The sequence below is a fragment of the Zea mays genome, chromosome 3 (assembly GCF_902167145.1).
Source record: "Zea mays cultivar B73 chromosome 3, Zm-B73-REFERENCE-NAM-5.0, whole genome shotgun sequence".
Lineage (NCBI taxonomy): Eukaryota > Viridiplantae > Streptophyta > Magnoliopsida > Poales > Poaceae > Zea > Zea mays.
Window position 1 is genome coordinate 102,579,606 of NC_050098.1, and position 144,179 is coordinate 102,723,784.

The 144,179-nt window shown below is 47.8% G+C and overlaps 1 long non-coding RNA gene across 1 annotated transcript; it reads left to right on the forward strand.

Moving 5' to 3' along the window:
- Nucleotides 1-75,034: 75,034 nt before the first annotated feature.
- Nucleotides 75,035-77,804, forward strand: LOC109945259 (uncharacterized). Its single transcript, XR_002268389.3, has 2 exons — nucleotides 75,035-75,584; nucleotides 76,569-77,804. It is a non-coding gene; the product is annotated as an uncharacterized lncRNA (long non-coding RNA).
- Nucleotides 77,805-144,179: the final 66,375 nt, after the last annotated feature.

The window sequence follows — 144,179 nt, forward strand, 5'->3', positions numbered from 1 at the left end:
TGCAACCCCACTGAGGTTCTGTATGCGGTCGCCTTGGGACCGACTGACGGACGTCTCGACCTACGGGCCCTCTGGGTCCGAGGAAGATGACGATCCCAGCATCGGTTGGGATTTCTCCGGACTTGGCAACCCCAGTGCCGTGCGGGACTTCATGACCGCATGTGACTACTGTCTATCCGACTGTTCTGATGGAAGCCGCAGCCTTGGCGACGAGAGCTGCGGCCCAAGCCGCGAATGTTTCCACGTCGAGCTAGGGGATCCCACCGAAGGCAACCATCTTGGCATGCCGGAGGATGGTGATCTCCCTAGGCCGGTGCCTCGCGCCGACATCCCACGGGAGCTAGCTGTGGTCCCCGCTCCGGCGGGGGGTTACGACCCACAACTCGAGCAAGTCCGCGAGGCGCAGGCCAGGCTCAACGAGGGAACAGGAGCGCTTGAGCCGATCCGTCGGGACGTCGGACAGGCATGGGTGGGCCAACCCCTGGCCGGAGAAATACGTCATCTGCCCCAAGGTCTCCAGCACCGCGTCACCAACGATGTCAGGATCAGGCCGCCGCCCGCATCCAGCGGGGTCGGTCAGAACCTGGCAACCGCAGCAATGCTCATCCGCGCGATGCCAGAGCCGTCAACCACCGAGGGTCGGCGAATCCAGGGAGAACTCAAGAATCTCCTGGAAGGCGCTGCGGCCCGGCGGGCCGAGAGCACTGCATCCCGGAGGCAAGGATATCCCTCGGAACCTCATGCCGCGACTTCCCGATTCATGCGGGAAGCCTCGGTCTACACCGGGCGCACGCGCAACACCGCGCCTGCGGCCCCGGGCCACCTCGGCAACGAGCACCATCGACGCGACCGTCGGGCTCACCTCGACGAAAGGGTGCGCCGAGGCTACCACCCCAGGCGTGGGGGGCGCTACGACAGCGGGGAGGATCGGAGTCCCTCGCCCGAACCACCCGGTCCGCAGGCCTTCAGTCGGGCCATCCGACGGGCGCCATTCCCGACCCGGTTCCGACCCCCGACTACTATCACGAAGTACTCGGGGGAAACGAGACCGGAACTGTGGCTCGCGGATTACCGCCTTGCCTGCCAACTGGGTGGAACGGACGACGACAACCTTATCATCCGCAACCTCCCCCTGTTCCTCTCCGACACTGCTCGCGCCTGGTTGGAGCACCTGCCACCGGGGCAGATTTCCAACTGGGACGATTTGGTCCAAGCTTTCGCTGGCAATTTCCAGGGCACATACGTGCGCCCCGGGAATTCCTGGGACCTTCGAAGCTGCCGGCAACAGCCGGGGGAGTCGCTCCGGGACTACATCCGGCGATTCTCGAAGCAGCGCACCGAGCTGCCCAACATCACCGACTCGGATGTCATCGGCGCGTTCCTCGCCGGCACCACTTGCCGCGACCTGGTGAGCAAGCTGGGTCGCAAAACCCCCACCAGGGCGAGCGAGCTGATGGACATCGCCACCAAGTTTGCCTCTGGCCAGGAGGCGGTCGAGGCTATCTTCCGAAAGGACAAGCAGCCCCAGGGCCGCCCATCGGAAGAAGCTCCCGAGGCGTCAGCTCCGCGCGGCGCCAAGAAGAAAGGCAAGAAGAAGTCGCAACCGAAGCGCGGCGCCGCCGACGCGGACCTTGTCGCCGCCGCCGAGTATAAGAACCCTCGGAAGCCCCCCGGAGGCGCAAACCTCTTCGACAAGATGCTCAAGGAGCCGTGCCCCTACCATCAGGGGCCCGTCAAGCACACCCTCGAGGAGTGCGTTATGCTTCGGCGTCATTTCCACAGGGCCGGGCCACCCGCCGAGGGTGGCAGGGCCCACGACGACGACAAGAACGAAGATCACCCAGCAGGGGGGTTCCCCGAGGTCCGCGACTGCTTCATGATCTATGGAGGGCATGCGGCGAATACCTCGGCTCGGCACCGCAAGCAAGAGCGCCGGGAGGTCTGCTCGGTGAAGGTGGCGGCGCCAGTCTACCTAGACTGGTCCGACAAGCCCATCACTTTCGACCGGGCCGACCACCCCGACCATGTGCCGAGCCTGGGGAAATACCCGCTCGTCGTCGACCCCGTTGTCGGCGATGTCAGGCTCACCAAGGTCCTGATGGATGGGGGCAGCTGCCTCAACATCATCTACGCCGAGACCCTCAAGCTCCTGCGCATCGATCCGTCCTCCGTCCGAGCAGGCGCTGCGCCCTTCCACGGGATCATCCCTGGGAAGCGCGTCCAGCCCCTCGGGCGACTCGACCTCCCAGTCTGCTTTGGGACACCCTCCAACTTCCGAAGGGAGACCTTGACGTTCGAAGTGGTCGGGTTCCGAGGAACCTACCACGCCGTACTAGGGAGGCCATGCTACGCGAAGTTCATGGCCGTCCCCAACTACACCTACCTGAAGCTCAAGATGCCGGGCCCCAACGGGGTCATCACCGTCGGCCCCACGTACAAACACGCGTTCGAATGCGACGTGGAGTGCGTGGAGTACGCCGAGGCCCTCGCCGAGTCCGAGGCCCTCATCGCCGACCTAGAGAACCTCTCCAAGGAGGTTCTAGACGTGAAGCGCCATGCCGGCAACTTCGAGCCAGCGGAGACGGTCAAGGCCGTCCCCCTCGACCCCAGTGGCGACACCACCAAGCTGATTCGGATCGGTTCCGTGCTCGACCCCAAATAGGAAGCAGTGCTCGTCGACTTTCTCCGCGCAAACGCCGACGTCTTTGCGTGGAGTCCCTCGGACATGCCCGGCATACCGAGGGATGTCGCCGAGCACTCGCTGGATATTCGGGCCGGAGCCCGACCCGTCAGGCAGCCTCTGCGCCGATTCGACGAGGAGAAGCGCAGAGCGATTGGCGAAGAGATCCACAAGCTAATGGCGGCAGGGTTCATCAAAGAGGTATTCCATCCCGAATGGCTTGCCAACCCTGTGCTTGTGAGGAAGAAAGGGGGGAAATGGCGGATGTGTGTAGACTAAAGTGGTCTCAACAAAGCATGTCCGAAGGTTCCCTACCCTCTGCCTCGCATCGACCAAATCGTGGATTCCACTGCTGGGTGCGAAACCCTGTCCTTCCTCGATGCCTACTCGGGGTATCACCAGATCCGGATGAAAGAGTCCGACCAGCTCGCGACTTCTTTCATCACGCCGTTCGGCATGTACTGCTATGTCACCATGCCGTTCGGCTTGAGGAATGCAGGCGCGACGTACCAGCGGTGCATGAACCATGTGTTCGGCGAACACATCGGTTGCACAGTCGAGGCCTACGTCGATGACATCGTAGTCAAGACACGGAAGGCTTCCGACCTCCTCTCCGACCTTGAAGTGACATTCCGGTGTCTCAAGGCGAAAGGAGTCAAACTTAATCCTGAGAAGTGTGTCTTCGGGGTACCCCGAGGCATGCTCCTAGGGTTCATCGTCTCCGAGCGAGGCATCAAAGCCAACCCGGAGAAGATTGCGGCCATCACCAGCATGGGACCCATCAAGGACTTAAAAGGGGTACAGAGGGTCATGGGATGCCTCGCGGCCCTGAGCCGCTTCATCTCACGCCTCGGCGAAAGAGGTCTGCCTCTGTACCGCCTCTTAAGGAAGGCCGAATGTTTCGCTTGGACCCCTGAGGCCGAGGAAGCCCTCGGCAACCTGAAGGCGCTCCTTACAAAGGCGCCTGTCTTGGTGCCGCCGGCGGACGGAGAAGCCCTCTTGGTCTACGTCGCCGCGACCACTCAGGTGGTCAGCGCCGCGATTGTGGTCGAAAGGCAGGAGGAAGGGCATACATTGCCCGTTCAGAGGCCGGTCTACTTCATCAGCGAAGTGCTGTCCGAGACTAAGATCCGCTACCCACAAGTTCAAAAGCTGCTGTATGCTGTGATCCTGACAAGGCGGAAGCTACGACACTACTTCGAGTCCCATCCGGTAACTGTGGTGTCATCCTTCCCCCTGGGGGAGATCATCCAGTGCCGAGAGGCCTCGGGCAGGATCGCAAAGTGGGCGGTGGAGATCATGGGCGAAACGATCTCGTTCGCCCCTCGGAAGGCCATCAAGTCCCAAGTGTTGGCGGATTTCGTGGCCGAATGGGTCGACACCCAACTACCAACGACTCCGATCCAACCGGAGCTCTGGACCATGTTTTTCGACGGGTCGCTGATGAAGACGGGGGCCGGCGCGGGCCTGCTCTTCATCTCGCCCCTCGGAAAGCACTTGCGCTACGTGCTGCACCTCCACTTCCCAGCGTCCAACAATGTGGCCGAGTACGAAGCTCTGGTCAACGGATTGCGGATCGCCATCGAGCTAGGGGTCAGACGCCTCGACGCTCGCGGTGATTCGCAGCTCGTCATCGACCAAGTCATGAAGAACTCCCACTGCCGCGACCCGAAGATGGAGGCCTACTGCGACGAGGTTCGGCGCCTGGAAGACAAGTTCTTCGGGCTCGAGCTCAACCACATCGCTCGGCGCTACAACGAAACCGCAGACGAGCTGGCTAAGATAGCCTCGGGGCGAACGACGGTCCCCCCGGACGTCTTCTCCCGGGATCTGCATCAACCATCCGTCAAGCTCGACGACGCGCCCGAGGTACCCTCGGCTCAGTCCGAGGTACCCTCGGCTCAGCCCGAGGTACCCTTGGTCCAGCCCGAGGCACCCTCGGCCCAGCCCGAGGTACCCTCGGCCCCCGAGGGTGGGGCATTGAACGTCGAGGAAGGGCAGAGCGGGGCCACACCAGACCAAGATTGGCAGGCCCCGTACCTGCAATATCTTTGTCGAGGAGAGCTACCCCTCGACCAAGTCGAGGCTCGGCGGGTAGCGCGACGCGCCAAGTCATTCGTCTTGCTGGGCGACGAAGAGGAGCTCTACCATCGCAGCCCCTCGGGCATCCTCCAGCGATGCATCTCCATCGCCGAAGGTCGGGAGCTGCTGCAAGAAGTACACTCGGGGGCTTGCGGCCACCACGCGGCGCCCCGAGCCCTTGTCGAAAATGCTTTCCGGCAAGGCTTCTACTGGCCAACGGCGGTGGCTGACGCCACTAGAATTGTCCGCACCTGCGAAGGGTGCCAATTCTATGCCAAGCGGACACACCTGCCCGCTCAGGCTCTGCAGACAATACCCATCACCTGGCCCTTCGCTGTATGGGGTCTGGACCTCGTCGGTCCCTTGCAGAAGGCGCCCGGGGGCTACACGCACCTGCTGGTCGCCATCGACAAATTCTCCAAGTGGATCGAGGTCCGACCTCTGAACAGCATCAGGTCCGAGCAGGCGGTGGCATTCTTCACCAACATCATCCATCGCTTCGGGGTCCCGAACTCCATCATCACCGACAACGGCACCCAGTTCACCGGCAAAAAATTCTTGGATTTTTGCGAGGATCACCATATCCGGGTGGACTGGGCCGCCGTGGCTCATCCCATGTCGAATGGGCAAGTAGAGCGTGCCAATGGCATGATTCTACAAGGGCTCAAGCCTCGGATCTACAACGACCTCAACAAGTTCGGCAAGCGATGGATGAAGGAACTCCCCTCGGCGGTCTGGAGCCTAAGGACGACGTCGAGTCGTGCCACGGGCTTCACGCCGTTTTTCCTGGTCTACGGGGCTGAAGCTATCTTGCCCACTGACCTGGAATACGGCTCCCCGAGGGCGAGGGCCTACACCGAACAAAGCAACCAAGCTAGCCGTGAGGAATCGCAGGACCAGCTGGAGGAAGCTCGGGACAGGGCCTTGCTACACTCGGCGCGGTACCAACAGTCCCTGCGACGCTACCACGCCCGAGGGGTCCGGTCCCGAGAACTCCAGGTGGGCGACCTGGTGCTTCGGCTGCGACAAGACGCTCGAGGGAGGCACAAGCTCACGCCCCCCTGGGAAGGGCCATTCGTCATCGCCAAAGTTCTGAAGCCCGGAACATACAAGCTGGCCAACAATCAAGGCGAGATCTACGGCAACGCTTGGAACATCAAACAGCTACGTCGCTTCTACCCTTAAGATGTTTTCAAGTTGTTCATATACCTCGCACCTACGCAAAGTTTAGTCGTCAAGGAAGGGTCGGCCTAGCCTCGGCAAAGCCCGACCCTCCCTCGGGGGCTAAAAGGGGGGAGACCCCCTCTGCGTCAAATTTTTCCTCGAAAAAGGATCTCTTTTTAGCAGGATTTCTTTCGTGCTTCTTGACTACTTCGGAAAGCGGATCCTGGAAACGACGAGGTACACGTAAGCAGCCAAGGCTGACCGAGCCGAGGGACTCCTACGCCTCCGGGATACAGATACCTCACTCGTCCCTTTCTGCGATAAGTAACTTGCGCTCGGATAAAGCGACTCTGTGGACCGAACGAGTCATCACGTTCGGAAGCTCTCCTGCCGAAGCAGTCCTTCAAGCTTTCTCGACTAAGTCGGGGACGGGGCCTCATGGACGGGTGAAAGTACGCGTAAGCGGCAAGGCCGACCGAGCCGAGGGATTCCCACGCCTCTGGGATACGGATACCTCACTCGTCCCTTCCGCGAAAAGCAACTCTCGCTCACACAAACATCCCTGTTACCGACAGAGTCCAGATGCTCGAAACAGGAGGAAAAAAGACGCAGCTTCGCAAGCGCAGCGAGGGTGTGTTCTTCTGGCCTCGGCGGCCGCAGAAAGCACACGCTACAAGATGATCTGATCCTGCAGGCTCGGGTCTTCACGCCGAAGGGAGCCGTAGCACCCTCGGCATCGACGACGTCTTCAGCAAAGCCCGACCCAGCCTCGGGCGGCGCAGCGGTCCAGGGACTCCTCCGGGAATCCGGCCCGAGCAGGCGGCTTAGCCGGTCACCCCTGGGGCCTCGGACAACCGGCTTCCAAGGGCGCCAGCCCGACCCGAGGCCTCGGCTGATCGACTTTGGCGTCGGCTCCGCTGACGGACAACGTGGCTAGGCTCCGGCCAACCAGGTTCCCATTCTCGAGCCAACTCCGCCTCTGTTCATACTGATATCGCTACCCCTGGCCTCGGTCCACCGAAGGGCAGCCGGGGGGTCTCTTTAACTAAGCTAGAAGAGCCCCAGACAACAAGGCCGAACGGGCCGAGGGATTCCTACGCCCCCGGGATACGGATACCTCACCCGTCACCTTGACACGGGGCAACTCATGCTTGGTAAAGCGGTTCAGATAATCAACAGGCGAGACTTAGTGCTCGAAAATGAGGAAAAAACACGGCTCCGTGCCAAAATTACATACACGTTCAGGCCTCGACAGCCGCAATGAACGAAGAACACTGGCATTCGAAGTGCCATTACAAACGGAACTCCGGTTCCCCCTCTGCAGGTACGAACAACCCCACTCCGAGGGGGAAGGCCTGCGGAGCAACGGAAGGCCGACGAACGGCGCGCCGTCACCCGCTCCAGCAGCGGCGACGATGACGCCTTCTGCTCCGAGGGACCAAGCAGCGGCAACGCCGACCTCAGGCTCGATGCCGCTGCCAGGAGGCCCCCGTCCGTGCCAAAACTCGTGAGGCAAGGACGGGCAGAAGGCCATAGAGTTGGAGGTCAGCCCGTGGCCGGCCCCGGCTATCTCGCCGGCAGCAGAACCTCTTCAAGCTGCCGTGGCGGATGCCGGCACCGCGAGCGGCTCCGAAGCCACTCGCGCCTGAAGGCCAGGCACGCTGCAGCTGCCCGCGCCGCGGACGACGGCCGCCTTTCCCTCCGATCACTGAGTGAAGGAGCGGGCCGCCGCCCACGCAGGGGCCGACCCCAACTCAGCTCTCTCCCCTCCCCAGCCTTGGTGATGAAAATCCTTGAGGCTGAGGAAGGGGCAGAGGCCGCAGCCCGGCTCGCTTTCCCCCACCATCAAGCTGGAGGTCGCCATCTCGGGTGACCACCGGTGAAGGGGTGCGACCGGGCTGCTTGATGAAAATCCTTGAAGCCGAACGATGGCTGAAAGGTACCAACTCCCATGGAGTTGCGTTCCTCCAACGAGGAGGCGGAAAGGCGGCGGATACCCCCCATCCGGGGGCTTGGAAAATGGGAAGACCCGACGCTTAAGGGAGGAAGAAGACATGGTTGCCTTACGAAAGGGGTCTCCCTCCTTTTAAAGGCGACTCTCCCTACGTGCGCCCCCAGGTACCGCGGGCTGAGTCTTCTCCGACACGCTCCAAGGCCCTCCCCTGCGACTCGGGGGCTGGGTCCCGCATGTCATGCAAGCCGGCTCAGGGCAGAAGAAGCCAAACCGCCGCGCGTGGTGCGCACGACCGTCCAGCGGTTATAGGCGACCCCCCATTTTCGCCCAGACCAACAGGCAGAAGAGGCGGGCAGCCATGCTGGCGGCATGCAACCGCGCCAGATGGACGCGCTTCTCTGACTTCTGACACGCCAGCTTGGAACCCAGGCCCACGCGTCGAGCAACCGGCGCGCCAGTTGCTGCATGCAAGCAACCGCACCGCCACTTGTGCCACCATCGCGCCTCTTCGGTTGCAAAGCCTATGCCACGACTCGAGGCGACCCAACAGCGCCAGACTGGCGCGTCGGTCAAAGCGACTGAAAGGGGGCCGGCAGTAATAGCGGTGGCAGGCGGCGGGCGCAGCGGTCACGTCGTCAGCCAGGCTCACGTCCCATCCTGAGACAGCAAGAGAGCCTCCTCTCACGGCGTGAAGACGGTGCACCCGTGACCCGTTCCTCGAACGGATCACACGCGCGCAACGGCCGCCCCGCCAACCACTCGCCCCGACGCATTAACTCCGCGGCAGGACACGCGGCGCCCCTGGCAGGAGGAGCGCGCGACGCTTCACCTTCGCCGTAATAAACGTGTCAGAAAAGGTACGCCACGTCGTCCGATTTCGTATCCTTTTCCGTTTTCCTCTTTCTCTATCTCTTGCAACAGGGACCGGGAAAGGGGGACACCCCGAAAGGGATCCTTCTCCGCGAAGGAACCGGGCTCCGAGCCCCCCGTTACTGATCAGGGGTTCGAAGGCTGGCCCCCCAAGGGTTCAACAGTCGCCTCAGGTCGCGTGGGCCCGACACCCACTACTGGTCAGGGGTTCGAAGGCCGGCCCCCCGAAGGCTTCATGGCCGCCTCAGGCTACTCGGGCTCCGCGCCCATTACTGATCAGGGGTTCGAAGGCTGGCCCCCGAAGGGTTCACAGTCGCCTCAGACACCGAGCGAGGGATGACCAGGGGTACGTTCGATACATAACCGAGGCTCGGGCTGCGCTCCCGAGGTACCCTAGGACATTTCCGAGACCAGCGGGAACGATCTTGTAACGGAATCCCATCGGAGGGAGGCATCGAGCCCTTGGACCCCGTCGCCAGGGGACCGGGTCCGGCAAATCACCCGCAGGTACTTTTGGGCGTGCCTCTGGGCCCCTAGCCGACCCCCAACGAACGGGGCACGGACGTCCACTCGGATTACCCGCTTGCAGCTCACCGGAGACACCATGTTCGGTGCCCATCGAGGGTAACATGGCGCACTCCCCCCTCCTCCTTGCGGAAAGGCGACGTAGGGGCGTATGTAAAAAGTCGGGTCTGTCCCTGATCGTCCTCTCGCCCTGTGCAGAGGCTCGGGGGCTGCTCTCGCAAAAACCGGCTCCGGCCAAATCGTTGACAGCGTCAACATACCAGCCCGAGAGCTTGGGCCCCGACCGTGCACCCGGGCTACGACCAGTTCGCATGAGGGAACGACCAGACCAGCCGAAGCGTTAAGCGAAGTATTAAGACCTCGAAGGAGTGTAACCACTCCTCCGAGGCCTCGGGGGCTACACCCGGCGGGTGCGCTCGCGCGCACCCACCGGAACGAAATGCAACCGAGAAAGGCTGGTCCCCTTGCAAAAAAGTGCGACAAAAGCCTCCAAGCGAGTGCTAACACTCCCTTCGAGGCTCGGGGGCTACTGTCGGGGACCATAATTAGGGGTACCCTCAAGATGCCTAATTCTCAGCTGGTAACCCCCATCAGCATAAAGCTGCAAAGGCCTGATGGGTACGATTAAGTCAGGGATCAGTCCACACGAGTGACTCGATCACTCTTCACCCGAGCCTAGCCTCGGCCAAAGGCAGCCGACCTCGAGAGACTTCCGTCTCGCCCGAGGCCCCCCTTTTTATGGCGGACACATCACCGGCTCGCCCGAGGCCTTGGCTTCGCTCAGAAGCAACCCTAACTAAATCGCCACACCGACTGACCAAATTGCAGGGGCATTTAACGCAAAGGTGGCCTGACACCTCTATCCTGACACGCGCTCCCGGCAGAGCCGAAGTGACCGCCGTCACTCCACCACTCCACTGGCCAGTCTGACATAAGGGCAGCGCCGCCTGCGCCACTCCGACTGCAGTGCCACTCGACAGAGTGAAGTCTGACAGGCAATCAGGGCTTGCCAAAGGCGCCACGGCGAACTCCGCTCCGCTCGACCCCAGGGCTCGGACTCGGGCTAAGACCCGGAAGACGGCGAACTCCGCTCCGCCCGACCCCAGGGCTCGGACTCGGGCTAAGACCCGGAAGATGGCGAACTCCGCTCCGCCCGACCCCAGGGCTCGGACTCGGGCTAAGACCCGGAAGACGGCGAACTCCGCTCTGCCCGACCCCAGGGCTCGGACTCGGGCTAAGACCCGGAAGACGGCGAACTCCGCTCTGCCCGACCCCAGGGCTCGGACTCGGGCTAAAACCCGGAAGACGACGAAACTCCGCCTCGCCCGACCCCAGGGCTCGGACTCCGCCCTGGCCTCGGCCGAACGACTTCCGCCTCGCCCGACCCCTCGGCTCGGGCTCGACCACGGCAACAGAAGGCAGACTCAACCTCGGCTTCGGAGGAACCCCCACGTCGCCCTGCTTGGGGCACAGACCGCCACGTCAACAGGAGGCGCCATCATCATCCCACCCCGAATCGACTCGGGTCACGGAGAACAAGACCGGCGTCTCATCCGGCCAGCTCCGCCAGAGGGGCAATGATGGCGCTCCACAAGCTCTATGACGACGGCGGCCCCCAGCTCTCTTACGGAAGCAGGACAACGTCAGCAGGGACTCGACCGCTCCAACAGCTGTCCCTCCATCAGGCTCCGCCGCACCTCCGACAGCCACGACATCACGCCAGCAGGGTGCCCAGATCTCTCCGGCTGCCACATTGGCATGTACCTAGGGCGCTAGCTCTCCCTCCGCTAGACACGTAGCACTCTGCTATATCCCCATTGTACACCTGGATCCTCTCCTTACAACTATAAAAGGAAGGACCAGGGCCTTCTCAGAGGAGGTTGGCCGCGCGGGACCGAGGACGAGACAGGCGCTCTCTTGGGGCCGCTCGCTTCCCTCACCCGCGTGGACGCTTGTAACCCCCTTACTGCAAGCGCACCTGACCTGGGCGCGGGACGAACACGAAGGCCGCGGGACTTCCACCTCTCTCACGCTCGACTCCGGCCACCTCGCCTCTCCCCCCTTCGCGCTCGCCCACGCGCTCGACCCATCTGGGCTGGGGCACGCAGCACACTCACTCGTCGGCTTAGGGACCCCCCTGTCTCGAAACGCCGACAACGGTCGAGTGGGATGCTGCTCCGGCAAGAGAGGAGCAGAAGGAGTAGTGGGCTAGGCTTTGCCCAATTCCTCGCTATCGATGATATCGATTATCCGCTGCATTTTATTTTGTGAACTTATATCAGTTACTTGAAAAACTATGATTTATGTAATAACTCCAGTACTTTAATCTGAGGTTTTTCCAGTTTTATTGTATTTCTTCTGTGACTCACCTTCGAGTGAGTTTGTGGTATTTGATCCTGGTTAAGTGGCTTTCTCAGACTAGATCTGAGGGACTGACGGGTTATTCCGATTTGAGTGTGTTGCTGCCACTGAGGCGTGACTTAGGCACTTAAGATGGAGTAATTCGGGCGATTCTGCCACAGCTAGTATCGGAGCAAATACCACCACAGAGAAGGACAATAAACCATGAATACCAATTTTCAAAATCTAAAACTTGCTTAGAAACTAGTGTGAATCGTCAGGACTAGACCGCTAGACCTAGGACGAAAGGCCTTAGGAATAGAGGGAGAAATAGGTGGCTAATTAAGTAGGCCCTGTGGGCCAGTATTTAGATTTTTAAAGGATTCCCTAAGAGCACCCTTTTATTCGGAGAGGAGACATTATTCTCAGCATGCATGCATTATAAAAACTAAAAGGGATTAGACACTAAAGAAGTAAAAATTTGAGCTAACCCGCTTCCTTTTAAACCACCCAAGGTCTTTTATTTTTTTCCTCTTCCACCCTAATCTTTACATCTGATACCCTTCCGCAGATGACCTCACCTACTGCCGCCAGTGGAGGAGACACTCGTTTCAGCTCTGACTTCCTTTCTCACGGTGGCTTTCCTTCCATCTTCTGGGAAGTGCTTAACTCCGCCGGTTACCCTATGCCTCCTTTGTACACGGTGCAGTTGTACGAGGAGCATCGAGTACCATGTTGTCGGGTCTGGCTGACTTTGGAGTCTCATCCCCTTCAGTCGGGTTGGCGTTCTCTTGACTCCGAGACGATTGGATTCAGGACGGACGACACCACTGAACGACATCGATGAAGACCCTGACGACTTTCTGTGGCTATCGTCCCCTGGAAATGGTGATGCACCCCTTGGGACTCTTCCCTGTTGAGAAGAAGGATGACCCCATGTGGTGCAACCGTGTGAGCCATGTGAAGGATGTCTGGGCGATGTATCCTAACTTGGTTGGGAGGGTCACTTTTCAGTGCATGAGTGCGTTGTACCGCCTTAAGGCCCTGCAGAGAGACGCTATGGCACATCTTGCTAACATCGCTCAAACCACCAAGCTCACCCTCGACAGCCGAGAAGACTTTGTGGTCGACTTGTCCTCCGAGTTGGTGGAGAAGGACCTACAGGTGGAAAGGCTGAGCCAGCGCATCACCACCTTGGAGCAGCAGGTGGAGATCCGAGACAACACTATTGATGTCTTGGAGAACAATCTCCATGATGTGCAGCGAGAACTCGAAGAAGCTAATGACCATCTGGACATGCACCACTTAGAGATGGAGGCCAATGAGGCCGGAAGCGAGGGAGAAGAGGCTCCTAAAGAGTTAGGACCAGCCCCTGGTGCCAATGGGACTACCTCCACGATGCCCCCTTCACCCGCATCCAGTGTCGCTTCCACTACTCAGGGTTGATAAGTCATTTTAATGCTTTAGGCGGATAGAAACTTATGCAAGCTTAGTAATGGCAGATTTTGGACTAGGCTTATGGGTACTTTCCACTAATTGATGTAACCCTTGAGAACTTTTGAGATCTGTGGGATGTTGTAACCATGTTATCTTCATTCAAACTTAATGTTATGATTATGGCAATTTTCTTTCCATATGAGATAATAGCATGTTGTTCGAAATTGTGAATTGGGATAACAATGGCAACGATCTCTGTTTTCAGATGGCAGCTAGGCAGCGTCGCGCGCATAACGAGCAAGTTCCCCCGACACCTCCTCTGGCTCCCACAGTGCAGGAGCTAATGGCCCAGCAGAACGAGATTCTGCGACAGCTCTTGCAGCGCCAGCCCCACCCTCAGCAGAATGGTGGAGGCCAGCCGCAGCGACCTCCGGCAGCAGCAACCTACTAGGAATTCCTGAGTACGCAGCCGCCCTTATTCACCAAGGCAGAGGATCCATTGGATGCCGACGTGTGGCTACGCGTCGTGGAGTCCAAGTTTCCCCTCCTCACGGGAGACTGCCCTGATGATACCAAGGCTCGCTTCGCCGCACAGCAGCTTCGCGGCCCTGCTCGGACTTCGTGGGACCACTTCCGTGCTATGCTACCTGCTGATCGTGAAGTGTCTTGGGAGGAATTCAAGACTGCTTTCAGAGGGCACCACATCCCAGCTGGAATTCTTGATCGCAAATTGAATGAGTTTCTGGCACTCAATCAAGGAACCCATAAGGTATTTTAGTACGCTCAGGCCTTCAATGACCTGTGCCAGTACACAGGTTATCATACTGATTCCGATGAGAAGAAGAGAGACCGCTTCTGCAGGGGCCACAACACCAAGCTGCGGGAACGTCTCAACACTGTCCGGGCTAATAGTTTCAATGAGTTGGTCAACCTAGCCATCTCCCATGAGGATTGTATTGTAGCTCACCGGGCAGAAAAGAAGAGAAAGGCACCAATGGCAGCACCATCTGCCCAGGCCCAGAGGTTCAGGATTGTTTCTCACAATTAGAGCAGGGGATTTCAGCAGCAGGCAGGCAGATGGGTGATCAGGACACCTCAGCAGCAGCAGCTAGCACCCACTCGCTTTCCAGCTCCCGCTCCAAGGAACAATCAGCCTCCTCAGCAGCAGTTCCACCAGGGAAATGGGAACAAGTGCTTCACTTGTGGCAATGTGGGCCACTATGCCAAGAATTGCCCAAGAAATCAGCAGAGGTAGATGCCAGCACCAAATCAAGACAAGGGAAGAAAGCAGAAGGTACAAGTCAGGCAAGGGAAGCTCAACTTCATTACTCTGGAGGAGTTACCTGAGGGAGCCCCCATCATGACTGGTATCTTTTCAGTTTATAATCAACCTGCTTTAATTCTGTTTGATTCTGGTGCATCTCATAGTTTCATTAGCCAAAAGTTCAGTGCTAAATGTCAACTGCCTTTCTATCACACAAAAGGGTCATTCATGATAGCCACACCTGGGGGTAAAATTGCAACTAATCAATTAAACCAAAGTGTGCCTATTCAACTGGGAAGCCACATTATCAAAATCACCCTTCTTGTTTTGGGTTTGGAGAATGTGGATATTATTCTGGGAGCTAATTGGATGACTAGACACCAAGTAGTGCTTGATGTAGCCAGTCGCATCGTGGAAATCAATTCCCCAATCTGTGGGAGTTTCACCTTGTTTTTGCCCAGTCAAGACTCTACTCAGTCATGTGCTTTTGCAATGACGAAGTTACCCCTGAAAAAGATTCTAGTGGTCTATGAGTATGCAAACGTTTTTCCAGATGAATTACCAAGGATGCCACCAGACCGGGATATTGAATTTGCCATCGAGTTGCAACCGGGAACAACACCTATTTCCAAGAGGCCTTACCAGATGCCACCCGCTGAGTTGGCAGAATTGAAGAAGCAATTGCAAGAATTGCTGGACAAAGGCTTCATTCGCCCAAGTACTTCGCCTTGGGGATGTCCAGCCTTGTTTGTAAAGAAAAACGATGAAAGCTTGAGGCTATGCATAGATTACCGCCCACTTAACGCGGTGACTATCAAGAACAAGTATCCCTTGCCTCGTATTGATGTTCTTTTCGATCAGTTAGTCAGAGCCAAAGTTTTTTCCAAGATATAGCTTCGCTCCGGTTACCATCAGATCAAGATATGAGCAAGCGATATTCCGAAGACCGCCTTCTCGACCAGATATGGGCTATATGAATTCTTGGCGATGTCTTTTGGGCTGACTAATGCACTAGCATACTTCATGTATCTGATGAATTCTATTTTCATGCCTGAACTGGACAAGTTCGTAGTGGTTTTCATCGATGATATCTTGGCGTACTCGAAGAACGAAGAAGAGCATGTCGGTCATTTGCATGTAGTGCTTCAACGTCTGCGAGAGCACCATCTTTATGCCAAATTGTCAAAATGTGATTTTTGGCTAAAGGAGATCAAATTCTTGGGTCACACTATCTCTCAGGCAGGTATAGCTATTGATCCTGATAAGGTGCAAGAGGTGATGAACTGGAAGCCGCCAACGACTGTCCGTCAGATTCGGAGTTTTCTGGGATTAGCCGGTTATTACCGAAGATTCATTCCGGATTTCTCTCGAATTGCGAAGCCCATAACTGAGCTGTTGAAGAAAGAAGCCAAGTTTGATTGGGGTCAAAAGTGAGAAGATGCCTTTCATGCATTGAGGCAACATCTGACCATAGCACCGGTGTTAGCGCAACCCGACAGCAGCAAGCCATTTGATGTGTATTGTGATGCCTCTGGCACTGGACTGGGTTGTGTCTTGATGCAAGACAACTGAGTCATTGCTTATGCATCAAGAGCACTCAGGCCTCATGAGCAAAATTATCACACTCATGACTTGGAGTTAGCAGACGTGGTCCATGCATTGAAAATGTGGAGACACTATTTGATGGGAACCCACTGCAACATCTTCACTGATCATAAGAGCCTTAAGTATATCTTTACTCAGGTTGATCTCAACATGAGGCAGAGAAGATGGCTAAAGCTGATCAAGGACTATGACCTGGAGGTACATTATCACCCAGGGAAAGCCAATGTGGTAGCAGATGCCTTGAGTCGGAAATCGCAATGCAACTGTATTATGATGGATTCTCGCATTGACACCCTGTGTGATGAGTTGAGCAAGATGAAGATTGAAGTGATTCCTTCTGGTGCTTTGTCTCACATTTCTGTTGAGCCAGCTTTGCAAGACTAGATCATCATGGTCCAGCTCAGTGACAAGGGAGTGCAAATTATTAAGGAGAACCTCCATCAGAAGACTGAGAAGTATAAATGTTTCTACCAAGATGGAAAGGGTATATTGTGGTTCGAAAGCAGATTGGTGGTTCCTAAAAACATGGATCTCAAGAAGAAAATCTTGGATGAGGCCCATCTCTCCAAATTCTCCATGCATCCAGGGAGCACCAAAATGTACCATGACCTGAAGCCCTTGTATTGGTGGACCAGAATCAAGAGGGAGATAGCCCAATATGTATCAGAATGTGACACCTGTCAGAGGATAAAGGCAAGCCACTTGAAATCAGCTGGAGCCTTGCAACCCCTATCTATACCTTCGTGGAAATGGGATGACATCAGCATGGATTTCATTGTGGGTCTGCCCAACACCTCTTGTCATCATGATTCGATTTGGGTCATTGTGGACCGACTGACGAAAGTGGCACATTTTCTCCTAGTGCACACCACTGATAAGGCTCAAAAGTATGCAGAGTTGTACATTGATCGAATCGTGTGTTTGCACGGATTGCCCCGGAGCATTGTTTCTGACCGAGGAGCCCAATTTGTTGCCAGATTTTGGGAACAACTGCAAGAGTCTTTGGAAACCAAGCTAATCAGAAGTTCAGCTTACCACCCACAGACTTATGGCCAGACCGAAAGGGTAAATCAAATTCTTGAAGATATGCTAAGAGCTTGTGCGATCGATTGTGGCAAGAACTGGGATAAGCACCTCTCCTTGGCAGAATTGCTTATAACAACAGTTATCAATCCAGCCTAAAGATGGCACCCTTTGAAGCTCTCTATGGGAGAAGGTGTAGAACACCCCTCAATTGGTCTTGGCCTGGAGAGAGAGAAGTTTTCGGACCTGACTTAGTGACTGAAGCCGAAAGGAAGGTCAAACTAATCAGGAAGAATCTAGAAGCTGCTTAGGCCAGGCAGAAAAGTTACCATGATAAGAGAAGGAAACCTCTCCAATTCAAGGTGGGAGATTTCGTATATTTGAAGGTATCACCCACCAAGGGAGTGCAGAGATTTGGGATCAAAGGCAAGTTAGCCCCTCGTTACATTGGACCTTATGAGATCCTAGAATCATGTGGACCCATGGCATACAAATTGAAGTTACCTCCAAAAATGTCTGCCATCCACAATGCATTCCATGTATCCCAACTGAAGAAGTGTGTTCGATTGCCGACTGAGATCATAGCAGAACCAGAATTGGAGAAAGAGCCAGATCTATCGTACCAAGAGTACCCTTCCAAGGTTTTGGATTGCAAAGAAAGATCAACTCAGGCTAAATCGATCAAAATGTATAAGATCCAATGGAGTAATCACTTAGAGGAAAAGGCTACTTGGGAGACTAAGGAATTTCTGCGTTCCAACTTTCCCGATTATCTACCTACGGAAATTGGTACGTAATCATGCCCAACCCCTCCTCCTATCCTTTGAATCTAAATTTCAGAAAAATGATCTTAATATAAAAAGAGTTAACTGTAAGACAAGAATTAAAAGGACTTCCTTCTGAAGTTGCAAAGAGAATGACATTCGAAGAGCAGTTGCCTTAATAAATAAAGCACCCACTTCAAGTAAGTCTCACCCTTCGCTTCACCCCAGGAGGACTCCGACCCGAATCTCGGGACAAGATTCCTTTAAGGGGGGAAGGCTATGACACCCCAGTGTCACATAGGGCTTTTCTCAGTGCTAACTCAAGAATCATCATTTCATGTAAGCCCAATTGAGCATGAAGCACCAAATCAATTTAAAATAAAAGATCCACTAAGTTTATATCTAAATAATCATGTCTAAAAACAAATGAGGTTTTCAAAAAGGGAAAAATGTTGAAACCCTAATACCAACCCTAATTAAGGTATTTAAGTAGAAAAGAAGAAAAGGGATGAAAGACGATGAAAAACTTGAAATCATGACTTAGGCCAATTATAAAAATTGAAATACACTAACTGTTGGGGACTTGTTCTCAAATGCTATGAATCAAGAACAAGGCAACATAAAATGTTAAATAATAATGCTCTTCGTCCGCTGAAGCATTATCTCCCCAAGGATTTAATGAACTTCGGACGAAGGCCACGGGCAGAATACCACGAAGGTCATACCTTCATGATCAGACATAAAACAATGCGAGATAAAATATAAAATATTAAACATTAGAGAAAGATCTATTTAGAAACAAATAACATTACTCATATATTTTATAATATGAACCTAAATGTTAAAACTTAGTATTTAAGTACGTTTATACCTTCGCCTTGGCAGAAAGTAATAATTCCAGCGTAATGCGTTAGCTATTACAAGATTGCGTGAACAGTGCAGTTGTACTGTTCACCTATTTATAGGCACAGGGCGTAGCCTATGTAAAATTACATTTATGTCCTTTACAATCGATTACAATGATGACACAAAACATCATGGGTCTTTAAGTCAATCCATCTTTAAGTCGGTTCCCCCCTTCGTCTTGAGATCTGTTGCTATGCCGAAGCTCTATAGGTAATAGCTTCGACACTGCTCCTGAGAGGATCTGCCGAAGGTGTTCTCTTTCTTTAGGATCTTCGGCTACGAAGCATACCCCCAACAATAGCCCCTTCGCGGTGCTAGATCGTTTTTCGTAACGAGCTTGATCCGTGAAAAAGTCTTATAGGCTTCGGGATGCCGAAGATCCGAAAAACACCTTCCCTGAGCTCGTTGGCGAGAAATGATTAAAATAATCCGCGCGCGAGGTGGCCCCATCTTGCAGCAGTTACGCGCGCCCCAGCGATTCACCTTCTCGGACCCTGTGGTCCACCGTTCAACGAGTGCGGGTGACTGTTTGTTCGGTGCGGGAGACCTTGACGATTCACCTTCCCACCTGCGACACTATATAAACAGACGGGTAGGTGTGAAGTTACCACAGCATTCTTTGCTATTGCACTGTTTTGCTGCCAAAAATTTAGCCATAGCCGAAGCTTAATCATTGTGCTCAAACGAAGCACCGCTTTTGATTCTGCTTCGTCACAAGAGGAAGAGCTTCGGGAAAATCAAAAAAGTCAACAACAAAAATTTCAAGAAAGTCATAATCAAATGGCCAGAGTTCGTTCCACTGCTAGGGTTGATCATGAGGGAGATGAGACCGAAGCTACTGAGACTGTTCCGATTTCCGAAGCGATGAAGCGGTCTAGGCTGGTAACATCGGAGGATGTCCCTGCCGCTGAAGCAGAGCAGGCTGATGTTGAGGAGACCGTGTCTGAAGATGATTACAGCAGCGCGGTGCCAAGTAAACCCAGCCATCTGGATTTCGGAAAATCCACCATCTCCGAAGGTGACTTGCCTAAGATGTTGAATTTGGGCTATTTAAGTGAAGCAAAGAAAGAGCTAGTTCGTTTTGGTGGGGAAGAAACTACTCCGAAGCCAGGAAAAGATGAAGTAGTGATCTTCAAAAGTTTCTTTAAAGCTGGTCTAAGATTCCCTTTGAACAAGATGATTGCTGATGTGCTGAAGAAGTTTGGGATTTACCTTCATCAGCTAACTCCTAACGCTATCATTAGGCTTAGCGTTTATATTTGGGCTCTCCGAAGCCAAGGGGTGGAACCATTTGTCGAACGTTTCTATCGAGTGCACGAGCTTCATTATCAGATCAAGGCTAGAGGAATGGGCTACATGAAAACTTTGGCTGCTACAACTTTGCCTACCGTAAGACTACAAAATTTCCAGTGATCAGTTACCGAAGCAAGTGGCCAGCTGGTTGGAAATCTGAATGGTTTTACGTCAAAGTTGACGATGACAAGGAGAAGCTAGTCCAGAGTCAGTTAGAGTTGATCTTCGAGGAGACCAGACCCCCGTGCAATATGACACCAGAGGGTCCAACCCAAATTGCGTTGGCTGAATTTAGAGTTATCGCGGAGCATATCGGCACTAGGGACTTAGTGCAAGAATTCTTAGCTTTCAAAGTGTTTCCAACTATGAAAGAGTGGGCCATGCCGAAGCTTGAAGGAAAAAAGAAGGAAGGGGAACTTATCCGGTTGCCTTATCATTACAAATTCAAAAGACATTTCAATGTGCCTTGCCAAGAATTGTTGGACACAATCGAAGTAATGTGCAATGAAATACTCAGAAATTATTCTAAAAAAGAAGACCAATTGATGACTGCGGCCTTCGGCACCCGTCCGAAGCGAAGGCTAAACCGAGTAATGGATGCTCTGGGTTTTGAATATCCTGACTACGAGCGGCTAGACAAGGGTGCCGAAGGCCAAAACAGGAAAATAGTAGTTAGTGTTCTGAATAAAGATGATGAAGAACAACCGAAGAAGAAAAAGCTAGAGTCTGAGCCAAAAACAGGCGTTTCAAAGAAGAGAAAAGCTTTGACTCCGAAGCAAAAAGCAATTGATGAAGAAGAAGGAACTTCTGCAACACCCTCTGCTACCGAAGTAGAAGAAATCTTAAAGGTAATGACTGAATCTTTGCCTGTCAAACTAAGTCCACTGGGGCCACATCTGACGAAGCTTTTTCAGAAGGAAAAGGAGCCCACAAAAACGAAGGCAGCTTGGCCAAAAAGGCAAAGAATCATTACTGTGACAGAAGTCATCGAAGGAACACCACCAGGAGCTTCAGCTCTGAAGGCGCCGGCTATTGAAACCATGACAGCTACTGAAGCTGCACCTTCGGAAGCTGCCGCAGAAGAGGCCAGAGCCGAAGCTGCCAGAGCCGAAGATATTAATTTAGAAAGCATGGTTGCTGATATAGATAAAATACTACTGAACATGGCCGCGGAAGAAACTGCCGCAGAAGAGGCTGCCGCAGCCACCGAATAGACTACGGCCGCAAAGCCCGAGAAGGAAGAAATGACCGAAGACACTTCGGAAGACGAAGCTTTTAACTTTCAAAACTTAGTTGGTCAAGAGCTGACAAAAGCTGAAAAAGAAGAGCTAAAAGAATATGCTATATCTTGCGGGTATCGCCCGGGAGCGCTTCTCTTCGGTGGCATTGATGACGAAAGGTTGGGCTACGTGCGGGATCAGATCGGAGCGAAGGTTATCGGTACTCTATCAAAGAGTATTGGTTTCCCGAAGCTCGAAACAGATATCAGCCGCTACCGACGACAACACATTGTCGGTAGTTTATTTTATTCCAATTTCAAGGTAAACAACTTTTCTCTAACTTTTATTGTTTTTAATAACAAAGATGTTTTCTAACGAAGGTTGTTTGTTCGCAGAGTATGCTGCTGAGCAAAGCTTTAAAAATGCAGCAGGACTTGGAAGATAAAAAACACGAGGTTATAATTGAAAATTTAGAGGGCAAAATAAAAGAGCAATCAACTGCTATTGAAAAGAAAGACTTCGAGCTTCAGACAATCGAAGGCTTACTAGCGGAAGCTGAAGCAAAAATAACAGAATTGAATACGAAGCTTCTCTCTCAATCAGAAAACTTTGATCAAGAAAAGCATAAGCTTAGTGCAAAACTTGAGGCCGAAGTCCAAAAAATTTCAGTTTTGAAAAAATCATTGACAAGCCTTCAGAATAAATGTCTGGAATTCAGCAATCGATGCGTTCAACGGTTGAAGCAGGTCTTCTATTCAGTTGGAGCCAGCAGCAAAAAATTTACTCCTTCGGCTGAAGACCTGTCGGGTGCCTTCGAACATATCGAAGGTGAAATTGATGACCTTGACGAAGTTATAGCTGGACATGGTGACTTCTGTGCCCTGGTAGCTTCTCGGGGCACAGCTGTTGCCTTCCTGAAGTCTGGCTGTGAACACAAAAAGGTTATCAATAGACCCAATTTTAGCTTATCACCAGCAGACTTGGATAACATTCCCATCCTTGCCCGAAGTATTGCAAATAGATTTATAAAATTAGTATGGACAAAGGGTGGACGAAGCAAAGCTAGTGACGAACCTCGAAGCCATCTTAAGCCGGTAACAAAATCATACCTTATGCTTACCTTTTCCTTCAAACTTGAATTTTGCTTATAATACTTTAATACATATAGGATGACGAAGCCGAGGCCGAAGCTAAGGAGTAAAAAGACGAAGCTCCATGGATACTGACGAAGCTTGAGTAGTCTGTAGAAAAAGCTAAAACAACTCTTGTAATAACTTGTGTAAAGAATGATGTAATTAAATTTTACTTCGTGGACTTTGTCCATTCCTTGTAATATATTCTTACTTTTCCATCAGTGTGTAAGGTGCTTTGGTGTGAACGAAATTAACATTTTTGAGCCGAAGGCGAAAAATACCTTCCCTTCTTTTCGTACACAGCGAAGCATAAAATTGCCTCTTTTCCTTTTTTCCGAAGCTTTCTCTTTAGAGCCGAAGCAATTGTCTATGTTATGATGATGATGATCCTATGTATGTCTAAATGAATGTTTATGAATGCAAATGTATGATGTAATGTATCGTGCAAATGAATGTTCAAAGACAAATACGAAGGCACAACCAAAACCTTCATTCCCTTAGGAATAATCAAAGTCTCTTTGCCATTTATTTTTCGGCTTCACCGCTTAGGTGTATCAGCGCTGACTTTTCGCTGTAAGTTCTGCATTCCCTTAGGAACGTCTTTTGAACTTCTTCGCCTTCTATTTTGGCGGTATCGCGTTGAATTTTCGCGCTTCGCCTTATATTTCGGCGGAATCAGCGTTGACTTTTCGTTGTAAGCTCTGCAGTCCCTTAGGAACGACTTTTGAGCAGAAAACTTACACTGTGCTCCCTTAGGAACGGCTTTTTGTAGCTTCGTCGTGCTCTGCATCCCCTTAGGGACATCTTTCGAGCTTCTCCTTGTTTTTTATTTTCTCTTTGCACTCGATGGTGCATGCTCAGCTTTTACATTTACATCTTTGGGGGATATTGCTCTTATAGAGCTGAAATGAGAAAAAGAGAAATTACATGCTATGGCCCCATTATAAACCTTTCTCCCCCTTTGGAAAGGAAAAGGGTGCCATAGGAAAAAAGAATAAAAATTATTACATCAAACTACACATGATATCGCCGAAGCTCATCCGCATTCCAAGATCTAGGAATGTCGTTGCCATCCATATCCTTTAATCTGTAAGAACTGGGTCTTGACGAAAATACTACCAGAAAAGGTCCTTCCCACTTTAACTGCAGCTTACCTACTGTATTTGGGTTAGCAACTCTCCGAAGTACCAAGTGCCCTGGCTTGATATTTTTTAGCCGAACTTTTCTGCCACGCCATTTTATTGTTTTGGCTTGATATTTATTGATGTTCTCCACAGCCTGAAGCCTGATCCCTTCTATAGCATCTTTTTCCACAGAATAATCAGCTTCGTCCTCCGCCGAAGCCACTGTTCTTATTGACCCAGCTTTGGCTTCTTCTTGGGTTATTGCTTCGTCACCAAACAGTAATTTGAATGGTGTAAAGCCTGTTGACCTTGACATTGTTGTGTTGTGGCTCCACACCACTTTGATTAATTCATCTGGCCACTTTCCCCTGGGCTGATTGAAGATTAACTTCATTATTCCTGTCATTATAATGCCATTGGCTCTTTTGACAAGTCTATTTGACTCCGGATGTCTAACCGACGCAAAATGAATCTTCGTGCCAATTTGTTCACAAAACTCTTTGAAAGCTTCGGCATCGAACTGTGTTCCGTTGTCCACAGTAATAGCCTTCGGCACTCCGAAGCGACAAACAATATTTTGCCAGAAGAATTTTTGAACGGTGACCGAAGTTATTGTGGCTAAAGGCTTCGCCCCGATCCACTTAGAAAAATATTCAACTGCCACTACAACATATTTTAAATTTCCTTGTGCTGGTGGAAGTGGGCCTAGCAAATCAAGACCCCACCTTTGCAATGGCCAAGTGGGTTATATTAACTAGGTCAGAGACGAAGGCTGTGTTTGATCTCTTGCACATTTTTGACAGCCTTCTCATTTTGGGACTAATTCTGCTACATCCGAAGCTGCCTTCGGCCAATAAAATCCTTGACGAAAAACTTTTCCCAGCAAGGGCCTAGATCCGATGTGAGATCCACACAGGCCTGCGTGTATTTCCTTCATCAATTCTATACCTTCAGCTCTGGATAAACATTTGAGAAATGGAGAACAGACTCCATGCTTGTATAACTCCCCTTCTAATATTACATATGGTCGGGCTCTTGCCTCTATTATCTTATTATAAGCTTCGTCATCTGAAAAGAAATTGCCCTGGAGAAAAGACATGATCTCGGTTCTCCAATCTTCACTATAAACAAGAGATATATTGAGCACTGCTCTTTCAAGAAGTTCCACCGAAGGTGCTTTTATTGTTTCAAAGAATACTTCCGAAGGCAAAGGCAGCCCCTGTGCCGCTGACTTGGCTAGCAGATCAGTGTGCTCATTTTCTCCTCGTGGAATATTCTTGACAGAAAACCCTTCGAAGGAAGCTTCAAGCCTTCAAACTGTGTCCAAATATTTCTCAAGCTTCGGATCTCTTGCTTTACAACTCTTGTCAACATGACCAGAAATAACTTGGGAATCAGTTTTGAGATCTGCCCTTCTTATCCCCATTGCCTTCAACTTCCGAAGCCCCAAAAGCAAAGCTTCGTATTCAGCAATATTATTTGTGCAGCTAAAATCAAGTTTCACTGCATAGCATGTTCTAACTTTGGAAGGTGCAACTAAAACAGCAGCTGCACCTGCCCCGAAGGTTCCCTAGGAACCGTCGCAGAACACTGTCCAAGCTTTGGAATCTTTACTTGCTTCTTCCTCCTGAGCCCCTGGCGTCCAGTCAGCGATGAAGTCTGCTAACGCATGGGACTGAATCGAGGATCTATGGACATAATCAATGCTGATTTCATTGAGTTCCGCAGCCCACTTTCCAATCCTTCCAGTAGCTTCTCTGTTCCTCATAATATCCTTCAAAGGCTGTGATGAAGGAACAATTATATGGTATGCTTGAAAGTAGTGTCGAAGCTTCCTAGAGGCCATTAAGATAGCATATAGCACCTTCTCCAATTCTGTATAGTTTTTCTTTGATAAACTGAGAACTTCGGAGACAAAGTACACTGGGGCTTGCTTTTTAGTTTGTTCTTCAAGCTTCTCCTGGACAAGCGCCGCACTCACTGCAGAGTGCGAAGCTGCCACATACAGCAGTAGAGGAGCCCCTGGCGCTAGTGGAGTTAGCGTCGTTAGATCTATCAGATACTGCTTCAGCTCTTCGAAGGCTTTCTGCTGAGCTGATCCCCATTGAAAGACTTCGGCTGACTTCAGCACTTCAAAGAATGGTAAATTTCTCTCTGCTGATCTAGATATAAATCTATTCAAAGATGCCAATCTTCTTGTCAGCCGCTGAGCCCCCTTTTTTGTGCTTGGCGGCTCCATCCGAAGAATGGCTTCAATTTTATTTGGATTAGCTTCGATCCCTTTTGTTGAAACTAGACAACCAAGGAATTTGCCCTTCTTTACTCCGAAGACACATTTTTCTGGATTCAACTTCAGGCCAGCTTGCCTAAAGTTAGCAAATGTTTCCTGTAGATCAGCAATGTGATTTTCTTGCTTCATGCTTTTTACTATGATATCATCAACATATGTTAGCACATTTCTGCCTATCTGAGAATGAAGAACTTTTGCTGTCATTCTGCTGAAGCTTCCTCCAACATTCTTGAGCCCCTCAGGCATCCGAGGTAACAATATGTACCACTAGGGTGATGAAGCTGATTTTTGGCTCATCTTCCTTCTTCATCCAGATTTGATGGTAGCCTGAATAACAATCTAGTAGACTCATGAGCTCTGACGAAGCTGCTGCATCTACCAGAGAATCTATCCTTGGTAATGGAAATTCATCCTTCGGACAAGCCTTGTTGAGATCAGTAAAATCAATGCACATTCTCCATTTACCGTTGGCCTTCTTCACCATAACAATGTTAGCTAGCCATTCTGGGTATTTTACTTCTCAGATGACTCCAGCGCTGAGGAGTCTTTTCACTTCATTCTGAGTACCTTCGGCTTTGTCATCAGACATCTTCTGAAGCCTTTGCTTTCTGGGTCTGAAGGATGGATCAACATTGAGCGAGTGTTCAATAACATCCATGTTGACACCACAAAGATCATTAGCTGACCATGCGAAGACATCTTTGTTGTTGAACAGAAACCTTATTAGGGTTTTCTCCTGCTCCTCAGACAATTGAGATCCCAATAGCACCTTCTGCTCTGCTATATCCTCACATAAGAGCATGGGCTTCGGCTGATCAGCCGAAGCGGCCTTATCCCTTCTGTACTTGTATTGCTCACAAGCTTCGGCTCCATCTATATTATGGATTGCTTTTGGATCTGTCCAATTTCCTTCGGCCTTTCTGGCAGCTTCCTGACTTCCATGAATAGCAATAGGCCCTTGATCCGAAGGTATCTTCATGCAAAGATATGTTGGATGAAGAATTGCTTCAAAAGCATTGAGTGTCCCACGACCAATGATTGCATTGTAGGGGTATTCCATGTCGACAATATCAAACACAACTTGCTCAGTCCTTGTATTGTTGACAAATCCAAAGGTCACTGGCATCGTGATCTTGCCGAGCGCTACAATCTGCCTTCCTCCGAAGCCACAAAGAGGGTGTGTATCATCATGAATCTTATCCTCTGGCTCTTGCATCTGTCTGAAGGCCTTAGCAAATATAATATCCGCTACACTGCCTGTATCAACTAGAACATTGTGGACCAGAAATCCTTTGATAACACAAGAAATAACCATAGCATCGTTGTGAGGGTAATCCTTGAGCTGAAGGTCCTCTTGGGAGAAGGTAATTGGGATGTGCGACCATCTTGACTTAATGAAGGGTCCTTGCACCCCGACATGTTGTACCCTTCTCTGTGCCTCCTTTTTCTGCTTCTTGTTGGCTGGCTCTGAGCATGAACTGCCTATTATCGGGAGTACCAGCTTCAGAGCCGAAGCAGCTCCAGCTTGGTTGTTGAACGAAGCCATCAGCTCAAAAAAGTGGAAGTGAGTTCACCGGAGGTGGGCGCCAATGTTGGGGACTTGTTCTCAAATGCTATGAATCAAGAACAAGGCAACATAAAATGTTAAATAATAATGACCTTCGTCTGGTGAAGCATTATCTCCCCAAGGATTTAATGAACTTCGGACGAAGGCCACGAGCAGAATACCACGAAGGTCATACCTTCGTGATGAGACATAAAACAATGCGAGATAAAATATAAAATATTAAACATTAGAGAAAGATCTATTTAGAAACAAATAACATTACTCATATATTTTATAATATGAACCTAAATATTAAAACTTAGTATTTAAGTACGTTTATACCTTCGCCTTGGCAGAAAGTAATAATTCCAGCGTAATGCGTTAGCGATTACAAGATTGCGTGAACAGTGCAGGGGTACTGTTCACCTATTTATAGGCACAGGGCGCAGCCTGTGTAAAATTACATTTATGTCCTTTACAATCGATTACAATGATGATACAAAACATCATGGGTCTTTATGTCAATCCATCTTTAAGTCGGTTCGCCCCTTCGTCCTGAGATCTGTTGCTATGCCGAAGCTCTATAGGTAATAGCTTCGGCGCTGCTCCTGAGAGGATCTGCCGAAGGTGTTCTCTTTCTTTAGGATCTTCGGCTACGAAGCATACCCCCAACACTAACTAAGCTACAATGAAGATTATAAAAGTTTGGCCAAAATAGTTTGTTAAAAACTCCAAATAAGCCTTTCAAGTGGAGGTTTAAGGGGGGAAATCTGAAATTCAAATTTCTGAATTTTCAGCCTTTGAACCAAAACTGAGCACGTTCACCTTGATCTCTATCTCAAAACTCTAAGCTCCCATTGATAAAAATGTGTCTAACTAACCCCTCTACCTCATACCAGAAGATGGCATCGGGACACATGCTCTGGACACGTCAAACCCGGGATCTTCTCTCTGTGCGCGGTAGTGAGACAAACCCAACTTCACACCTCCATATCTCTTGATCGAGTCAGCAAAACCTGCAAGCCTCCACACACAAACGACAAAGAAATGTCAAGGGAAGAGATCTCTCAACGGGATCATGGCCACAATCTCAAAGATTTGGAGCCAATCCGCGCTTGAACTCGACCTCTCTCTGCGCTGCCTCGTGCTCGACGTTGTGCCATATGCCAGAGCGCGCACTGGCGCTCGCCAGCGCATGCCCCGAGCGCCTGTTAGAGCTTCCCCTCGGTCGCGCTTGCCCGCGCCTTTAAAACCACCACCGGGCGCGTCTCACCTCACCCCGTGCTCACCCTCGCTGGCCAGACGCCCCTCCTTAGCTCCGGCGAGCTTTCCTCCACCCGCCATCACCGCCCGAGCCTCGACCACTGCGGCCAGCTCACTCTAGCCACGTCCAAGTTGCGCCTGCCCCTCGGTTAGCTTCGCCAGTGGCCCGTGGAGCTTTCCAAGCTCTCGGACCCGACAGAACCTCACCGGAGACCCGAGATCATCTTCGCCGAACTTCGGTCGCCCGTGGCCTCTCGTAGACCAAGCAATCCGGTGAGCCATTCTCAAATTCCTCGCGCTCACATCTTCCTTGATCTCTGGTGAAGCTCCCTGACCCATTTAATTGATCTATCGCGCCCTAGTTAGGCCGGATTCCTTGCTGCTGACGAGCTCCCCCGCCTGCGCGCGTGGACCGACCTCCTCCGACCACCATCGTCGGCGATCCGCACCTCGACGTGATCGCCAGAGACTCCCGGACGTCACCTGACCCCTCACTGGAGCAACCCCACCGCCGGTAAGCCCCTCCGCCCTTTTCTTCTGCCGCGGTCACTGTTCCATTAGGGGAAGGATCACGGGTTCGATTTCGGGAAACCCTAGGGGGTTTTCTGTAGAGTCATAGACTCAGATGAATAGTGAACCGAGGACCTGTCTGTAATACTTTTAAAACCTTTCGCCGGGGACCCCAGTGCAAAACCGTTTTTTCTTTTAACCATTCCTATATAATCTTTTTAAATTCAGCACAGAACTTAGAAAATTCATATCTCGAGTTATATTCATCCAAATTTAGTCAAACTAATTTTGTTGGATTAAAAATATTATGGACTATCACATAAAAATATTGAACCTTATGCTTTTTGTCTTAAATTTTAGAGTTGGAAATTAATTAAGGAAAATGACCAAACCATATTAAAATAAGAAAAATTAGTTATGCTTCTGTGTTGAACCTAAGAAAATTTGCAGAAGTGTACCCACTTAGGCACTGTTTAAAAAAAGTAAGCACCCCAGTATTAAAGATTTAGACAAGGTTACTTATTAAAAGCTATATTTGCCCAAAACTTAGGAAACTAAGAAAGGCACTGGAAAATAATGCACAGTGAATGCAATTATTTTTCCTAGTCCACTTAAGTAATGGAAAACCTAGGAAAAATAAAGGGAACCCTAGTCCAGAACAAATTCAAAGTGAAATGTTTTATTAATCACTAACCAAACTAGAAAAACAATTATTAGAATTATGAAAACATTTTCAAAATTGATAAGAAAAATTCAGTGGACTTGTAACCACTAAGATACCACTACAAAAATGATAAACACCCCAGCCCATCATTTTAAGTAGGATGAACAAATAGAACTTGATATTGAGCCATAGTTCAATTAAATCATAAGCAAGCCAAAAAGTGTGCAACAGTGGGCAAATAAATTTTTACCAGATTAATAATGAAGTAGGCCACCAGAGAAAAATGCAAAACTCAATTGAAGGCTGCAAAATAATACCCATTACCCCTACTTCATGAAAAAGGCCATTTAGTTCAAGAAATTCCTACCACCCTTCCCTTAAGCAAAAAGTTACCAAACTTCAGAATGATTGATCTTGCGCAAAGAAGAAGATAGGAAAAATTGGAAATCTGTTGTTTGATATTTTTCAAGTATAGTGCTAGTAAAAAGCACCCCTTTGGCTAGAAACTTTAGAAAATGATAACAAAGTAACTAATCATTATTAGTGGCTAAAAATTTGTACAAAGTCATGTTATAACATCTACATGCCAGCAAAAATATGTTTTAGAAAATAACCCACTGTTAAAAAGGAGTTGTAGTTCAAAACACCCCTTCTGCCCTAACATTTGATAATTTTATACAGAGAGAACCCCTCACTGTTTAAGCCCCAAATTTTGAGACAGAGAACTATACATCAGTAAGAAACAACTGTAATGTTTGCAGATTTTTTGGAAATTTATTAAGCTGTCTTGTAGTTCAAACCCACCTTAAAAGCATAAAAGAATTAGAAAGGAAGAGAGGGAAAAATAAATCTCACTCCAATAAGTTCAACTAGAAATCTTAATAAACTCTCACTAAGACATCAAAATGAAATCAGTGGAACACCAAAATGGACTTACCAATTAGCTTACTAAGCTTGACCCTAATTTGCTAAGTGTACCCCAAAAATCTTCAGTAGAGAGAATAAGCCCTACCTTATTTAATTGATCATTTTCCCCCCATCAAATCTTAATTGTAACTACATGTCATACCATGCATATATCTTACTCATTGCATTCATTAGATTGCAATCTCGCTGACAGAGAGTACGTGCTCATCCCTGAGCAAGGAGCTGTCCACGAGGAAGACCAGGAGCAAGCTCCCGAGACTGCTATCGAGGATCTCCCCGCAGCCCCAGCTATTGAAGGCAAGCCCCGGTTTTATGCATATCCGTATCTATATATGCTACTTTACTATACTTAATGATTGTAGGATTGTACTGTGCACTTAAGTGTAGGAGTTGCTTGAAACCTCTAATTGCATGAACTTAGGATTCCTTTTTGAGATGGATACTAGTATGCTAGGTCGAGTAGCTGCTTTGCTAATCAGGATCTCGGTAGAAGTCGAGTGATTTTTCTAGCACTCTCGCGAGGTCAGGAATTGATTGTATTCATCTTGATAACGGGATCTATGTTGGTCTATGGACTTGGATCAAGGGAGGATGCCTTGTCCATAAGACGGGAAAAGGAATTAAGGATTAATGTGTGGATACCTGAGTCAAGCTTTTGAACGTACTAAACACATGTCGGGAAATATGGTAACTGGTAAACCTAGTACCTGAGTGAAGCCGGGCGTGGACTTTACCCCTCACGCGACCTGAGACTGGGTCTCCCATGCTAGCTATGGTGGGTACAAGTGCGGTCACTGCACGGCGGCAACCGAGGTCAGTGGAGCATTGTATGCCAAGGCGGTGAGGCCTGGCCGCGAACGGGGAATCGATGGGAACAGTTGACGTGTTTGGGGATGGAGTGCCCTGACATGTCGTGTGTTTAGGTTTACCTTGCAAGGATAAAACTCGATTCGAATCGTCTGCTTCTCGCAGTTAATGAGACTGCTTGACCCCTTGTACTACATTGAGTAAGAAGTGAAATGAGGTTTACTTGAGATAACCTGTTGATTGTACTAAATGCTTGCTACCATGTATGCTTAGAAGGAGCAAACTTAGTTAAGATAATGATGCTAGAAAATTGAAAAGCTAAAATTTGATTTTAGATACAGCTAGTGCTTTTGGCAAACCAAACCCCTCAGCCAAACAGTTGCATGGTCTAGAGGTAGAGGAGTATACTCCTCGCACCGGGTAAGTCTAGCTGAGTATTAGTATACTCAGCCATGCTTGTGGCATAATTTTTGCAGGTACGCTCCATGATATAGTTGATGGTGTGACTTGGCCTACCACCCCGCCACCGGGTTTGACGGTCGAGTGGGATGCTGCTCCGGCAGGAGAGGAGCAGGAGGAGTAGTGGGCTAGGCCTTGCCCAATTCCTCGCTATCGACGATATCGATTATCCACTGCATTTTATTTTGTGAACTTATATCAGCTACTTGAAAAACTTTGATTTATGTAATAACTCCAGTACTTTAATTTGAGGTTTTTCCTGTTTTATTGTATTTCTTCTGTGACTCACCTTTGAGTGAGTTTGTGGTATTTGATCCTGGTTAAGTGGCTTTATTAGACTAGATCTGAGGGACTGACGGGTTATTCCGATTTAAGTGTGTTGCTGTCCCTGAGGCATGACTTAGGCACTTAAGCTGGAGTAATTCGGGCGGTTCTACCACAGAAGGGAGGAAGCTTACAGGTATTTTGAGATGACTAGGGGCTTCGGAGGAAGACTCCACCCCATGCATGTTAGAACGATCCACAATCCCAACACAAATGATGACATGACAAATCACACCCAGAGCAGCCAGCAAAGCTCATAATCTTCAGGAATGCAGCAAACATCCTACAGGCCACCGGCCCTAAGAGGTAGATGGAGGAGAAGCTTCGGAGGAAGGTTTGGTACTCAACCCAGGAGATTGTTCTGCTTATTCCGTGGGGGGGATAAGGGACACACAACAAGGACGTGCCAAATCATGATCCAAAAGCCGAAGAAGATCGATGAAGCCAAATAGCGGCAGAATCAGCTGAAGCAGGTCTTGCATATTGCTTCATGCTATTCCCCATATATCCCTGAATATGTGGGCAATCAGCAACCCACGGTGTCAGTTGCTTCGGCGAGTCATTCTCAAGCTACATGGGCTCAGCTACCACCACCACCACCAGTGGCGCCTACTTTGGTCCATAATCAGAAGCCAGAAGGGCATCGCCAGGTATAGCAACAGTGCGATACTTGGGAGGAGTCCGAAGCTCGCACGGTCAATAGCATGGTGCCCGAGTCAAGGCACATCTACTAAAAGCAGCACATCGCTCTGACCAGAAAGTTTTCTAATTCAATGTATTTTTACTTTTTTGCCCTTATATTTCCTCCTCAAAAGACAATATAAGAAGGTTTAACCTTCAGCTTGATGTAATAAATCTATGGTTACACCATCGAGTGTAACAAAAGAGGGGTGAAGAAGCTCCAAAGTCGTTCCTAAGGAAATGCAGAGCTAAAATACCACCTAAGTAAAGGGTGAAGAAGCACCAAAGTCATTCCTACGGGGATGCAGAGCTAAAATACCACCTAAGTAAGAGATGAAGAAGCTCCAAAGTCGTTCCTAAGGGGATGCAGAGCTTAGCTCCAAAGTCGTTCCTACGGGAATGCAGAGCTAAAATACCACCTAAGTAAAAGGTGAAGAGACTCCAAAGTCATTCCTAAAGGGATGCAGAGTCTTATTTTTTATGTTTCGTGCACCAACATCATTAGCATCATGCCATCACATCATATTGCATCATGACATCACATCATACATCATTTTGCATCGACAAGAGCAGTGAGAATTCCTCCTTCATCTTCGGCAAAGCCTCATGAAAGAGTATTGAAGAGGCATGATCCATGCTTGTGATAGTACTGCCATACAAAGTTTGCGCTTTCGACAATGCTATTCCTACGCAAAGTCTACAGCAAGAATCAAACATCATACAGTCGCTTCAGCAAAGAAGGGGGATTTCTTTCTGAAGCGTGAAAATAAGGGAAGATGTTTTTTCGCCGCCGGCTCAAAAACGGTATGTACGAAGGTTCCATGCTTCACAAAGAAATATATTACATCAATATACATGAAAATTGTTTATAAGTGTTTCTTAATAAAACCAGGAGTTATACACAAAGACATTAAACTATCTAAAACACAAAGCTTCAGTCCTCCTTTAGGACATTGTTGGCAGCTTCGTTCAGCAGCTTGTCGATAGCTTCATCAATAGCATCATTAGCAATTATAATTATATCAAGCGCCTCCTTGACGGATGGGTCAGCGTTAGGGTTATATGTCTCGGGAGGCGGAGAAAGCTCAGCTGCATTGCAACACAAATATCTATCAGTGCTGAAGCCGAAAAACTTACGAAGCTGAGTTATAAATGGCATACCTATAAGTCTAGCCCGCTCGGCAGCTTCTTCAACTTTTTTGGCCTCTTCTAAAGCATCATGAGATTCTTTCTCATTTCTTTTAATGGATTTATTAGCAATTTCTCATCCACCCTTCAGCCATACTTCGGAATAAAATTTCCCACCTAAGGTAGTAGCTTCGGCTGAAGGGTTTCTAACATCATCAACTGAGAAGGCGAAATATGGCTTAGCTACAGCCTTCACATGATCACAGCCAACCTTCTCCAAAATGGACGTAGCCCCACAGGCACCGGCGAAGGCACATAAGTCCTCTCTGTCGCTAAGAATTTCCTCGAAAGCTTCGACCTCGCAGTTTATCCATTGAATAACTTCATCAGGATTTCCACGAATGAATTTCTGCTCGGAAGAAAATGCTCCAACTTTAGAAAAGCTGTTCTTTAGTTTTTTAGTGCATTCCATAGATATTTCATAGCACTTTTCCTTGGCAGCACGAAGCTCATCAACATTTTTCTATGCCCTTGATCTTGCAATTTCCCATATTTTGTGTTTTACCACTTCAACATTAAAGTTCTCAGTTGCTTCGGCAACTTTCTTCTTTAGCTCTTGCATCTCAGCTTCATGAGCTTCATCTTGAGCAGAAAGCCTGGCTTCGCTAGATTTTAGTCTTTCCACTAAAGAGTGTAGGATCTTATCTTTCTCAAGAGCTTCATTTCTCAATGTTATGACCTCCGAACGAAGGTTTCCAAAAGCTATTCGACAACTCTCATCCTCTGCATCTTTTTGGGCCTTCGGAGCCTTGCTTAGAATCAAGCCTTGGAAAACGAAGAGTGGACACATAACAACGATGAGAAATACCACAAAAATAGTTCACTGTAACACAAATTACAGAATGACAAGCCAAAGTATACAAACCTTCAGGCTGTTGTAGGCAAGGCTATCTGCAAGCTGATCCTTAGTCATCGCAGAAAAACCAAGTTCAAGCTTCGGATACCCCATGTTATCCATCATTTCACGGCAAACATTGATCTCCTTACTGTCTGATAGACAGTAGAGGAAATCATCATCATTATCTCCTCTGTATACTAAGGACCCCTAGGGATACTTCAGCTCCTTAGCATAATGTTCAGTTTTGGCAACTTGTTCTGCTAATAGCTGTTTTCCCAAGGCATGTCGAACAATAAAATTCAAATCACTCTGGGAGGTGCTTCGGGAGTAGATGTTGTGGGTTTCTTTGGAAGGCTTTCTCCCACAAGTTTTTCTGGCATAGCTTATGAAGGCCCCGTTCAGCATGAGCATAAGTGCTTGCAGTGACTATCTCTCTGGCATCTTCAATTTTCCGCCAGAAGCTTCGGTAGAAGTAGGAGGTGGCATTTTCACAGATTCTAAAATAGCATCCAAAACACTAGCCATCCTCCTCTTCCTCGGAGTTGTTGTTGTAGTACCTGATAGCTTTGGCAAAGCTGTCACCAACATCTTTGGCTGCTCTGCAACCTTCTCCAATTCCAGCTCTCTGGTCGGGTCTGCAATAGCTTCAATCGGCATTGTAGGGGCCATCTCTGTGGCTGGGTGGCAGGTTCTACCCTTTCAGTTAACTTTGGCACATCGACCATCTCCATCTCAATACACATCGGTCTACGTGTCAGGACCTTGATTTTTTTGTCTTCGAGGCACCAGAAGATGTCAAATCATCGACTTTCCTTTTTCTCCCTTGCCTTTGGATGGGAAAGCAGTAATCTGGGTAAACGAACCCAATAACATAGAACACCCTATTCAGCCTCTTTTGCCCACGAGCGCCGAAGGCAGCTGTCATAGCTTCGTCTTCTGCCCTCGAGTACGCTCCAAGTAGTTCATCACTTGTTGCCTCTATAGCGTCCAACCAATCATCATTTGGCTCATCAAATTGGTTTCTGAACCGAAAGGTATACTTAAGATAAACGAAGCCACTCTAGCTAGAGCTAGCCTCGGTTTCCTTCGGCATTTCCCATTCGTTTGCAAGAGGCCATACTTTATAAGCAATGTGCTCTTGAACTGAATCTCTCATGCCAATATAGGTGCATATCATGTTGAAATCAATTTGGCACGCCTGCACTTCATTCCCAAGTGCAATGGATGGCCTTCTAATTCCGAAGCGTGACCATATAGGACGTTGGATAATGCCTCTCACATCTTCCCTCTGATTCAGGCCATTCTTCACGTAAAACCATTCCTTGATCCAAGAACTTGGCCACTTCTTCCGAAATGTGGGAACAGGGTAATTCGCCTCAGAGCGAGGCACGAAGATGTAACATTCGAAGTTGTTATGATATTGTTCCTTTCAGATCGCCTTCGTCCGATAAGACAACTCATGAATATTGCAGAAGCATCTCGCATCTGGCTCTAGTCCTTGGCTCCTCATGGCCCATATAAAAACCCCCAATCTGATAAGAGCTTTGGGGGTAAGCTGATGAAGGTATATCTCAAATGTCTGCAAAACTTCGACCAACATTTTGTGGAGCGGAAAGCGAAGCCCAGCTTTCATGAAGCTCCTGAAGACCACCACTTCATCACCTCCTGGGAGGGGAACAGTGTCTTCTCCCACAGCCCTCACTATGCACACATCATGAAAGTATTTGCCTTTCAACGCTTCAATTTGCCATTGTCTGATAGTTGATTTCCCAAAAACAACGTGGCTTGGTCTCCACGGCTGATCTTCGGCATCTTCATTTTCACTCTCAACATCGAAGCTTTCGTTGTCGCTTGAATCACCAGATAGTCCAGCTAACATTTCATTAGTGAATTTTTTCTACGTTGGTCCTCTCCATGGCTCCGTAGAAGCCAGCGAGTGTGGGATCCACGCTTTTCTTATCCTCAGCCATTTCGGTGATGATCACTGCAGAAAGCTGAATCTCAAAAACAATTGCGTTCACAGAATAGAAAGCTGAAATGATGAAAGCAGCACGAAAGCTAGATGGCATGAAAAATATCTGCAACACAGCCTCCTATATATATACTCAGAACCCTACAGTTCAGTGGGTCCTAAGGTTTAGAATGATTCCCTATTCTAGCGAAGGGAAGGTGTTTTTCGGACCTTCAACAAAAGGACTTCGTTCATATCATTGTCAAAATTTGTTACAAATGAACAAATTAACACTGCGAGGGGCTAATGTTGGGGGCCTTTCTCTCCCGAAGGTCCTAAAAAACATGACTAACCATATGTTTTCAGAATGACATGAATTATTAAGGGAGCTTCATCTTTAAGATGGAAGTATTTCCCCCATGATGAAGGCGTACGAGACGAAGATATTGTTGGGGGCCTTCTTCTTCGCCAAAGGTCCTCCAAGTAAAAACACCTTCGGCAGTGTGATATACGAACTGACACAGCATGAAGGTACAAGCCGAAGCTACAATCCTGGGAGCATCGGTATAATGACATGCCTTGAGACGAAGGACTGCACCGACTTAAAGAGGAAAAGACCGATCAGTCCTTGATAATTTGTGTCACGCTTATAGTTAGTTATCAAGGACATGAGTGTAATTTCGACCGGGCTGTGTCCCGTGCCTATAAATAGATGAACAGTAACCTTGTACGGTTCACGCTGACTGGTATTCATTCGCACGTCACACGTGGATTTTTACCTTCTATCAAGCCGAAGGTATAAATGTAATTCGATATTGTTCATGTTTATTCATGATGATATAATAAAAATATCCTAATGGTGTCATATGATTATTAATGTTATTTTCCATGTTTCATATGCTTCTACTTACATTACTATATACTGAGATGACGAAGGTACGTCCTTCGTAACCTTTGTCTGAAGATCATTATTTCCTAAGGGAGATAATGCTTTGAAGGACGAAGGTCTTTAATCATTAACATTTTGTGTTACCTTGTTCTTAACTCATATCATTTAAGAACAAGTCCCCAACATTGGCGCCCACCTCCGGTGAACTCACTTCCATTGTTGAGATGATGGCTTCGTTCAACAACCAAGTTGTAGCACCTTCGGTCACGAAGCTGGTGTTCCCAATCACGGGCGGTTCAAGTGCAGAGCCAGCCAACAAAAAGCAGAAGAAGGAAGCGCAGAGAAGAGTGCAACATGTTGGGGTGCAAGGACCCTTCGTCAGGTCCAAGTGGTCCCACATCCCAATCACCTTCTCCCAGGAGGATCTTCAGCTAAAAGACTATCCTCACAATGATGCTATGGTCATATCTTGTGTCATCAAGGGATTTCTGGTCCACAATGTTCTGGTTGACACAGGAAGTGCAGCGGACATTATATTTGCAAAGGCTTTTAGGCAGATGCAAGAACCAGAGGACAAGATTCATGATGCTACACACCCCCTTTGTGGCTTCGGAGGACGGCAGATTGTGACACTTGGCAAAATCACAATGTCAGTTACCTTCGGTTATGTCCACAACACAAGAACTGAGCAAGTTGTTTTTGACATTGTCGACATGGAATACCCGTACAATGCAATCATTAGTCGAGGAACACTTAATGCCTTCGAAGCAATACTTCATCCAGCATACTTATGCATGAAGATACCTTCGGAACAAGGGCCCATTGCTGTTCATAAAAGTCAAGAAGCTGCTAGAAGGGCTGAAGGGAGTTGGACAGATTCAAAGGCAATACACAAAATAGATGGAGCCGAAGCTTGTCAACAATATAAACATAAAAGAGAGAAGGCTGCTTCACGAGATCAGTCGAAGCCTATGCTCTTATGTGAAGATATAGCAGATCAAAGGGTACTGCTAGGGTCTCAGCTATCTGATGAGCAGGAAAAAACTCTGATAAGGTTTTTGTTCAACCATAAAGATGTCTTCGCTTGGACATCCAATGATCTTTGTGGTGTCAACAGAGATGTCATCGAGCATTCACTTAATGTGGATCCATCTTTCAGGCCAAGGAAGTAAAGACTTTAGAAGATGTCTGATGATAAAGCTAAAGGTGCTCGGAATGAAGTAAAGAGACTTCTCAGTGCTGGTGTTATCAGAGAAGTAACATATCCAGAATGGTTAGCCAACACTATTATGGTGAAGAAGGCTAATGGCAAATGGAGAATGTGTATTGATTTCACAGATCTCAACAAAGCATGTCCAAAGGACGAGTTCCCATTACCAAGAATAGACTCCCTCGTAGATGCAGCAGCTTCTTCGGAGCTTATGAATTTATTGGACTGCTACTCAGGCTATCATCAAATTTGGATGAAGAAGGAAGATGAGCCAAAGACTAGCTTCATAACTCTCAGTGGTACTTACTGTTACCTTTGGATGCCTGAGGGGCTTAAGAATGCTGGAGGAAGCTTCAGTAGAATGAAAGTCAAGGTCCTTCATTCTCAAATATGCAGGAATGTGCTGACTTATGTTGATGACATTATAGTAAAAAGCACGAAGCAAGAGCATCACATTGCTGACTTGCAAGAAACATTTGCCAACTTCAGGCAAGCTGGTCTGAAATTAAATCCAGAAAAGTGTGTTTTTGGAGTAAAGAAGGGCAAGTTCCTTGGCTGTCTGGTATCAACAAAGGGAATCGAGGCTAACCCAAATAAGATCGAAGCTATCCTTCGGATGGAGCCGCCAAATACAAAGAAGGGGGCCCAACAGTTGGCAGGAAGGCTGGCATCATTAAATAGATTTATATCCAGATCAGCAGAAAGAAATCTACCATTCTTTGAAATACTGAAGTCAACCGAAGTTTTTCAGTGGGGTCCAGCTCAACAAAGGGCTTTCGAAGAGTTAAAGCAATACTTGATAGACTTGACAACTCTAACTCCACCTTCGCCAGGGGCCCCATTACTCTTATATGTAGCAGCCTCTCACTCTGCAGTCAGTGCAGCGCTCGTACAAGAGAAGCAAGATGGCCAAGTTAAAAAATAAGCACCAGTATACTTTGTCTTCGAAGTTCTAAGTTTATCAAAGAAAAATTATACAGAACTGGAGAAGGTGTTATATGCTGTGTTGATGGCCTCCAGGAAGCTTCGGCATTATTTTCAAGCATATCATATAATTGTTCCTTTGTCACAACCTCTGAAGGACATAATGAGGAATAGAGAAGCTACTGGGAGGATTGGAAAATGGGTTGCTGAGCTCAATGAATTCTCTATTGATTACGTTCACAGATCCTCAATTCAGTCTAAGGCCTTAGCAGACTTCATTGCTGATTGGACGCCAGGGGCTCAGGAAGAAGAAGTAACAAAAGACACTGAAGCATGGACAATTTTTTGTGATGGTTCTTGGGGAACCTTCGGCGCAGGAGCAGTCGTTGTTCTAGTAGAACCCTCTAAAGTCAGAACATGCTATGCAGCAAGGTTGGACTTTAGTTGTACAAATAACATTGTTGCATACGAAGCCCTTCTGTTGGGGCTTCGGAAGCTAAAGGCAATGGGAATAAGAAGGGCGATCCTTAAAACTGACTCCCAAGTTATCTCTGGCCATGTAGACAAAAGCAGCAAGGCAAGGGATCCGAAGCTTGAAAAATATTTGGACACAGTTCGAAGGTTAGAGGCCTCTTTAGAAGGTTTTTCTGTCAAAAATATTCCAAGAGAGGAAAATGAGCATGCAGATCTACTAGCCAAGTCAGCAGCACAGGGACTCCCTCCACCTTCGAAAGTATTCTTTGAGACAATAAAAGCACCTTCGGTTGAACTTATGGAGCGAGCAGTACTCGCAATATCACCTGTACATAGTGAAGATTGGAGGACTGAAATCATATCTTTCCTCCAAGGTAACTATCTTTCGGATGATGAAGTTTATAATAAAAGAATGGAAGCAAGGACAAGACCATATGTCATGATAGAAGGGGCGTTATACAAACATGGAGTTTGCTCACCACTTTTGAAGTGTTTATCCAGAACCGAAGGTATAGAGCTAATGAAGGAAATACATGCAGGTTTATGTGGATCTCACATTGTGTCTAGACCTTTGTTGGGAAAGGTTTTTAGACAAGGATTTTATTGGCCGAAGGCAACTTCGAATGCAGCAGATCTGGTTCAAAAGTGCGAAAATTGTCAAAAATGTGCAAAAGACCAGAAACAACCTTCGTCGCTAACTCAGTTAATACAACCAACCTGGCCATTGCAAAGATGGGGCCTGGATTTGTTGGGTCCCCTCCCACTAGCACAAGGCAACTTGAAGTATGTTGTAGTGGCAGTAGAATATTTTTCCAAGTGGATTGAGGCGAAGCCCTTAGCTACAATAACTTCGGTCACAGTCCAAAAATTCTTTATGGCAAAATATTATTTGTCGCTTCGGTGTGCCGAAGGCAATAACCATGGACAATGGTACACAATTTGATGCCGAAGCATTCAAAGACTTTTGTGATCGAATTGGTACGAAGATTCATTTTGCATCAGTTAGACATCCAGAATAAAATGGGATGGTAGAAAGAGCAAATGGTATTATAATGACAGGAATAATGAAGCTAATCTTCAACCATCCCAGAGGAAAGTGTCCATACGAGCTGATTAAAGTGGTGTGGAGCCACAACACAACTGCGTCAAGGTCAACAGGATTTACACCCTTAAAGGTCTTATTTGGTGACGAAGCAATAACTCCAGAAGAGGCAAAGGCAGGGTCAATAAGAACAACAGGTTCGGCAGAAGATGAAGCTGATTATGAAGTAACAAAAGATACTATAGAAGGGACCAGGCTTCAGGCTATAGAGCACATCAATAAATTTCAGGCCGGAACAATAAAGTGGCGTGATAGAATAGTTCTATTAAAAAACATCAAGCCAGGGCATCTGGTACTTCGGAGAGTGGCCAACCCAGACACAGTGGGCAAGTTGCAACTGAAGTGGGAAGGTCCTTTTCTGGTAGTATCTTCGTCAAGACCCGGTTCTTATAGATTGAAGGATATGGATGACAACGACATACCCCAGATCTTGGAATGCGGATGAGCTTCGACGTTACTATGTGTAATTTGATGTAATCCTTTTTCATTTTTTCCTATGGCACCCTTTTCCTTTTAAGAGGGGAGAAAGGTTTTTAATGGGGCCATAGCTTGTAATTTTTCATTATTATTTAGCCCTACGAGGGCCAAATCCCCCAAAGATGTAATATGTAAACTCTGAGCATGCACCATCGAGTGCAAAAAGAAAAACAGAGAGAAGCTCAAAAGACGTCCCCAAGGGGATGCATGGCATGACGATGTTGCAAAAAGTCGTTCCTAAGGGAGCGCAGCGTATGTTTTCTGCTCAAAAGTCGTTCCTAAGGGTATGCAGAGCCAAAAGGATGATGAAGCTACAACAAAGTCGTTCCCAAGGAGCGCAGTGTAAGTTTTCTGCTCAAAAGTCGTTCCAAAGGGAATGCAGAGCCAAATACCACCGAAATATAAGGTGAAGAAGTTCAAAAGTCATTCCTAAGGGGATGCAGAAATTATATGCCATCGAAATAGAAGGTGAAGAAGCTCAAAAGTCGTTCCTAAGGGGATACAGAGCTTAAAAGACTCAAAAGTCGTTCCTAAGGGGATGCAGAGTCTGGGTGTGGCTTCGTGTGTGTTCGGGACATCCATTTGCACGTTACATTACATCATTCATTGCATTCATATACATTCATGTAGACATTCATAGGATCATCATCATCATAACATGAAGCACAAACAGAAATACTTCAGCTTTGATAACAATGCTTTGTTGAGCATGAAGAAGCAAGGATACGCTTCGTTGTGTACGAAAAGAAGGGAAGGTGTTTTTCGCCTTTGGCTCAAAAGATACAAGTTTCGTCCACAGCAAAACAATTCATACATGGATGAAAAGGTAAAAAAAATATATTACAAGGTATGGACAAATATACAAAGTAATGTTCAATTCCCAATTACAATGTCTTTTACAAAGATAATACAAATGTTTCTAAGCTTTATGCAACAACTTCAGCAATCTTCGAAACGTGCTTCGGACTATGGACCTTCGGCATCGTCATCCTGTACACAACAAAGCAGTATAAGGTAAAAAGTAATTACAAAAGAATAAGTAACAGGTATAAGTATCGTACCGGCTTAAGAAAGCTTCGAGCCTCGTCACTAGCCAACTCTCGTCCACCCTTCGCCCAAATCTGTGTTATAAATCTGCTCCCTATGCTTCGGGCTTTACTGGGGATGTCAACCAAATCTGATGGAGATAGGCTGAAGTTTGGCCTATTTACAATTTTTGTGTGCGTACAGCCAGCCTTCAGAAATGCTGCAGTTGTACCACGAGAAGCTAGCAGGGCACAGAAGTCACCGTGCCCGGCTATTATTTCGTCAAGCGCCTCCACTTCGCCTTCAATGTGTTTGAAGGTGCTTGATATATTTTTGGCCGAAGGGGTAAACTTTTCAGCGCTAGCCCCAACTGAGTTAAAAACCATTTTCAGTCATTGTACGCAGCGGCTGCCAAAATCCAGACACATGTTCCGAAGTTCTTTCAAAGATTGATGCAGCTTCATATTCTCGGCAGCTTCGGTTTCGTATTTCGTTTGCAAGCTTTTTCTCTCTTATTCGAAGCTCTCTGATTTTTGCAGGAGTTCTCTGTTTAATCTAGCATTTTCGGCTTGCACTTCTGCAAGGGAACCTTCCATTGTTTGGAGTAGGAAATCTTTCTTCTCAAGAGAAGCTTCGTATTCTTTGATTTTTTTCTCTAAACCCTCGATTATAATTTCGTTCTTTTTATCCTCATGGTCTTGTTGCATTTACAATGCTTTGCTCAGCAGCATACTCTGTACAAATAGACCTTCATCAGCAAACTTGCTTCGTCGCAAAAATAAAAAGTAAAATTTTGCTTCATCACAAGAATTTTACCTTAAAGTTGGAGTAAAATAAAGTACTGACGATATGTTGTCATCGGTAGCTGCTAATATCGGCTTCGAGCTTCGGAAAACCGACACTCTTCAATAGAGTGCCGATTACCTTCGCCCTGGTGCGGTCGCGAAAGCATCCCAAGGCCTTTTCATCGATCCCACCAAAGAGCATGGCTCCTGGCTGGTAGCCACACGAAATGCCATATTCATGTAGCTCCTTCTTTTCGGCCTCAGATAGTTCTTGTTCGACCAGGTTCCGAAGGTCGAAATCTTTTTCTTCAGAAGCAGCATCGGCAATTTTCTTCCCTTTGTCTGGCACTGGGGCCATGACCTGTTCTACAGCAGCAACTGTTTCTTCTATAGGCATACCCAATATCAATTTATCAATTCCAGATAGGGTGGCCTCCATGTTGGCAGCTTCGATGGTAGCTGCAGCTTCGACAGAAATGTTTGCTTTGGCACTAGCCAGGGCCGATGGTGGTGTCCGTTCAATGGCTTCCATTACGGTGTCGATCCTTCGCTTCTTCTGCCCATCCACCTTCTTTGTAGTTGAGGGCTCGTCCTTCTTCTGTAAAAGCTTCGTCAGTTCGGTCCCAGAGGACTTAGCAGCTTGATAGGCAAAGATTCAGTCATTACCTTTAAAATTTCTTCTACTTCGGTAGCAGGAGGTGTTGAAGGAGTTTCCTCTTCCACCTAAGTCACCTTCGGCTCTGGAGTAGCAGCTTTTCTTTTCTTTAAAGCCGCCACCTTCGGCTCGGGACTGGATTTTCTCTTCTTTAAAATTTTCTCATCTTCTTTCACCATTCTGGCAGCTTGTCTGCTCAGAACACTAACAATCCTTTTCCTTTTTGTCCTTTCGACACCCTTGTTGAGTTGCTCGTAATTAGGGTATTCAAATTTTAGAGCGTCCATTACCCGGTTTAACCTTCGTTTTGGTCGGGTGCCAAAGGCTGCTGTCATTAATTGGTCTTCTTTTTTGGTGTAGTTCCCCAAAATCTCATTACACATAGTTTCAATCATTTCCAGCCGTTCTTGGCAAGGTTGCTTGAACTGTTTTTCAAATTTGAACTTATAAGGCAATTGAACAAGTTTATATTTTTTCTTTGTTCCCTTCATCTTCGGCATCACCCAATCACTGGATGTTGGGTACGTCTGGTTGGCTAGGTATTTCTGCACCAAGTCCCTGGTGCTGATCAGTTCAGCCACTACCCTGAATTCTACCTTGGCCAACTGGCATGCTGACCCTATCTGCATGTTGCACAGGGGTCTAGTTATTCTGAAGCTTAAAGTCAGTGGGCTCATGACCATTGTCATCAGTTTCCCCCTCTTCTTCTCATCGGCCTTGATATAAAACCATTCACCTTTCCAATCGGTTGGCCATTTAGTGCGGTAGCTAAGAACCGGAGCCTTCGTATCCTTGCGATACGCAAAATTATAGCAGCCAAAATTTTCATGCAGACCGTCTGCCCTGGCCTTCGTTTGGTAGTGCAACTCGTGCACTCGGCAAAATGCTTCAGCATCCGGGCTCATCCCTTGGCTTCGAAGGGCCCAAATAAAGACACTAAGCCTAACAATGGCGTTAGGGGTAAGCTGATGGAGATATATTTCAAAAAATTTCAAGACTTCCCTTATCGTCTCATTCAGAGGGAGTCGGAGTCTTGCTCAGAAAATCTCTTAAAGACCACCACTTCATCATCCTTCGGCGCTGGGGTGGTTTCTTCTCCGGCAAATCGAACAAGCTTCCTTTCAGCTTAGCTAAAGTAGCCAAGCTTCATCATCATCGGCATATTAGCTTCAGACACAGTAGACTTTTCAAAATCTAGATGGCTTGGTTTTGATGGGATCAAAATACTATAATCTTCTTCGTCCTCTTCAACATCTTCTTCAACAATGGTTTGTTCAGCTTCGGCAACGGGGGCACCTTTGTCAGTAGTACCCTCTGTCACAACTAGACCTGACTGTCTCATGACTTCAGAAATTGGAGTTGTCTCAGTGGCCTCGGTCTCCTCCCCTTCACGAGTCACCCTTGCAGTCGAACGCACTTTGGCCATCTGATGGATTTTTTGCGGTTTTTACGAAGTTGATGATCCTTTTTTGCAGTTTTGACGAAGTTAACTCTAAATGATGGTGTTCGCTTGAGAGCGCAGTGAAAAGCTTTGGCTATGGTTAAATTTTTTAACAGCACAACACTGCAATGGCAATGAATGATGTGGTAACTCCACACCAACCCGTCTGTTTATATAGTACTGCAGGTGGGAAGGTGAACCGCCAAATCGCCCGCACCCGCTGAACGGTGGACCACTCGGCGCTTGAAAGGTGAATCACCACATCGCTCGTATCCGCTGAGCGGTGGGCCACCCGATGCTTGGAATATTTTTATCGTTTCTCAGCAACGAGCTCAGGGAAGGTGTTTTTCAGACCTTCAGCAGTCCGAAGCCTTTGAGATTTTTTCGTGGGTCGAGCTCGTTACGAAAAACGATCCAGCACCGCGAAGGGGCTACTGTTGGGGGCCTTCTTCTTCGCCGAAGGTCCTCCAAGCAAAAACACCTTCGACAGTGTGATATACGAACTGACACAGCACGAAGGTACAAGCCAAAGCTACAATCCAGAGAGCTTCGATATAATGACATGCCTTGAGACGAAGGACTGCACCGACTTAAAGAGGAAAAGACCGATCAGTCCTTGATAATTTGTGTCACGCTTATAGTTAGTTATCAAGGACATGAGTGTAACTTTGACCGGGCTGTGTCCCATGCCTATAAATAGATGAACAGTAACCCTGTATGGTTCATGCTGACTGGTATTCATTCGCACGTCACACCTGGATTTTTACCTTCTGTCAAGCCGAAGGTATAAATGTAATTCGATATTGTTCATGTTTATTCATGATAATATAATAAAAATATCCTAATGGTGTCATATGATTATTCATGTTATTTTCCATGTTTCATATGCTTCTACTTACATTACTATATACTGAGATGACGAAGGTACGTCCTTCATAACCTTCGTCTAAAGATCATTACTTCCTAAGGGAGATAATGCTTCGAAGGACGAAGGTCTTTAATCATTAACATTTTGTGTTGCCTTGTTATTAACTCATAGCATTTAAGAACAAGTCCCCGACAGATATGATCTAAGGACGACAAGAATAAACGTCGAAGCTATTGCCAAAAGTGACAGCTTCGACTCATAATGGTGATGAAGACTGATGATGATGTTGACCGAAAGGAAAATGACTACATAGTCCTTAATAATATATGTTAGGATCATAAGTAAATGTCATGGACATAAATATACTTTTACTCGGGCTACGTCTCTTGCTTATAAATAGATGAACAGTAGCACCGTACAGTTCACTCTGAATTGTAATCACTCTCTCGCGTCTTCACCTTCGAGCAAGCCGAAGGTATCAATGTAATATGAATTCTATTGACATTCATACATGTTTTATGGAATGCAAATATGAATGAATCAATGAGTTATATTTGTTGTGTTTATCTCTTTACATTCTTGTTTATCTATAAGATGATGAAGACATGTCCTTCATGACCTTCATCTAATGATCATTATGTCCATGGGGAGATAATGCTTTAGAAGACGAAGGTCTTTAATACTTAACAATTGTGTTGCCTTGTTCTTGATTCATAGCATTTGAGAACAAGTGACCAACAATACTGAACACACTTCTTCAATTGAGAGACATGGAACACCTCATGTATTGCAAACATACTTGGTGGTAGTTTCAACTTGTAAGCCACTGGTCCACATGCTTAGGTGATCTCATAAGGTCCAATATAGCGAGGGGCTAATTTGCCCTTAATTCTGAATCTATTTATTCCTTTAGTGGGCGAGACTATTAGGTATATGTGGTCTCCCACTTCAAACTGTATAGGTTTTCTTCTTTTGTCATGATAGCTCTTTTGCTTGGCTTGAGCAGCTTCTAGATTCCTTCAGATTATTTTGACTTTCTCTTCGGCTTCAAGTACTAAATTGTTCCAAAGATTTCTCTTTCTCTGGCTTGTGACCAATTTACGGGTGTTCTACACCTCCTTCCATACAAAACCTCAAAGGGTGCTATTTTTAGACTAGCCTGGTAGCTGCTGTTGTATGAGAACTCTGCTAAGAAGAGACATTTGTCCCAATTTTTACCATAATGGATCACATAGGCTCTCAACATGTCTTCAAGAATCTGGTTCACCCTTTCTGTTTAGCCATCAGTTTGTGGATGGTATGCCAAACTTCCTACCAGCTTGGTCCCTAATGATTCTTGCAACTGTTCCCAAAATCTTGCCACGAATTGGGCTCCTCAGTCAGAAACAATTGTTCGAGGTAGTCCGTGTAAACATATGATTCGATCGATGTACAACTCTACATACTTCGGTGTCTTATAAGTTGTGTGAACAAGGAGAAAATGAGCCACTTTTGTCAATCTATCCACAATAACCCAAATTGAATCATGATGTCGAGAGGTATTGGGCAATCCCACAATAAAGTCCATACTGATATCATCCCACTTCCAAGAAGGTATCGGGAGTGGTTGCAAGGCACCAACTACTTTTAGGTGACTTGCCTTGAGTCCTGACAGGTGTCACACTCAGACACATACTTGGCTATTTCCCTCTTCATCCTAGTCCACCAATATAGGGATCTAAGATCGTGGTACATCTTGTTGCTTCCTAGATGTATAGAGAATTTGGAAAGCTGAGCCTCCTCCAAGATTTCCTTCCTAAGTTCTGGATCCTTGGGAACAACTAGTCGGTCCTCGAACCATAATTAGCCCTTATTGTCCTTGCGGAAGCACTTATACTTTTCTACCTTTCGGGTGAGCATATCCTTGATGATTTGGACTCCCTTATCCTGGAGCTGTGCCATAATAATTCGATCTTGCAAGGTTGGTTTAACCGATGAAATCTAGGTTTCTGGAGAAACCACTTCCATGTTTAGGTTTCTTAATTCATCGTAGAAGGCGGCGACACGAGAATCAATAGTCAGACAGTTGCAGTGGGTCTTGCGATTTAACGCGTCTGCTACTACATTTGCCTTTCCAAGGTGGTAGTGTACCTCTAAATCATAATCCTTGATCAATTCCAACCATCTCCTTTGTCTCATTTTAAGGTTGGCCTAGGTGAAAATATACTTGAGGCTCTTGTGGTCGGTGTAGATGTTGTAGTGAGCTCCCATTAAGTAATGCCTCCAGATATTCAAGGCATGAATATTGAGTTCATAAAGTACATGAAGTAGGCTGGTGCATTGGTCAATCCAAACGACATCACTAGATACTCATAAAGCCTATATCTAGCTGAGAAAGTTGACTTCGGAATGTCACTTGCCCGGATCTTGATTTGATGATAGTTGGAGCGAAGATCTATTTTGGAAAACACCTTGGCTCCAACTAGTTGGTCAAAAAATATCAATACTAGGCAAAGGATACTTATTCTTGATAGTCATCGCATTGAGAGGGCGGTAATCTATGCACAACCTTAGGCTCTCATCTTTCTTCTGTACGAATAAAGCTGGACATCCCCAAGGTGAAGTACTTGGGCGGAAGTATCCTTTATCCAACAGCTCTTGTAATAGCTTCTTTAATTCTGCCAACTCTGTGGGTGGCCTTCTGTAGGGCCTTTTTGAGATTGGTGCAGTACCTGGTTGCAATTCTATGGCAAATTCTATGTCTCGGTCTAGTGGCATTTCTGGCAACTTGTTTGGGAAAACATCTACATACTCACAGACTACTACGATTTCCTTCAAGGGTAGTTTGATCATGGAAAAGCACATGATTGAGTGCTCCCCTGGCTAGGTAAGTATAAGGTAAGGTTTCCACAAGTTGGGGAACAAACTTCAATGGTGGCTTACGACATCCATTAACACTTGGTGCTGGGTCAAACAGTCAGTCCCTAAGATAATATCCACATTTTCTATCCCTAAGATGAGAAGGGATGTTTTGCAGATTTTGCTCCCTAGCTGAATAGGTAAGCTATGGTTTAACTGGTAGGTCGCAACCTTGCCCCCTGGCATTGCTATCATATAAGTCCCTTTTGTGTGGAAAAGGGTAGATGACACTTGACACTGAACCTTCGACTGATAAAACTATGTGAAGCACCAAAATCAAAAAGAATGACTGCAGGTTGGTTGAGAACGAAGAAAATACTAGTCATGACGGGTGCTCCCTCGGGTAGGTCTTCTAGGGTGGTGAAATTCAACCTTCCCTGCTTGACTTGTACTTTTTGTTTCTTGCCCTTGTCCGGAGCTGTAATTGGCTTGGGTCTTGGTTGATTGCGCAGGCAATCCTTGGTGTAGTGGCCTATGTTGCCGCAAGGGTAGCATCTATTTTCAGTCTGAAAGTCGCCTAGAGGGGGGTGAATAGGGCGAATCTGAAATTTATAAACTTAAGCATAACTATAAGCCGGGTTAGCGTTAGAAATATAAACGAGTCCGAGAGAGAGGGCGCAAAACAAATCATGAGCGAATAAAGAACGAGACACGATGATTTGTTTTACCGAGGTTCGGTTCTTGCAAACCTACTCCCCGTTGAGGTGGTCACAAAGACCGGGTCTCTTTCAACCCTTTCCCTCTCTAAAACGGTCACTTAGACCGAGTGAGCTTCTCTTCTCAATCAAATGGAACACGAAGTTCCCGCAAGGACCACCACACAATTGGTGTCTCTTGCCTTGGTTACAATTGAGTGAATCACAAGAAGAATGATAAAGAAAAGAAGTGATCCAAGCGCAAGAGCTCAAATGAACACAAATGTCGCTCTCTCTAGTCACTATTTGGTTTGGAGTGATTCCGGACTTGGAAGAGGATTTGATCTCTTTGGAGTGTCTAGAATTGAATGCTATAGCTCTTGTAATGTGTTGAAGGTAGAAAACTTGGACGCCATTGAATGTGGGGTGGTTGGGGTATTTATAGCCCAACCACCAAAAATGGCCGTTGGAAGGCTGCTGTCGCATGGCGCACCGGATAGTCCAGTGCGCCACCGGACACTGTCCGGTGCGCCAGCCACGTCAGCAGACCGTTGGGGTTCGACCGTTGGAGCTCTGATAGGTGGGGCCTCTGGGCTGTCCGGTGGTGCACCGGACAGGTCCTGTAGACTGTCCGGCGCGCCAACTGCGCGTCCTCTGTCCTCTGCGCGCGCGGGCGCGCATTAAATGCGTTGCAGTCGATCGTTGCGCGCGAAGTAGTCGTTGCTCCGCTGGCACACCGGACAGTCCGGTGAATTATAGCGTAGCGGCCTCCTTTTTTCCCGAAGGTAGCGAGTTTAGCGTCGAGTGCCCTGGTGCACCGGACACTGTCCGGTGGTGCACCGGACAGTTCGGTGCGCCAGACCAGGGTGCCTTTGGGTTGTCTTTTCCTCTCTTTGTTTGAACCCTTTCTTGGTCCTTTTATTGGCTTATTGTGAACCTTTGGCACCTGTAAAACTTATAAACTAGAGCAAACTAGTTAGTCCAATTATTTGTGTTGGGCAATTCAACCACCAAAAATAATTAGGAAAAAGGTGTAAGCCTAATTGCCTTTCAATCTCCCCCTTTTTGGTGATTGATGCCAACACAAACCAAAGCAAATATAGAAGTGCATATTTGAACTAGTTTGCATAATTGTAAGTGCAAAGGTTGCTTGGAATGAAACCAATATTATCATAAGATATGCATGGATTGTTTCTTTATAATTTTAACATTTTGGACCACGCTTGCACCACATGTTTTGTTTTTGCAAATTCTTTTGTAAATTCTTTTCAAAGTTCTTTTGCAAATAGTCAAAGGTAAATGAATAATATTTTGAGAAGCATTCTCAAGATTTGAAATTTTCTCCCCCTGTTTCAAATGTTTTTCCTTTGACTAAACAAAACTCCCCCTCAATAAAATCCTCCTCTTAGTATTCAAGAGGGTTTTAAGATACCAATTTTGAAAATACTACTTTCTCCCCCTTTTGAATAAGATATCAATTGAAAAAATCATCATTTTAAAACCTTTTCTTAATTTCAATTTTGAAAATTGGTGGTGGTGCGGTCCTTTTGCTTTGGGCTAATACTTTCTCCCCCTTTGGCATGAATCGCCAAAAACGGATACTTGAGTGAAATATAAGCCCTTTCTACTATTTTCTCCCCCTTTGGCGAACAAAATATGAGTGAAGATTATACCCAAGTTGGAGAGTTGCTCGGAGCGACGGCGAAGGATGAGTAATTGATGGAGTGGAGTGGAAGCCTTTGTCTTCGCCGAAGACTCCAATTCCCTTTCAATACACCTATGACTTGGTTTGAAATATACTTGAGAACACATTAGTCATAGCATATAAAAGAGATATGATCAAAGGTATATTTATGAGCTATGTGTGCAAAATATCAAAAGAAATTCCTAGAATCAAGGTGAACTTGAGGTTCCCCTGAGCCGTGGGCAGGGGCCCGACTATGTCCAGGCCCCAGCGCTGGAGAGGCCATGTGTGGGCGATCAGTTTTGTGAATTGCGAGGGGCTGCCTGATCGAGGAGAAAACATCTGGCAGGCTTCGCAGGACCCTGTGACCCGGTTTGCGGCGCAGATCATTGCGGGCCAGTAGAAACCTTGGCAGATCACCTTTGCGGCTAGGGCCCTTGGCCCTGCGTGAGAGCCGCAAGTACCACTGTGGACTTCGCGCAGTATTTGGACGCCTTCGGTCTCGGTGACACATTTAAGCATTGGCTGGCTGACCCCCTTCTTGTAGAGTTGGCCCTCAATCAGTGCGAAGTCTCGGCTTCGATGTTTGAGGCGCTTGACCTCGTTGATGTCGGTTGGGTGGTAGTACCCATGTAGGAACAGGGTTATTGGTGTCCGCCAGTCTTCGGTCATAATAAGGTTGACTATGCGGTGTCCCTCGCTGTCATTGGTTATTTGGAGCCCTTCGGGGCTCCGAACCGCTGGCGTGCCGATAACATGGTAGAACACGTCGGAGGGCAGGGACTCGCCTCTAGCAGCAGCCTTGGCCAATGCGTCGGCTTCTTCATTCTTGGCCCGGTCCACATGATGCAAGGTGAATCCCTTAAATTGTCTCTCGAGACTTCGGATGGCCGCGAGGTATTGCATAAGTGCGGGGTCCTTGGCTGCATAGTCTTTCTCGACTTGGCCGGCGACTACCTTGGAGTCTGTTCTGACAATGCAGGTGGTGACACCGAGGGCCCTCAGCTTGCGGAGGCCGAGGATGACGGCTTCGTATTTTGCTATGTTGTTTGTGCATCTGTCAGATTCCAGAGCGAAGCTGAGGCGTGCCGCATATCTGTGCTTGACCCCGGCGGGTGAGGTGATGACTGCAGCGGCGCCTGTCCCCGCATGGCACCATGCGCCGTCGTAGTGGATCGTCCAAACCTTCTCTGCGGACGGGTCCGGCTGTGTTATTGGCCCAGTCCAGTCGACGACAAAGTCTGCCAGAACTTGTGACTTGATTGCTGTCCTGGGCTCGAAATTGATGTGGTAGCCGGAGAGTTCGACCGCCCACTTGGCAATCCTGACCGATGCCTCTGGGTTTCTGAACAATTCACCTAGTCCCCTATCTGAGGTGACCCGGACCTTGAATGCTTCAAAATAATGGTGCAATTTGCGCGAAGACATAACAACTGCATAGGCAATCTTCTCCAGTTCCGTCATGTTACATTTGGATGGTGTTAGCACTTCGGAGACGTAATAAACTGGGCACTGCCTGATCACGCCCTCAACTATCTGCTCCTGCACCAGTGCCGCGCTGACCGCATGCGGTGAAGCCGCAACATAGAGCAACAGGGGTAGCGAAGAGTCGGGGCTTGTAAAGACTACCAGCTCCGACAGGTACTATTTTAATGAGGCAAAGGTCGCTTCCTGCTCTGGTCCCCAAGCGAAGTCTTTTGCGCCACGGAGAGTTTTGAGGAAGGGGAGACTTCGCTCAGCGGATTTGGAGATGAATCTGTTGAGGGCGGCCAATCTGCCCGTCAGGCGCGGGGGCGTCATGTTGATGATGGCCTGAATTTTGGTTGGGTTGGCCTCGATGCCGTGGTGTGATACCAGGTGGCCCAATATTTTCCCCTGGCGAACGCCGAAGACGCACTTTTCGGGGTTCAGGCGAAGTCGTGCGTCCCGCATGCTCGCGAATGTCTCGGCGAGGTCAGCAAGATGGTCCTCCTTGCTCCTGCTAGCGACGACGATGTCGTCCACATATGTGAATATATTTCTACGACTTGCCCCTCGAGCACTGTTTTGGTAAGCCGGGAGAAGGTGGACCCGGCTTTCTTGAGTCCCTCCGGCATTTTGATGAAGCAATATGTGTCGAAGGGTGTTATGAAGCTGGTGCTGGCCTTGTCTTCCTCCTTCATATATATTTGATGGTAACCGGAGAAGCAGTCGAGGAGTGACATGACTTCGCACCTGGCCGCGCTATCGACTATTTTGTCGATCCGAGGCAGCGGGAAGTTGTCCTTTGGGCAGGCCTTGTTGAGACTGGGGAAGTCGATGCACATTCGCCACTTGCCGCTCTTTTTCTGCACCATCACAACGTTGGAGAGCCACGTGGGGTAAGCCACTGGCTCGATAAATTTAGCTTCCAGGAGGTGATGTACCTCGGTCTTAGCGGCTTCTGTCTTCTCGTCGGACATTTTGCGGAGCCGCTGTTTTTTCGGTCTCACCGAAGGGTCGATTCCCAAGCCGTGCTCAATTATGGATCGGCTGACCCCGACCAGGTTGAGGGCGGACCAGACGAAGACGTCTTTGTTCTTGGACAAGCAGCAGAGGAGTTTCTCCTCGTCATGCGAAGTGAGGTCTTCGCTGATGGTGACTGTCTGCTTGGGCGTGGCCTGGTCGAGGGGAACAGTCTTGGTCCCGTCGTTGCTCTGCAGCTGTGCCTTGTCGTGTTCTTTGTCGGTTGGGCTGGCGGACGTAGGGACCTCGCGTTGGGCCGTGAGGCAGTGCACATTTCTTTGCCCGGGGACGAAGTCCCGCTCTATGTTGCGCGTAGTCTGCTGATTGCCGTAGACCATGATGGCGCCTGACGGACCTGGTATCTTCATGCACAGGTACAGTCCGTGAATGGCTGCCTCAAACTTGTTGATGGAGCCCCGGCCCATGATGGCATTGTACGGATACACCATATCGACGATATCAAAGGTTATTTGCTCACTTCGGGCATTGGGTGCTACACCGAAGGAGAGAGGCAGTTCTATTTTGCCGACAGGAAAGGTGCCCTTGCCGCCGAAGCCATACAATGGGTTGTACGAAGGCTTGAGCAGGCTGTGGCTTATGCCCATGCGGTCGAAGGCATGGAGGAAAATGATGTCTGCTTGACTGCCGTTGTCGACTAGGACTTTGTGCAGGTCCCAGCCTGCCACGCTGCAGTTGATAACCATGGCGTCGATGTGGGGGGCGCTGCGCAGGTCGACGTCTCGGGCGTCGAAGGTTAGCGGTACGTGGGACCACTTCGTCTGCACGACTGGGCCGGTAATGGCGACGTGGTTGATGTTGCGGTAGTGGTTTCGCTTCTGCCGCTTTGTGTCGAAGTCGATGCTGGACCCCCCAGTGATCATATGAATGACTCCGCGATACGGCTGATCGGCGAAGTCTTCTTGTTTTGGGGCGTGGGGGTGGGGATGTTTTGTTGTTGCTGGTGTGGAGGTGGGGGTGGGGGAGGTACGATTTGTACTTCCTGGTGGTGTTGGTATGCGTGGTGCGGTGGATGCGGGGCGGGGGCGTGGATGTATGGTGGAGGGGGTTGCTGATAAGTGTGCGCGACAACTCTAGGGTTGTCGGCTGGCTGCGCCCGTGCCATCCTGTCTCTGGTGGCCTTCGTCTCTGGGCAGTCTCTGGTTTGGTGGGCGCAGTCTTCACCGTGAAAAAGACAGTAGAATCGGTGTGGCGGCTGCGCACGTCCCCGACCCTACCGTGAGTTCCATTTCCGTGGCCCTGTGGGGGATATTCCTGGCGGCGAGGGGCGTCACCAGCGGGGTGCTGGTTGGCGATGTTGTGCACCTGCTGCTGATTGCGGCCATCTCGACCGGAGTCTGGCTACGGAGTTCTCGTCCACGTGCGGCTGAACTGTGGAGCATCTTTGGGTTTCCTCTGAGACTCAACCTTGCGCTGGTGGAGCTCTTCGGATTTGGCGTTTTTTTCAAATAGCTGATATAATTCCTGGAGGTTCTTGGGCGGATCTCTGATGCAGTGGCTGTAAAGGACGCCGACGCGAAGGCCACTGATGGCGTAGTGGATGGCGATCTGGTCATCGACTGAGGGCAGCTGTGACTTGAGTGTTAGAAACTTGCGGTAATACTCCCGCAGAGTCTCTTTTTCCAGCTGCTTGCAGAGTGAGAGTTCGGCCAAGGCGTCGGTGTCTGGGCGGTACCCTTGGAAGTTGAGCAGGAATTTGTCCCGGAGGCTTCTCCAGGAGTCAATGGACAGCGGGGGCAACCTAGTGAACCAGGTGACAGCTGGGCCCTCGAGGGCGATGATGGAAGACTTGGCCATCGTGGCGTCGTCCCCTCCGGAAGATGCAGCGGCGACCTGATAACTCATGATGTACTGTGCTGGGTCAGTGCTGCCGTTGTACTTGGGATAGGCCCCTGCCCGGAAGTTGGCAGGCCAGGGTGTCACTTGCAGGTGTGGCGCCAGGGGACTTCGCTCGTCGAGGTAGTTGACCCCCTGGAATGGCGCGGCGTGTGGGAAGGCGTGGTCGCGTTGGGGGAAGTGTAGGTCTTCCATTTGCGCGCGCTGCTGCAGGGGTGGCCCGTGCTGCAGGCCGAGGTGGCCTTCGCGTATGTCCTCCAGTTGTGCGCGCTGTTGCAGGGGTGGCCCGTGCTGCAGGCCGAGGTGGCCTTCGCGCTGCATCAGCGCGATCTCCTGCTCGAGGTCCTGGGCCTTCTGCTCTTCGTCGCGTATCATTTGCCGCACCTTGGCTAGTGCAGACACACGTTGGCGCTTGGCCTCCAGTATCTCTTTTTGCCTCTGGAGATTGCAGTTCTTGATGCGCAAGGCGCGCAGCTGTAGCTGTTCTTCCGCTGAGACGCCGAGGACTTCGCCGTCCTCGGTGAGGTCCGCGCCCTCCGGTGGGGCGAAGCCTGGGGGAGGTTGCGTTTGTCCTTCAGGGCCGTAGGTGCGGAGTGCGTCGTCTTCAGTAGCCTCTTGGTGGGTGGAGTGGGTGAGAGCGAGAGCCTTGCCCTTTTTTGCGGCCAGCAGTGCTGCCTTCGCAGCCTCGTCAGCTTTCGAGCTAGCTTTCTTGGGTGCCATCGCGGGTGGTTTTTTCGTAGCACGAACGGTGGGCGCCAAATGTTGGAACTTGCTCTTCGGTGCAAGGTGATCCAACGGGGGTGAGAAGTGACGTAAACAGGATTTTCGCGTAAGACGGCAATAGCTCTGTTAACCTAGCCTCTCAAGGGCACTGCGCGGGGGTATTTATAGGTATCCGGGTGCCCAGCGTCCCGTGTTAAGGACGCATGTGCCCTCAGACACCTAGGTTATCCCCGGAATATTCCCATAAAGCGGGGTTATAGACCGTAATTACAGGGAGGCCTTTACAAATTAGGCCCGTAACGCGCAACGGCCACGCAGGGCCTGTTACAATGGGTCGGATCGCACGCGGGCCTCCATTCTGGACGAGGTCGCAGGATGAGACGACCTTGTCGCGGGTCTTCGTCCGGCGGCGTATGAGACGAAGGGTAAGTCTGCCCGTTGTCTTGTCACCGTTGGTGCAGCGAGTACGGCGAAGGCCTCGAGCGAAGGGTGGCGTCTTCGGCCTTCGCCCCAACATTTAGCTCATTCCTAAGTTTGTTAAAAGTTTGTTTATCTAGTGGTTTGGTAAAGATATCGGCTAATTGTTCTTTAGTGTTGATATAAGCAATCTCGATATCTCCCTTTTGTTGGTGGTCCCTTAGAAAATGATACTGAATGGCTATGTGTTTAGTGCGGCTATGCTCAACGGGATTATCCGCCATGCGGATTGCACTCTCATTATCACATAGAAGAGGAACTTTGGTTAATTTGTAACCATAGTCCCTAAGGGTTTGCCTCATCCAAAGCAATTGCGCGCAACAATGGCTTGCGGCAATGTACTCGGCTTCGGCGGTAGAAAGAGCTATGGAATTTTGCTTCTTTGAAGCCCAAGACACCAAAGATCTTCCCAAGAACTGGCAAGTCCCCGATGTGCTCTTTCTATTGATTTTATACCCCGCCCAATCGGCATCCGAATAACAAATTAAGTCAAATGTGGATCCCCGAGGGTACCAAAGCCCAAACTTAGGAGTATGAACTAAATATCTCAAGATTCGTTTTACGGCCGTAAGGTGATCTTCCTTAGGGTCGGCTTGGAATCTTGCACACATGCATACGGAAAGCATAATATTCGGTCGAGATGCACATAGATAGAGTAAAGAGCCTATCATCGACCGGTATACCTTTTGATCAACGGATTTACCTCCCGTGTCGAGGTTGAGATGCCCATTGGTTCCCATGGGTGTCTTGATGGGCTTGGCATCCTTCATCCCAAACTTGTTTAGAATGTCTTGAATATACTTCGTTTGGCTAATGAAGGTGCCCTCTTGGAGTTGCTTCACTTGAAATCCCAAGAAGTACTTCAACTCCCCCATCATCGACATCTCGAATTTCTGTGTCATGATCCTACTAAATTCTTCACATGTAGATTCGTTAGTAGACCTGTTGGGGTCGTGCTTCGGTACGCCGAAGGTCTCACACGAAGAAGCAGCTTCGGCCAAAGTCGTTTCTAAGAGATGGCCGAAGGTCCCTTTTCATGGAGCTTCGGCGTTTTAAACCGACATAGAGGCAGAATGACCTTTTTATACATGTATGTCCGAGTCAATGTTGTAAACTTCCGCAAGGGGCATAATTGTAATTTGTCACAGGCTGCGACCTGTGTCTATAAATAGATGAACAGTACCTCTGTACTGTTCACGCGAACCTGCTTTTTGCCTTCGCATCACATTCGTACTTTTTGCCTTCCGCAAGACCGAAGGTACATTTGTACTTCAAAGTCATTTATATTCATTAATACAAGTAGAGATAATTCTATGATAATATTTACATGTTTATTTCATGATTTATGTGAATGCTTTATTCTTCGTTGTTATGCTTACGAAGGTATGTTCTTTGTAACCTTCGTCCGAGATGCTATATATCCCGAAGGGATATATCGTTATGAAGGACGAAGGACCTTAATACTTAACATTTTCCGTGTTGCCTTGTTCTTAATTCGAAGCATTTGAGAACAAGTCCCCAACATTGGCGCCCACCTCCGGTCAACTCACTTCCACCTTTCTGAGCTGATGGCTTCGTTCAACACTCAAGCTGGAGCTGCTTCGGCTTCGAAGCTGGTGCTCCCGATAACAGGCGGTTCTTGCTCAGAGCCAGCTAACAAAAAGCAGAAGAAGGAGGCTCAGAGAAGGGTGCAGCATGTTGGAGTGCAGGGACCCTTCATTAAGTCAAAATGGTCTCACATTCCAATTACCTTCTCTCAGGAAGATCTTCAGCTCAAGGACTATCCTCACAATGATGCTATGGTCATTTCTTGTGTGATCAAAGGGTTTCTGGTTCACAATGTCCTAGTTGACACAGGCAGTGCAGCTGACATTATATTTGCCAAAGCCTTCAGACAGATGCAAGAGCCTGAAGACAAGATTCATGATGCTACGCACCCTCTTTGTGGCTTCGGAGGGCGGCAGATTGTGGCACTCGGGAAGATTACCATGCCGGTAACCTTCGGATTTGTTAATAACACAAGGACTGAGCAAATTGTGTTTGATATTGTTGACATGGAATACCCCTACAACGCCATCATTGGTCGTGGTACCCTAAATGCTTTTGAAGCAATTCTTCACCCAGCTTATCTCTGCATGAAGATACCTTCGGACCAAGGGCCTATTGCTATTCATGGGAGTCAGGAAGCTGCCAGAAGGGCCGAAGGAAGCTGGACTGATTCCAAGGCAATCCATAATATAGATGGAGTTGAAGCTTGTGAACAGTACAAGTTCAGGAGGGAAAAAGCAGCTTCGGCTGATCAGCCGAAGCCCATGCTGCTGTGTGAGGATATAGCAGAGCAGAAGGTGCTATTGGGCTCGCAATTATCTGAAGATCAAGAGAAAACCTTGATAAGGTTTTTATTCAACAATAAAGATGTTTTTGCATGGTCAGCCAATGATCTTTGTGGAGTGAATCGGGATGTTATTGAACATTCGCTCAATGTTGACCCATCCTTCAGACCCCGCAAGCAGAGGCTTCGGAAAATGTCTGATGACAAGGCCGAAGGGGCTCGCAACGAAGTAAAAAGACTCCTAAGTGCAGGAGTTATCAGAGAAGTGAAGTATCCAGAATGGCTAGCTAACACTGTTATGGTGAAGAAGGCCAATGGAAAGTGGAGAATGTGTATTGATTTCACAGATCTCAACAAGGCTTGTCCGAAGGATGAGTTCCCGCTGCCAAGGATAGACTCTTTAGTTGATGCAGCAGCTTCTTCGGAACTCATGAGTCTCCTGGATTGTTACTCAGGTTATCATCAAATCTGGATGAAAAAGGAGGATGAGCCGAAGACTAGTTTCATAACCCCAAGTGGTACATATTGCTATCTTCGGATGCCTGAGGGGCTTAAGAATGCTGGAGGGAGTTTCAGCAGGATGACTGCGAAGGTTCTCCAATCTCAGATAGGCAGAAATGTGTTGACCTATGTTGATGACATTATTGTAAAAAGCACGAAGCAAGAAGACCATATTGCTGATCTGCAGGAGACCTTCGCCAGCTTCAGACAAGCTGGTCTGAAGCTGAATCCAGAAAAATGTGTCTTCGGAGTAAAGAAGGGTAAGTTCCTTGGATGCTTGGTTTCAACAAAGGGAATTGAAGCTAACCCAAATAAAATCGAAGCTATACTTCGAATGGAGCCACCAACCACAAGAAAGGGGGCCCAAAGATTGACAGGAAGACTGGCATCTCTTAACAGATTTATATCCAGATCAGCGGAAAGAAATCTACCCTTCTTCGAGGTGCTAAAATCAGCTGAAGTCTTTCAATGGGGCCCAGCTCAACAAAAAGCTTTCGAAGAACTCAAGCAATACCTGATAGATCTAACAACATTAACTCCACCAATGCCAGGGGCTCCTCTGTTGTTGTATGTGGCAGCTTCGCACTCAGCAGTAAGTGCGGCACTTGTGCAGGAGAAGTTTGATGGACAAATCAAGAAGCAGGTCCCAGTATATTTTGTATCTGAGGTCCTTAGTGTCTCAAAGAAAAATTATACAGAACTGGAGAAGGTGTTGTATGCCGTTCTAATGGCATCCAGGAAGCTTCGGCATTATTTTCAGGCATATAATATTATTGTTCCTTCTTCGCAGCCGTTGAAAGATATCATGAGAAATAAAGAAGCTACTGGCCGAATTGGAAAATGGGCTGCGGAGCTTAATGAATTTTACATTGATTATGTGCACAGATCCTCGATCCAGTCTCAAGCATTGGCAGATTTTATTGCCGACTGGACGCCAGGGGCTCAGGGCGAAGAAGCGAATAAAGATGCCGAAGCATGGACAGTGTTTTGTGATGGCTCCTGGGGAACCTTCGGAGCAGGAGCAGCTGCTGTTTTGGTTTCACCGTCCAAGGTTAAAACTTGCTATGCAGCAAGACTGGACTTCAGCTGCACAAATAATATTGCTGAGTACGAAGCCTTGCTCCTGGGTCTTCGGAAACTAAAGGCGATGGGGATCAGGAGGGCGATCCTTAAAACTGATTCTCAGATTGTTTCGGGTCATATTGACAAAAGTTGCAAGGCTAAAGACCCGAAGCTTGAAAAATACCTAGACACAGTCCGAAGGATCGAAGCTTCCTTCGAAGGATTTTCTGTTAAGAATATCCCTCGAGGGCAAAATGAACATGCTGATTTGTTAGCCAGGTCTGCAGCACAGGGGCTGCCGCTACCTTCGGATGTATTCTTCGAAACAATAAAGGCACCTTCAGTGGAGTTACTTGAAAGAGCAGTTCTTACTATTTCTCCTGTGTACAGTGAAGATTGGAGAACTGAAATAATTTCTTACCTTCAGGGCAACTTCCTATCAGATGACGAAGCTTATAATAAAAGAATAGAGGCAAGAGCTCGTCCGTATATCATTATAGAAGGGGAGTTATACAAGCATGGAGTTTGTGCCCCGCTGCTCAAGTGCTTGTCTAGAGCCGAAGGTATAGAGTTGATGAAGGAGATACATGCAGGCCTTTGTGGATCCCACATCGGATCCAGGCCGTTACTTGGAAAAGTGTTCCGTCAAGGATTTTATTGGCCGAAGGCAGCTTCGGATGCAGCTGAGTTAGTTCAAAAGTGCGAAGGTTGTCAGAAATGTGCAAGAGATCAAAAACAACCTTCGTCTTTGACACAGCTAATACAACCCATCTGGCCATTGCAAAGGTGGGGCCTCGATTTGCTGGGCCCATTACCACCGGCTCAAGGCAATCTGAAATATGTTGTAGTTGCTGTGGAATATTTTTCCAAGTGGATTGAGGCGAAGCCATTAGCTACAATAACTTCGGCCACTGTCCAAAAATTTTTCTGGCAGAATATTGTCTGTCGCTTCGGAGTGCCGAAGGCTATAACTGTAGATAATGGAACACAATTTGACTCCGAAGAATTCAGAAATTTTTGTGATCAAATTGGCACGAAGATCCACTTTGCGTCAGTCAGGCACCCGGAGTCGAATGGACTTGTTGAAAGGGCCAACGGCATCATAATGACAGGAATAATGAAGCTAATCTTTAATCAACCAAGGGGAAAGTGGCCAGATCAGCTTACCAAAGTGGTATGGAGCCATAACACAACAACATCAAGATCTACAGGCTTTACCCCATTTAAGTTGTTATTTGGTGACGAAGCAATAACCCCGGAAGAAGCCAAAGCTGGATCAATAAGAGTGGTAGCTTCGGCAGAATCAGGTCCCGAAGATACTTGTCTCGTGGAAAAAGATGCCTTAGAAGGGATCAGGCTTCAGGCCGTGGAGAATATCAATAAGTACCAGGCTGAAACAGTTAAATGGCGAGATAGAAAGGTCCGGCTAAAAAATATTGAGCCAGGACACTTGGTGCTTCGGAGAGTGGCCAATCCGGATACAGTGGGCAAATTGCAACTGAAATGGGAAGGGCCTTTCTTAGTAGCATCTTCGTCAAGGCCTGGTTCGTACAGACTGAAGGACATGGATGGCAATGAAATTCCAAGATCTTGGAATGCGGATGAGCTTCGGCGGTTTTATGTATAACTCGATGTAATTTTGACTTTTCTTTTCTTTTTCATGGCACCCTTTTCCTTTCTAAAGGGGGAGAAAGGTTTTTAATGGGGCCATCATATGTAATTTCCTTTTTAGTTTTATAAGAGCAAAATCCCCCAAAGAATGTAAATGTAAAAGCTGAGAGCGCACCATCGAGTGCCGAAACTAAAAAAGAGAAGAAGCTCCAAAGACGTCCCTAAGGGGATGCAGAGCTCACAGCGAAAAGTCAACGCTGATTCCGCCGAAAGTAAAAGGCGAAGAAGCTCCAAAGTCGTTCCTAAGGGAATGCAGAGCTTATACCGTCTAAGTAAAAGACGAAGAAGCTCCAAAGACGTCCCTAGGGGGATGCAGAGCTTACAGCGAAAAGTCAACGCTGATACTGCCTAAGTAAAAGGCAAAGATGCTCCAAAGTCGTTCCTAAGGGAATGCAGAGCTGACGTGTGTTTGCTCCTAAGAAAATGATGGATGAGTGTGGCTTCGGACATACGCTTCGGACATTCATTTGCACATTACATCATGGCATTTGCATGCATAAGCATTCATTCATAGCATTTGTGTTCCTAAATGGTTGCTTCGGCACAGAGAAAAGTTTCGGATAAATGGTTTGTTATGATTCGTTATGTAAAAGAAAGGTTTCGAAGAAGTGGTTTTTTATGAATCGTTGTGTATAAGAGTAGCAGTCTTTTATGTTTTGTTATGTAAGGAAAGGCTTCGGCAAAAAGAGGAAGCGGCCTTTTATGCTTCGTTGTGTACGAAAAGAAGGGAAGGTGTTTTTTCGCCTTCGGCTCAAAAAACTGATTTCGTCCACATCAAAGCACCTCAATCGAAGGGTAAGAATATATTACAAGTCTTCATTAAGCTTCAGCTTCGACGACAACTTCGGCGACATATCCTAGGCATCATCTTCACCTTCGTCATCCTACATGAGTCAAGGAATCATAAGAATCAAGCCCAAAGGAAAAGGTAAGCACGAAATGTCATTTCTTACTGGTTCAAGATGACTTCGGGCTTCGTCTCCAGCTTTCTCTCGCCCGCCCTTTGTCCATACCATTTTTATAAATCTATTGGAGATACTTCGGGCGAGGTCGGGCATATCATCCAGGATTGATGAAGATAAGGTGAAGTTGGGCCTGTTGACAACCTTTCCATGTTCGCAGCCGGCCTTCAGAAATGCAGCAGCGGTACCCCGAGAAGCTACCCAGGCACAGAAGTCGCCGTGCCCGGCTATAACTTCGTCAAGCTCTTCGATTTCAGCTTCAATATGATCGAAGGCCTGGGGTAAATTTTCCGCCGAAGGGTTAAATTTCCCACTGCTGGCTCCAACAGAGTAAAATATCTTCTTTAATCGTCCAATACAATTATTGCCAAAGTTCAAGCATTTGTCTTGAAGGCTTGTTAATGCTTTCTTCAATTCTGAGCTGGTCTGGACTTCGGCTTTAAGCTTCGAATTCAGTTCTAGCTTCTCCTGATCAAATTGTTTTGATTGATTGATAAGCTTCGAATTTAACTCTAATATTTTAGCCTCAGTTTCAGCCAGCAAGCCTTCGGTCGATTGGAGCTCGAAGTCTTTCTTTTCAATGATGGCAGATTGCTCTTTTATTTTGCTTTCCAAGTTTTCAATTATAGCTTCGTGCTTTTTGTCCTCCAAGTCTTGTTGCATCTTCAGAGCTTTGCTCAGTAGCATGCTCTGAACAGAAACAACTTATGTTAAGTAATATTTTCATTGTTAACGGCAATAAAAACCAGAGAAAAAGGTTGTTTACCTTGAAGTTAGAATAAAACAAGCTGCCGACGATATGTTGTCGTCGGTAGCGGCTGATGTCTGTCTCTAACTTCGGAAAACCGATACTCTTCGATAGAGTACAGATTACCTTAGCTCCAGTCTGGTCTCGAATACAGCCTAGTTTTTCATCATCTACACCCCCAAATAGAAGGGCTCCTGGCTTGTAGCCGCAAGATTTGGCATAGTCTTTGAGTTCTTCTATTTCGTCCTTCGTCAGTTTCTGCCCAATTAGATTCTGGAAAGAATAGGCTTCGTCGTCCGGAGTTTCTTCGACTATTTCTTTCCCTTTCCCTGGCACTGTGGCCAGGATTTCTTCAGTAACGGTGGCAGCTTCTTCAATGTTTTCCGTCAAAATTTTGTCAATATTTTCAAGAGTAGTTTCTAAATTTACATCTTCGGGTGTGGCAGCTTCGGTAGCCGCGACTTCCGAAGCTCTACCTTCAGCAGCTGCCGTTTTCTGAATTGACAACCTAGGTGGAGTTTTGTCGATAACCTCAGTTACCGCAATAATTCTTTGCCGTTTGGGTTTGTTTATCTTCGGTTGATCCGGCTCGTCCACCTTTTCAAAAAGCTTTGTCAGTTGGAGCCCTAGTGGACTTAGCTTCGTAGGCATGGGTTCAGTCATTACCTTTAAAATTTCCTCCACGTCGCTGGTAGAAGGCGGTGTGGGGGTCTCCTCTTCTTCGGGTGATTTGCGCTTCGGAGCAGATATTTTTCTTTTCTTGAGAACTTTCTTCTCCTTTGCTGGTATTTCTTCATCCCTGATCAGAGCTTCGGCTACTCTTTTTCTTTTGAGGCCCTCGGCGCCCTTGTTCAATTGTTCGTAGTCTGGGTATTCGAAGCCTAGGGCGTCAAGCACTCGGTTCAGCCTTCGTTTCGGTCGGGCACCGAAGGCTGCTGTCATTAGTTGATCCTCTTTTTTGGAGTAATTCCCCAGGATTTCGTTGCACATCACCTCAACAGTGTCTAACCATTCTTTGCAGGGTTTTTTGAAGAACTTCTTGAACTTGAAGTAATAGGGAAGCCGGACAAGCTCCCCCTTCTTCTTCTCTCCCTCCAGCTTCGGCATCTCCCACTCTTTTAGAGTAGGGAAAACTCTGAATGCCAAGAACTCTTGAACTAGATCCCTGGTGCCAATATGTTCTGAGATAATTTCAAATTCACCCAGAGCAGCCCAGGTGGGACCTTTTAGGTCGCCGATGCGGCATTGTGGCCTTGTCTCTCCGAAGATTAACTCCAGAGGGCTTTGTACCAATTTTTCTTTGTCTTCATCGACTTTTACATAAAACCACTCAGATTTCCAACCTGCTGGCCATTTGCTTCGGTAGCTGATGACAGGACACTTTGTTGTCTTCCGGTAGGCAAAATTATAGCAACCGAAATTATCATGTAGCCCATCTTTTCTGGCCTTTGTTTGGTAATGTAATTCGTGAGCTCGGCAGAAGCTGTCAGCAAATGGTTCCACAGCTTGGCTTCGGAGGGCCCAGATATAAACATTGAGCCTAACGATGGCGTTAGGAGTCAATTGATGAAAGTAGATACCAAACCTCCTTAGTATCTCCGCAACAATATCGTGGAGAGGGAATCTAAGCCCGGCTTTTAAAAAACTCTTGAAAATAACAATCTCATCCTTCCTTGGCTTCGGGGTGGTTTCTTCTTCCCCGAAGCGGAGTAGCTTCTTCTGGTCCTCATTGAAATAACCTGCTTTCACCATCTTCGAAAGGTCAGCTTTTGAAACAGTTGATTTCCCAAAATCCAGGTGACTGGGCTTGCTGGGCGTAGCAAGGTGATAGTCATCTTCGGAGTCAGTCCCTTCAATGTTTTCTTTTCCTTCGGCAGTTGTTGGGCCTGCTTCAGCAGCAGGCATTTCTTCTGTAGTCAGTAGACCGGAACGCTGCATTGCTTCGGAGATGGGCACAGTGTCTGAACCTTCGGCTTCGTCTCCCTCACGTACAACTTTGGCAGTAGATCGTATTCTCGCCATTTGATTCTAAGTTTGGGAAGTCAAAAACTTTTTCCTTTTTTCTTTTCTCCGAAGCTCTTCTTTCTGACGAAGCGGACGTTGAGAAGCACCTTCGTTCGATTCTGAGACTTAAGCTTCGGCTATGGTGAAAAATTTTGGCAGCGAAACAGTGCAAATAGCAATGAATGCTGTGGTAACTTCACACCCACCTGTTTGTTTATATAGTGCTGCAGGTAGGAAGGCGAAGCGGTGGAACTGTTACACCAGGCGCGCAGTAACTCATACCCGCTGTGCAGTGGACCGCAAAGACCAAACAGTAACTCTACAAAGTGGGCTTGGCACGCGCTCGGAAGTCGGATCGTTTCTCCGCAACGAGCTCAGGGAAGGTGTTTTTTGGACCTTCGGCTTCCCGAAGCTGAAGAGGTTTTTTTCACGGGCCAAGCTCGTTACGAAGAACGATCTAGCACCGCGAAAGGGGCTACTGTTGGGGTCGTGCTTCGGTACGCCGAAGGTCTCACACGAAGAAGCAGCTTCGGCCAAAGTCGTTTCTAAGAGATGGCCGAAGGTCCCTTTTCATGGAGCTTCGGCGTTTTAAACCGACATAGAGGCAGAATGACCTTTTTATACATGTATGTCCGAGTCAATGTTGTAAACTTCCGCAAGGGGCATAATTGTAATTTGTCACAGGCTGCGACCTGTGTCTATAAATAGATGAACAGTACCTCTGTACTGTTCACGCGAACCTGCTTTTTGCCTTCGCATCACATTCGTACTTTTTGCCTTCCGCAAGACCGAAGGTACATTTGTACTTCAAAGTCATTTATATTCATTAATACAAGTAGAGATAATTCTATGATAATATTTACATGTTTATTTCATGATTTATGTGAATGCTTTATTCTTCGTTGTTATGCTTACGAAGGTATGTTCTTTGTAACCTTCGTCCGAGATGCTATATATCCCGAAGGGATATATCGTTATGAAGGACGAAGGACCTTAATACTTAACATTTTCCGTGTTGCCTTGTTCTTAATTCGAAGCATTTGAGAACAAGTCCCCAACATATAATATCATCAACATAAATTTGGCATACAAACAAATCATTGTCAAGAGTTTTAGTAAATAAAGTAGGATCGGCCTTTCCGAATTTGAATCCATTAGTGATAAGAAAATCTCTTAGGCATTCATACCATGCTCTTGGGGCTTGCTTGAGCCCATAAAGCGCCTTAGAGAGTTTATATACGTGGTTAGGATACTCACTATCTTCAAAGCCGGGAGGTTTCTCAACATAGACCTCTTCCTTGATTGGTCCATTGAGGAAGGCACTTTTCACGTCCATTTGATAAAGCTTGAAGCCATGGTAAGTAGCATAGGCAAGTAAAATGCGAATTGATTCTAGCCTAGCTACGGGTGCATAGGTTTCACCGAAATCCAAACCTTCGACTTGTGAATATCCTTTGGCCACAAGTCGGGCTTTGTTCCTTGTCACCACACCATGCTCATCTTGCTTGTTGCGGAAGACCCACTTGGTTCCTACAACATTTTGATTAGGACGTGGAACTAAATGCCATACCTCGTTCCTAGTGAAGTTGTTGAGATCCTCTTGCATCGCCACCACCCAATCTGAATCTTGTAGTGCTTCCTCTACCCTGTGTGGCTCAATAGAGGAAACAAAAGAGTAATGTTCACAAAAATGAGCAACACGAGATCGAGTAGTTACCCCCTTTTGAATATCACCGAGGATGGTGTTCACGGGGTGATCTTGTTGGATTGCTTGGTGGACTCTTGGGTGTGGCGGCTTTGGAACTTGTTCATCTTCCTCATCTTGATCATGGGCATCTCCCCCTTGATCATTGCTCTCCTCTTGAGGTGGCTCAACTTCTTGATCTTCTCCTTCATTATCTTGAGCCTCATCCTCATCTTGAGTTGGTGGAGATGCTTGTATTGAGGAAGATGGTTGATCTTGTGCATTTGGTGGCTCTTCGGATTCCTTAGGACACACATCCCCAATGGACATGTTCCTTAGAGCGACGCATGGAGCCTCTTCATCACCTATCTCATCAAGATCAACTTGCTCTACTTGAGAGCCGTTAGTCTCATCAAACACAATGTCACAAGAAACTTCAACTTGTCCAGAGGACTTGTTAAAGACTCTATATGCCCTTGTGTTTGAATCATATCCTAGTAAAAAGCCTTCTACAGCCTTAGGAGCAAATTTAGATTTTCTACCTCTTTTAACAAGAATGAAACATTTGCTACCAAAGACTCTAAAATATGAAACATTGGGCTTTTTACCGGTTAGGAGTTCATATGATGTCTTCTTGAGGATTTAGTGTAGATATAACCGGTTGATGGCGTAGCAAGCGGTGTTGACCGCCTCGGCCCAAAACCGATCCGAAGTCTTGTACTCATCAAGCATGGTTCTTGCCATGTCCAATAGAGTTCGATTCTTCCTCTCCACTACACCATTTTTTGTGGCGTGTAGGGAGAAGAGAACTCATGCTTGATGCCCTCCTCCTCAAGGAAGCCTTCAATTTGAGAGTTCTTGAACTCCGTCCCGTTGTCGCTTCTAATCTTCTTGATCCTTAAGCCGAACTCATTTTGAGCCCGTCTCAAGAATCCCTTTAAGGTCTCTTGGGTATGAGATTTTTCCTGCAAAAAGAACACCCAAGTGAAGCGAGAATAGTCATCCACAATAACTAGACAGTACTTACTCCCGCCGATGCTTATGTAAGCAATCAGGCCGAATAGATCCATGTGTAGGAGCTCGAGTGGCCTGTCATGATGTTCTTGTGTGGATGATGAACACCAACTTGCTTCCCTGCCTGACATGCGCTACAAATCCTGTCTTTCTCAAAATGAACATTTGTTAGTCCCAAAATGTGTTCTCCCTTTAGAAGCTTGTGAAGATTCTTCATTCCAACATGTGCTAGTCGGCGATGCCAGAGCCAGCCCATGTTAGTCTTAGCAATTAAGCAAGTGTCGAGTTCAGCTCTATCAAAATCTACTAAGTATAGCTGACCCTCTAACACTCCCTTAAATGCTACTGAATCATCATTTCTTCTAAAGACAGTAACACCTGTATCCGTAAAAAGACAGTTGTAACCTATTTTACATAATTGCGAAACTGAAAGCAAGTTGTAATCTAAAGAATCTACAAGAAAAACATTTGAAATGGAATGGTCGGGTGATATAGCAATTTTACCCAATCCTTTGACCAAACCTTGATTTCCATCCCTGAATGTGATAGCTCTTTGGGGATCTTGGTTTTTCTCATAGGAGGAGAACATCTTCTTCTCCCCTGTCATATGGTTTGTGCACCCGCTATCGATGATCCAACTTGAGCCCCCGGATGCATAAACCTACAAAACAAGTTTAGTTCTTGATTTTAGGTACCCAAACGGTTTTGGGTCCTTTGGCATTAGATACAAGAACTTTGGGTACCCAAACACAGGTCTTGGACCTCTTGTGCTTGCCCCCAACATACTTGGCAACTATCTTGCCGGATTTGTTAGTTAGAACATAAGATGCATCAAAAGTTTTAAATGAAATGTTATGATCATTTGATGCAGTTGGAGTTTTCTTCTTAAGCAATTTTGCACGGGTTGATTGCCTAGAACTAGATGTCTCACCCTTATACATAAAAGCATGATTAGGGCTAGAGTGAGACTTCCTAGAATGAATTCTCCTAATTTTGCTCTCGGGATAACCGACAGGGTACAAAATGTAACCCTCGTTATCCTGATGCATGGGAGCCTTGCCCTTTACAAAGTTAGGCAATCTTTTAGGAGGGGCATTAAGTTTGACATTGTCACTCTTTCGGAAGCCAATGCCATCCTTGATGCCAGGGCGTCTCCCACTATAGAGCATGCTTCTAGCAAATTTAAATTTTTTATATTCTAAGTCATGCTCGGCAATTTTAGCATCTAATTTTGCTATATGATCATTTTGTTGTTTAATTAAAGCCATATGATCATGAATAGCATCAACGTTAATATCTCTACATCTAGTGCAAATAGTGACATGCTCAATGGTAGATGTAGAGGGTTTGCAAGAATTAAGCTCAACAATCTTAGCACGTAAAATATCATTGTTATCTCTAAGATTGGAAATGGAAGCATTGCAAACATCTATTTATTTAGCCTTAGCAATTAATTTTTCATTTTCAATCTTAAGGCTAGCAAGAGAGACATTCAATTCTTCAATCTTAGCAAGCAAGTTAACATTATCATCTTTAAGGTTGGGAATTGAAACATCACAAACATTTGAATCAACCTTAGCAATTAAATTAGCATTCTCATTTCTAAGGTTGGTAATAACATCATGACAAGTGCTTAGCTCACTAGATAGTTTTTCACATTTTTCTACTTCTAGAGCGTAGGCATTTTTAACCTTAACATGCTTCTTATTTTCCTTAATTAGGAAGTCCTCTTGGGTGTCAAAGAGTTCATCCTTCTCATGAATAGCACTAATTAATTCATTTAATTTTTCTTTTTGTTGCATGCTTAGGTTGGCAAAAAGGGTGTGCAAGTTATCCTCCTCATTTTCACTAGAATTATCTTCATCACTAGAGGAAGCATATTTAATGGAGGATCTTGATTTTACCTTCTTCCTTTTGCCGTCCTTTGCCATGAGGCACTTGTGACCGACGTTGGGGAAGAGGAGTCCCTTGGTGACGGCGATGTTGGCGGCGTCCTCGTCGGAGGAGGAGTCGCTGGAGCTCTCGTCGGAGTCCCATTCACGACACACATGGCATCGCCGCCCCTCTTCTTGTGGTACCTCTTCTTTTCTCTCCTCTTGCCCTTCTTGTCGTTGCCCCTGTCACTGTCACTAGATAATGGACATTTTGCAATAAAATGACCGGGCTTACCACATTTGTAGCATACTTTCTTGGAGCAGGGCTTGTAATCCTTCCCCCTCCTTTGCTTGAGGATTTGGCGGAAACTCTTAATGATGAGTGCCATCTCCTCGTTGTCGAGCTTAGAAGCGTTGATGGGTTGTCTACTTGATGTAGACTCCTCCTTTTTCTCCTCCGTTGCCTTAAATGCAACCGGTTGTGCTTCGGGCGTGGAGGGGCCATCTAGCTCGATGATTTTCTTTGAGCCTTTGATCATCAACTCAAAGCTCACAAAATTTCCTATCACTTCCTCGGGAGTCATGAGTGTATATCTAGGATTTCCTCGAATTAATTTAACTTGCGTAGGATTAAGAAAAACGAGGGATCTTAAAATAACCTTGACCATCTCATGGTCATCCCATTTGGTGCTCCCGAGGTTGCGCACTTGGTTCACCAAGGTCTTCAAGCAGTTGTACATGTCTTGTGGTTCCTCCCCTTGGCGAAGCCGTAAGCGACCGAGCTCCCCCTCAATCGTTTCCCGCTTGGTGATTTTGGTCACCTCGTCTCCTTCGTGCGCGGTCTTGAGTACGTCCCAAATCTCCTTGGCGCTCTTTAATCCTTGCACCTTGTTATACTCCTCTCGACTTAGAGAGGCGAGAAGTATAGTGGTGGCTTGAGAGTTGAAGTGCCAGATTTGGGCGACCTCGTCCGAATCATAGTCTTCATCCCCCGGTGATGGTACCTGCACTCCAATTTCAACAACATCCCAAATGCTAGTGTGGAGTGAGGTTAGATGATGCCTCATTTTATCACTCCACATATTATAATCTTCACCGTCAAACATAGGTGGTTTGCCTAATGGGACAGAAAGTAATGGAGTACGCTTAGAAATGCGAGGGTAGCATAGGGGAATCTTACTAAACTTCTTGCGCTCATGGCGCTTAGAAGTTACGGACGGCGTGTTGGAGCCAGAGGTGGATGGCGACGAAGAGTCGGTCTCGTAGTAGACCACCTTCCTCATCTTCTTCTTCTTATCACCGCTCCGACGTGACTTGTTGTGTGAAGGGGATCCCTTCACCTTGTTGGTGGACTCCCTGGATGGAGCCTTCCCATGGCTTGTGGCGGGCTTCTCGCCGGTCCCGAACTCCCTCTTGGCGGATGCTCCTGACATCACTTCGAGCGGTTAGGCTCTAATGAAGCATCGGGCTCTGATACCAATTGAAAGTCGCCTTCGAGGGGTGAATAGGGCGAATCTGAAATTTATAAACTTAAGCACAACTATAAGTTGGGTTAGCGTTAGAAATATAAACGAGTCCGAGAGAGAGGGCGCAAAACAAATCATGAGCGAATAAAGAACGAGACACGATGATTTGTTTTACCGAGGTTAGGTTCTTGCAAACCTACTCCCCGTTGAGGTGGTCACAAAGACCGGGTCTCTTTCAACCCTTTCCCTCTCTCAAACGGTCACTTAGACCGAGTGAGCTTCTCTTCTCAATCAAATGGAACACGAAGTTCCCGCAAGGACCACCACACAATTGGTGTCTCTTGCCTTGGTTACAATTGAGTGAATCACAAGAAGAATGATAAAGAAAAGAAGCGATCCAAGCGCAAGAGCTCAAATGAACATAAATGTCGCTCTCTCTAGTCACTATTTGGTTTGGAGTGATTCCGGACTTGGGAGAGGATTTGATCTCTTTGGAGTGTCTAGAATTGAATGCTATAGCTCTTGTAATGTGTTGAAGGTGGAAAACTTGGACGCCATTGAATGTGGGGTGGTTGGGGTATTTATAGCCCCAACCACCAAAAATGGCTGTTGGAAGGCTGCTGTCGCATGGCGCACCGGACACTGTCCGGTGCGCCATCCACGTCAGCAGACCGTTGGGGTTCGATCGTTGGAGCTCTGACAGGTGGGGCCTCTGGCTGTCCGGTGGTGCACCGGACAGGTCCTGTAGACTGTCCGGTGCGCCAACTGCGCGTCCTCTGTCCTCTGCGCGCGCAGGTGCGCATTAAATGCGTTGCAGTCGACCGTTGCGCGCGAAGTAGCCGTTGCTGCGCTGGCACATTGGACAGTCCGGTGCTTCACCGGACACTGTCCGGTGAATTATAGCGGAGCGGCCTCCCATTTTCCCTAAGGTAGCGTGTTCAGCGTCGAGTGCCCTAGTGCACCGGACAGTCCGGTGCGCCAGACCAGGGTGCCTTTGGGTTGTCTTTTGCTCTCTTTGTTTGAACCCTTTCTTGGTCCTTTTATTGGCTTATTTTGAACCTTTGGCACCTGTAAAACTTATAGACTAGAGCAAACTAGTTAGTCCAATTATTTGTGTAGGGCAATTCAACCACCAAAAATAATTAGGAAAAAGGTGTAAGCCTAATTCCCTTTCACAGTCCACTGCCGGAACTGCTGTGGCGGCTGCTGAGGTTGATTGTTTCTCGGAGCCGGTGCTACAAAGCAGTTGGGTACTTGTTGCTGTTGGGGTGGCCTGATCACCCATCTTCCCGACTGCTGTTGATAACCTCTGCTCTGATTGCTTCAAACAATTCGGAACAGTGGGGCTGCGACAAAGATCTAGGCATTGGTGCTTTTCTTTTCTTTTTTGCCCAGTGAGCCAGAATACAATCCTATTGAGAGATGGCCAGGTTGACCAAGTCATTATAGTTGTTTGCCCGAACAGTGTTGAGACGCTCCTAGAGCTTTGTGTTGAGCCCTCTCTAAAATCTATCCCTTTTTCTTTTCATCTGAGTCGGCGTGGTATCCGGCGTACTGGCATAGGTCAGTGAAAGCTTGTGCATACTGTAGCACCGTGCGGGTCGCTTGGGTCAATGCCAGGAACTCATTCAGCTTGCGGTCCATAATGCTAGCCGAAATATGATGTCCCCTGAAGGCTGCCTTGAACTCATCCCATGTCACTACATGGTCTGCTAGGAGCATAGCGAGAAAGTGGTCCCACCATGCCCTTGCGGGTCCATGGAGCTGTTGGGCGGTGAAACGAGTCTTGGCAGCGTCAGGGCAAGCTCTCGTGAGAAGGGGAAACTTGGACTCCACAACCCTGAGCCACATATGAGCATCGAAAAGATCCTCAGCCTTGGTAAATGTAACACCTCAAATCTATCAATTAAAATAATACACTATAAGTCACTAAGCTAACTTAGTAGAGAGTAAATTAAATTTTGAATCAAATGCTTGATTTAATTTTATTTTTGGGAGAATATTTTTTGTTTGTTAATGATTGATTGAAGATTGTTTAAATCCCTTTATTTGAAACCCAATTTATTAAAATACGGACTTTGGTCTAAAAATAAAATATTTTAATTATAAACATTATTGGTATATTTGTTATGATTTTTTAAATCTATTAAAAAAATATTTATTTATATTTTTATGGTTAACCTATAAAAAGAAAGAAAATCAAAATTCAAAACCCTAGCGGCATGCCCGAATTCGCCCACCAAGGCCGATCCCAGGCTCCCCTCATTTCCCCCTCCCCTTCCTCTCTATGACGGGCGGGCCCCACCCCGGCCTTCCCTTTCCTCCAGCCGCACGGGCACGCGCCCAGCGCGCCGCCGCCACAGGCAGCCGAACCGGCCGCGCCTCTCACCTCCTCGTCCTTTCCCCTTCCCTCGGAAGTGGAGCACTAGCATCGTTCTCTCTCCCTTCCTCTTCCCCACTTCCTCTCCCCATTCACTCCGAGGGAAACGGCCGGCGCCACTAATGGCAGCCGCCGACCTCTCCCTTCCCGGATTTCTCTCTCCCTCTCCTTTCTCTCTATAAATATCGACGCCGAGCCCCCATGGATCCGTTCCCCGGCCACCCAAGCTCGCCCCACGCCATCTCCTCTCTCGCCGCTCTCGCCGACGCCCTGCTCACCAACGACCGGAGCCGCTGGAGCGCCATCGCCATCGAGGACCACTAAAGCGCCGCCGTCGAGGACCGCCCGGAGCACGCCAACTGCCTCCCTTTCTTCTAGCCGTGCCCCTGCTCCCTGGCTGGCCCCCTGCTCTTCGATTTCGTCCCTCTGCAAGGACTAGTGGAACAAGGTTGAAGATGACACAATTTTTGTTCTATTTTATAAACTATGTTTAATTTAGTTTAGATCTCCTGCAGCGATTTGTTGTTTAAATTTGTATATATATCTTGAAATTGAAATCATGAGAATATTGAATGCTTAATATCGAGTGTATGTGATGAACTACTGTTTCTATTATTTATCGCATATGCATGTTAATTTGTTTATGACCATTAAAATTATTTTGGAGTTAGTTGTTTAGAATACGAATAAAAGGATTGATGTTTTAGTAGCCTTATAATGATGCGCTGATCATGATAGAATGTTTATTTGGAGCTCATGTTCTCATAAATTGTTTATAGATGTTCTAAACAAGTATTTAGAAGAAAAGTAGACTACACTTTTCTTAATTAAAATTTAGCAGAAAATATAAACTAGACATTTTACTTATGAAATATAATTTAGTGTTGAAATAACATAATTAGTGATCATGGGAGGCTTTTCTAAATATGTTGAAATAACATAATTAGTGATCATGTATACTCTAACCTAAATAATAGTTTAACTTAGTGCCCATAATAAACTATAAATTATGTGACTTATAAACAGCGTTATATTGTCTTCATAAAGTGTTTTAGATGAAAAGGTTAAAAGGATTCATAACCCGCGTGTTTTCTAGTAGAGATAATAAATCTACCCCATAGAGTTTGTTTAACGCTACATCTATACTAATATAAATGAATTTATATACTATGTGTTCCCCTTGTTAATTTGCCATATGGTCTTTTCAATAGAAATAGTGAAGTAAAATAAATAGTATTTCATGTCATAAGCAAATAGAGTGATTACCGGTGTATTTTTGTTTATATTATAGTTACGAATGAAATTTAATGTTTGGATGTTTTCATTCTATAAGCATGATTTGTATGATGTATGTTTTATTTGTGGAATGATGTTTGTTTGTTTATTGGTGTATGTTTTTCTTTTGTATGTACGATGTGTGAATCTATATTAGAAGCTGATTTTGTGGTGGAGGACCCAAATACGTTTGAGGACGACACTCAAGACACTTCTGAACAAAGAAAATGGATTCTCCCTCTGCATTTCTTATTGTACCCAAATAATAAATTCAACAAGATTTACTTCTGGATACGTGCATAATTTGATGGGTTTTGCGTAAAATAGAATAACCTATTAATACCAACCTTATTCCTTGATTAACTTGGGATTAATACTATGCTTAGTAGTTGCGCTATTGCTTAACTTTGTCATTATGATGTCACTTTCTTTAAGATGTTATTTTTCTAGAGATAAAATTTATACTATGAATGTTAATATGATGATTAAACATGAACATTTTGTATTAAATGGAACATGGAGTGACGACCCAGGAAAAAAAGTGCAACCACGAGTGCTATCATGGATCTGGCTTAGTAAATAGCTTTATAGATTTAGTGTTTAGCAACCCTACCTGAAAGATGGACAAGAGGGGGCAACCGTGGTTTGGTGGCAGCTCATGTTAACATGGGGTGGTAGTCTTGGCTATGGCGCCTCATCCAGAGGGTCACTAACATTGACGTGGAAACCTTAGCTCGTGACTTTGTACTAAGGATATTTTGTGAAAGAGCCTCATAGTGGATCCCTAGCATTTCACCTTTGTAGTGTTTAAGAGTCCGTACAACCCAGTATAGAGGGGATACACGACTTGTGGGTAAAGTTGTACCACATCTGCAGAATATAAAACTGATATGTTAGCCATGTTCACGGTTAAGAGTAGCATGGACCCTCACATGATAAGTGAACTTAAAGATGGAGAATAAATCGTGATTTAAAATGGTTTGCTTAAGTGGTTTCACATAAGTGTTTTTGAGATATAATCATTATGCTCATGATTTAATTGGGTTTTGGGATACATTTACAATTAGTAAGTTAAGTGTTGTTAATAAAATATTGACCAACTAAAATGCTTACCTCCTAACCATAACCTACCTTGTTAACCTTGCATAAGTCCTCCCATTTGTTGAGCCCCCACCGTAAGTGAGCTCACCCCTTGCTAAATTTTTTATCAGAAGCTGATGAGGAAGACTTTGACAAAGATGTTAACGAGTACTTAGTCTAGCGACGCTCCGGTCATCTTCTGTGGGAGATGCCTATGATATTTCTGTTGTACTTTGATGATTATAATATTTAAGACTCTTATGTCTGGATGATGTAATAAAGTTATTATACTCTCTTTTAAACCTTTATTGCATTGTCTTTGATATATTACACTTGTGACGTCAACATATATGTGGAAAATGGATCATAGAACACATATGCTACACATTCGGTATTGCCCCTAAAATCGGGTGTGACAGTAAACAATGACGGTTGGGTGCTAAGGAACTCTTGGTAGGTGCATGCAGACTTTGCTATTGCCCTCCACCATGATCATGAGATTGGTGCTGGCATTGTACCAACTGTCGCATAATTTCATTTTGCTGAGCCATTAGCTCCTGCATCGTAGGAGCCTGCGGTGGTGGCGGGGGAACTTTGCTCGCGGCGTGCTCTTGCTCCATCTGTCAAATAGGAAATTTTCCCGTTGTTATACTTAAAATCCATGATTTTAGAGTGACTTAATCAGGGTAAGGTAAATGGAAATATGAATTTTTCATTTTGAGCTCGAGACTTAATACTGCACTAGGTAATCATGAACTAATTTGATACTTAACATCCATCTTTTCATTAAGCATAATGATTTTTCCGGGTTACATCATATCAGGAGACTCGATTTTCTAGTCTAGTACATCATGTGGTGCCAAAGGCTAAGCTATGCAGAGTACATCTTCCTGACATGTTTCTACCTAACCCATCTAACCCTGAGTAGCAGAGGCAACACTAGCCTCAGGTGAAGGGGGTCCTTCAGAGTGAGCAGTGTCCAGGCTAGAAGCTAGCTCAATCTCCTCGGGGTCCTCCTCCTCGCTATCCTGGTCTGCCTCCATCTCTTGATGCATCTCCTCGTTGTGCATTTCCAAATGAGCATTGGCCTCATCTAGCTCCACCTACAAGTCATGGAGTTGATTCTCTAGGATCTCTATGGTATTGTCCTTAATCTCCACTTGCCGCTCCAGCTCGTGGGTGTGGTTACCCATTTGCTCAATTTGGAGATCCTTCTCCACCAACTCAGAGGATAAATCAACTATGAAGACCTCCATGTCGTCGAGGGTTGTCTTGTCAGTCTGAGCTATCCCAATCAATTGTGTCATTGCATTGCTTTGTAGGGCCTGCAGGCGATACACCACACTTGTTGTTCACTTGTTCTCAAATGTTGTGAATCAAGAACAAGGCAACACAATTGTTAAACATTAGAGACCTTTGTCCTTCAAAGCATTATCTCCCTTCGGATATAATGATCTTCAGACGAAGGTTATGAATGATATATTTTCATCATTAGCCAGAATGAGAGTTCATAGAGATAATATATATACCATTCATCCATATATTTATTTCATGATAAACATATGAATAAAATTCATGTTACATTGATACCTTCGGCTTGCTCGAAGGTGTTGACGCGAGAGCGATTACAATCCAGCGTGAATAGTACGGTGGTACTGTTCACCTATTTATAGGCACGAGACGCAGCCCGGGTAAAAATACATTTATGACCTTAATACTTGTTCATAATCGTAGCCTAATCACTGAGGATTTGCTAGTCTTTTCCTCTCCGACTCAACATTATGCTTGATCTTCGTCACCACTTTAAACCAAAGTTATTACTCTTTGACCATAACTTCGGCGTTCATTGTTGTCATTCTCGGGCTATACCTTCGTCTTGAAGACCTTCGACAGAGGAGAAAACTTCCATCATGAAATGAAGCTCCCTGTAATAATCAATATTATGCTAAAACCAAATGGTTAGTCATATTTTTGAGGACCTTTGGAAGAGGAAGGCCCCCAACAACGCGCATGCACTGGACAGTAATCCTCCCAACCTGGTTGGGATGCATTGGCCCACACATCCTTGGTGTGGCGTACTTGGTCGCACCACATCAGATCATCCTTCTTCTCAACGGGAAAGAGTCCGAGCGGGTGCATCATCATCTCCAGAGGGCAGTATCTTCAGAATGTCGTCAGAGCCTTCAATGCTGCAACCTCAGTGGTGTCATCTGCCTTGAATCCGACGGTCTTGGAGTCTATCGAACGCCATCCTGGCTGCAGAGGGTGGTGCTCCAAAGTTAACCAGACCCTGCAGCATGGCACCCATTGCTCCTCATACAGCTGCACCGTGTACAGAGGCGGTGCGGGATACCTAGCTGCGCTTAACACCTCCCATAGAATAGAGGGAAAACCCTCTCGAGAAAGGTAGTCAAAGTTGAAGCAGGTGTCTCCACCATCAACAGGGGTAGGTGAAGCCATCTGTGTAGGAAGGGTGAGTGTGAGTGCGGGTAATACTTAGAAGAGAAAAATGTGCTAAGGTGTATAAGGAAATACTTGCATGGGGTGCCTTGTGTTAACTTAGCTTACTTTTCTGTTAGCAATTCCTTATTCTTAAGGTGCCAAAGGGTAATGTAGTCTTCCTCTTTACTAATTTACTTTTGAATTTTTATAGTCATGATTAAATATGCATGCATGCTCGTACAGATGTCCTCTCATCAAGCATTGGAGTGCTTCTAGGGCATCCCACCTATGATAGTAACAACCTAATTGGATTACTTTTATAGCCACCTAGCTACCCATCTATTCCTTAGGCTTCACGTCCTAGGTCTATCCTTATCGTCCTGATGATCTATCCAACATAGTTGCTAAGCAAGTTTTACTTTTAGAAAAACTAGAATCATGACTTATCGACTCCTCTAAAGTGGTAATCACTTTGATACAAGATGTGGCGGAACCGTCCAGATTATTCCAACTTAAGTGCTCAAGTCCCGCCTTAGAGGCAACAACACACTTAAATCGGAATAAACTGTCAATCCCTCGGATCTAGTCTGACAAAGCCACTTACCAAGGATCGAGTACCACTTGCTCACATGAAGGTGAGACATAGAGAAATACAATAAAATTGTAATACCATAAATTAAGGAAGTAGCGCTAGTGATTACATTACTGGAGTTTGAAAAGTAGTAACCATAGTTTCTCATTGCAACAGAAAAATAACTAACGATAAACAAAGGGGAGTTTGGTGAAGCCTGGCCAATCACTCCTCATGATCCCATCCAACCCGGTGGCAGGGTGGTTGGCCAAGTTAGTCAAGCAACCATATCTTCCAAGGAAGTACCGAAAAGGATTGAGCCACAAGCAAGGCTGAGTATACTAATACTCAGCTAGACTTACCCGGTGTGAGGAGTCTACTCCTCTCCCTCTAGACCATGAAGCTGTTTGGCAGAGGGGTTTGGTTTGCCAAAAGCACTAGCTGAGTTCTAAATCAATTTTAGATTATTCCAGTTCTATAGTATCCTTTAACTAGGTTTGCTTCCTTCTAAGCATACATGGTAGCAAGCAATTAATGCAAACAACACTTTATCATAAGAAACCTCATTTCACTTCTTACTCGATGCAGTACAATAGGTCAAGTAGTCTCATTAGCTACGAGAAGTAGACGATTAGAATCGAGTTTTAACCTTGCAAGGTAAACCTAAACACATGATATATAGGGGCACTCCGTCCCCACACACGTCAACCGTCCCCATCGATTCCCCGCAAACAGACTAGGGCTCACGGCCTTGGCATACAATGCTCCACTCACCCCGACTGTCGTCGTGCAATGACTGCACTTGTACCCACTATAGCTACCATGGGAGACACCGTCTCAGGTCCAATGAGGGAGAAAGTCTGCGGTTAGGTTCAATCAGGTACTAGGCTTATCAGTTACCATATTTCCTGACATGTGTTTAGTATGTTCAAATGCTTGACTCGGGTAGCCACATATTAATCCTTAATTCTATTCCCATCTCATGGACAAGGCATCCACCCCAGATCCATGTCCATAGACCAACATTGTTGGTCCTTGTTCTCGAATGCTATACACCAAGAACAAAGCAACACAATTGTTAATGGATAAGGACCATCATCCTTTGAGACATTATCTCCCTTCAGATATAATGATCTTCGGACGAAGGTCATGAAGAGCATACCTTCATCATCTCGGTAAATGAATATAAGTGAAGAAACATACAACACATAAGAATGTAAATGATGGCAATATCGAAATAGATTATTTACATTCTCATTTCATTTCCTAAACATGAATAAATGCTTATAATATTTGCATTTCATTGATACTTTCGGCTCGATAGAAGGTGAAATGTGAGAGACGCGGGATCGATTACAATGCAGCGTGAACAGTACAGGGATACTGTTCATCTATTTATAGGCACAAGACGCAGCCCGGACGAAATTACATCCATGTCCCTGATAACTAATTATGATCATAATACAGACTATTAAGGACTATACAGTCTTTTCCTCTTTAAGTCGGTATCGTCCTTCGTCTTTATCTTGACACCAAGCCGAAGCTCTTTCAATCATAGCTTCGGCTTTGTCTGCATCATCTTTGGCTTATATCTTCATGTCACACCTGCCTTTGTACTGTCTTGCCGAAGGTGTTTTTTCCTAGAGGACCTTTGGCGGAGAAGAAGACCCCCAATAGTAGCCCCTTCGTGGTGCCAGATCGTTTTTCGTAACGAGCTCGATCCGCGAAAAACACAAAGGCTTCAGAATGCCGAAGGTCTAAAAAACACCTTCCATAATCTTGTTGTCGAGAAACGATTATATTATTCCAGACGTCGGACGGTCCTCCGCTCAGCCAGTGCGAGCGGCATGACGGTTCGCCTTCCCTCCTGCAGCACTATATAAACAGACGGGTTGGTGAGGAGTTACCACATCATTCATTGCCATTGCACTGTTGTGGTGTTAAAAATTTAACCATAGCCGAAGCTTTCTGCATTGCATTTTTGAGCGAACGCTTCGGCACTTGAGATCAGCTTTGTCTAAAAAAAGCGAAAACATTGAAATGGCCAGAGTACGATCCATTGCTAGAGTGTCTCGTGAGGGAGACAAGGCCGAAACTGTCAAAACTACGCCTATCTTCGAAGTGATGAAGCAATTAGGTCTTGTTGTGCCAGAAGAGGTTGTTGTCGAAGGTACCTCGGTTGCTGAATCTGAACAGATCGCAGTTGGAGGGAGTGATAATGAAGATGAAGATGATTACACTATTCTGAGCCCAGCGAAACCTAGTCATCTTGAATTTGGCAAATCTGCTTTGACGGCAGATGATATGGTTATAATGAAGAAATTGGGCTACTTTGGGGAGGTTGAGAGTAAACTTGTTCGTTTTGCTGGCAAGGAGGTGATTCCGGAGCCGAAGGATGATGAAGTTGTTGTCTTTAAAAGCTTCTTCAGAGCAGGGCTTCGGTTTCCTCTATATGATATAATAGGAAAGGTTTTGAAGAACTTTGAAATATACCTTCATCAACTAACACCTAATGCAATTGTTAGACTTAGTGTCTATATTTGGGCCCTCCAAAGCCAGGGTATGAGTCCTAATGCCGAAGCTTTCTGTCGGGTGCACGAGCTTCATTACCAAACGAAGGCCAGAGCAGATGGCCTTCATGAGAATTTTGGTTGCTACAATTTTGCATATCGAAAGGATACGAAGGCTTCGGTTCTTAGCTACCGTACTAAGTGGCCGACTGGTTGGATATGTGAATGGTTTTATATGAAGGTAGACGAGAAAAGGAGGGAGAAGCTTATGACTATGGTCATGAGTCCACTGAAATTGAGCTTCGGGATGACAAGGCCCTTGTGCCATATGCAGCTTGGCTCCCCATGCCAAGTAGCCGAAGTGGAATTCAGAGTGGTAGCGGCTGAAGTCAGCACTAGAGATCTAGTGCAAGAATACTTGGCAAATAGGGTATTTCTGACCTCTAGTGGCTGGGGAATGCCCAAGAAGAAAGATGGGGGCAAAAAACACGAACTTGTTCGGCTCCCTTACCGTTTTAAATTTGAGAAAGAATTCAAGAAACCATGCCAAGAGTGGTTAGAAATGATTGAAACAATGTGCAACGAAATCCTTGGCAACTACACCAGGAAGGAGGACCAATTAATGACCGCTGCCTTCGGCACCCAGCCAAAACGAAGGCTGAATCGCGTGATGGACGTGTTAAATTTTGAATACCCAGACTATGAAAGATTTGACAAAGGTGCTGAAGGGTTAAAAAGGAAAAGGGTCGTCAGCATCCTAAATAGGCAAGCTGTCAGGCTAGTAAAGGAGGATGAGAATATTTCGAAGAAGGCAAAATCAGCTCTTGAGCTGAAAGCGGCAATCTCCAAAAAGCGGAAGCTTGACATGACTCCCTCTGTTGAGCCGAAGGTAGCTGAGGCAAGAGAAGAAGCTCCTTCAATGCCCTCTGCTACCAAAGTAGCAGAAATTTTAAAGGTAATGACTGATTCCTTGCCCATCAAGCTGCTAAGTCCTCTGGGACCGGAACTGACGAAATTTTTACAGAAGAAGGATTAACCTTCGACCGCAAAGGAGAAGGCTGAAGGTCAAAAGAAACGAAGAATTGTCAACATCATGCAAGGTATTGAGCGAACATCGCCTCTATCCTCGACGTCCAGAATGGTGCCTGCTGCAAGTGCTGAAGCTGAAGCCGCTGCCGAAACTCCTAATCTTGTGAGCACAATGCCAGGAATTGACAAGCTCATATCAGAAATGGTCGCAGAGGAGACAATTGCGACCGCAGAGGAAAACATGGCCACAGTGCCTCGCAAGGGGAAAGAAGTTGTTGATGCTTCTTTAGAAGAGAAAGATTTTGACCTTCGGCACCTGGGAGGTCAGGAATTGTCCGAGGTAGATAAAGAGGAGCTAAAAGAATTTGGAATATCTTGTGGCTATCAGCCGGGATCTATGCTTTTCGGCGGAGTTGACGAAGAAATTCTGGGATGTATCCGCAACCGCGCTGGGGCACTCTGTCAAAGAGTGTTGGTTTCCCAAAGCTAGAATCCGACATTAGTGGTTACCGACGTCAACATATCGTCGGCAGCCTATTTTACTCCAATTTCTAGGTAAAATCTTTGCCTAGATTCTTGTTATCTTTGTGATGGGTTAAAATATTCTAAACTTAACTTATTTTTGTAGAGCATGCTACTAAGCAAAGCGTTAAGAATGCAGCAAGATTTCGAAGATAAGAAAAATGAGATAATAATTGAAGGCTTGGAAAACAAAATCAAAGATTGTGAAGCTTCTCTTGAAAAGAAAGATTTCTTGCTTCAAGCAACCGAAGGTTTCCTTGTGAAATTACAAGCTGAAAATGCTAGATTAAACGAGGAACTTCTCAAAGCTCAAATAACTTTGAAGGAGAAATCAGAGCACTTCGAGCAAGAAAGAAAAGAACTGCAAGCGAAAACCGAAGCTAAAGCTGAAAATAATACGAAGCTACAGGAATCATTGAAGGACCTTTGGAACAAGTGCTCGGAGTTTGCTACCTGCTGCATGGATCGATTAAAAGGAATATTCAGCTCGGTTGGGGCTAGCTCTGAAGAAATTGCCCATTCGGCTGAAGATATACCAAAAACCTTCGAGCATATCGAGAATGAATTGGATGCACTCGACGAAGTAATAACTGGGCATGGTGATTTATGTGCTCTGTTAGCTTCTCGTGGCACGACTGCTGCATTTTTGAAGGTCGGGTACACGCATGCTAAAACAGTAAACAAGCCAAATTTCAGCCTATCACCATCAGACTTAGTCAATATTCCTGGTGAGGCCCGAAGTATTGCAAATAGATTTATTACTCAGATTTGGACTAAAGGCGGTCGAGAGTTAGCTGGAGACGAAGCTCGGAAATTGCTTAATTCGGTACGAAACTTGTACCTGTTGTTTACCTTGATCTTTCTTTATTACCATCGCATTTACCTTATACCATTGTTTGTCTGCAGGATGGCGGCGCCGAAGGTCAGTAAGCCGAAGCGCATTCCGAAGGTTGCTGGGCTGAAGCTCCTTTTTATGACCCTGTATAGAACTTAGGATCTCTTTGTATTATTTTTGCAAAAGATTGTAATTGAGAGCTGAACTCAACATTGTATCTATTTGTCCATACCTTGTAATATATTTTACCTTTCCATCCAAGTATAAGTTGCTTTGTTGTGGACGAAACCCATAGTTACAGCTTTTGAGCCAAAGGTGAAAAACACCTTCCCTTCTTTTCGTGCACGTCAAAGCATTTCATTGTATAAAGTACCTATGTCTTCTTGTCTGAGACGAAGCTTCTTCATATTCAACGAAGCATTTTGTCGTCCGGACAACTCTTTCTTTTCATATTATCGTTTGTGCTTCATGTCATGATAATGATGATCCTACAAATGTCTAATGAATGTTTGTATGAATGCAAAGAATGATGCGATGAAATATGCAAATGTATGACCCGAACACACACGAAACCATACCCAGACTCTGCATCCCCTTAGGAACGACTTTTGAGTCTCTTCACCTTCTATTTCGGTGGCATTTAAGCTCTGCATTCCCTTAGGAACGACTTTGGAGCTTCTTCACCTTCTATTTCGGTGGCATTTAAGCTCTGCATTCCCTTAGGAACGACTTTGGAGCTTCTTCACCTTCTATTTAGGTGGTATTTTGGCTCTGCATTCCCTTAAGAACGACTTTTGAGCTTCAAAACTTACTCTGCGGTCCATTAGGAACGACTTTTGTAGCTTCAGAACTTACTCTGCGCTCCCTTAGGAACGACTTTTGTAGCTTCTTCACCTTCGGAGTGATTACAGCTCTGCATTCTCTTATGGATGACTTTTGAGCTTTTCCCTGTTCTTTTTGCACTCGATGGTGCGGATTCTGATATTACATGTTACATTATTGGGGGAATTTGGCCCTTGTATTGCAAAATTACAAACTATGGCCCCATTAAAAACCTTTCTCCCCTCCTGAAAGGAAAAGGGTGCCATAGGAGAAATAAAAAGATTACATCAATTACACATAATATCACCGAAGCTCATCCGCATTCCAAGATCTAGGTATGTTGTTGCCGTCCATATCCTTCAACCTGTAAGAACTGGGTCTTGACGAAGATACTACCAGAAAAGGACCTTCCCATTTCACCTGAAGTTTCCCTATTGTTTCTGGGTTGGTTATCCTTCGAAGCACCAAATGGACTAATTTGATATTTTTCAATCGAACTTTTATATCACACCATTTTATTGTTTCGTCCTGGTACTTATTGATGTGCTCTATGGCCTGAAGTCTGGTCCCTTCTATGGTGTCTTTTGTTTTTTGACAATCAATTTCATCCTCCGCTGAAGTTGTGGTTCTTATTGATCCTGTTCTTGCTTCTTATAGTGTTATTGCTTCATCACGGAACAAGAGCTTGAATGGAGTAAAACCTGCTGACCTTGAGACAATAGTGTTGTGGCTTCACACCACTTTTATCAATTCATCTAACCACTTTCCTTTAGGCTGATTGAAAATTAACTTCATTATTCCTGTCATTATAATTCCATTTGCTCTCTCTACTAACCCATTTGATTTTGGATGCCTTACTGATGCAAAATGTATTCTTGTACAAATCTGGTCACAAAAACCTTGAACGTTTCAGCATCAAATTGAGTTCCATTGTCGACTGTAATAGCCTTCGGCACACCGTAGCGACAAGCAATATTTTGCCAGTAGAACTTCTGGACTGTGGCTGAAGTTATGGTAGCTAGAGGCTTAGCTTCGATCCACTTTGAGAAATATGCCACCCCTACCACAACATATTTTAAGTTTCCTTGTGCTGGTGGAAGCGGTCCTAACAAATCTAGGCCCCATCTCTGCAATGGCCAAGTAGGTTGAATCAGTTGTGTTAGAGACGAAGGTTGTTTCTGGTCTCTGTCACACTTCTGACAGTTTTCGCATTTCTGGACCAAGTCCGCTGCATCCGAAGCTGCCTTCGGCCAATAAAAACCTTGTCTAAAAACCTTTCCCAGTAGAGGTCTGGATCCAATGTGGGCTCCACACAGTCCTGCATGTATTTCCTTCATTAATTCCTGTCCTTCATTCCTGGAAGGGCATTTGAGCAATGGGGAACAAACTTCGTGCTTGTATTACTCCCCTTCAATTATTACATAAGGTCTTGTTCTTGCTTCCATTCTCTTGTTATAAGCTTCGTCGTCTGAGAGGCAGTTGCCTTGGAGGAAGGATATTATTTCGGTCCTCCAGTCTTCACTATGTACAAGTGAGATTGTGAGCACTGCTCTATCCATGAGCTCGATTGAGGGTGCTTTTATTGTTTCAAAAAATATTTCCGAAGGCAAAGGGAGCCCATGTGCCACTGACTTAGCCAATAAATCTGCATGCTCATTCTCTCCCCTTGGGATATTCTTTACAGAAAATCCCTCGAAAGAAGCTTCTAATCTTCGGACTGTATCCAAATACTTCTCAAGCTTCGGATCTCTTGCCTTGCTACTCTTATCCATGTGGCCAGAAATAACTTGCGAATCAGTTTTAAGCATTGCCCTTCTTATTCCCATTTCCTTTAGTTTTCGAAGCCCTAAAAGAAGAGCTTCGTACTCGACAATGTTATTTGTACAGCTGAAGTCTAACGTTATTGCATAACATGTTCTGACTTTGGAGGGTGCAACTAGAACAACAACTGCTTCTGTACCGAAGGTCCCCCAAGATCCGCCACAAAATACCGTCCAAGCTTCGACATCTTTTGTCGCTTCTTCACCCTGAGCCCCTGGCGTCCAAGCAGCGATGAAGTCTGCTAACGCCCGAGATTGAATTGAGGATCTGTGCACATAATCAATGGTGAATTCATTAAGTTCCGTGGCCCATTTTCCGATCCTTCCTATAGCTTCTCTGTTCCTCATTATGTCTTTTAGGGGTTGTGAAGAAGGCACTGTTATGTGATATGCTTGGAAGTAATGTCGAAGCTTCCTGGAGGCCATCAATACAACATACAGTACCTTTTCCAATTCTGTGTAATTTTTCTTTGATGGGCTGAGTACTTCGGAGACGAAGTACACCGGTGCTTGCTTTTTTATTTGGCCATCTTGCTTTTCTTGTACAAATGCCGCACTAACCGCAGCATGGGAAGCAGCCACATATAGAAGTAGCGGAGTTCCTGATGAAGGTGGGGTTAAAGTTGTCAAATCTATCAAATATTGCTTTAGCTCTTCGAAGGCTTTTTGTTGAGCCAGACCCCACTGGAAGACTTCGACTGATTTCAGTATTCAAAGAAAGGTAAATTCCTCTCTACTGATCTTGATATAAATCTATTCAACGATGCCAGCCTTCCTGCCAACCGTTCAGCCCCCTTCTTTGAATTTGGTGGCTCCATCTGAAGGATAGCTTCGATTTTTCTTTGATTAGCTTCGATGCCTTTTGTTGATACCACGCAACCAAGAAACTTGCCCTTCTTCACTCCAAAAACACATTTTCCGGGTTTAACTTGAGACCAGCTTGTCTAAAATTGGCAAACGTCTCTTGCAAATCGGCAACATGATTTTCCTACTTTGTGCTTTTTACTATGATGTCATCGAAATAAGTCAGCACATTCCTGCCGATTTGGGAGTGAAGAACCTTGGCAGTCATTCTGCTAAAGCTTCCTCCAGCATTCTTGAGCCCCTCAGGCATCCGAAGGTAGCAATGGGTACCACTAGGGGTTATGAAGCTTGTCTTTGGCTCATCCTCCTTTTTCATCCAAATTTGATGATAACCCGAGTAGTAGTCCAATAGACTCATGAGTTCTGAAGAAGCTGCTAAATCTACAAGGGAATCTATTCTTGGTAAAGGGAACTCATCCTTCAGACATGCCTTGTTGAGATCTGTGAAATCAATGCACATTCTCCATTTTACATTAGCTTTTTTCACCATGACGGTGTTAGCCAGCCACTCTAGATATGTTACTTCTCTGATAACGCCGACACTGAGAAGTCTCTTTACTTCATTTCGTGCACCTTCGGCTTTATCATCGGACATTTTCCGAAGCCTCTGCTTTCTTGGTCTGAAGGATGGGTCGACATTGAGTGAGTGCTCAATAACATCTCTATTGACACCACAAAGATCATTGACTGTCCAAGCAAAAACATCTTTGTTGTTAAACAGGAATCTTAACAATGTTTTTTCCTGTTCATCAGATAGCTGGGATCCCAATAATACTTTTTGCTCTGCTATGTCTTCACAGAGAAGCATAGGCTTCGGTTGATCTGCTGAAGCAGCCTTCTCTCTTTTATGCTTATACTGCTGATAAGCTTCGGCTTCATCTATATTATGAATAGCCTTTGAATCCGTCCAACTCCCTTCAGCCCTCCTGACAGCTTCTTGACTCCCGTGTACAGCATTGGGCCCTTGTTCCGAAGGTATCTTCATGCATAGATATGTTGGATGAAGTATTCCTTCGAAGGCATTGAGCGTCCCTCGACCAATAATTGCATTGTATGGATACTCCATATCAACAATGTCAAAGACAACCTGTTCTTTTCTTGTGTTATGGACATAGCTGAAGGTAACTGCTGAAGGTCTTCCTAAGAGAAGGTAATTGGAATATGAGACCACTTGGATTTGATGAAGGGTCCTTGCACCCCAACATGTTGTACCCTTCTTTATGCTTCCTTCTTCTGCTTCTTGTTGGTTCGTTCAGAACTTGAGCCATCTGTGATTGGGAGCACCAGCTTCATAGCTGAAGGTGCTACAACTTGGTTGTTGTGCGAAGCCATCATCGCAACTGTGGAATTGAGTTCACCGGAGGTGGGCGCCAATGTTGGTCCTTGTTCTCGAATGCTATACACCAAGAACAAAGCAACACAATTGTTAATGGATAAGGACCTTCGTCCTTCGAGACATTATCTCCCTTCGGATATAATGATCTTCGGACGAAGGTCATGAAGGGCGTACCTTCATCATCTCGGTAAATGAATATAAGTGAAGAAACATACAACACATAAGAATGTAAATGATGGCAATATCGAAATAGATTATTTACATTCTCATTTCATTTCATAAACATGAATAAATGCTTATAATATTTGTATTTCATTGATACCTTCGGCTCGACAGAAGGTGAAAATGTGAGAGACGCGAGAGCGATTACAATGTAGCGTGAACAGTATAGGGGTACTGTGAACAGTACAGGGGTACTATTCATCTATTTTTTTATGCATAGGACACAGCCCGGATGAAATTACATCCATGTCCTTGATAACTAATTATGATCATAATATAGACTATTTAGGACTATACAGTCTTTTCCTCTTTAAGTCGGTATTGTCCTTCGTCTTTATCTTGACACCAAGCCGAAGCTCTTTCAATCGTAGCTTCGGCTTTGTCCGCATCATCTTCGGCTTATATCTTCATGTCACACCTGCCTTTGTACTGTCTTGCCTAAGGTGTTTTTGCCTAGAGGACCTTCGGCGGAGAAGAAGACCCCCAACAATCATAGTTCCCGATATCAAGATGAAAACAATCAGTTCCTGACCTCGCGCGAGTGCTAGAAAAATCACTCGACTTCTACCAAGATTCTTTAATTAGCAAAGCCACTACTCGGCCTAACATACTAGTATTCATCTCATAAAGGAATCCCTAAGTTCATGCAACTATGATTCTAAGCAATTCCAACACTTAAGTGCACAAGACAAGCCTACAAACAATAGTTGCAATAAAATAGCATATATAACAGTTATGCATAAAATCGATGCTTGCCTTCGAGTTCGGGTGCAGCGGGGAGTTTCTCGACGACAGGCTCGGGAGCTGGATCTTAGGCTTCTTCTTGCTCAGTCTCTTGCTCCTGGACCAACACGTACTCTCCGTCCGCAAGGTTGCAATCTAATGAATGCAATTCATAAGATATATATATATATAAATTCTATGATATGCAACTTCTTATGATTGATGGTAATCACTAAGTCTTTTTAGTGGGGGCTAAAAATCTCTTCTTGTTCACTTGTAGGAAAAGGCATTTAGCTAGGGTTAAATTAGAAGTGGATGATTACCTTGGTTATCTACCGCAAGGGTTTGGACATACTTTAATTTCACTGGATATTTCTTTTAAGTTTAAGGATATCCCTATATTTCCTCTGTTTCCCATTTTAAATAAGCTTTTAAGTGGTGACTTGAACTACACCTCTGCTCTAGATTTTTCCAAAAATTATACAAAAATTACAGTAGCTTTTTATTGACTTAATTAAGTTATCCTATGAATTTGGGGTTCAGAGGAAGTGTTGTCTGTGTTGGACAAAAATGACAAGGGTTAGGGTAGAGAGGGCACTTTTAATTACACCTCTTATGTAGAAGTGGCTTCTGCCCTAATACTTATTTTTACTAGGATCTAGGTGCAATAACATATCTTTGTGACAAATGTTACCTAAGGATGCCTAGTAGATATTTAATGGTGATTTTCTAAAGTTTTGGGGCTAGAAGGTGCCTACAACTAACTTTCTTTTTGAAAAATGTCAAACAATAAATTTCACAATTTTTCTAGATTCTTTTTTGTGCAAGAGCAATCATTCCTAAAGTTGGTATTTTTTATCTACCAAGGAAGGTTTCTAAAAATTCTTAAAGTTTTCTATTAAATTCTCATGGGACAAGGGGAACTGTAATTCACTATAGAACTATACCCTTTTCACATTTTCCCCTAAAAGTATATCACTTAAGTGTTCTAGGAAAAATAGATTTGCTTACTGTTTAATATATTTAGTTCCTATTTCATTTTCTAAATAAAAATGCAGAATCTTAAAATCTATTTATACATCCTACGTAACTTAGTGATCTGAGGTGCATAGCATTTTTGTAGTGGTCTACTATTGGATAAGCATCTATCATAATTTCCTTAGCCCTAGTGCAAATTTCCTATTATTTTTACCTTTATTACCACTAATTTATTCAAAACCTAAATTAAATAACAAAATCCAGAAGTAGTACTAGACTTGGGTTTTTTCTATTTTTATTCTAAAGTCTAACTCATAGAGAGACCAACAAAATTTGCTTGGTCGAATTTGAACAAATATCTTTTGAGTTGTGCCTTTTTCAAATTCTCTACAGGATTTAAATCTGATTTTATAAAGGAAAAGGAAAAGATCCATTTAGTGCTGGGTCCCTGGGATTTCTTCCCTCCTTCCTTTACAAGTCAGTCCTCGAGGCACTATTCACCCCCCGGTTTCCAAGAATCAAAACCCAACGTCCATTTTGACTGGAACAGTGCCAGAAGCAAGGAATGGGGGGGCTTACCGGTGGTCGTAGAGCTCTAGCGAGGTGTCGGGTGAGGTCAGGGAGGCTTCGGCGATCACGTCGATCGTCGGGTCGTGGCTGATGGTGGTTGGAGCTGCTCGATCCCCGTGCACAGGCGGCGGTGATCGACGGCGGCTTCGAATTCTGATCAAGGCAATGGTAGAGTTCAATTCCACCGCCTGGGAGCTTCATGGGAGATCAGGGGTGCTACTAGTGCAAGGAATTAAGTGGCGGTGTACTCGGTGGCTCTGGCCACGTTCACCGGCGGGCGGGTGAAGTCCGGCGAGCGGTGGCACGTTGCTGGAGGGGGTAGAGGGTGAATGGGCTGGCCGAGAAGCTTCATTGGGACTTAGGGAAGCTATTGGTGGTGCTCGCGTGGTTGAAGGGTGGATGCGCCCGTCGGACCATGGTGGCTGGCGCTCGGGTGACGAGGGCAGGCGGTGGCGTGCTCAGCTGCGGTGAACTCCCGGCGAAGTGGCCTTAGCAACGGTCGGGGAGGAAGAGCCGAGGGCGCGGGGGTGACACTGTGTTGCCCGGCCACGACGCAGGTCATAAACTCAGGCGCTGGTTGGCGTGCGTGGAGCAGCCAGTACCAGGCCTTGCAGCTTAGGTCTACGGCCGAACGGTTGGTTTATGGTATTTTGTCGTTTTCAAATGTCCATACGTCGCGAATCCGGGCGAATTTGGGCAAAATCCTCTCATATGATCTCCTCTCCTCTCTTCACTTAGTCACTTCGTAGAGAACCATAGAGGTTTCATGTCAGAGACAAAGAGTTATCTCTAGCCTAAGTTGGGTCTATCATAGGGGGTAGAATTGAGACAAACTCTTCATTTTGTCTTGTCCAAACTTAGAGTCCCAATGCCATCTTCTGGGGATGTTAGGGTAGTTAATTTGGCATGATTTTATCAATTGGAGTCACTGGATTTAAGGTCTAGATCTTGATGAACATGGGGAAGTTCTAATTAGAGGCTTAAAATTCAGAATAGTGTGTTCTAAATTTTTCCTTTACTTCTCTCCTTGGCCTAGCTTGTTTGGAAATTTGAACCAGCCCTTTTGTGGTGTCTTGCTTACTAATATTTGTCGATAATTTGGTACGTTACCCTTTATGTTAGTGGCCCAAGTCATAATAGTGTGATTCAATTAGTTTTCTCACTTGATTTCTCTTGGTACTATATTTGCTTAAGGTAGGAACATCTTGGGTTTGGTTACTTTCTCTCCTTGATGATCATGAGGTAATTAGGGTAAGTCTTTCATGATAACTTGGTATTTACTTAGGCCCTTTATTCCTAAGTGTGACATTTTTTGCTCCATTTTACCTACATGTGATGATAAGGTTTGTGGAAGTGTTTAACAGAAACCGTAGTAACACCTGGGGTGTTACACAAGACTCCAAGAATGGATCATGTTGTTTGACTATTCCATACTTTTGAGTACAACTTTGTCCTGTGTTTGGACCCATTGCATTGGTTGAAGCCCCCGAGCTTTGATCTGATTTGAGTATCAATCAACTTAGAGGGCCCCATGATCTTTGCCTACGAGGGGTTTTATTTTGTCGTACTAATTGTGAATGGGTCCTACTTATGGTGTGCGGAGTTTATTCTACTAACTTTGGCTTGAATGTGATTCACCTGACTAAAACCAGGTCGACTGAATCCTGGCTAACGGAAATCTAGCCAGGGCATGTTCGGTCAGGGGTTTAAAGCAGCTAACTGAACTCAACTGATAGAGGTCCAGTTGACTCTAGTTTGACCGATCTTGAGTTTGTTGTTGTAGGATTTGTGGGTATCGCACGGATCATTTTTCAAAAAATTCGATCTGTGCACCCAATGGGTGTGTAGGATGTCTTGTCAGCGGAATAGATACCTGAAGTGACAGGGCGTAATAATGCGTTTGAGCGGTTGGTTTACTGATCTCCGGTGTCGTGTTACACCAAGAAATGACAGGGGGTGTAGTTTCTTGGAAATTTAAACAGCTCTTGAAAGCTTGTGATTGTATGTTGTACGCATGGGAGCCAAAGGGGCTCCCCTGGCTTATTTTAATAAGCAATCTGTCTATGGTGTTGTTCTTTAACTCTTCTTCAGATTCTTTTATCACTCTCCCTCTCTCCACTCTAAGAGCTCCAATGGCGGGTGGGAAGAACAGCAAGGGCAAGCGCAGAAGAGCAGCAAGCGGAGGCGTCCTCCGACTCCACAGTTGGAGGACTTTGGAGACTCTGAGTTCTCGAAGGAACAACTTCCCTTCGAGGATAAGAAGTCTCCGCCGCCAATTCCTTGACCATCCTCGTTCGAGAATTTGGATGACTCCATGGGCCTCTCTCACATCAAGAGGGCGTACATCCGGTCTATTAAGCGGCTAGACTGGAGGGCTCTGATGACTTAGGCGAGGACTTCGAGGAGAGCATCGAGGAAGAGGAGGATCGGGACGATGACAAGGACGACGAGGATTGTGGCGGCGGTGACGGTGGTGGAAAAGGTGATGGCGGTGAGGGCGGTGGTGGCAGTAGCAAGGGCAGCAAAAGCGGCAGTGGTGGCAGCAAGGGCAGCGAAGGCGGCGGTGGCAGCAGCAGCAGTGGCGGTGGCGGCGACAGTTGAGGCAAATGCTACAGCGGCAATGGGGGTGGCAACGCTGGTGGGAAGGCACCACCGGCCTAGGTATTAGTATTATGGTGGTAGTGGGTAGGAGTAGTAGTAGGGGTAGGTGTATTTTTCCAGGACTAGTTCATAATCAACTAGTTCTACTCTTGTGATGACCCCTCCTATGATAAAGTTTTCATCTTGCATCCCCTGAGTTTTTCTTCTATGCTACCCTATGCTTTGTTTCATCCCTAGCACTAAGTCTGTTCTTCTTACTTAGTGTCCCTGTGCTTTAACTTTGACAACTAAGCTCTCCCGACTGACTCTGCGTGGAAGCAGGTTTTTCGTCCGACTTTGCTCATCTGACTTAACTCGCCCGACATAACGTTTCTTCCATTCGATCCAAAAAAATTGTTTCCCTCGTGGTAGTGTTGTGATAGGTCTAGAGCATATACATATATATATACATTGCACACCATTCGACTTCTTGAAGAAACCCTAGTTCTGTTTTTCATCACGACTCCTTGAAATTCTCTTGCTTCTGTAGCCTGTGCCTAATTCCTTTCTCACAAGATACCCCATGGCTCCCAAGAAGAAGTAGGGAGTTTCAGCAGTTGTCATCCCTCCTATTGACCCCAACAACCAACTTCCTTTATGTGATAACTACGCCTCTCTCATTTCTGAGTCTGACTTGTTGTGTCTTGTCTGGATGGGTGTTCTTCCCCCAAAAATATTAAGCTCATGGTGGGTTTGGGAGGGGATTACCGTACCCACATAGGACACCCATGAGTCTATCGTCTTTGTTCTCTTATTGATTCGAGGTTTGGGTTTACCCATTTCCCCCTTTTTCTATGGCCTTCTCGATTTTTATTCTCTTAATCTGACTCACTTGAATCCCAATTACATTCTTCAATTTGCCAACTTCGTGAACCTCTATGAAGCCTTGGGATTAGCCCACACTTCAGATTGTGGAAATATCTCTACCATTGGAAGATGGGGATGGTGGGTGGACAACATTAGGTAGTTGGTGGGGCCAACCTAGAACATCGTCGGTAGGAAGGTTGAATATCTAGATATCCCTCTGAAGGATAGCATCAAGGGATGGTGCTTTAAATGGTTCACTATGGAGAACCACAACAATTCCTTGCCTACCCGCATTGAAAGGCAACCGGATATGCATGTACCCAAGCCCCAACTGACTTTGAAGTTGCCGAGGCGAGGGTTCTGTTAGCTGATATTGCTAACTTAAAAGAAAGAGGTCTGACTGCTGAAGCCATGGTGATCGACTATGTGTTCAAGAGCATTTAGCCTTTGAAAGACATTTCACCCTGACCGGAGTCAGAGATCCTTCCTAACTAACAAACATGCAGATTTCTAGGGAGGATGTCTTGAACCAAGTCGAGATGATGTTGAGGGGTGCCATTGACAATGACGGTGCTCCTCGATCTTATTCTGCCTAGAATCTTCCTCCTCCTATAAGTTTTGATCACTTGATTTCTCAAGGACACTCAATGAGTTATTGTATGATTCATGATGACCGTACTACTTCATTGTTGCAGAGTTGCTTTACTAAATTTGTGTCCAACCCTCCCATTCGTGATTAAAGTAGTGGTTCTAGCCAAAGAGTGCAGCTTTTTTGGATGACTAGAAGCCATAGTTGTCGGTGTTTGGAGCCCGACCGCACACCCGGGGTTATACCTCGCGGTGCTTTAGGGAAGGACAGTGTTGTTGACTATAACTCAATGGTTCGTGTGAGATGCATGTGAGATGACAGACGATTTTCTATAGGTTCGGGCTGCTTGGAGAGGCGTAATATCCTACTTACTGGTGAGGATCTTTCTGTGGTGGGTTACAAGAGAAGTCTCTAGTATGGAGAAAGGCTAATGGGTTGAGTAGATGGTCGATGGAAATGGTGGGGTACCCCCTAGGCCTTATATACTCGACCGTGGGGCACTACATACATATATGGTGATGATGCATACCTAAACAATAGTGAACCGACTGAACATATCATCATATAATATTGTCGATTTATCTCTAATCCATTCCGATGTTCAAGGGTGCTGCACGCGGGAAAGTCGGGCGGACGCTACGGATAGCGCTCGAGTTTGACGAGTTGCTTGGACCTGGGCCTGCTTCCTTCCCGCGCCGGCCGATTCCGCCAGTAGTCCTCCCCTGGCCCACGAAGGAATGGCCTTACGAGATAACAGGCCCAAAGCCTCTCGCGAGGCCTTCTTGCCTTCTGGTGGACCCGGGGGATATCTGTCCCCCACAAGTCCCTAATCTTTGAGTTGATTTTGAAATAATCACCCAAAGATTCTAGGTTCGGCTCGTTGGTTTGTTGTGTGGAGCGGTTTCCACTCTGCCAATGGGTGTACCGAAAGTGCACCCATTGGATGTAGCTCATAAACTTTGAGTGACTCATTAAGAGCAGTCCTCTCAAAGGTCTTCATTTTATGTTTTAGAGATCAGCATCTTGCCATTATATTATGCTTTAGAAATCAGCATTTTGTCTTCTGGGATTAAGAATCTATTGGGTGCACCGAAGGTGCACCCAATGGTTGTAGACCCCGAGATTTAGGTAGATTGAGAATAATCCACTCAAAGGTCTTTATCTTGTGCTTTAGAAACCATCATTCTGCCTTCATCTCATGCTTTAGAAATCAGCATTTTGTCTTCATCTCATGCTTTAGAAATCAGCATTTTGTCTTCATCTCATGCTCTTGCGAATTCAAACAATATTATCTGCCCACACCTTGTTAGGTACAAAATTTATTTGATTGGTGACAGATTTGATGTTTGGTAGATGGCTCTTGGTTGGTCATCACCCCACTCTGTGCTTCAATGCCTCTGCTGATTAGACTTGCGGTTCAGTAGCAATATTTGGATTTCCTTCGATCTCTACCGATCTCTTCCTTCTATCTCAGTACATTCATTGCGTATACTGTATGGATATGACTTCTTCAGAAAATCTTTTGAAAATTCCTGGTTACCGCCCCAATGGGTGTGACCAAGGGGCGTCTTGGTACACAGAGCGTTTAGTACACTGTCCTGGAGTAGTAACTTGATGTGACCGTGGGGTGTAATCATACCACCCGAGCAGTTGACCTTGGTTCAAATGGTGTCGTGTTACGCGAAGCGGCGCCTATTGCCTGACTCATTTTCAGGCGGCTTTAATTGCTTATTGAATACTTGCGCCTGTTCGGCGCGCGTGGTAGGAAGTGGACGGTCACACCGGCCTCTATAAATAGATTGCTTGCACCGTTGTTTTCTTCACTCATCTTTCGATCATCTGTTGCTTTCCTCTAACTTCCTTTTCTTCTCCATCCGAACATGGGCAAAGGCAACAGAGGTCGAGGTTCACCCCGTCGTGCTGGCGACAAGTGGAAGCGCGACCCAAGTCCTCCCTCGGAGGACTTCGGTGATTCGGAGTATTCAGAGGAGGTTTCCTCTGGGTCCGAGGGATCGCTGGCTCTCGCTTCTCCCCCGGCGTCCGATGACTCGGACGACTCCTAGGGGTTAGCCGCTGAGGTCTGGACGTACATCCGCTCCGTTGAGCACGCCGGGCTTGAGGGGTCGGATGAGCCGGTGGTCTCCTCGGATGAGGAGAACTCCTTCGGTTCGCCCGAGGAGCGGAGCAGCGACGACATCGACGATGAGGGCAGCAGCGACGGCGACGGCACCGATGGTGGTAACGGCGATGAAGGCGACGACGACGTCGGCAATGGCGGTGGAGGCGACGACGGTGGCGACGGCGACGGTGGTGACGGTGGCGGCAAGGGAGGCAGTGGCGACGTTGGTAGTGGCAGCAGCAAGGCCAGTGGCAAAGCGCCACATGACTAAATATTAGTATAGATAATTAGTAGTAGTAGTAGTAGTAGTAGTAGAATAATGTAGTGGTAGTTAGTAGTGTAGTGTAGTGTAAGTATTGAAGTAATGTAATGTAATGTAGTAAAAAAGGGGGAAAAGATCGACTCCTAATGAGTCGTCTTTTGAGTTTGTTTAACCCCCTCCAATATTAATGAAGAACTTTAGTTGCTCCAAGTGATTGTTGTCTTTGGTTGCTTTTTCTGTTAACGCGCTTGATAGTTCGTCCATATGCTTGATACTGCCGGCATTTTAGAGGTAACTGGCGAGTGATGCTTGAAACTTTGCTTTCTCGAGTAGTGATCTGGCACTTTAGAAATAGTGCCCGACCCAAGAAATCCCATTTATTCTCGTGCCGACGTGCCTTTTTTTTATTTTCGAGCCCTAGCTTCACTTTCTCTCTTCTCCCGTCCCTTGCTTCCCCTGAATTTCCGAGCCCGCTCACCCCACTGGAGAAAAAATTGTGAGGCCCCCAAGCAGAAGAGGCAGAGCACCGCTGCTGCATTCATCCCGCCCATCGACCCCAACAACTAGCTTCCCTTCGCTGGTAATCACATGTCTGTCATTTCTGAATCCGATCTTCTTCATCTTGTTGAGGTTGGGGTTTTGCTTCCGAAGGAGCTCTGCTCTTGGCGGATTTTCCGTGGTGTCACCGTTCCGACAGAGGATACCCATGAATCTATTGTTTACGTTCCCTTTCTCATTCGCGGGCTTGCTCTTCCCATCTCCCCCTTTTTCCGCGGTCTCCTTGATTTCTATGAGTTGAACTTGACGCATCTGAACCCCAATTCCATTCTGCAAATTTCCATTTTCGTACATCTGTGCGAGGCCTTTCTCGGGATTCTCCCCCACTTCGGACTTTGGAAATATCTTTATCATTGTCAGCCCGAGATGGTTGGGGGACAACACCAGCTAGTTGGCGGCGCAAGTCTAGAGCTTCGTCGGGGAAGAAAAGTGGAGTATCTCGATATTCCTCTTAAGGACAGTATCAAGGGGTGGCGCCTTGAATGGTTCATCATGGAAAATCATGGAAAATCCCTCCCCCTCGGTCAGGGAGGCAACCAGACGTTCACACTCCCAGCTGGGTAGAGTCTCCCACCTTTTCAGAGGTAACCGAGGCCAAAGTGCTACTTGCTGAAATCTGCTTGTTGAAGGATTAGGGTCTGACTGCTGAGGCTGTGGTTGCTGACTTTGTCTTCAAGAACATTCAACCTTTGAAGGATAGAGCTTATCCTGCTTATTTGTATACCGGCATCAATGATTCTACCCGGGTCATGAACAGAAAGATTCCCAATGAGGACTTGTTGAGTCGACTGGACATGATACTGAGAGGCAGAATCTCAAATGCTAGTGCTCCTTTAGCGTACTCTGTGTGGAACCTGCCTCCGGATAGGTTATTCTCTGCATTTGTCTCCAACCCTCCTGCTGGTGATGGTAGCCCGGGCCATAGAGTGCGACCCTCTCCTGAGGACATCGAGGCGTTGATCGCTCCACTTCGGAGTCTTGATGAGGACGAGAGGCAGACTCATTTTGAGATGCCAGCCAGCACTGATGATGCTGAAATGGATGTCGTGCTTAGCCTGCTGGCTGGGGAGTCATCCGACTCTACCCGCACCGAGCCGATGGCTATCACGACTGGGTAAGAATTTGATGAAGAAGTGGAGACTCGGAAACCCGAAGGTGCTCGCCCAAAGTGTCCACGCCAAGTGAACCGCTCGACTGCACCTGTCGAGGAGAAAAGAAAGAAGAGGCGGCTTCGGCGACTGTCGTGCTTGGATCAGGATGCCGGCCCTTCTGTACCAGTTCCTGATTATGTCCCGATAGAGGCCATTCCTAAGGTTGATGCCAAGGGTTGTGATCATGCACAGGCTGTTGGCTGCATGTTTGACGAGGACGAAGAGGAAGAAGAAGAAGAGGTCCCACTGATCCACAAGAACAGTCGGCACTATAGAGGCAACGAGGGGGTAGCGATATTCCCTCTCCAGCTCTGTCGGGACTTGTCAGTCTTTAGGGGCTTTCAATATCAGATTTTGATCAAGCACTGGAGGAGGTCATCCCCGAAGACATGCTATCAGAGCCTCCTGAAGATGATATCCTAGCCATCTGTTCAGAGGTCCCAGAGGGTGGGCTTTTGTTGCTTGATTCCGCCGAGCAAGAGGTAACCCGAGTGGTGTCTCATGCATCGTCAACCTTGCAGGGCAGTATTCCATGCAGAGACGCTAATCTGAGTAGGCCTTTAGCCTTAGAGATGGCTACTGCAGAAGACCCAGCCTCCGAGTGTGGCGCTGTCAGTTACCTAGCCCCCGAGGGTGTTGCTGGTAGCGATCGAGCTCTTGTGGGTAGTGCGAACTACAACCCAGCCCTCGAGGGTGTTTAGGTGTGCCCTCTTTCCAATGCCTCCATGGATGTCCACATCGGGTCATCCCCACCTCGGTCTGATGGAGCAACGGCAGCACGTGCTTCTACAGCTTTAACTGGACAAGGTGCCTTAGAGGTCGGCGAGCTAGATGCAAGGAGCCTGCTGTCTGCTAGTGGGGTTGAGGTCACCCCGGATAGTGCTCTTCAGATTGTTCCTGCTGACCTTCCTTCGTCAAGTCGTGCCCCAGCTCCTCCAGCCCTGGGTCTATCGCTGTTCCTTTCCAATCTCCAGGTGAGTCGGTCTTTTGCTCTATGTTGTACATACTAGTGAATTATCTTTCTTCTTCTCATCTGTCTATGATCACAGGATTTTGTTGATGGAGTATCTGCCTAGTTGAAATCCTGTGGCGTTGCTGTTCCTGAACAAGCTCTATCTCTGATGTAGTGGAATCCATTGCTGCTCCAGAAACAGATCGATGATCTAAAGGCGTCGAATGCTGGTTAGTGAGCTTACAGCTTCCCTAGCTGCTTTGATTGATCGACTCGTTCTTAATCGTGCATTCCCTTTCAGCTGAGTTGTTAGATATGGCTCGACGATGCTTTGACCTTGAGGAGAAGTATTCTCAAAGTCAAGCCGACTTGGCCCAGACTTCTGCTTTTCTAGACGGTGCATGCTCTCTGAATTCCTCTCTTAATGCCCAACTTGACTCTGAAAAGATGGCGCATGAGGTAAACTTCCTTGGCTGACCCTGGCATGTTATTGTTGTCTTAGTACTGAATGTTGTTTTCTGTTTGTAGGAGGAGAAGTGAGCACTTGTTGCCTCTCGTGACAATCTAGACAGGTTGTACCGTGACGCTAGTGACTCCTTGACCATCTTGGAGAAGAGCCACCGCTTCACCATGTCTGACTTAGATCATCACCGCAATGAGCTGCAGGCGTCTCAAGATGAAGTTCTGCGACTTGGACGATTGCTGTCGACCAAGGATTCCACCATCAAGGACCTGCGAGCTTCCAAGAAGACTATCACGTAGGAGCTAGAGGCCGCTCAAATGGCTGTTAAAGCTTTAGAGGACAGCTGCACCGTCTTGAAGGCTCAGCGTGACAAAGCTATGGATAAAGCCGTTCGCGCTAGACGGATCCTGATGAGGAGGCCCGGCGTCGTGGTACCTGACGATATTGTTGCTGATGTCAAGGCCGCGCCCGATGCTGCAAGCCGTCCTTCTTCTTCCGTTGCACCTGTGAAAGACATTGCTAGCAAAGATGTTTCGATGCAGTGGTGTCCTGCAAAGCACTATTTTTTATCGAGTTAGCATCTTTTTTAGAGGATGTAATATGAATTCTATGTGCATGTGACAGTTGTGTTAGAACTCGAATATTCTGTTAACAGGGTACCGGAAAACGCCCCTAGCAATAGCAAGTAAGATGTTCTCTTTTCCTGAAATGCTTTCAATGTTAGCTGGTCGTTCTACGTGTTAGGGTATAGTGTTCACCCTAAGTCGAGTAAGTGTGAGCATGTCGTACCGTCTTAAGTGTCACACCCGGGTTTCGGGGCACCAAGACCCGGGCACGAACATAATCACCAGGTGTGCTGGGACCAAGTCTCACACATAAGATGAATCATGGCACAGGATCGAATGTCACAACTTTACTATATAATAGGAGATCTATACAAAATAAATAATTACATATAAGGAGACAACGGTCCAGCAACCCAAAGTTGACTGGGAGACGACGGCCTAGATCTCTCACGAACTCATCGCAGCATCCTCCTTGCGCCTCATCCTGTGGTACCTGTTCTTGACCTGTGGGGGGGGGGTGTGAGACAACAAGAGTGAGCTCACGTACGTTCATCGCTCAACAAGTTGTGGGGAATAATGTGCATGAACTCGCCAAAGGTGGGAGCTCACGTGAAGTGTAAGGCTTACCAAAGAGGATGGTTAGAGCTGAGCATTGCTTTTAAAGTTGGTCAAAATTTTATTAGCAATTACTAAGTATAAGTAAATACCAACCCAATTAAGTAGTAGAACAAAAGTAACAACATCACCTGCGATGCAATGCATTTGACAAATTGAATTTAGTTCCATAAATTAATCATCAGAGAGTCCTGAGCTGCTCATGACCGTGAGCTCGGCTAGTATACCAGTTTTACACTCTGCAGAGGTGGTACCCTTTACCCACAAGTCATGTTACCCATCTGCCAAGGGATCGCGACTTCCCATACACCTCTACCGAGGAGGCGAGGCAGGGTAACACTACGAGGCCTTTACAAAGTTCCACTAGCTTCAGAAAACCCGCTACAGTTTATAGGAAGCTTCAATGCAGGGTTCTTGCCTGACCGCCATCGCAACAAAATCAACCAAGGACCTCCCTACACTGACCACTCCCCTACTGCCCTTGCCCCTTTCGGGTAAGGTAGTCCTCCACTAGCTTTCCTAATTAATCAGCCAAGGGCGTCCATAAACCCTTATGGTGGCACGTGTTTCTCAAGTTAAGCTCTATGTTCCAATTAACATTAATGATCTTGACATGAACATAAATAGAATAACAAAATAACTGGAACATAGATATGATAAATAATTATCCCAAATCCATGTAAAGCAATAGCAAACTACCCAAGTGATTCAGGGGTAAACAAGGTAATGAGATAAACAATCTAGGGTAAGCTATTGGGTCCCATCAAAATTAACCTATGCATGAATAAATGATATTAAAGAACATTATTGGGTAAAAAGTGGTCAAGGGCACAACTTGCCTGAGACTTGAGATTCCAGGTACCAACTTGCTCTTCGGTGACTTGTGACCTCACTGCTAAACGTAGCAATACACACAAACATGTATAGGCAAAATTAACATCACACCAAACATATATGCAAAATACATAATAATGATCTACATATTGAAATAAGATCACAGGAACAGGAATTATTAATTTTGGAGTTATAGATTTTAAGATAGGAATTTCCAAAGGTTTTATGTGCGTAAAATAGGATTAAATGATGGATTAATTTTTTACTGTTTTCATGACAAAAACAGAGGCTCTGAGTGGTAGATAATAAAATTACAAAAATATAGAAATTGGAATGGATCAGTTTGGATTAAAATGGAATTTCTATGAATTTATCAAGTTATAGTAATTATTTTCATATTAAAAATCCATTTCTAATTCATTTATTCGATTTAAAACAGTTCTGGATCGGGCCTCATTTTCTGTGAAGCGCAGGGGGCTCTACGCAAGATATCCTAGACTCAGTGCATAGTAAAAATGGATGGCGGGTTGATTTCTCTGTTTTACGGGGACTCTTTAGCAAATTGCGCAACCGAAGGGGTATAGTAGAATCGTGACCGTCCGATCAGACCGAGACGGCCACGATCGGAACATGGCACTTACTGCTTTTGTGCGGACAGAGATCGTTGGATACGATTTCTACGGTCCGGATCACATCACGGGCGATCCGATCCACACCCCCAGTCATCCAATCGACGACATGGATTAACTCAGCAAAGCGGTACGCAAGCGTCTAATCACAGCCGTTGACACCAAATCTGACGGCTCAAATCTCTTTCCCCAATCCGACATCGCGCACGGTGGCGCCGCGCCCTGGTTGCGGCGGATCCTCGCTGGCGAACGACCGCGATGGCTGCCCCGTGTTTCCCCCAACCCTACAACCGGTGCAAAATGGTGTGCACGGCAAAGCGAAGCTATCCAGGGGCTTACCGGAGACATGGGTGAGGTTAGGGGAGCCGACCACAGTCCGCAGCGGCCCGGCGCGGATCTTCCTCGATGGCGACAAATTCGTGGGCTCACCGTTGTCGATTCCGCCCGAAGAGCCTGGGGTTACCTACAACAAGTTGATCCGAAACGTCCCGGACCGAATGGATGGCTCAACAGCGGCTACCGCGTGGTACTGCCAAGACGCAGGGTCGGCGGCAATGGATGAAGTCGACGAGCAATCGCGGTGATCCTAGTGGATAATCGCCACCGGAGAGGCCACGCATACAACCGCGGGGATCAAGCGAAGCCCCAAGGTCCACATGCCAAGGCCGTAGGGTCGCCCTAGGGTTGAATCGACCGAAGCGGTCGTTTCTGACCATGGCGATGGTCTCCTCACGTGCACCGGGGAAGAGGAGCTCCCCCGAAGCTGGCCCTGGGTTCGATTCGGATGGAGGAGCAGGGAGGGCGGCGTTGGGTTTTATACCCGCATGTTCCCCCAACCGAATGCGCCGAGGTTTGGGAGTCCGCGTGGAGATCATGCCATGGTTACGGAGCTCGGAGTTCACGGCGCGCTGAGCGGAGGTTGTTGTGAGAAGGGAGATAAGTCTGACGAGTGGGGCCCGCAAAGCAGTCACTAGGCACGCACGCAGGATTGAGCTGAGACACTGGCGAGCGCGGTCCGCCAGTCATCGGTCATCGCGGTGTGCAGACGCAGCCCACAGACATGGCGACCCCACGCACCAGCGCCAGGTTGCGCAGTGGCCGATGGGAGGGCTAGTCGGGCCACGCAGACGGTCATGTAGAGTGGGCTGAGAAGGGGAAATTCCAGCCCATCTATCTATTCTCTCTTTTTTTTATTCTATTTCCTATCCCTTTTCTCTATTCCCAAATTCAATTTGAATTACAAATTGAATTCAAACTTGGGCCAAATTCATTCTCAAATCATATTGTGAAATTAAAATACAAGTTTTGGAAATATAGTTATATTATTTATATTTTTATATCATTTCTCTTCTTCTCATCTTCAAAACCCCTATTTTTAGTTTAGGGTTTGATTTAACTTCTAGTATTTATTATCTTATTATCCTTATTATTTTATTAATGCACAAACATATAAACTCCAACATGATGCATTTTTTTATCATTTGTTTGAATTAATCTCTAAATTCTGTGTATGCTCTTTTTATGATGCAAATGAGGCACATAAAATTGAGGAGATCTCTCTATTATTCTTTGTATAGAATTTTGAGTATTACAAATCCTACCCCCTTAATAGAAATCTCGTCCTCGAGATTTGTAAGAAAGGGATTATAGAGAGATTGGTTGTATTGTAGTTTTCAGTTTCTAGTTGGTACCAAAATCAAGAGGTTTTCTTTTTCTTTGATACAAATGAGTAGGTGACTAGGAAGGTACGTGTATATATATGTATAGTCATTTTATTATGAAAGATGAGTAGGTTTGGGCAAGAATAGCCTAGGGTAAGCAAGTTTATGATGGGAAAAGATTCCGTGTTGAGTGGTAATGCATCAAAAGATCCAGTTTGACTTCTCTCCTTTCTTGACGAGGTTGAGCTTTTCCCTCTTGAGCTTTGGTGTCACCAAGAGGTTAAGATAGATCAGTAGGTAATAGCTAGGTAGAGGGTTTAGTAGGTAGCTATATGCTAGTTAGGATTAGTTATGTAACCAATTATGTAGGTCAAGTGGTTTGTGTATGGTTGAGTTGATCTAAGTCACCAATTTAGGCGTAAGTGGATTAGTAGTATGGCCTTATCCTTGTACCAGCATTGAGTAACTCACATTAGATTGGATCAGATCTAGAATAAATTGATATTATTATTTTAGACTAGATAAGATCTAAATAAATTTTGGATTAGGTCCTGGTTGTTATTCTAGAGTGAGATAAATATACCAATTAGGGCAAGATGACTCCATAAGGATAAGGTAGAATCGTTTGAGGTTAGTTAGATCTACTAGGGTGACATAAGATCTTTTCAAGATAAGATGAGTAATTTTTTGAGATAAGATGGATCTATGAGTGTATGATAGAATCTTTCAAGATGAGATGTATATTGTTAGGCTAGATACTTTAATGAGGGATAATCTAGTTTGTCTAGTTATTTTTATAAGCATTTTTTCCTATATGTATATGCAGATGTAATTGTGGACATTCCTCCACAACTCATCACACTCAATCAAAGATCCAAATCAGGCAAGTATCATAAGAACAAACATTCAAGGGCACAAATAATTATAAAAAAATAGTTTTGTTTTTGTTCCCAAGATGAGGTCTCCTATTCCTAAAAGTCACTTTAGGTGCAGGATTTCAAAGTGTGAAATCCACATTTGTCTTTAGAAAGAAAAGTTAAGGATAATCAGAGTAAAGCGGAAATAGATGAGAAAAGATTAAGAGAAGTTTAGAAAGAATAAGAGTAGCAAAGGTAAGTAGATAATAGTTGTCCAGTTCTATCTAGGTTTCATCCTACAGTCAACATTCCTCTGATACCACTTCTGTTACACCCGGGTTTCGGGGCACCAAGACCCGGGCGCGAACATAATCACCAGGTGTGCTGGGACCAAGTCTCACACATATGATGAATCATGGCACAGGATCGAATGTCACAACTTTACTATATAATAGGAGTTCTATACAAAATAAATAATTACATATAAGGAGACAATGGTCCAGCAACCCAAAGTTGACTGGGAGACGACGGCCTAGATCTCTCACGAACTCATCGCAGCATCCTCCTTGCGCCTCATCCTGTAGTACCTGTTCTTGACCTGTGGGGGGGGGGGGTGTGAGACAGCAAGAGTGAGCTCACATACTTTCATCGCTCAACAAGTTGTGGGGAATAATGTGCATGAACTCGCCAAAGGTGGGAGCTCACGTGAAGTGTAAGGCTTACCAAAGAGGATGGTTAGAGCTGAGCATTGCTTTTAAAGTTGGTCAAAGTTTTATTAGCAATTACTAAGTATAAGTAAATACCAACCCAATTAAGTAGTAGAACAAAAGTAACAACATCACCTGTGATGCAATGCATATGACAAATTGAATTTAGTTCTATAAATTAATCATCAGAGAGTCTTGAGCTGCTCATGACCGTGAGCTCGGCTAGTATACCAGTTTTACACTCTGCAGAGGTGGTACCCTTTACCCACAAGTCATGTTACCCATCTGCCAAGGGATCGCGACTTCCCATACACCTCTACCGAGGAGGCGAGGCAGGGTAACACTACGAGGCCTTTACAAAGTTCCACTAGCTTCAGAAAATCCGCTACAGTTTATAGGAAGCTCCAATGCAGGGTTCTTGCCTGACCGCCATCGCAGCAAAATCAACCAAGGACCTCCCTACACTGACCACTCCCCTACTGCCCTTGCCCCTTTCGGGTAAGGTAGTCCTCCACTAGCTTTCCTAATTAATCAGCCAAGGGCATCCATAAACCCTTGTGGTGGCACGTGTTTCTCAAGTTAAGCTCTATGTTCCAATTAACATTAATGATCTTAACATGAACATAAATAGAATAACAAAAAAACTGGAACATAGATATGATAAATAATTATCCCAAATCCATGTAAAGCAATAGCAAACTACCCAAGTGTCGGCGTTTCGAGACCGGGGGGTCCCTCGGGCCGACGAGTGAGTGTCGCCGCGTGCCCCAGCCCAGATGGGTCGAGCGCGTGGGCGAGCGCGAAGGGGGGAAGGAGCGAGGCGGTCGGAGACCGGCGTGAGAGAGGTGGGAATCCCGCGGCCTTCGTGTTCGTCCAGCGCCCAGGTCGGGTGCGCTTGCAGTAGGGGGTTACAAGCGTCCACGCGGGAGAGGGAAGCGAGCGGCCCCAAGAGAGCGCCTGTCCCGTCCTCGTCCCCGCGCGGCCAACCCTCTCTAAGAGGGCCCTGGTCCTTCCTTTTATAGGCGTAAGGAGAGGATCCAGGTGTACAATGGGGGTGTAGCAGAGTGCTACGTGTCTAGCTGGGGAGAGCTAGCGCCCTGAGTACATGCCGATGTGGCAGCCGGAGAGATTTTGGCACCTAGCTGGTGTGATGTCGTGGCCGTCGGAGGAGCGACGGAGCCTGGCGGAGGGACAGCTGTCGGAGCGGTTGAGTCCTTGCTGACGTCCTCCTGCTTCCGTAAGAGAGCTGAGAGCCGCCGTCGTCACAGAGCATGCGGGGCGCCATCATTGCCTATCTGGCGGAGCTAGCCAGATGGGACACCGGTCTTGTTCTCTGCGGCCCGAGTCAGCTCGGGGTAGGGTGATGATGGCGCTTCCTGTTGACGTGGCTGGCCTGCGCCCTAGGTTGGGCGACGTGGAGGTTCCTCCGAAGCCGAGGTCGAGTCTGTCTTCCATGGCCGAGGCCGAGTCCGAGCCCCTGGGTCGGGCGAGGCGGAGGTCGTTCGGTAGAGGCCAGGGCGGAGTCCGAGCCCTGGGGTCGGGCGAAGCGGAGTTCGTCGTCTTCTGGGGCTGAGCCCGAGTCCGAGCCCTGGGTCGGGCGGAGCGGAGTTCGTCGTCTTCTGGGGCTGAGCCCGAGTCCGAGCCCTAGGGTCGGGCGGAGCGGAGTTCGCCGTCTTCCGGGACTTAGCCCGAGTCCGAGCCCTGGGTCGGGCGGAGCGGAGTTCGCCGTCTTCCGGGACCTAGCCCGAGTCCGAGCCCTGGGTCAGGCGGAGCGGAGCTTCCTATGGTGCCTTTGGCAGGGCCTGACTGCCTGTCAGTCTCATTCTGTCAAGGGGCACTGCAGTCGGAGTGGCGCAGGCGGCGCTGTCCTTCTGTCAGGCCGGTCAGTGGAGCGGTGAAGTGACGGCGGTCACTTCGGCTCTACCGGGGGGCGTGTGTCAGGATAAAGGTGTCAGGCCACCTTTGCGTTAAATGCTCCTGCGATTCGGTCGGTCGGTGCGGCGATTTAGTCAGGGTTGCTTCTTAGCGAAGGCAGGGCCTCGGGCGAGCCGGAGATGTGTCCGCCGTTAGAGGGGGGCCTCGGGCGAGACGGAAATCCTCCGGGGTCGGCTGCCCTTGTCCGAGGCTAGGCTCGGGCGAGGCATGATCGAGTCGCTCGAATGGACTGATCCCTGACTTAATCGCACCCATCAGGCCTTTGCAGCTTTATGCTGATGGGGGTTACCAGCTGAGAATTAGGAGTCTTGAGGGTACCCTAATTATGGTCCCCGACAGTAGTCCCCGAGCCTCGAAGGGAGTGTTAGCACTCGCTTGGAGGCTTTCGTCGCACTTTTTTGCAAGGGGACCAGCCTTTCTCGGTTGCATTTTGTTCCGGTGGGTGCGCGCGAGTGCACCCGCCGGGTGTAGCCCCCGAGGCCTCGGAGGAGTGGTTTCACTCCTTCGAGGTCTTAATGCCTTGCGTAATGCTTCGGCTGGTCTGGTTGTTCCCTCATGCAAACTGGCCGTAGCCCGGGTGTACGGTCGGGGCCCAAGTTCTCGAGCTGGTATGTTGACGCTGTCAACGGTTCGGCCGGAGCCGGGTTTGCGAGAGCAGCCCCCGAGCCTCTGCACAGGGCGAGAGGGCGATTAGGGACAGACTGGGCTTTTTTACATACGCCCCTGCGTCGCCTTTCCGCAAGGAGGAGGGGGGGAAGCGCCATGTTGCCCTCGATGGGCGCCGAACATGGTGTCTCCGGTGAGCTGCAAGCGGGTAATCCGAGTGGACGTCCGTGCCCCGTTCGTTAGGGGTCGGCTAGGGGCCCAGAGGCATGCCCAAAAGTACCTGCGGGTGATCTGCCGGACCCGGTCCCCTGGTGACGGGGTCCGAGGGCTCGATGCCTCCCTCTGATGGGATTCCGTTACAAGATCGCTCCCGCTGGTCTCGGAAATGTCCTAGGGTACCTCGGGAGCGCAGCCCGAGCCTTGGTTATGTATCGAACGTACCCCTGGTCATCCCTCGCTCGGCGTCTGAGGCGGCTGTGAACCCTTCGGGGGCCAGCCTTCGAACCCCTGATCAGTAATGGGCGCGGAGCCCGAGTAGCCTGAGGCGGCCGTGGAACCCTTCGGGGGGCCAACCTTCGAACCTCTGACCAGTAGTGGGTGTAGGGCCCACGTGATCTGAGGCGGCTGTCGAAACCCTTCGGGGGGCCAGCCTTCGAACCTCTAATCAGTAAGGAGGCTCGGAGCCTGGTTCCTTCACGGGGAAGGATCCTTTTCGGGGTATCCCCCTTTCCCGGTCCCTGTTGCAAGAGATAGAGAAAGAGGAGAAAAGGAAAACGATATGAAATTGAACGACGCGGCGTACCTTTTTGGCGTGGTTATTACGGCGAAGGCAAAGCGTCGCCCACTGCTCCTGCCGGAAGCGCCGCATGTCCTGCCGCGGAGTTAATGCGACGGGGCGAGCGGTTGGCGGGGCGGCCGTTGCGCGTGCGCGAGCCGTTCGAGGAACGGATCACGGGCGCGTTGTCTTCACGCCGTGAGAGGGGGTTCTCTTGCTGCCCCCGGATGGGACGTGAGCTTGGCTGACGACGTGACCGCTGCTCCCGCCCGCCTGCCACCGTCATTACTGCCGGCCCACTTTTGGCCGCATTGACCGCCGCGTCAGGCTGGCGCTGCTGGGTCGTGCGCTGGGTCGCCTCGAGTCGCAGTATTGGTTCCGCAATCGAGGAGGCACGGTGGTGGCGCAAGTGGCGGTGCAGTTGCTTGCATGCAGCATCCGGCGCGCCGGTCGCGTGACGCGTGGGCCTGGGCCTCCATGCTGGCGTGTCGGGAGTCGGAGAAGCGCGTCCACTTGGCGCGGTTGCATGCCGCCTGCATGGCTGCCCGCCTCTTTCGCCCGTTGGTCTGGGCAAAAGTGGAGGGTCACTTGTAATCGCTGGGTGGTTGTGTGCACCACGCGCGGCGGTTTGGCTTCTTCTGCTCTGAGCCGGTTTGCATGACATGTGGGACCCAGCCCCCGCACCGCAGGGGAGGGCCTTGGAGCGTGTTGGAGAAGACTCAGCCCGTGACGGTTGGGGGCGCAAGTAGGGAGAGTGGCCTTTAAAAGGAGGGAGACCCCTTTCGGAAGGCGACCATGTCTTCTCGCTCCCTTATGCATCGCGTCTTTCCACCTTCCAAGCCCCCGGATGGGGGATACCCGCCGTCTTTTCGCCTCATCGTTGGAGGAACGCAACTCTGTGGGAGTTGGTACCTTTCAGCCATCGTTCGGCTTCAAGGATTTTCATCATGCAGCCCGGCTGCACCCCTCCACCGGCGGTCACCCAAGATGGTGACCTCCAGCTTGATGGTGGGGGAAAGCGAGCCGGGCTGCGGCCTCTACCCCTCCCTCAGCCTCAAGGATTTCCATCACCAGGGCTGGGGAAGGGAGTGTGCCGAGTTGGCGTCAGCCCCTGCGTGGGCGGCGGCCCGCTCCTTCACTCAGTGATCGGAGGGAAGGGCGATCGTCGTCCGTGGCGCCGGCAGCTAAACCGTGCCTGGCTCTCGGACGTGAGTGGCTTCAGAGCCGCTCGCGGCGCCGACGTCTGCCACGGCAGCTGGAAGAGGTTCTTCCGCCGGCGAGATAGCCAAGGCCGGCCATGGACCGACCTCCAACTCTATGGCCTTCTGCCCGTCCTTGCCTCACGAGTTTGGGCATGGGCGGGGGCCTCCTGGCAGCAGCATCCGCCCTGAGGTCAGTGCTGCCGCTGTTCGGCCCCCCGGAGCAGAAGTCGTCGTCGTCGCCGCTGCTGGAGCGGGTGACGGCGCGCCGTTCGTCGGTCTTCTGTTGCTCCACAGGCCCACCCCTATCGAGTGGGGTTGTTCGTACCTGCGGAGGGGGAACCGGAGTTCCGTTTGTAATGGCACTTTGAATGCCAGTGTTTTTGTTCATTATGGCTGTCGAGGCCTGAACATGTATGTAATTTTGGCACGGAGCCGTGTTTTTTCCTCATTTTCGAGCACTAAGACTCGCCTGTTGATTATCTGAACCGCTTCACCAAGCATGAGTCGCCCCGTGTCAAGGTGACGAGTGAGGTATCCGTATCCCGGAGGCGTAGGAGTCCCTCGGCTCGGTCGGCCTTGTTGTCTGAGGCTCCTCTAGCTTAGTTAAAGGGACCCCTTGGCCGCTCTTCGACGAGCCGAGGCCAGGGGTAGCGATATCAGCATGAACAGAGGCGGAGTTGGCTCGAAAATGAAACCTGGTTGGCCGGAGCCTAGCCAGGTTGTCCGTTAGCGGGACCGACGCCGGAGTTGATCAGCCAAGGCCTCGGGTCGGGCTGGCGCCCTTGGGAGATGGTTGGCCGAGGCCCCAAGGGTAACCGGCCGAGCCGCCTGCTCGGGCCGGATTCCCGGAGAAGTCCCTGGTAGCGATTGTCCGGGCGTGGCGATGACGTCATCCTCCAGAGTGGGGATCCCTGGACCGCGTCGCTGTCCGAGGCTAGGTCGGACCTCGCTGAAGGTGTTGTCGATGCCGAGGGTTCCACTACCCCCTTCCAGCGTCAAGACCTGAGCCTGTAGGATCATAGTGTCTTGTAGCGTGTGCCTTCTGCGGCCACCGAGGCCAGAATACACACCCTCGCTATGTTGTAAAGCTGCGTCTCCTTTCCTCTTGTTTCGAGTATCTGGACTTTTTTGTCGGTAACAGGGATGTTTGTGCGAGCGAGAGTTGCTTCTCGCGGAAGGTGATGAGTGAGGTATCCGTATCCCGGAGGCGTGGGAGTCCCTCGGCTCGGTCGGCCTTGCCGCTTACGCGCACTTTCACGCGTCCATGAGGCCCTGTCACCGACTCAGTCGAGAAGGCTCGAAGGATTGCTTCGGCAGAAGAGCTTCCGAACGTGAAGACTTGTTCGGTCCGCGAAATCACTTTATCCGAACGCGAGTTACTTATCGCAGAAGGTGATGAGTGAGGTATCCGTATCCCGGAGGCGTAGGAGTCCCTCGGCTCGGTCAGCCTTGGCTGCTTACGTGTACTCCGTCGTTTTCAAGATCCACTTTTCGAAGTAGTCAGAAAGCACGAAAGATATTCTGGCAGAAGAGATCTTTTTTCGAGGAAAATTTCAACGCAGAGGGGGTTCCCCCCCTTTTAGCCCCCGAGGGAGGGTCGGGCTTTGCCGAGGCGAGGCCGACCCTTCCTTGATGACTAAACTTTGCGTGGGTGCAAGGTATATGAACAACTAGAAAACATCTTAAGGGTAGAAGCGACGTAGCTGTTGGATGTTCCAAGCGTTGCCGTAGACCTCGCCTTGACTGTTGGCCAGCTTGTACGTTCCGGGCTTCAGAACTTTGGCGATGACGAATGGCCCCTCCCAGGGGGGCGTGAGCTTGTGCCTCCCTCGGGCGTCTTGCCGCAGCCGAAGCACCAGGTCGCCCACCTGGAGGTCTCGGGGCCGGACCCCTCGGGCGTGGTAGCGTCGCAGGGACTGCTGGTACCGCGCCGAGTGTAGTAAGGCCTTGTCCCGAGCCTCTTCGAGCTGGTCCAGCGAGTCTTCTCGGCTAGCTTGGTTGCTTTGATCGCTGTAGGCCCTCGTCCTCGGGGAGCCGTATTCTAGGTCAGTGGGTAAGACGGCCTCGGCCCCGTAGACCAGGAAGAACGGCGTGAAACCCGTGGCTCGGCTCGGCGTTGTCCTCACGCTCCAGACCACCGAGGGGAGTTCCTTCATCCATCGCTTGCCGAACTTGTTGAGGTCGTTGTAAATCCGAGGCTTGAGCCCTTGTAGAATCATGCCGTTGGCACGCTCTACTTGCCCATTCGACATGGGATGAGCCACGGTGGCCCAGTCCACCCGGATGTGGTGATCCTCGCAGAAGTCCAAAAATTTTCTGCCGGTGAACTGGGTGCCGTTGTCGGTGATGATGGAGTTCGGGACCCCGAAGCGATGGATGATGTTGGTGAAGAACGTCACCGCCTGCTCGGACCTGATGCTGTTCAGAGGTCGGACCTCGACCCACTTGGAGAATTTGTCGGTGGCGACCAGCAGGTGCGTGTAGCCCCCGGGCGCCTTCTGCAAGGGGCCGACGAGGTCCAGAGCCCACACAGCAAAGGGCTAGGTGATGGGTATCGTCTGTAAAGCCTGAGCGGGCAGGTGGGTCTGCTTCGCATAGAATTGACACCCTTCGCAGGTGCGGACAATTCTAGTGGCGTCAGCCACCGCCGTTGGCCAGTAGAAGCCTTGCCAGAAAGCATTCCCAACAAGGGCTCGAGGCGCTGCGTGATGGCCGCAAGCCCCCGAGTGTATCTCTTGCAAGAGTTCCTGACCTTCGGCGACGGAGATGCATCGCTGGAGGATGCCCGAGGGGCTGCGGTGGTAGAGCTCCTTCTCATCGCCCAGCAAGACGAACGACTTGGCGCGTCGCGCTACCCGCCGAGCCTCGGCTCGGTCGAGGGGTAGCTCTCCTTGGCGGAGATATTGCAGGTACGGGGTCTGCCAATTTCGATCAGGCGTGGCCCCGCTCCGCTCCTCCTCGATGCGCAGTGCCTTGCCCTTGGAGGCCGAGGTTACCTCGGGCTGAACCGAGGGTGCCTCGGGCCAAGCTGAGGGTGCCTCGGGCTGTGCTGAGGCTACCTCGGGCTGGACCGAGGGCCCCTCAGGCTCGGGCGAGTCGTCGATCTTGACGGAGGGTTGATGCAGATCCCGGGAGAAGACGTCCGGGGGAACCGTTGTTCGCCCCGAGGCTATTTTTGCCAGCTCGTCCGCAGTCTCGTTGTAGCGCCGAGCGATGTGGTTAAGCTCGGGCCCGTAGAACTTGTCTTCCAGGCGCCGTACCTCATCGCAGTAGGCCTCCATCTTCGGGTCGCGGCAGTGGGAGTTCTTCATGACTTGGTCGATGACGAGCTGCGAGTCACCGCGGGCGTCGAGGCGCCTGACCCCTAGCTCGATGGCGATCCGCAACCCGTTGACCAGAGCCTCGTACTCAGCCACATTGTTGGACGCCGGGAAATGGAGGCGTAGCACATAGCGTAGGTGTTTCCCGAGGGGCGAGGTGAAGAGTAGGCCCGCGCCGGCTCCCGTCTTCATCAGCGACCCGTCGAAAAACATGGTCCAGAGCTCCGGTTGGATCGGAGCCGTCGGTAGCTGGGTGTCGACCCATTCGGCTACGAAGTCCGCCAATACCTGGGACTTGATGGCCTTCCGAGGGGCGAACGAGATTGTCTCGCCCATGATTTCCACCGCCCACTTTGCAATCCTGCCCGAGGCCTCTTGGCACTGGATGATCTCCCCCAGGGGGAAGGATGACACCACAGTTACCGAATGAGACTCGAAGTAGTGTCGCAACTTCCGCCTCGTCAGGATCACTGCATACAGCAGCTTCTGAACTTGTGGGTAGCGGATCTTGGTTTCGGACAGTACCTCGCTGACGAAGTAAACTGGCCTCTGAACGGGCAATGCATGTCCCTCTTCTTGCCTCTCGACCACAATCGCGGCGCTAACCACCTGAGTGGTCGCGGCGACGTAGACCAAGAGGGCTTCTCCGTCAGCTGGAGGCACCAAGATAGGCGCCTTTGTGAGGAGCGCCTTCAGGCTCCCGAGAGCTTCCTCGGCCTCAGGGGTCCAAGCGAAGCACTCGGCCTTCCTTAAGAGGCGGTACAGAGGCAGGCCTCTTTCGCCGAGGCGTGAGATGAAGCGGCTCAGGGCCGCGAGACATCCCATGACCCTCTGTACGCCTTTTAAGTCCTTGATGGGCCCCATGCTGGTGATGGCTGTGATCTTCTCCGGGTTGGCTTCGATGCCCCGCTCGGAGACGATGAACCCCAGGAGCATGCCCCGGGGCACCCCGAAGACACACTTCTCGGGATTGAGCTTGACGCCTTTCGCTTTGAGACATCGGAATGTCACTTCAAGGTCGGAGAGGAGGTCGGAAGCTTTCCTTGTCTTGACTACGATGTCATCGACGTAGGCCTCGACCGTGCGACCGATGTGTTCGCCGAACACATGGTTCATGCATCGCTGATACGTCGCGCCCGCATCCCTCAAACCGAACGGCATGGTGACATAGCAGTACATGCCGAAGGGCGTGATGAAAGAAGTCGCGAGCTGGTCGGACTCTTTCATCCTGATTTGGTGATACCTTGAGTAGGCGTCGAGGAAAGACAGGGTTTCGCACCCAGCAGTGGAATCCACGATTTGATCGATGCGAGGCAGAGGGTAGGGAACCTTCGGACATGCTTTGTTGAGACCGGTGTAGTCTACACACATCCGCCATTTCCCCCCTTTCTTTCTCACAAGCACAGGGTTGGCAAGCCATTCGGGATGGAATACCTCTTTGATGAACCCGGCTGCCGTTAGCTTGTGGATCTCCTCGCCTATCGCTCTGCGCTTCTCCTCGTCGAATCGGCGCAGAGGCTGCTTGACGGGTCGGGCTCCGGCCCGAATATCCAGCGAGTGCTCGGCGACATCCCTTGGTATGCCGGGCATGTCCGAGGGACTCCACGTGAAGACGTCGGCGTTTGCGCGGAGAAAGTCGACGAGCACTGCTTCCTATTTGGGGTCGAGCCCGGAACCGATCCGGATCTGCTTGGAGGCGTCGCCACTGGGGTCGAGGGGGACGGCCTTAACCGTCTCCACTGGCTCGAAGTTGCCGGCATGACGCTTCACGTCTGGCACCTCTTTGGAGAGGCTTTCCAGGTCGGCGATGAGGGCCTCGGACTCGGCGAGGGCCTCGGCGTACTCCACGCACTCCACGTCGCATTCGAACGCGTGTTTGTACGTGGGGCCGATGGTGATGACCCCGTTGGGGCCCGGCATCTTGAGCTTCAGGTAGGTGTAGTTGGGGACGACCATAAACTTCGCGTAGCATGGCCTCCCAAGTACCGCGTGGTAGGTTCCTCGGAACCCGACCACCTCGAACGTCAGAGTCTCCCTTCGGAAGTTGGAGGGCGTTCCGAAGCAGACGGGAAGGTCGAGACGTCCGAGGGGCTGGACGCGTTTCCCGGGAATGATCCCGTGGAAGGGCGCAGCGCCTGCTCGGACGAAGGACAGATCGACACGCAGTAGCTTGAGGGTCTCGGCGTAGATGATGTTGAGGCTGCTGCCCCCGTCCATAAGGACCTTGGTGAGCCTGACGTCGCCGACGACGGGGTCGACGACGAGCGGGTATTTCCCCGGGCTCGGCACGTGGTCGGGGTGGTCAGCTTGGTCGAAGGTGATGGGCTTGTCGGACCAGTCTAGGTAGACTGGCGCCGCCACCTTCACCGAGCAGACCTCCCGGCGCTCTTGCTTGCGATGCCGAGCCGAGGCATTCGCCGCATGCCCACCGTAGATCATGAAGCAGTCGCGGACCTCGGGGAACTCTCCTACTTGGTGATCTTCCTTCTTGTCGTCGTCGCGGGCCCTGCCACCCTCCGCGGGTGGCCCGGCCCTGTGGAAGTGGCGCCGAAGCATGACGCACTCCTCAAGGGTGTGCTTGACGGGCCCCTGATGATAGGGGCACGGCTCCTTGAGCATCTTGTCGAAGAGGTTGGCACCTCCGGGGGGCTTCCGAGGGTTCTTGTACTCGGCGGCGACGACAAGGTCCGCGTCGGCGGCGTCGCGTTTCGCTTGCGACTTCTTCTTGCCTTTCTTCTTGGCGCCGCGCGGAGTAGACGCCTCGGGAGTATCTTCCGATGGGCGGCCCTGGGGCTGCTTGTCCTTTCGGAAGATAGCCTCGACCGCCTCCTGGCCAGAGGCGAACTTGGTGGCGATGTCCATCAGCTCGCTCGCCCTGGTGGGGGTCTTGCGACCCAACTTACTCACCAGGTCGCGGCAGGTGGTGCCGGCAAGGAACGCGCCGATGACATCCGAGTCGGTGATGTTGGGCAGCTCGGTGCGCTGCTTCGAGAATCGCCGGATGTAGTCCCGGAGAGACTCTCCCGGCTGCTGCCGGCAGCTTTGGAGGTCCCAGGAATTCCCGGGGCGCACGTACGTGCCCTGGAAATTGCCGGCGAAGGCTTGGACCAGGTCATCCCAATTGGAGATCTGCCCCGGAGGCAGGTGCTCCAACCAGGCGCGAGCGGTGTCGGAGAGGAACAGGGGGAGGTTGCGGATGATGAGGTTGTCGTCGTCCATTCCACCCAGTTGGCAGGCCAGGCGGTAGTCCGTGAGCCAAAGTTCCGGTCTCGTTTCCCCTGAGTACTTTGTGATAGTAGTCGGGGGTCGGAACCGGGTCGGGAACGGTGCCCGTCGTATGGCCCGGCTGAAGGCCTGCGGACCGGGTGGTTCGGGCGAGGTACTCCGATCCTCCCCGCTGTCGTAGCGTCCCCCACGCCTGGGGTGGTAACCTCGGCGCACCCTCTCGTCGAGGTGGGCCCGACGGTCGCGATGATGGTGCTCGTTGCCGAGGTGGCCTGGGGCTGCCGGCGCGGTGTTGCGCGTGCGCCCGGTGTAGACCGAGGCTTCCCGCATGAATCGGGAAGTTGCGGCATGAGGTTCCGAGGGGTATCCCTGCCTTCGGGAGGCAGAGCTCTCGGCCCGTCGGACCACAGCGCCTTCCAGGAGATTCTTGAGCTCTCCCTGGATCCGCCGACCCTCGGTGGTTGATGGCTCCGGCATCGCGCGGAGAAGCATCGCTACTGCAGCCAGGTTCTGACCGACCCCACTGGATGCGGGTGGCGGCCTGACCCTGACGTCGTCGGCCACGCGGTGCTGGAGACCCTGGGGCAGGTGACGTGTTTCTCCGGCCGGGGGTTGGCCCGCCCATGCCTGCCCGACGTCCCGGCGGATCGGCTCAAGCACTCCTGCTCCCTCGTCGAGCCTGGCCTGCGCCCCTCGGACTTGCTCGAGCTGTGGGTCGTGTCCCCTCGCCGGAACGGGGACCACAGCTAGCTCCCGTGGGATGTCAGCGCGAGGCACCGGCCTAGGGAGATCACCGTCCTCCGGCATGCCGAGATGATTGCCTTCGGAGGGATCCCCTAGATCGACGTGGAAACATTCGCGACTTGGGCCGCAGTCCTCGTCGTCGAGGCTGCGGCTACCGTCGGAACAGTCGGAGAGGCAGTAGTCATATGCGGTCATGAAGTCCCGCATGGCACTGGGGTTGCCAAATCCAGAGAAATCCCAACAGATGTTGGGGTCGTCATCTTCCTCGGACCCAGAGGGCCCGTAGGTCGAGACGTCCGTCAGCCGGTCCCAAGGCGACCACATGCGAAACCCCAGAGGGTTTAATCTCGCCTCTACGAGAGCGCCCGCCAAAGCAAGGTCGCTAGGCGGGTTGAGGCTGAGTCCAAATGACGTAGGATGGGAATCGGTCGGTACCTTTCGGTCGACGAGCAGCGACATAGTCACATCGGGGACTGATTGCACCGTCGTCTCAGGTACGAGGGCGACGTTCTGCAAGCTATCCACGAGCGCACTGGCGTCGTCCGCTTGCTCGGGATTGGTGTGTCGCGGGGAGACGGCGCTCGCCTTCGTCTCAAACGCGAGGTCGACGCCCGACGCACCCCCCGTTGGGGCGCTGGGGACGTCGACTCGCTCGACAGCCGACGAGGCGCGGCCTCCCGCTTGGCCTTGGTTGCCCCGCCTCCTCCTCCGGCGGCGGGGGAGAGGACGGGGAGAGCTTGAATGTTGTTCTTCTACCACGCGGGGAAGACGTCGTCGATTCCGCCGCCGGCGGGCGGGATGTCGGCCGCCGTTGTCGTTGTCGCGCGACGGTGGAAGGAGTATCATGTCGTAGCTGCCGTCGAAGGACATGAACTCAAGACTCCCGAAACGGAGCACCGTCCCGGGTCAGAGAGGTTGATGTAGACTGCCCATCTGGAGCTTGACGGGAAGCTGTTCGTCAACACGCAGCAGGCCCCTACCTGGCGCGACAACTGTCGGCGTTTCGAGACCGGGGGGTCCCTCGGGCCGACGAGTGAGTGTCTCCGCGTGCCCCAGCCCAGATGGGTCGAGCGCGTGGGCGAGCGCGAAGGGGGGAAGGAGCGAGGCGGCCGGAGACCGGCGTGAGAGAGGTGGGAATCCCGCGGCCTTCGTGTTCGTCCAGCGCCCAGGTCGGGTGCGCTTGCAGTAGGGGGTTACAAGCGTCCACGCGGGAGAGGGAAGCGAGCGGCCCCAAGAGAGCGCCTGTCCCGTCCTCGTCCCCGTGCGGCCAACCCTCTCTAAGAGGGCCCTGGTCCTTCCTTTTATAGGCGTAAGGAGAGGATCCAGGTGTACAATGGGGGTGTAGCAGAGTGCTACGTGTCTAGCGGGGGAGAGCTAGCGCCCTGAGTACATGCCGATGTGGCAGCCGGAGAGATTTTGGCACCCAGCTGGTGTGATGTCATGGCCGTCGGAGGAGCGACGGAGCCTGGCGGAGGGACAGCTGTCGGAGCGGTTGAGTCCTTGCTGACGTCCTCCTGCTTCCGTAAGAGAGCTGAAAGCCGCCGTCGTCACAGAGCATGCGGGGCGCCATCATTGCCTATCTAGTGGAGCTAGCCAGATGGGACACCGGTCTTGTTCTCTGCGGCCCGAGTCAGCTCGGGGTAGGGTGATGATGGCACTTCCTGTTGACGTGGCTGGCCTGCGCCCTAGGTTGGGCGACATGGAGGTTCCTCCGAAGCCGAGGTCGAGTCTGTCTTCCATGGCCGAGGCCGAGTCCGAGCCCCTGGGTCGGGCGAGGCGGAGGTCATTCGGCAGAGGCCAGGGCGGAGTCCGAGCCCTGGGGTCGGGCGAAGCGGAGTTCGTCGTCTTCTGGGGCTGAGCCCGAGACCGAGCCCTGGGTCGGGCGGAGCGGAGTTCTTCTGGGGCTGAGCCCGAGTCCGAGCCCTAGGGTCGGGCGGAGCGGAGTTCGCCGTCTTCCGGGACTTAGCCCGAGTCCGAGCCCTGGGTCGGGCGGAGCGGAGTTCGCCGTCTTCCGGGACCTAGCCCGAGTCCGAGCCCTGGGTCGGGCGGAGCGGAGCTTCCTATGGTGCCTTTGGCAGGGCCTGACTGCCTGTCAGTCTCATTCTGTCAAGGGGCACTGCAGTCGGAGTGGCGCAGGCGGCGCTGTCCTTCTGTCAGGCCGGTCAGTGGAGCGGTGAAGTGACGGCGGTCACTTCGGCTCTGCCGGGGGGCGTGCGTCAGGATAAAGGTGTCAGGCCACCTTTGCGTTAAATGCTCCTGCGATTCGGTCGGTCGGTGCGGCGATTTAGTCAGGGTTGCTTCTTAGCGAAGGCAGGGCCTCGGGCGAGCCAGAGATGTGTCCGCCGTTGGAGGGGGGCCTCGGGCGAGACGGAAATCCTCCGGGCTCGGCTGCCCTTGTCCGAGGCTAGGCTCGGGCGAGGCATGATCGAGTCGCTCGAATGGACTGATCCCTGAGTTAATCGCACCCATCAGGCCTTTGCAGCTTTATGCTGATGGGGGTTACCAGCTGAGAATTAGGAGTCTTGAGGGCACCCCTAATTATGGTCCCCGACACCAAGTGATTCAGGGGTAAACAAGGTAATGAGATAAACAATCTAGGGTAAGCTATTGGGTCCCATCAAAATTAACCTATGCATGAATAAATGATATTAAAGAACATTATTGGGTAAAAAGTGGTCAAGGGCACAACTTGCCTGGGACTTGAGATTCCAGGTACCAACTTGCTCTTCGGTGACTTGTGACCTCACTGCTAAACATAGCAATACACACAAACATGTATAGGCAAAATTAACATCACACCAAACATATATGCAAAATACATAATAATGATCTACATATTGAAATAAGATCACAGGAACAGGAATTATTAATTTTGGAGTTATAGATTTTAAGATAGGAATTTCCAAAGGTTTTATGTGCGTAAAATAGGATTAAATGAGGGATTAATTTTTTTAATGTTTTCATGACAAAAACAGAGGCTCTGAGTGGTAGATAATAAAATTACAAAAATTTAGAAATTGGAATGGATCAGTTTGGATTAAAAATGGAATTTCTATGAATTTATCAAGTTATAGTAATTATTTTCATATTAAAAATCCATTTCTAATTCATTTATTCGATTTAAAACAGTTCTGGATCGGGCCTCATTTTCTGTGAAGCGCAGGGGGCTCTGCGCAAGATATCCTAAAATCATTGCATAGTAAAAATGGATGGCGTGTTGATTTCTCTGTTTTACGGGGACTCTTTAGCAAATTGCGCAACCGAAGGGGTATAGTAGAATCGTGACCGTCCGATCAGACCAAGACGGCCACGATCGGAACATGGCACTTACTGCTTTTGTGCGGGCAGAGATCGTTGGATACGATTTCTACAGTCCGGATCACATCACGAGCGATCCGATCTACACCCCCAGTCATCCAATCGACGGCATGGATTAACTCAGCGAAGCGGTACGCAAGCGTCTAATCACAGCCGTTGACACCAAATCTGACGGCCCAAATCTCTTTCCCCAATCCGACATCGCGCACGGTGGCGCCGCGCCCTGGTTGCGGCGGATCCTCGCCGGCGAACGACCGCGATGGCTGCCCCGTGTTTCCCCCAACCCTACAACCGGTGCAAAATGGTGTGCACGGCAAAGCGAAGCTATCCAGGGGCTTACCGGAGACAGGGGTGAGGTTAGGGGAGCCGACCACGGTCCGCAGCGGCCCGGCGCGGATCTTCCTCGACGGCGACAAATTTGTGGGCTCACCGTTGTCGATTCCGCCCGAAGAGCCTGGGGTTACCTACAGCAAGTTGATCCGAAATGTTTCGGACCGAATGGACGGCTCAACAGTGGCTACCGCGTGGTACTGCCAAGACGCAGGGTCGGCGGCAATGGATGAAGTCGACGAGCAATCGCGGTGATCCCAGTGGATAATCGCCACCGGAGAGGCCACGCATACAACCGCGGGGATCAAGCGAAGCCCCAAGGTCCACATGCCAAGGCCGTAGGGTCGCCTCAGGGTTGAATCGACCGAAGCAGTCGTTTCTGACCATGGCGATGGTCTCCTCACGTGCACCGGGGAAGAGGAGCTCCCTCGAAGCTGGCCCTGGGTTCGATTCGGATGGAGGAGCAGGGAGGGCGGCGTTGGGTTTTATACCCGCATGTTCCCCCAACCGAATGCGCCGAGGTTTGGGAGTCCGCGTGGAGATCACGCCATGGTTACGGAGCTCGGAGTTCACGGCGCGCTGAGCGGAGGTTGTTGTGAGAAGGGCGATAAGTCTGATGAGTGGGGCCCGCAAAGCAGTCACTAGGCACGCACACAGGATTGAGCTGAGACACTGGCGAGCACGGTCCGCCAGTCATCGGTCATCGCGGTGTGCAGACGCGGCCCACAGACATGGCGACCCCACGCGCCAGCGCCAGGTTGCGCAGTGGCCGATGGGAGGGCTAGTCGGGCCGCGCAGACGGTCATGTAGAGTGGGCCGAGAAGGGGAAATTCCAGCCCATCTATCTATTCTCTCTTTTTTTATTCTATTTCCTATTCCCTTTTCTCTATTCCCAAATTCAATTTGAATTACAAATTTTGAATTCAAACTTGGGCCAAATTCATTCTCAAATCATATTGTGAAATTAAAATACACGTTTTGGAAATATAGTTATATTATTTATATTTTTATATCATTTCTCTTCTTCTCATCTTCAAAACCCCTATTTTTAGTTTATGGTTTGATTTAACTTCTAGTATTTATTATCTTATTATCCTTATTATTTTATTAATGCACAAACATATAAACTCCAACATGATGCATTTTTTATCATTTGTTTGAATTAATCTCTAAATTCTGTGTATGCTCTTTTTATGATGCAAATGAGGCACATAAAATTGAGGAGATCTCTCTATTATTCTTTGTATAGAATTTTGAGTATTACATTAAGTCGTCGCCGACTTGAGCCGATTGCTCTGTTACCAGGGTATAGTGGTCACCCTAAGTCAGGTAAGCGTGAGCATGTCGCACCAACTTAAGTCATCGCCGACTTAAGCCGATTGCTCTGTTAGCAGGGTATAGTGGTCACCCTATGTCAGGTAAGCGTGAGCATGTCGCACCGACTTAAGTTGTTGCTGACTTAAGCCGATTGCTCCGTTAGCAGGGTATAGTGGTCACCCTTAGTCGAGTAAGCGTGAGCATGTCGCACCGATTTAAGTCGTCGCCGACTTAAGCTGATTGCTCTGTTAGCAGGGTATAGTGGTCACCCTTAGTCGAGTAAGCGTGCTGATTTCAAGTCCAATCCAATCAAGGTCAGTTGTAAGTCAAGAGTGTGAGTGCCTTTGGAGAATGAAAACTTTATTGATGATGAAATCCTCATATTTATAGAGTACAATGTTTCTTCAAGAATTTTGAGACCTTGCTAAGGATAGAATTTTCTGAGGTGTTCTATGTTCCATGAGTTCCCCACTTCTGTGCCGTCCATCTGAGTAAGCCGGTATGATCCCGGTCGTGTGACCTCTGATACAATGAACGGTCCTTCCCATAGTGGTGACAACTTGTACCGTCCTTCCCCCATTAGAATTCAGCGAAGGACCAAGTCTCCTACTGCAAAGGACCGATGTCGCACAACTTTATCATGATAGGGCCTCAAGGTCTACTGGTACCTGGCCGACTGAATTACTGTGTTCAATCGTTCTTCCTCCAACACATCAATATATTCTAGCCTGGTAGCTTCTGCTTCAGCTATGCTTTCGAAAGTCAACCTCGGCGCCCCGAATATTAGGTCAGTGGGCAGCACTGCCTCTAACCCATAGACCATGAAGAACAGGGTATTTCCATGCGTAACTCGACTGGGTTGAGTTCTCAAGCTCCAAACCACGTATGGCAGCTCTCTGATCCATTTTCCTGCAAGCTTTTCACTCTTGTCGAATACTTTCTTCCTGAGTGCTTCCAGTATCATTCCTTTGGCTCTTTCTACTTGGCCATTGGCTCTTGGGTGCGCTACTGATGCATACTTAATCTGGATGCTCCACTGCTAGCAGAAATCGAAGAATTCAGAGCTGGTGAAGTTGGATCCCATGTCAGTAATGATGCTATTTGGTATCCCAAACCTGAATATTATGTCTTGTATGAATTCCACTGCCTTGGCTGAGGTCAAAGAGGCAATGGGCTTGTACTCTATCCATTTTGTAAATTTTTCACTGGCAACCAGTACATGAGTATAGCCTCCCTGAGCTTTCTTGAAAGGTCCGATCATGTCCAGCCCCCAGCATGCAAATGGCCATGTTACAGGAATGGTCTGCAGCTGCTGTGCGGGTATATGTTGTTGCTTTGATAAGAATTGGCAAGCTTCACATCTCTGGACTAACTCGGCAGCATCACTCTTCGTTGTTGGCCAGTAGAAACCAGATCTGAAAGTCTTCCCGACCAGAGTTCTGTACGCTGCATGTGCTCCGCATTGCCCGTCATGGATTTCATCTAACAATTTCTTCCTAATAGCCGAGTGAATGCACTTCATGAGGACTTCTGCGCACCTCTTCTGTACAGTATGCCCCCTATGAGGGTGTAATGGGATGATTGCCTTGCGTTGCGTTCTGGTGCTGCCTTGTCATCCGGTTCTTCTTCATTTTTTATGTACCTGATGATAGGCTCTCTCCAGTCATTGGGGTCCGACTCTGGTTGGCTCAAGGTGTTGCACTCTTTTGCCTAACCTGAGAGGATGCTTGGTTGTGATATTTCTTGGACAAAGATCCTAGGTGGAGCTTGGGCCTGACTAGATCCCAGCTTCGACAATGCGTCTGCTGCCGCGTGCGGTCTCTTTCCACGTGATGGAACTCCAATCCTTTGAATTTGTCCTCTAATTTTCGGACGGCTTCATGGTACTTGCCCATGGAATCAGTCAAGCAATCCCAGTCTTTGTTTATCTAGCTTATGACCACTAGCGAATCTCAATATACCATCATCTTCTTGATGCTAAGTGATACAGTGATGTTTAATCCGTGGATCAGTGCTTCATATTCTGCTGCATTATTTGATGCCAGAAATAATAGCTGGAGTGCATACTTGAGTTGTTCACCTCCAGGAGCAATAAAGAGAATCCTTGCACCTGCTCCTTGCAACTTCAGCGAGCCATAAAAGTACATTCTCCATACCTCGGTAACCTCTGGGCTGTCTGGGATCTGATGTTCAGTCCACTCTGATACGAAGTCAACCAGTGTTTGAGTTTTTATTCCCGTGCAAGGTCGGAACTCTATGTCTTGAGCTCCCAACTCACACGTCCAATTGGCTATCCTTCAGATAGCTTCTTTGTTGTGGAGAATGTCCCCTATTGGAAATCCTGTGACTACTATGACTTTGTGGTCGTCAAAGTAGTGACGGAGCTTGAGAGTGTTTAGAAGTACCGCGTACAGCAGCTTCTGGACTTAAGGATTCCTTATCTTTGAGGGCCTGAGGACTTCACTGATGAAGTAGACTAGATGTTGCATCGGGTACACATGTCCTTCCTCCTCCTGCTCGACTACCAACACGGTGCTTACCGCGTGAGTCATGCAGGAGATATATAACAACAAATCTTCCGCCGACTGATTCGGCGTAGATCGACGTGGTGGCTTGAGCACTGGTAGTGTAGACAAAAACTTTTTCAGCGCCTCCTGAGCTTCCTGTGCCTCTGTGGTCCACTAAAACTTGTCCACCTTTTTGAGAAATTTATAGAAGGGCATGCCTTTCTTGCCTAGCCTTGATATGAACCTGCTTAGGACTGCCATGCATCCAGTAAGCCTCTGCACCTTTTTCGGTGATCGTGGCACTTCCATTCTCATGATGGCCTCGATTAATTCTAGATTAGCTTCAATTCCTCGGTGGGTGACGATAAACCCAAGTAACTTCCCTGCTGGTACTCCAAAAACACACTTTTCTGGATTGAGTTTCCACCGGTATCACCTCAAGCTATAGAAGACCAGCTGCAAATCTTCAATGAAGTTTTTTGAGTTTTCTGTTTTGATCACCACATCATCGACATAGGCTTCCACTCGCTTGACCAAGTGGTCGGCTAAGCATGTCTGAATGGCTCTCTGGTAGGTCCTCCCACGTTCTTGAGGCCGAACGACATGGAGGTATAGCAGAAAGCTCCAAATGGGGTGATGAATGCAGTTTTCTCCTCATCTTCTTTTGCCAAGCTGATCTAATGGTATCCAGAATAACAGTCTATGAAGGACAACATAGAATAGCCAACGGTCGAATCAACCACCTGATCTATTCTGGGGAGCCCGAAGGGATCCTTCGGACAATGTTTGTTGAGATCAGTATAGTCGACGCACATGCGCTAGTCCACTTTATTCTTTTTTAGTACAAGAATAGGATTTGCTAGCCACTCAGGAAGCATCACTTCTCTAATGAACCCTATAGCCACTAAGCGAGCTAACTCGGCACGAATAGCTTCTCTTTTATCAGGTGTGAAGCGACACAACTTTTGTCGGATCAGCCTTGCTTGAGGATAGACCTTCAATTTGTGCTCGACCAGTTCTCTCGGGACTCCCGGCATATCCGCAGGTTGCCATGCGAATACGTCTCGGTTATCTTGCAGGAACCGGACGAGCGCGCTTTCCTATTTGTCATCAAGGATGGAACTGATAATGGCAGTCTTGCGCTCATCGGAGAACCCCAGGTTGATTCTTTGTCTCCTCATTCGGTCGTATAGAGGTCACAGCTTGAGCTTTGTTTGTGGGAATTGTGAGGTCTTCCTCAGGCTTTGTGTCTGCCTGCGTGGAAGAAGTTGTCGGGGGTCCAGCAGTAAGGGCTGCCTGGATAGCTCCCCGAAAGCATTCCGCGACGCCTTGGAAGTTAGCGCGCACGGTGATAATTCCTTGCGGTCCTAGCATCTTCAATATCATGTTTGAATAGTGCAGAATGGCCATGAATTTTGCCAGTCTTGGCCTGCCGATGATGGCGTTGTACCCGCAGTCAAAACGCGCCACCTCGAACCTCAGGAACTCGGTTCTGTAGTTCTCTAGAGTCCCAAAGGTGATGGGCATGTAGATGTGTCCGAGTGGATACTCCCCTTCGGTCGGCACGATGCCGAAGAAAGGAGTATCTAACTCGGTGAGGTCTTTGAGTGCAACCCCAAGGCCAGGAGCGTCTGGGGGAAGGTAATGTTAATACTACTTCCCTCGTCCATAATACTTTCTTTACCCTGCTCTCTCGGATCACCGGATCAACGAGGAGCGGGTACTTGCCGGGGTGGTCGAAGTTGAGACATTGATCCGCTCGGCTGAAGGTTATCACGTTCTTTGACCACCGATAAGGAGTTGGGGCACTAGTGGTTGCCGCCAGGACCTACCGGTCATTGAGCTTCTGTTGTCTTCTGTTCTCCTGCGACTCGTGGCCTCCGAAGATGATGTTGACCTCCCTGTCAACATGTGGGAATGCTCCACCCCCTCCCCCTTCTGGTTGCTGAGGCTGCCTGGGCTCGCCAGGCCCTCCTCATGGTGGGGGAGGTGGTAGAGGCTGGAACGGTCGGCCATTTTCGATGGAGTGCTTGAAGTCTTTGCAGTTTCGTAAGGTGTGGCGCATGTCCTTGTGGTACAGGCACTAGGCATCGAGGATGTTGTCCAGTGTCCGCTTGGCTCCACGGGGTGCCCCTCGGGCACGAGCGATGGGTGTTCCGGCGGCGTGGACCTCATCACGAGGCCTCTTCTCCCAACGCCTGTCAGGTTGCTGGTTCGCGTCGCGTCGTGGTGCCGGTGGTGCAGATATCGTTCCTCCGATGAGGTCCTGGTCCCGCTCATCTGCGGTGATTGTGGCGGAACCACCCGAATTATTCCAGCTTAAGTGCCTAAATCACGCCTCAAGGGCCGCAACACACTTAAATCGGAATAACCCATCAGTCCCTCAGATGTAGTCTGATGAAGCCACTTAACCAGGATCAAATACCACATACTCACCCGAAGGTGAGTCACAGAAGAAATACAATAAAACAGGAAACCTCAAATTAAAGTACTGAATTATTACATAAATCGGAGTTTTTCAAGTTGCTGATAAAAGTTCATAAAATAAGATGTAGCGGATAATCGATGTCGTCGATAGCGAGGAAATGGGCAAGACCTAGCCCGCTACTCCTCGTGCTCCTCTCCTGCTGGAGCAGCATCCCACTCGACCGTTCAACCCGGTGGCAGGATGGTAGGCCAAGTCACACCATCAACCATATCCTGAAGCGTACCTGCAAAAATTATGCCACAAGCAAGGCTGAGTATACTAATACTCAGCTGGACTTACCCGGTGTGATGAAACTACTCCTCTACCTCTAGACCATGTAGCTGTTTGGCTGAGGGGTTTGGTTTGCCAAAAGCACTAGCTGTTTCTAAAATCAATTTTTAGCTTTTCAAATTCTAGCATCATTATCTTAGCTAAGTTTGCACCTTCTAAGCATACATGGTAACAAGCATTTAGTACAATCAACAAATTATCTCATGTAACCTCATTTCACTTCTTACTCAATGTAGTACAAGGGGTCAAGCAGTCTCATTAGCTGCGAGAAGCAGACGATTCGAATCGAGTTTTTATCCTTGCAAGGTAAACCTAAACACATGACATGTCAGGGTACTCCGACCCCACACCTGTCAACCGTCCCCATCGATTCCCCGTTCGCGTCTAGGCCTCACCGCCTTGGCATACAATGCTCCACTGACCCCGGCTGCCGCCATGCAGTGACCGCACTTGTACCCACCATAGCTAGCATGGCAGACCCAGTCTCAGGTCACGTGAGGGATAAAGTTCATGCCCGGCTTCACTCAGGTACTAGGTTTACCAGTTACCATATTTCCCGACATGTGCTTAGTACGTTCAAACGCTTGACTCAGGTATCCACACATTAATCCTTAATTCCTTTTCCCGTCTCATGGACAAGGCATCCTTCCTGGATCCAAGTCCATAGACTAACATAGATCCCGTTATCAAGATGAATACAATCAATTCCTAACCTTGTGTGAGTGCTAGAAAAATCACTCGACTTCTACCGAGATTCTGATTAGCAAGCAGCTACTCGACCTAGCATACTAGTATCCATCTCAAAAAGGAATCCTAAGTTCATGCAACTAGAGGTTTCAAGCAACTCCTACACTTAAGTGCACATTTCAATCCTACAAGAATTAAGTGTAGTAAAGTAGCATATAATAATACAGTTATGGCATAAAACCGGGGCTTGCCGTCAATAGCTGGAGCTGCGGGGAGATCTTCGATGGCAGCCTCGGGAGCTTGCTCCTAGTCTTCCTCTTGGACAGTTCCTTGCTCGGGGATGAGCACGTACTCTCCATCAGCGAGATTACAATCTAATGAATGCAATGAGTAAGATACATGCATGATATGATATGTGCTTTAGCAATTAAACTTTGATGGTGAATGATCCACTTAAATCAGATAGAGTTTAATCTTGCTACTAAAGATTTTTGGTTGTATACTTAGTAATTTAGATCACACTCAACTAAATTAAGTGGTAAGTCCATTTTGGTGTTCCACTGAATTCTTTTTAAAGCCTTAGTTGAACTTATTGGGGCGAGGTTTATCTTTCATTTCTTTCCCTCTATTTCTTTTTATATTTGTAGAGTGGGTTTGAACTACAAGTTGTCTTAATAACTTTCCCAAAATTCTATAAATATTACAGTGGCTTCTTACTAGTGTATAATTCTCTGTCCTAAAATTTGGGGCTTAAAGAGTGAATAGTTCTCTCTGGACAAAATTATCAAATATTAGGGCAGACGGGGTGCTTTGAACTACAACTACCATTTAACAGTAGGTTATTCTCTATGACTTATTTTTTCTGGCATTTAGATGTTATAACATGACTTTGTACAAATTTCTAGCCATTAATACTTATTAGTTATTTTGCTATGGTTTTCTAAAGTTTCTAGCCAAAGGGGTGCTTTCTACTACCACTATACTTGAAAAATATCAACAACAGATTTTTGATTTTTCCTAGCTTCTGCTTTGTGCAAGAGCAATCATTCTGAAGTTTGGCATCTTTTTGCTTAAGGGAAGGGTGGTAGGAATTATTTGGATTAAATGGCATTTTTCATGAAGTATGGCAAAGGGTATTATTTTGCAGCTTCCAATTGAGTTTTGCATTTTTCACTGGTGGCCTATCTCATTATTGATCTAGCAAAATTTTATTTGCCCATTATTGCACCATTTTTGGGTTGCTCATGATTTATTTGAAATAGGACCCAAAATCAAGTTTTATTTGTTTACCCTACTTAAAATGATGGGTTGGGGTGGTTATTATTTTTGTAGTGGGGTTTTAGTGGTTACAAGTCCACTGAATTTTATTAACAATTTTGGATTTGTTTTTATAATTTCAATAATTGTTTTCTAGTTGGAATAATGCTAAATAAAACATTTCACTTTAATTCTATTCTGGACTAGAGGTCCCTTTATTTTTCCTAGGTTCTCTGTTACTTAAGTAGGCTAGGAAAAATAATTGCACTCATTGTTCACTATTTTCTAATGCCTTTATGATTTTCCTAAGTTCTGGGCAAAAATGGCTTTTAATAGATATCCCTACTAAATTTTTCAATACTGGGGTTCTCACTATTTTTAAACAGTGTTTAAATGGGGTTTGAACATCTACAAATTTTCTTAGGTTCAGCACAGAAGCATAACTAATTTTCTTTAATTTAATAAGGTTTGGACAGTTTCTGTATTTAATTCCAAACTCTAAAATTTAGAACAGAAAGCATAAGATTCAGTATTTTTAATTGGTAGTCCATAATATTTAGAATCCAGCAAAATTGGTTTGACAAACTTTGGTTAAGTATTTCTCAAGTTATGAATTTCCTAAGTTATCTGTTTATTAAAAAGATTAAACAGAAATGATTAAATGGGAAACGACTTTGCAACGGGGTCCCTCGCAGGTGTTTTCAAGTTTTCTTACAAACTAGTCCTTGGGCTACTATTCAAATGTGTCGCTGAAAGTTCAGAAAACCCCCTAGGGTTCCTCTAAACCTAACCCGAGGTCCTTCCCCCAAATTAAACAGTACCCGCGGCGGAGGAAAGGGCGGAGGGGCTTACCGGCGGCGAGACTGTTCCGGTGAGGTGGCCGAGGGTGTAGGGGAGGTCCTGAGGGTCACGGCGATGTGCGGGTCGCCATCGGGGATGGTCGGAGTCGGGCGATCCACTTGCGCAGGTGGGGGAGCTCGTCGGCGGTGAGAAGTTCGGCCTATCCAGGGCACAATTGACCAATCAAATGGGTCAAAGAGCTTCACCAGGGATCAAGGAGGGTGTGTGTGCGAGGAATTGAAGAACGGCTCACCAGATTGTTCGGTCTACACGCGTAGGCGGGCGGCCGAAGTCCGGCGAGGACGATCTTGGTTTTCTGGTGAAGTTCTGCCGGGTCCGAGAGCTTGGTAAGCTTCACAAGCTCTTGGCGAAGCTATCCGAGCGGCTGGCGCGGCTTGGAAGCGACCGGAGTGGGCTGGCCACGGTGGTCGAGGCTCGGGTGGCAATGGCAGGCGGAAGAGAGCTCGCCGGAGCTAAGGAGGGGCGTCTGGCCGGCGAAGGTGAGAACGGGGTGAGGTGAGGCGCGCTCGGGGAGGCTTTATAGGCGCGGGCGAGCACGGCCGAGGGTGGGGCTCTGACAAGTGCTCGAGGCATGCGCGGGCGAACGCCAGTGTGCGCTCTGGAGCCTGGCACGGCGTCGAGCACGAGGCAGCGCAGAGAGAGATCGAGTTCAAGCGCGGATTGGCTCCAAATCTTTGAGATTATGGCCATGATCCCATTGAGAGATCTCTTCCTCTGACATTCCTTTGTAGTTTGTGTGTGGAGGCTTGCAGGTTTTGCTGACTGGATCAAGAGATAGAGAGGGGAGAAATCGGGTTTGTCTCACTGCCGCGCACAGAGAGAAGATCGCAGGTTTGACGTGTCCAAGGCACGCGTCCCGATGCCATCTTCTGATATGAGGTAGAGGGGTTAGTGAGGCACAATTTTGTCAATGGGGTCATTAGGAATTGAGCTAGGGATCAAGGTGAACACGCTCAGTCTTTGGCTCAAGGGCTGAAATTCAGAAATCTGAATTTCAGAAATCCCTATTGAATCCTCACTTGAGAAGCTTGTTTGGAGTTTTTATTAAACTATGTTGGCCAAGCTTCCATAATCTTTATTGTAGCTTATTTAGTATATTTCAATGTTTATATTTGGCCTAAGCCATGATTTTATGTTTTTCATGGTCTTTTACCCCTTTTCTTTATTTCGACTTAATTAGCTCAATTAGGGTTGGTATTAGGGTTTCAACACTTTTCCCTTTTTGAAAAATCTTATTTGTTTGGAACATGATTCTTTAGATATACACTTAGTAGATCTTTTCTTATTAAGTTAATTTGATGCTTCATACTTAATTTGGTTCACATGAAATGTTAATTTTTGGGTTAGCACTGAGAGAAACCCTAGGTGACACTGGGGTGTCACATCCTTCCCCCCTTAAAGGAATCTCGTCCCGAGATTCGGGTCAGAGTCCTTCCGGGGTGAAGCGAAGGGTGAGACTCATAGGAAGTGGGTGCTCTATTATTAGGGTAAACTACTCTTCGAATGTCATTCTCTTTGCAACTTCAGAAGGAAGTCCTTTTAAACTTTGTTTCATAAATACTTCATTCTGATTTAAGATCATATTTCTGAAATTTAGATTCGAAGGGTAGGAGGAGGGGTTGGGTATGATTACGTACCAATTTCCTTAGGTAGGTAATCGGGGAAGTTGGATCGCAAGAATTCCTCAGTCTCCCAAGTTGCCTCTTCCTCTGAGTGATTACTCCACTGGATCTTATACATCTTGATCGATTTAGCCCGAGTTGATCTTTCTTTGCAATCCAGAATCTTGGAAGGGTACTCTTGGTACGATAGATCTGGCTCTATATCCATTTCTGGCTCTGCTAAGATCTCGGTCGGCAATCGAACACACTTCTTCAGCTGAGACACATGGAACACATTGTGGATGGCAGACATTTTTGGAGGTAACTTCAATTTATATGCCACGGGTCCACATGCTTCTATGATCTCATAAGGTCCAATGTAACGAGGGGCTAACTTGCTTTTGATTCCAAACCTCTGCACTCCCTTGGTGGGTGATACTTTCAAATACACGAAATCTCCCACCTCGAACTGGAGAGATTTCCTTCTCTTGTCATGGTAACTCTTTTGCCTGGCCTGAGCAGCTTCTAGATTCTTCCTGATTAGTTTGACCTTCTTTCGGCTTCAGTCACTAAGTCAGGTCCAAAAACTTCTCTTTCTCCAGGCTAAGACCAATTGAGTGGTGTTCTGCATCTTCTCCCATAGAGAGCTTCGAAAGGTGCCATCTTTAGGCTGCATTGATAACTATTGTTATAAGCAAACTCTGCCAAGGAGAGGTGCTTATCCCAGTTCTTGCCACAATCGATTGCACAGGCTCTCATCATATCTTCAAGAATTTGATTCACCCTCTTGGTCTGACCATGAGTCTGTGGGTGGTAAGCTAAACTTCTGATTAGCTTGGTTCCCAAAGACTCTTGCAGTTGTTCCCAAAATCTGGCAACAAACGGGGCTCCTTAGTCTGAAACAATGGTCCGAGGCAATCCGCGCAAACACACGATCCGGTCAATGTATAACTCTGCATACTTTTGAGCCTTATCAGTAGTGTGCACAGGGAGAAAATGTGCCACTTTCGTTAGTCGGTCCACAATAACCCAAATCGAATCATGATGGCGAGAGGTGTTGGGCAGACCCACGATGAAATCCATGCTGATGTCATCCCATTTCCACGAAGGTATAGACAGGGGCTGCAAAGCTCCAGCTGATTTCAAGTGGCTGGCCTTTATCCTCTGACAGGTGTCACATTCTGATACATATTGGGCAATCTCCCACTTCATTCTGGTCCACCAATACAAGGGCTTCAAATCATGGTACATTTTGGTGCTTCCTGGATGCATAGAGAATTTGGAGAGATGGGCCTCATCCAAGATTTTCTTCTTGAGATCATTGTTTTTAGGAACCACCAATCTGCTTTCAAACCACAATATACCCTTTCCATCTTGGCGGAAACACTTATACTTCTCAGTCTTCTGATGGAGATTCTCCTTAATAATTTGCACTTCCTTGTCACTGAGCTGGGCCATGATGATCTGGTCTTGCAAAGCTGGCTCAACGGAAATGTGAGACAAAGCACCAGAAGGAATCACTTCAATCTGCATTTTGCTCAACTCATCACACAAGGTGTTAATGCGAGAATCAATCACGACACAGTTGCACTGCAACTTCCGACTCAAGGCATCTGCTACCACATTGGCTTTTCCTAGGTGATAATGTACCTCCAGATCATAGTCCTTGATCAGCTCTAGCCATCTTCTCTGTCTCATGTTGAGATCAGCCTGAGTAAAGATATACTTAAGGCTCTTATGATAAGTGAAGATGTTGCTGTGGGTTCCCATCAAATAGTGCCTCCACATTTTCAATGCATGAACCACTGCTGCCAACTCTAGGTCATGAGTGGGATAATTCTGCTCATAAGGCCTGAGTGCTCTTGAAGCATAAGCAATGACTCGGTTGTCTTGGATCAAGACACAACCTAGTCCAGTGCCAGAGGCATCACAATACACATCAAATAGCTTGCTGCTATCGGGTTGCGCTAACACCGGTGCTGTGGTCAGATGTTGCCTCAATGCATGGAAGGCATCTTTGCACTTCTGACCCCAAACAAACTTGGCTTCTTTCTTCAACAGCTTAGTTATAGGCTTCGCAATTCAAGAGAAATCTGGAATGAATCTTCGGTAATAACCAGCTAATCCAAGAAAACTCCGAATCTGAAGGACAATCGTCGGTGGCTTCCAGTTCATCACTTCTTGCACCTTATCAGGATCAACAAATATTCCTACCTGAGAGATAGTGTGACCCAAGAATTTGATCTCCTTTAGCCAAAATCACATTTTGACAACTTGGCATAAAGGTGGTGCTCTCGCAGACGTTGAAGCACTACATGCAAATGCCCGGCTTGTTCTTCTTCGTTCTTCGAGTACACCAAGATATCATCGATGAAAACCACTACGAATTTGTCCAGTTCGGGCATGAAAACAGAATTCATCAGATACATGAAATATGCTGGTGCATTAGTCAGCCCGAAAGACATCACCAAGAATTCATATAGCCCATATCTGGTTGACAAAGCCATCTTCGGAATATCGCTTGCTCGTATCTTGATCTGATGGTAGCCGGAGCGAAGGTCTATCTTGGAAAATACTTTGGCTCCGACCAACTGGTCAAAAAGAACATCAATACGAGGCAAACGATACTTGTTCTTGATAGTCACCGCATTGAGAGGGAGGTAATCTATACACAGCCTCAGGCTTTCATCTTTCTTCTTCAGAAACAGGGCTGGACATCCCCAAGGCGAAGTACTTGGGCGAATAAAACCTTTGTCCAGCAATTCCTGTAATTGCTTCTTCAATTCTGCCAACTCAGCGGGTGGCATCCGGTAAGGCCTCTTGGAAATTGGCGCCGTTCCCGGTTGCAACTCGATGGCGAATTCAATATCCCGGTCTGGTGGCATTCCTAGCAATTCATCAGGAAAGACATCTGCATACTCACAGACCACTGGAATCTTCTTCAGAGGTAACTCCATCATAGGAAAAGCACATGACTGAGTAGAACCTTGACTGGGCAGAATTAAGGTGAAGTTCCCACAGAACGGGGAATTGATTTCCACGATGCGGCTGGCTACATCAAGCACTACTTGGTGCAGGGTCATCCAATTAGCTCCCAGAATAATGTCCACATTTTCCAAACCCAAAACAAGAAGGGTGGTTTTGACAATGTGGCTTCCCAGTTGAATAGGCACACTTTGGTTTAATTGATTAGTTGCAATTTTACCCCCAGGTGTGGCTATCATAAATGACCCTTTTGAGTGATAGAAAGGCAGTTGACATTTAGCACTGAACTTTTGGCTAATGAAACTATGAGATGCACCAGAATCAAATAGAATTAAAGCAGGTTGATTATAAACTTAAAAGATACCGGTCATGATGGGGGCTCCCTCAGGTACTTCCTCCAGAGTAGTGAAGTTGAGCTTCCCTTGCCTGACTTGTATCTTCTGCTTTCTTCCCTTGTCTTGATTTGGTGCTGGCATCTGCCTCTGCTGATTTCTTGGGCAATTCTTGGCATAGTGGCACACATTGCCACAAGTGAAGCACTTGTTCCCATTGCCCTGGCAGAACTGCTGCTACTGCGGAGGCTGATTGTTCCTTGTAGAGGGAGCTAGAAAACGAGTGGGTGTCGGCTGCTGCTGCTGAGGTGGCCTGATCACCCATCTGCCTGCCTGCTGCTGAAATCCCCTGCTCTGATTGTGAGAAACAATCCTAAACCTCTAGGCCTGAGCGGATGGTGCTGCCATTGGTGCCTTCCTCTTCTTCTCTGCCCGGTGAGCTACAATACAGTCCTCCTGGGAGATGGCCAGGTTGACCAACTCATTGAAGCTATCAGCACGGACAGTGTTAAGACGTTCCCGCAGCTTGGTGTTGAGACCCCTGCAGAAGCAGTCTCTCTTCTTTTCATCAGAATCAGCATGGTAACCTGCATACTAGCACAGGTCATTGAAGGCCTGAGCGTACTGCAATACCGTGCGGGTTCCTTGATTAAGTGCTAGAAACTCATTCAGCTTGCGATCGAGAATTCCGGCTGGAATGTGGTGCCCTCTGAAAGCAGTCTTGAATTCCTCCCAAGACACTTCATGATCATTGGGGAGCATAGCACGGAAGTGGTCCCACCAAGACCGAGCAGGGCCGTGAAGCTGCTGCGTGGCGAAGCGAGCCTTGGTATCATCAGGGCAGTCTCCCGTGAGGAGGGGAACTTGGACTCAACGACGCGGAGCCACACGTCGGCGTCCAACGGATCCTCTGCCTTGGTGAACAAGGGTGGCTGCGTGCTTAGGAACTCCTGGTAGGTTGCCGCTGCTGGAGGTCGCTGATGCTGGCCTCCACCATGCTGATGAGGGTGGGCTAGCGCTGCAAGAGCTATCGCAGAATCTCATTCTGCTGGGCCATCAGCTCCTGCACTGTGGGAGCTAGAGGAGGTGGCGAGGGAACCTGCTCGTTATGCCCGCGACGCTGCCTAGTTGCCATATGAAAACAGATATTTTCACCATTGTTATCCCAACTCACAATTTCGAACGACAAGCTATTATCCCATATGGAAAGAAATGCCATAATCATAATATTAGGTTCGAAATGAAGATAACAAGGTTACAACATCCCACAGATTTCGAAAGTTCACAAGGGTTACATCAATTAGGGGAAAGTACCCGTAAGCCTAGTCCAAAATCTGACATTAACTAAGCTCACGTAGGTTTCTATCCGCCCTAAGCGTCAAAGTGACTGATCAACCCTGAGTGGTGGAAGCGACACTGGATGCGGGTGAAGGGGCATCGCGGAGGTAGTCCCATTGGCACCAGGGGCTGGTCCTAACTCCTCGGAAGCCTCTTCTCCCTCGCTTCCGGCCTTATTGGCCTCCATTTCCAAGTGGTGCATGTCCAAGTGGTCATTCGCTTCTTCGAGTTCCCGCTGCACATCGTGGAGCTGGTTCTCCAAGACATCAATAGTGTTGTCTCGGATCTCCACCTGCTACTCCAAAGTGGTGATACGCTGGCTCAGCCTTTCCACCTACAAATCCTTCTCCACCAACTAGGAGGATAAGTCAACCAAAAAGTCTTCTCGGCTATCGAGGGTGAGCTTGGTGGTTTGAGCGATGTTAGCATGGTGTGCCATAGCGTCGCTCTGCAGGGCCTGGAGGCGGTACATCGCACTCATGCACTGAACAGTGACCCTCCCAACCAAGTCAGGATACATTACCCACACATCTTTCACATGGCTCACATGGTTACACCACATGGGGTCATCCTTTTTCTCAGCAGGGAAGAGTCCCAAGGGGTGCATCACCATCTCTAGGGGATGGTAGCCAGAGAAAGTTGTCAGAGTCTTCATGGCTGCTGCTTCAGTGGTGTCGTCCGTCTTGAATCCAACCATCTCGGAGTCAAGAGAACACCAACCCGGCTGAAGGGGATGAGCCTCCAAAGTCAGCCAGACTTGGCAACGAGGTACCCGATGCTCCTCATACAACTGCACCGTGTACAAAGGGGGCGTAGGGTAACCGGCAGAGTTAAGCACTTCCCACAAGATGGAAGGAAAGCCATCGTGAGAAAGGAAGTCAGAGCTGAAACGAGTGTCTCCTCCACTGGCGGGGGTGGGTGAATTCATCTGCGGAAGGGTATCAAAGGTCAAGATTATGGTGGAAGGAAGAAAAATAAAAGAGCCTGGATGGATTAAAAGGAAGCGGGTTAGCTCAAGTTTTAATTCCTTTTAGTTTTTATAATGCATGCATGTTGAAATCAATGTCTCCTCTCCGAATGCAATAGAAGGGGGGCTCCTAGGGCACCCTTCAAAAGCTAAGGATTGGCCCACAGGGCCTACTTACTTAGCCACCTATTTCTCCCACTATCCCTAAGGCCTTTCGTCCTAGGTCTAGCGGTCTAGTCCTGACGATTCTTAGCAGTTTCTAAGCAAGTTTTAGATTTTGAAAATTGGTATTCATGGTTTATTGTCCTCCTCTGTGGTGGTATTTGCTCCGATACCAGCTGTGGCACAACCGCCCGAATTATTCCAACTTAAGTGCCTAAGTCACGCCTCAAGGGCCGCAACACACTTAAATCAGAATAACCCGTCAATCCCTCAGATCTAGTCTGATGAAGCCACTTAACCAGGATCATATACCACATACTCACTCGAAGGTGAGTCACAGAAGAAATACAATAAAACAGGAAACCTCAAATTAAAGTACTGAATTATTACATAAATCAGAGTTTTTCAAGTTGCTGATAAAAGTTCATAAAATAAGATGCAGTGGATAGTCGATGTCGTCGATAGCGAGGAAATGGGCAAGGCCTAGCCTACTACTCCTCGTGCTCCTCTCCTGCCGGAGCAGCATCCCACTCGACCGTCCAACCCGGTGGCAGGGTGGTAGGCCAAGTCACACCATCAACCATATCCTGAAGCGTACCTGCAAAAATTATGCCACAAGCAAGGATGAGTATACTAATACTCAGCTAGACTTACTCGGTGTGAGGAAACTACTCCTTTACCTCTAGACCATGCAGCTGTTTGGCTGAGGGGTTTGGTTTGCCAAAAGCACTAGCTGTTTCTAAAATCAATTTTTAGCTTTTTAAATTCTAGCATCATTATCTTAGCTAAGTTTGCTCCTTCTAAGCATACATGGTAACAAGCATTTAGTACAATCAACAAATTATCTCATGTAACCTCATTTCACTTCTTACTCAATGCAGTACAAGGGGTCAAGCAGTCTCATTAGCTGCGAGAAGCAGACGATTCGAATCGAGTTTTTATCCTTGCAAGGTAAACCTAAACACACGACATGTCAGGGTACTCCGACCCCACACATGTCAACCGTCCCTATCGATTCCCCGTTCGCGTCTAGGCCTCACCGCCTTGGCATACAATGCTCCACTGACCCCGGCTGCCGCCGTGCAGTGACCGCACTTGTACCCACCATAGCTAGCATGGGAGACCCAGTCTCAGGTCACGTGAGGGATAAAGTCCGCGCCCAACTTCACTTAGGTACTAGGTTTACCGGTTACCATATTTCCCGACATGTGCTTAGTACGTTCAAACGCTTGACTCAGGTATCCACACATTAATCCTTAATTCCTTTTCCTGTCTCATGGACAAGGCATCCTCCCTGGATCCAAGTCCATAGACTAACATAGATCCCGTTAAAAAGATGAATACAATCAATTCCTGACCTCGTGCGAGTGCTAGAAAAATCACTCGACTTCTACCGAGATTCTGATTAGCAAGCAGCTACTCGACCTAGCATACTAGTATCCATCTTAAAAAGTAATTCTAAGTTCATGCAACTAGAGGTTTCAAGCAACTCCTACACTTAAGTGCACATTTCAATCCTACAAGCATTGGGGCTTGCCTTCAATATAAAGTAGCATATAATAATACAGTTATGCATAAAACCGGGGCTTGCCTTCAATAGCTGGGGCTGCGGCGAGATCTTCGATGGCAGCCTTGGGAGCTTGCTCCTGGTCTTCCTCTTGGACAGTTCCTTGCTCGGGGATGAGCACATACTCTCCGTCAGCGAGATTACAATCTAATGAATGCAATGAGTGAGATACATGCATGATATGATATGTGCTTTAGCAATTAAAATTTGATGGTGAATGATCCACTTAAATCAGATAGAGTTTAATCTTGCTACTAAAGATTTTTGGTGGTATACTAAGTAATTTAGATCACACTCAGTTAAACTAAGTGGTAAGTCCATTTTTGTGTTCCACTAAATTCTTTTTAAAGCCTTAGTGAGAATTTGTCAAGATTTAAAGTTGAACTTATTGGGGCAAGGTTTATCTTTGATTTCTTTCCCTCTATTTCTTTTTATATTTGTAGAGTGAGTTCGAACTACAAGTTGTCTTAATAACTTTCCAAAAAGTCTGTAAAAATTACAGTAACTTCTTACTGGTGTATAATTCTCTGTCCTAAAATTTGGGGCTTAAAGAGTGAATAGTTCTCTTTGGACAAAGTTATCAAATATTAGGGCAGAAGGGGTGCTTTGAACTACAGCTACCATTTAACAGTAGGTTATTCTCTAAGACTTATTTTTTCTGGCATTTAGATGTTATAACATGACTTTGTACAAATTTCTAGCCATTAATACTTATTAGTTATTTTGCTATGGTTTTCTAAAGTTTCTAGCCAAAGGGGTGCTTTCTACTACCACTATATTTGAAAAATATCAACAACAGATTTCTGATTTTTCCTAGCTTCTGCTTTGTGCAAGAGCAATCATTCCGAAGTTTGGCATCTTTTTTCTTAAGGGAAGGGTGGTAGGAATTATTTGGATTAAATTGCCTTTTTCATGAAGTATGGCAATGTGTATTATTTTGTAGCTTCCAATTGGGTTTTGCATTTTTCACTGGTGGCCTATTTCATTATTGATCTAGCAAAATTTTATTTGCCCATTATTGCACCATTTTTGGGTTGCTCATGATTTATTTGAAATAGAACCCAAAATCAAGTTTTATTTGTTTACCCTACTTAAAATGATGGGCTGGGTGGTTATCATTTTTGTAGTGAGGTTTTAGCGGTTACAAGTACACTAGATTTTTATTAACAATTTTGGATTTGTTTTATAATTCCAATAATTGTTTTCTAGTTGGAATAATGTTAAATAAAATGTTTCACTTTAATTCTGTTCTGGACTAGAGGTCCCTTTATTTTTCCTAGGTTCTATGTTACTTAAGTAGGCTAGGAAAAATAATTGCACTCATTCTTCACTATTTTCTAATGCCTTTATGATTTTCCTAAGTTTTGGGCAAAAATGGTTTTTAATTGATATCCCTACTAAAATTTTCAATTCTGGGGTTCTCACTATTTTTAAACAGTGTTTAAATGGGGTTTGAACATCTACAAATTTTCTTAGGTTCAGCACAGAAGCATAACTAATTTTCTTTAATTTAATAAGGTTTGGTCAGTTTCTGTATTTAATTCCAAACTCTAAAATTTAGAACATAAAGCATGGAATTCAATATTTTTAATTGGTAGTCCATAATATTTAGAATCCATCAAAATTGGTTTGACAAACTTTGGTTAAGTATTTCTCAAGTTATGAATTTCCTAAGTTCTCTGTTTATTAAAAAGATTAAACAGAAATGATTAAATGGGAAACGACTTTGCAACGGGGTCCCTGGCGGGTGTTTTCAAGTTTCCTTACAGACTAGTCCTTGGGCTACTATTCAAATGTGTCGCTGACAGTTCAGAAAACCCCCTGGGGTTCCTCTAAACCTAACCCGAGGTCCTTCCCCAAATTAAACAGTACCCGCGGCGGAGGAAAGGGCGGAGGGGCTTACCGGCGGTGAGACTGTTCCGGTGAGGTGGCTGAGGGTGTAGGGAAGGTCCTGAGGGTCACGACGATGTGTGGGTCGCCGTCGGGGATGGTCGGAGTCGGCCGGTCCACGTGCGAAGGTGGGGGAGCTCGTCGGCGGTGAGGATTCCGCCCTATCCAGGGAACAATTGACCAATCAAATGGGTCAGAGAGCTTCACCAGGGATCAAGGAGGGTGTGTGTGCGAGGAATTGAAGAACGGATCACCGGATTGCTTGGTCTACGCGCGCAGGCGGGCGACCAAAGTCCAGCGAGGACGATCTTGGTTCTCTGGTGAAGTTCTGCCGGGTCCGATAGTTTGTG